Source organism: Myotis yumanensis, unplaced genomic scaffold, assembly GCF_028538775.1.
Source record: "Myotis yumanensis isolate MYYU_CA2020_CCGP unplaced genomic scaffold, mMyoYum1.0.hap1 SCAF_6, whole genome shotgun sequence".
Lineage (NCBI taxonomy): Eukaryota > Metazoa > Chordata > Mammalia > Chiroptera > Vespertilionidae > Myotis > Myotis yumanensis.
Window position 1 is genome coordinate 22,422,236 of NW_027223757.1, and position 144,179 is coordinate 22,566,414.

Below are 144,179 nucleotides of genomic sequence, written 5' to 3' on the forward strand. Positions count from 1 at the left end.
ACACACACACACACACGTTTCATAAAGTATTGGCCAATGCCCATTTCACATAGTTCTTTTAGTCTAAAAATAACTTTAGCTTTCATGTCTTACCAAGACAGAGAAAAGGGAGGGAAAATCAAAGAAAACTAGTTTGGGAATCAGTGGGGGAAAATTTAACAGGCCTGCTGGGTGTTCTCTTAATACTGTCTTGGCTCTCCGATTAAATTATTATACTTTCTGCATTCTAGGACTGGGTCATTTGTGCATGAGGACAAAGGCAACTTCAACTTGATATTTCTGTCATCCCTGCTGTGGGAAGAGTCTTTTTCCTGGTTTATAACATCAATCACCCTCGCAATAAATCTTGGTGGTGGATATGGTCATTTAAATCTCCACCTGCACAAACAACAGAAAATAAGAGAGCTCATAAATCTCTACACTGGTGATTAACAAATTTTGAATCCTAGGCAAAGATATTATGGTGGTATGGGGGGGTCTCACTAATTCATTAATAAAGACTGATTTGCTGACAATCTGTTTAGTTTACAGCATAGGGGGAAAGCAAACAAGACCCTGCTAACAAAACAAAACGTTAGAGGTTAGGGAATTCCCAGCTGAGCCCAGGATTAGAGATATGATATCTTAATGTAGGAGAGGGGTACAGGCTCCCAGCCAAAAGCTCAGATGCCACGCTTAGGCCGTTGCTTCAGCCCCTCATCTTCAGTGCCTAATTGCAGGGAAACAAAACCCAGGGAAGTACTAGTAAGAGGGATTCATGCATTCAGTCTATCCAGTTTCATCTCATCAATTCCGTCCCATCTCCTGGTGTCTGGTTCCCCTTGCTTTCTTAACTTACTCCCCAGATTGTCTTATTCTCTAGTAAAGATGGCCCGGGCTGGGTCAGGAATGGGAAAGAACCTTTCCCAAAGGGATACTACTGTTTAGTGTTTTGGAATGTCAGCTTCACATGAGGAACCCTGGTAGTGTAGAGGATGTAAAGAGAGGCAAAGGCAGCAGCATTGGGAGGGAGAAAACAAGGTGATGTCTGAGAGCAACGGATTCTTAAGACAATATTACATACATTTCTAGAGAGGAATCTAGGGGGCAGTTTTAATTCAGTTAAGAAAAGGTTATCAGCACACACCCATGTTACTGCATCTCATTCCCCTCACTCCCACTATGTGTGTGGCTGCCTGTGGGTGTGCAATGGTGGTGTGTTTGTGTACACACAGGCAGTTCCTTGATATCTTTAAAGGGACCAGGTGCAGGTGAATTCTTTGGTACTTTTTCTGACATCCCCCTACAGATTCTACGAAGAACTGGTTTTCTTCATTTACCCCAGTTGAGGCTGGAAGGTATCTTGATAAGACTGTGTAGTCCTATAAGGTGTTGGCAAGAGGTAGCTGATCTCTGCCTGGATTTTAAGTGGCGTTTTCTTGAGAGGGGGAGGCAAGAGGGATGCTTGCGAGATTCGTAGGTGGAAGGCCCAGAAAAAAAAAAAAAAAAGATCTGGTCGTTTTCCTGAAGTTCGCTACGTACAACCAGCTATGACCTCTTAGGGGGGAACGCAGGCCTGAGGAGCTGGGCGATGGGCGATGGGCGATGAGCACGGGAGAGGGGCTGTGCGTGCGCCCCGCTCCTCCTAGGCCCGGCTCCAAGGGGAAGAAGGTGATGGTATTTCGTGTTGCTGTTGAGTAGATTTACGCCACAAGTTGGAAATCAGGGCCTGCGAGTGAGTTTCCCTCCGGTTGTGAAAGGGGTCTAAGAGCGTCGCTGGGGCCTGGGAGGCCCCTCCCCTGGGCTGCAAGGATCCGCCTCTCTATTCCCCAGATAAATTCCTAGTGTCCACCAAATTCCTCAGCGCTCTCTCCCTCACAGCCTCTGCGGCCACGGCTCCGGGGTGGGGAGCGGAGCGTCGGTTTCCTTCCCAAAGAAGCCCTGGCCCGGGCGGCTCCTTCTGCGAAGGGGGAAGGGGTGTGAGACCCAACCAGAACCCCAACTCCAGCTCCCAACACGCGGTGGCTGCTCCACCCGGCACACGAGGGGGGCCCACTGGTTTCCGGGTCTCTCTGTCCTCTCTCCCTCCCCTCTCTCCCTCGCATCCTCTCCCGCAAACATGTCCACCGGCTCCCTCAGCGACGTGGAGGACCTCCAAGAAGTGGAGATGCTGGACTGCGACGGGCTGAAAATGGACTCGAGCAAGGAGTTCGTGACTTCCAACGAGAGCACCGAGGAGGGCTCCAACTGCGAGGCGGGGTCTCCCCAGAAGGGCCGCGGCGGCCTGGGCAAGAGGAGGAAGGCGCCCACCAAGAAGAGCCCCCTGAGCGGGGTCAGCCAGGAGGGGAAGCAGGTCCAGCGCAACGCGGCCAACGCGCGCGAGCGGGCCCGCATGCGGGTGCTGAGCAAGGCCTTCTCCAGGCTCAAGACCACGCTGCCCTGGGTGCCCCCGGACACCAAGCTCTCCAAGCTGGACACGCTCCGGCTGGCGTCCAGCTACATCGCCCACTTGAGGCAGATCCTGGCCAACGACAAGTACGAGAACGGGTACATCCACCCGGTCAACCTGGTAAGTTCCCCGGGGAGGCGGCGGTCGGCGCTGAGTGTGAGCGCGGGTCTGGGACGCCCGCACCTCCGCTCCCTCCCGCCCAGCGCCGGCAGGGGCCGTGGCAGGAGATCCCCCGCCACGGCCCTCGCTCTCCGCCCTGCCAGCCGCCGGAGCGGGGATGATTTATGCAAGTGTTGGACGTGGCAGCCCCATTAAGAGTGTGCAAGTGGACGGAGCTGGCGATCCCCTGGTCCCCGCACCATGGGGGCTCGAGTGGAGGGACTGGTGCGGGACGGGACGGGGAACGCGGACCAGAGGCTGCGCCCCAAGAGGCATTTTATGAATCCCTTGAGTCTTCCTCTAACTAGAGAGTAGAACTCGATTTTCCCCTCCAGTTCTTGCAAATAAAACCACCCAACTCGGTTTCATTCCCAAGCACCTATAGGACCGTTAGACATGGACACGTCATGTCCCCCATACTTGTCATGTGAGTCCTCAACCACTTCAATAGTCTGCGCTTCGCCTGTAGGTGGGTTGACATTTTTAAATCCCAGAAGTTCTAGCAAATAGCAGCATCATTAGTACATTCTCGCCAGTACTGGTGTAATAAATAATATTGAAAAGGTCACTTTCATCCAAGATTTAAGAACATTTTAATTTCTTATTTTTAAAAGTAATGCTCATTGAGCCTAATGGTTTTCTCACATGCATTTTACTGTGAAAGAAACATATTTGATTCTTTTATCATTTGATTTGATTTTAAAACGTACAGGCACCAAAGAAAAACAACGCTTCCAGCCCCTCTGTTTGTGTCTGATAAGAAGGAGAGGTTTTCCTCTTAGGAGTCGTCTTATCTGCCAGCGCTAGTGAGAGAGGTTTGAGGGTTTGAATTGTCTTCTCAACAGAGTTAGTTTCAGAATTTGGGGGGAGGGGTGCAAAACCACATTTTGCCTCGAAAAATATTTCCCCCTCCAACTCAAAGTTTGTTTTTCGAATGAGATGAGTCAATAGCTTTTCAAAATCAGGAAGTCAAATGAAAGCAGTGCCTTCATTGACATTTTACTGCTGCCTTTATCGTCAGTGAGCTTTATTACAAAACGCCCAGAAGAGAAGAGGTTATCCTTGCTCAGCCCAGTAGGAAGATGATCTTAAATAAAATATGCGTGTATATTCTTTCATTAGTGTTTTGTTTTTGTTTTTTCCCTAAGAGGTAGCGATTAATTCAGAGTCTGTGGTCAAAGCCCGCATTTGTGATGGAGGACAGGGAAGTCGGCAGGGGGAAGACAGATGGGCGAAAAGCAGGAGGTCCGGGAAAGCTGACCAGGGCCTCAGAGAGGGCCGAGGGCGCCCCGGTGCCTCCCTGGCGAGAAGTCTTCTGGGCTCCGCACTGTGCCCCGGCATCAGCTCCTTGGGCTGAACGAAGGGCCTCCTCTCTTGGGTTTCACTTTGCCCCCAAGAAGTGGACTCTCCTCTCTGCTCTGCCTCCCCGAGCTGTGCCTTGAGCCAGTGCTGCTTTTTGCTTTATCCAGCCACGAGGCTCACTGGGGCTCCGAGGGAACTGGAGAGATAACGGGTCTGGGAGACTCGCTGCCTGCCCCCGCCGAGCCCTCTCCTTCCCTCTGGGTCAGGGAACCCACCCCATCCCTCCTCCATGGCCACTTACCGCCTCCACCCTCTTCTCTCCTGCAGACGTGGCCCTTTATGGTGGCCGGGAAGCCAGAGAGCGACCTGAAAGAAGTGGTGACCGCGAGCCGCTTGTGTGGCACCACGGCGTCCTGACCTTGGAGGTGCGAGTCTGGGAAAGGCGCGCTCCCGGGGGAAGAGCCCCGCGAAGGCGACCCCTGCCCTCCCTGCTCCCTGCCCCTGCTTCCCCCGCCAAGCTCCTCTCCCCGGCCCACCCCGCGAGAACACTTTACAGCGACGAGGAGATTCGTTTCCAAACCGGAGGAAATCGGTTGTGCTGACAACGATTCCCATCTATTTAACTTTATTCCTGGTACCGTGAATGACTCTGCGAGCCTTGCTGGTCCAAGTGCAATATGTAATTATAAATATATGAATAGCTAATAAGAGCCTATCGATGTGTATCTGTTGTACAATATGTTGTAAAGTGTAGATCATAGAATAGCTGACTTTGACAGTCACATTTATAAAGTAATTCACTCAAAAGATATATATTTTTTTCAAACAAGTTTTTCTACTTTTTGAAAATAAATCTCTCTTTATATTGCTAAAAGCCCTGACATTGGTGTGATTTAAAAAAAAAATGTTACTTGGAATAGAAAAGTGAAGGACTATGGGAAAGCTTGATAATAAAAATGGTTCTTTCGCGCCTCGATCCCAACTTCCAGAGATAGGAGAGGATTAAATCCGATTTCCACTCTGATGGTCCAGATCAGGTTTCGCACTGAAACTTCAGAAACACCTCTGACCTCCCAGGTTCCCAGGTTATTTTTAGGACAATTAGAAATAATGTAACCGTAAACAAAGAAAGAGCGGGGTTAGAGCTATTGTTACACAGAAAAGGAAACCCTGGTGTTCATGTATTCCACAGTGTAATTGCTGACATGAGCAGGAAGGTGAACTCCCAGTTTTATAACTTCCCAGGCGAGGACGTGGCACCCGCGGTCAGAAACCAGTGAAGCAAAGCTGGGAGCTATGAAAAATGTCAATTCCATAATCCTTAGGAAGTATTTTCCGATTCTCAGAGCGCTACAACATGCATGACATATTTCTTATTAATAATTAATCCATTTTAACAAGGACCCTGCCTGCCTGCCTTTCGGTGAAGGTTAGCCAGTGCGTACAGCTCCCCGCCGCGACTTCCGGCGGCCTGGGTTTTAATTTAAACATCTCCCAGGCTGCGGAACAGCTCGTTGGGGAAGATTAAGTTGAGATAAACAGAGAGGCAAGGCCCGGGAGCCTGGGACCCGGTTCCCGCGCTGCCCCAGCGCAGCCCGCGGCAGCCCCCGAGCCAGATGCCACCGCGGCTGTTTAATGTTCGGGGTTATGACCGCAGTGTTTACAAGACGTCTTCGGTTATTTATACTGTTACTCCTCGCAGAGGGCCTTGAAACTTCCGCTTCATTTGCTCTTTCTTTTCCATTTTTTTTCCTTTCTTTTTCTCGATTCAGTTTGGTACCTGGAGGAAGAGCTCCCCTTTTTCCCTCGCCGCACTCACCTCTTACTAACCCCAAAGGCGGATGAGGGGTGGAGTCCTCAGCTTGGCCCTCACAGAGGGGCTTGTGCAGAAGAGGGAACCATCCGCCGCCGCCGGTGATCAGTTAGCACCTTAGCAAGTGCAATTCATTCTCCGAGGGCAGGGAACTGAGGCGATTCCGCATCCACCTGCCTGTCATAGGCCTCTCAGAGGGCTTTTCAGGGTGTCCTTCTACCTCCCCCCACTCCAACTGGACCTTGAAGAGCGCATTTCAAGATCTGGACACCTCCCTGATACCCAAATCCTCCTACCAGAGGAAACTGCCCTCACCTCCACCGGCCGGAGTTCAAGTCCGCGATGAGTCTCAGCGTGATTCAGTTTTGGGGGTTTCAGATCAGCACATTGTCTAAGCAAACGAAAGGCTCAAACTTCTGCGCACTCGGTGCAGGCGGCCCCATAGAGGAAAAACTTCGTGCTCATTCTCTGAGGACCCCAACATGCAAACGAATTTTTATAAAAGTCCAGGTGCTCCCTGCCTACCATTTGAAACCTTGACTTTAAACTTGAGACAGGAGGCTAGGATTTTTAAACAAGTGGGGTAAGCTCTAGTTCCGGGTCCAGTGTTTTCCCAAAAGGGACTGGGTCATCAGTTTTCTCATCTCTGCAGATGGGGATAAAGGTGATGATGATGATGATGATATAATACTTTTCTTCTTTTGCCTCACAAAGCGTTAGTGGGCTCAAATGAGATTATATGTGTGCAATTGATTTCTAAAGGAAAGGATCCACGCAAATATCTATTACTGTTATTAAGTGGCAGTGAGGTGTCTGTGCTAGACCCAACCTGAAAGTGTGTCAGGCAGGAAGCTCCAAAGAGTGTATGTTTATAATGTACAGGCGATGGCCTTTTTACTGTAAGAATCAGAACACTTCCCTTGGATGCTATGTTTAACCTCACATTTCTCTCTCTCTCTCTCACCTTTACCCTTCTCCAATGTCCTCCGACTTTGTCCAGGGCACTTTGCAAATGTGACTGCTTCCTAGAAATAGTGAATACAGAAAAATTTAGAGAGCAAAGATGGGGAGTGGGACCAGCAAATAGAAGGGCTACACACATGGCTGTCTGGCTGCGGGGAAGCCCCACTCATAGGGCCCTCGGCTCTGGGACCTGGGTGCACTGGAGATGACACAGTTGTCCACTGAAAGGAACAAGCAACGCGGTGGTGATTACTGTGCTGTGGCCACCAGTAGCCCAGAGAACAAAACCTGCTTGCCCTACACAGGCATTTCTGGTCTCAACATCTCTCCTTCCCCCTGTGCCCTCCTCTTAAAGCAGATCATCAGCACCCCACACCCACCACACCCTTCCTCCCAGTGCCCCTGGTTCTCTTGGAGTCTGTCCCCACAGGGCTCCACTGCCAGTCTACCTGCCCACCGCCCAGGAACTTGGAGTGTCCTGCTTTGACTGGGAGGCTAGGCTGCCAGAGAAGGAAAGGGGTTCCTCCTTTGCCACAAGTCAGTGTATTTAGGGGTAAGGAGTGGGGAGTGTTCTCTCTGTGACCTCTTGGTTATCCACATTATCTTAGAAGGTGCTTTCAGGAAGATCCAGGAGAACATCTGAAACCGGTTGTAGAAGCCTGGAAGGAGAAGGAAGTGCTTCAAGTTAGGGTGTGTCTGGGAGTTCTCAGGAGGAGGGGACAGATATTGAAAATGGACTGTAGCTGGGGAAGTCCCATCTCTCTCTCTCTCTCTCTCTCTCTCTCTCTCTCTCTTTCTCTCTCCTTATATGACTTTTTACAAGTAACTAGTGCATCTAGCAGGGTTCCCCCCTGTCAGGTCGGAGACTTCTTTCTAAAAGGAGATGGACGCGATAAACAAGGTGGACAGCAGCTGGTTACACCCAGCGGCCGGAGGGAAACACCGCCCCAGCAGACTTTGAAGCCGCTGGCTTTTCCGTGGGCTGCAGAATCGCCTGCACAGCTGGCGGCAATAAATTGCTGGGCTCCATCCCGCCCGAGTTCCAGATTCAGGAGATCTGGGGAGGAGCCCCATAATTTGTATTTCTACCTAGTTCCCAAGTCCCAAGCGATGCTGCGGCTGCTGCGGCTGCTAGTCCTGGGACCACACTTGGAGAATACTGTTTGCGGATCTGTCTCATTAGAGAAACAAAAGAAGTTAATGCAGAGGGAAAGGAAATATTTGGGAAATTTTCTTAAGAGGCTGCACGTTCTGGGCTCCAGTCTCAGTTACTTCTCTGTTCACTCCACGATGGCATGCAGTGTGTTCTTCACGCTTAAATGACCCTCGGAAATCAGTTGTGCCGTCCTGGTGTGTGGACGCGCGCGGGCATCTCCGGCGCTCAAGGACAGCTTTCAGGCCTCAGGTGATGAGTTAAGACCTGACTGCATTTGGGCCGGGCTGCCGTGGCCTCCGAGGCGACCTCCAAAGGGGAGAGAAATCTGGGAACCCGGGACCCAAGCCTGTTGCGACTCCTCAGTTGCAAAGAGGGTCCCTGGGTCCAGGTCAGCAAAGATTTTCCCTTCACCCCAGTGGGAGGAGGTTTTATTTGTTTTCAGCTTTTTTCTGGTTTGGGGCCCTAGCCGTCCAGCTCTTTGGCAGCCGGTTTACAGTTGGGGCGCAGAGATGCAGGAGTGAGGCGCGCGCGGGGTGAGCGCAGGGCGGAGGGGGTGGGCAGGGGAGATCCCCGCGCCCCGAGGCCGAGTGGGGAAGGACTCCTCTGCGGCTTTTCTGTTCCCCCCTGCCTTCCCCCCCCCCCCCCCCCCCCACACACACACCCTTACAGAGTCTGTGGAAGCAGGAGGGAGGAAAGGAAAGGAGGCGCCCAGTTCCGAGCCCAAGCGCACACAGCCGGCAGGGTCGCCGTCCCTTTCCGGGTGCGGGTGCAGCTTCGGGTCCAGGCTAGGATCTGGGGTTACGACCCCGCTCCGCCCGGGAGGGGATGCTCAGATCCCACGCAGCTGGCGAGGCAAACTTCCTCTCTTAGCTTTTCATCCTTCCCTCCAAATGCCGGCTCTGCCCTTGGAGACTGGGTGGTGCTGGCGGCGTTTCTGAGGGCCCCACCGGCTTCCTCAGGTTCTTCCTGCACCTGCCTTTGATTCTGAGATCCGGGCCGGCTCCCAGTGCACCCTCCTGCGGGTTCACCGAAGGATTAACCACCCCTGGGAGGAGGCTTGAGATCCCCTCCCAGGCAGAAGGAGGAGAAAGGGGTGGAGAGGCGGAGAGAACAACCTGAATGTTGCAAGAGTGGTGAGAACTCACTCCTGGAGAGCAACATCCCCTCATTTCTGTACCCATCACGCATCATAGTGCCGGGCACCTCAATCAATGTTGAATCATTAACTCAGACTCTGGTGAAGAGAGTAGATGAGATAGAGGGCAGCAGGAGCTAAGAATTGACCATGGGGCTGCTGCTATGCTGGAACTGAAACGGAACCTCTCATGTTGAAGTCTAGGTGCCTATTTGAGAAAAGACTAAAGCAAGCATTCAATAAAAATAAATTTAAAAAAAGAAGAAAGCAAGCAGACAGGATGGGACTAGATGGCATCAACCGGAGGTGGATGTTTGCCCTGCCCTCCCTGATACTCAGATGAAATCTGTCCTTCCCCTTTCCTGTTGAAAATGACATGATCCATTTTGAATTTACATGGCCCTTAGATCAGAATCATTCACCTAAAAGGTACTTTGAAGAGTGAAAATAATGTGAAACACGAAGAATAAAATGTTCACAGAAATTTATTTTAAAATTAATGCAGTTGGTGATGAGAAGTCATTTGTTGCCTTTTACAGATGTAATTTATACCTCCAGCTAGTGAAAAGTACAGTGGAGAGAGCTTTTGACTGAGTCTTTGGACAAAGAATTTGCCCTTTCAAGACCTTGGTTCTTCCCAATTACTATACTCATTTTAGAGTCATTACTATAATTAAAATGAGTATAGTAATGACTATTTTAGTAGGATAATGTATGTGGGCATTGTCTGGAACATGATAGGCATTAATTAATTTTGGTTTTCTTTCTCTCTTTTCCTCTTCTTCAAGTCATTAGACTACCAAAGTGCCTAAAAGAATGATATGCATTTTTCTAGATAGTTATCTAGTCAATAGCAAACAATTATTAAATTCTTGTGATAATCCAGTAGCTTCAGGTCATCTTGAGTGTGATTAAAACAGGTTATCATACAGGTCCTGTCTTTTTTCAGAAAGACTTGATCACATTATCTGCAGTGGATCCTGCTCCTAATTCTGTGTTTCAGCACTTATCACCTTATCAATAACAGGTAATTATTACTTTCTTTACTGAGTTCGTATCTTTTTCTCCTCACTCCATGAGGGCAGGGACCATGTCTGGCTGGTTAACCTTGCTTTCCCTAGCACCTAGCACAGTGACAGTTACATGGTAAGTGCTTGAAGAAAAATGAATGCATAAAGCTTAGTAAGAAGCTTTTTAGAGATACTTCTGTCTGCCAGATAAGCTCATGTTGCACTCTTCAGGTCAGTTGTAGGTATGCCTCTTGTTCTGTCAGCCACAGTTGGCTGGGGATGTGTGAACAGGTTGGCTGCTGGCTGAGGCAGAATTTTTTGAGATAGAGGCTCTGGGTGCAACAAGAATTCCAAATCTCTTTGCAACAAATGTAATCTATTGCAATCAGGGCTGGGCTGTCTATGGCCACCTGGTTTTATTCTGCTACACCAATGGTGAGCAACATGCATTTGGGAAAAGGTCATGTTCACAGGTGCTAGTGTGTCTTTGGTGGGGGAAAAGGTAGGAATAACAGCATGAAAGCATATGTTCATAAAACCTAAATGTTCTACTTTATGGAAAAGAACAATTTCATTGAGAAAATCACCACCACTTTTTAGCCAATAAAATGCAGTTCTTTGGCATATTTAAGAAATAATAGCATAGATACAGCTCATTTAATTTTCTTTTCCATTTGCATCACACAGAGCACATTCATATTTTATCTTCAACCTATACAACCCTATCAAGGAGGTATAATCATCTTCGTTTTTCATATAGGGCAACTGAAACTCAGAGAGGGGAAGTACATCTTGAAAAGTTATATAATGAATAAGTAGCAGAAATCTGAGTACAGAATTTTTGTATTTCATTGAAACTGAAATGGATTCCAGCTTTGAACATAGGAGAATTCTCAGGTTAAAAGTAAGAATGATTATAACCCTAGAAAGAAAAGAAATGTCTCCAAAAAAAGAACATAACATGATGCTTTTTTTCCAAATAGAATTATTTTACACTTATTTAAAGATCTATTTTAGACTTATTTTATCTTCTATCACCATTAAGGATACAAAAAGGGAAATTATAAGCAAAATAAGTTCATTAAAATACTACAAAAACTTTTATATTAAGAGTGCATCTCATTCCTAGATATTTATTCACTCTGTAATTAAAATCTAGTGATTTTCCACCATCAAGTATCAGTTTTTTACTTACAATAAACCATCCCTGAACCTAATGGCTTAAAACAATAAACATTTGTTATTACTCATGAGTCTGAGGACAGTTGGGCAGTTCTGCTGATCGGAGATGGACTCTGCTGTTCTCGTTGGACTTGGTTATATCTGTGGGCTGGTGATTTGAGAGTTAGCTAGTAAAGGATCACCTCACTCACATGTCTGGTGGCTGCATGGGTATTGACTGGCGTGAGGAAGGTGACGGATCCCCATCCAGTAGACTAGCCTGTATTTGTTCTCAGGGAGAACAAAGAGGGAACAGAAGTTCACAAGGCCTCTTAGACCTAGGTTCAGAACTGGCATAGCATCACTTTGCCTGGGTTCTATTAGCTAATGCCAGTCACAAGAGCTTCCTGTATTCAAGGGATGGGGAAATTAATTGATGTTGGTTTTCTTCCTCTCTTCTCTTCTTCAAGTCATTAGATTACCAAAATGCCTGAAAGAATGATATGCATTTTCCCTAGATAGTTAGTTATCCAGTCAATAGCAAACAGTTATTAAATTCTAGTGATAATCCAGTAGCTTCAGGTCATCTTGAGAGTGATTAAAACAGGCTACCCATTTTGGAGAAGCTGAAAAGTAACATTGAATAAAGCATGGATATAGAAAAGGGTGGAGATTCCAGGTTATTTTTAGAATTACTTTGCACTATTAAGGTTTACTTAAAAATTCTCCATATTCAGAGTATGGCCCTTTTGAGTCATTTCTCACTTTGAATTATCAATATCTAGTGATTGACTACCCAGTTTTGTCCTCTGGGTTATTAAGAATATCTTTTAGAAGAGTTCTCCTTTATTGTCACTGTGTTGTTTTCCCCAAGTCACTGATTCCTGTTCTACAAATTTCAATGCTTCACTTTCTTGATTTTGTTAGAAGAAAACATAAATTAATCACTCCAACCTTTCCTTTTACCTATTCTTAGAAATGTGGAGGCTTTTCTGACTCTAGATCTGTTGCTTCGCATGGATAGGAGGCTGAATAGTGGACCCAAGGATATCAGATCTTAATCCCTGAAAACTAGAAATGTTGCCTTATTTGTAAAAGGGTCCTTGCAGGTGTGATTAAGTTAAGGATGTTGAGATGGAGAGGTTATCCTTGATTATATGTGTGGGTCCTAAATACCATTACAACTGTCCTTACAAGAGAAACTATGAGGGAGATTCAATACACAGGAGAGAAAAAAGTGCTGTGAAGACAGATTAGAATATTGCAGCCACCAGAGGCTGGAAGAGGCGAGTAATAGATTCTCCTTAAGAACCTCCAAAAGGAGTGGGGCCGTACTTGTACCTTGATTTTGACCCTGTGCAACTGATATTGAACTTCTGGCCAACTAAGACAAAGTAAGCTTCTGTTTTGCTAAGGCACTGTTTGTGGTCACTTGTTATGATAGTCACAGGAAACTAATACAGCATGGGATGGGCAATCCTTTGCACATATCTCAATAACAAAATTTAATGGGGTCATCTATTTATAGTTTACTTCCTTTCCTATGTTCTGTAAAGTACTTGGATGTTACTTTGTAAGAAAATACAGAATTATAGCTGTTTCTTCAGTGACAAGGGCCTTTGTTCCTACACACTACTTTTCTATCTCTATGCTTTCCTGTGCATAACATAATAATATTTTATATTTATTATCTATATAACAAAATAACATTTTTCCAATACTGAATCAGAGTATAATATTTTAAAGACATTTTTAATCTCAATTAAACCCAGCATGGGCTATACCAACAATGTAGATAATTCTAACAAAGAGACCAATGTTGGGATACATCCCAATTTTTGTGTGAATGTGAAAAATAATGCATCTGAGAATGATGATATATAATAGCTCATTTCATTCCATGCACCATCACTGAGTATACACTGTATACAGGACCCTGTACACTGGAAATAGATGAATAAGGTAATACCCTCATGGCCTTCAGCTTTGGTCTTTCTCTCCAGTAGTTGCAGTATGCAAGGACCTGGAAGGGTATGGCAACCTTATATTCTGAAAAGTGCCAAGTGTACCAGTTTCCAGAAAGATGGGCTACCAGGATATGCTGGTTACCCCTGCCCTACTCTTGCATCTAGGCTACAGGCACCTCAGACTGCCATTCACCAAACTAGTCCAACATGGAGTGTTCCCAGCTGCCTCTACCCCAGACTAATTCATCTCCTGGTAGTGGGGAAATATCTGGGAAAGTGATTTCAAAGGTTCCTTTCTGCCTCTAAGGTGGTTGCCCTGGAGGTTTTTATTTTCCTAAGGCAAAAACTGAATCTCAAGCCATTTGGAGATGGACTAAATATGATGGGCCATCATTTTGCTAGACTGATATAACCAGCCATTTTACAAATACTAGTATGTGCTCTCAGTCCTAAGGTGTGTGTGTGGGGAGGGGGGAGATATGATAGGTGCACAAGCAAAAATGTACCTTTATTACTGGACTAGAGGCCTGGTGCACAAAAATTTGTGCACTGGAGAGGCGGGGTCCCTCAGCCCAGCTTGCCCCCTATCACCTACTGGGAGCCCTCAGGGGATGTCCTACTTCCTGCTCCCTGCTCCCTTGGGGAGCGGGCCTAAGCCACAGTCTGGCCTCCCTTTGTGGGAGGTGACCGGGCTGATCAGGGGAAGGCACCAGCCCCATCACCGCACTGTTGCAGCCACTGCCAGTCACCGCAGCCACCAAGGCATTTTCATCAACACAGACTCCAGTCCCTTTACCGTGAAAAAATGACAACTTTCTTTAGGCATTTTCAAGATGTGTCTTTCATAGGATATGGCATTTCTTTCTTTCTTTCTTTTTTTATCCTCACCTGAGGATATGTTTCCATTGATTTTTAGAGAATGTGGAAGAGAAAGGGAAAGACAGAGAGAAACATCAAAGTGAGAGGAACACTTTGATTGGTTGCCTCCTGAGCCCTGACCTGGGCCCAGGCCAGGGAGGAGCCTGCAACCTAGGTACATGCCCTTAGTCAGAATTGAACCCAGACCCAGCAGTGGGCAGTCCACTGAGCAAAACCAGCTAGGACAGGATATGACATTTCTTAACCCTCCAGCAGCGGACCTTCCTTTTTCTCTCTAGGAGTGTGGTAAAAAACCCTAGATCACCTATTTGGATTCTTATTACCCAAGTTACTAAGAATATTACCAGTGACAAACAGGGAGCTAAGCCAATGAGCAGTCAGAAAAGGTGTTTCCTCTATAGTTCACACCAATTGCCGGATTGGCCCCTGCCCAGGCCTAATGCCTCTGGCTGAGTCATTAGCCCTGGGCAGGGGAACTCCAGCTCCCTCAATCGTTGGCTCAGCCCCTACTCCCCATGATCGCTGGCTCTGCCCCTGCTCCCTGCCATCGCCAGCTCCCTCCCTGCTCCCCGCAATCGCTGGCTCCTCCTCTGGCCAAGGCCTTAGGCCTGGGCAGGGGACCCTCAACTCTCTGAGCTCTGCCCCTACCGAGGCCTAATCCCTGTGGCCCAGGCATTAGGCCTGGGCAGGGGAACCCCAGCTCTCCGCGATTGCCGGCTCCTCCGCTTCCCAGGCCTAACGCCTCTGGCCAAGGCGTTAGGCCTGGGCAGGGGACCAACAGCCCCCCATGATTGCCGGCTCTGTCCCTGCACAGGCCTAATGTCTCTGGCCAAGGCGTTAGGCCTGGGCAGAGGACCCCCAGCTCCCACCATGGCAGGCTCTGCCCCTGCTACCCACGATCGCTGGCCCCGCCCCTGCCCAGGCCTAATGCTTCTGGCTGAGGCATTAGGCCTGGGCAGGGGACCCCCCGCTCCCCACGATCACCAACTCAGCCCCTGCTCCCTGCGATTGCCGGCACCGCCCCTGTCCAGGCCTAATGCTTCTGGCTGAGGCATTAGGCCTGGGCAGGGGACCCCCAGCTCCCCGCAATCATGGGCTCCGCTCCTGCTCCCCGCCATCGCTGGCTCCCCCCCTGCTCCCCACCATCATGGCTCCGACCATGCCCAGGCCTAACACTTCTGAGTGAAGCATCAGGCCTGGGCAGGGGACCTCTCAGCTCTGATTGCAGGCTCCGATAGCCGATAGCCGCTGGGCACCTATGTATGCAAATTAACCGCCATCTTTGTTGGTGGTTAATTTGCACATCACGCTGATTAGCCAATGGGAGGTGTAGTGAAGGTATGGTCAATTACCCTCTTTGTCTATTATTAGATAGGACTAAAGTTCCTGTGCATGAATTGGTGCACAATGAAAGGAAATTCATTAGAAGGTGGCCAGTGTGGCAAGACTGGGTGAGATGGCCAGACACGCCCTGGAGCCAACCTCCTGCGGTCCCTCCAGTAGGTGGGGTCCCTCAGCCTGGTCTGTGGGGATCGGGCCAAAACCGGCAGTTCGACACCCCCCCCCCCCCCCAGGGGCCCCGGAGTATGAGAGGGCATTCTGCAAAGTTACTGTCACTCGGCAGCTCCTGTGGTGAGCATCTGCCCCCTGATGGTCAATGCATGGCATACCTACCGGCCAGTCAACCAGTCGGCTGGTTGCTTAGCCTTTTATGTATATAGATAATTAACACCAAAACTATAAATGATAGATCTTGCCTGGCTGTAGTGGCTCAGTGATTAAGCATCAACCTATGAACTAGGAGGTCACATTTGATTCCTGGTCAGGGCACATGCCTGGGTTGCAGGCTTGATCCCCAGGGTGGAGTGTGCAGGAGGCAGCCAATCAATGATGCTCTCTCATCATTGATGTTTCTATCTCTCTCTCTCCCGCTCCTTTCCTCTCTAATATCAATGAAAATATGTTTAATAGATAAATAAATAAATACTAGATCTTTAGAGTTAGCCATGCCCTGTGATAACTGAGCTTAACTTTTCATTTCTTACCTGCCAATCCTTCTGCATCATTTCAGAGGCCTTCCCTTCAAACAGTTTGTAAGCTTTCCAGATCTTTTGTCTCAAAAATCTATCTTTTTCTTTTTTGAGCCTTATAAATCAAATTATATGCTACTGAATTTCACTATCTTTCTCAATAGTTTATATCAGGTACATTCTAATTTATTAGAATACAGGTTTTAAAAGGTGTTGTTTTGAAAAGCTCATAGACAGGCCTGGGTTTTGGGGGCTCTGGCACAAGTTGCTCTGACCTGGATCATTTAATCTCTCTGTGTCTTGGGTTCTTCACCAGTAAGAAGATTTCTAACATTCCTTCTAGCATCTAAAAAAAAAGTCATGACTCTAGAGAAAACTTCCTATTTATAGGACTACAGGGAGCACTGTGGTGATGGCTGATGTTGGAGGAAGGTGGGATTCATGGGCATAATGATTAGAGACAGCAAAGCTAATCTACCCAGTTGTTCATAAGCCCTAATAGGAATGTCAGTCCACAAATGTTTAAGTTTCCTTGAAGGATGTCACTACAGTGGTTACTCTATTGGCAGGAGTGATTTGTCCCGATGAACAAGGAAATTGGGTTGCTACTACACGATGGAATTTGGAAAAGAACATACAGGTGATTCTAGAGCATCTGTTAGTACAGTCAAGTCTCTTTATTTGTGATAATTATGTTCTATCAAACCATTGTAAACACTAACTTATAAAATATTGAACCACTGCTCCTGGGGGAAGAAGATATTGTATGTGATTTGGGGCTAAGGTGTGAATTCCATCCCACCCCAATGCCAAGGGGGAAAGGAGGAGTCTGCTATCTCATGGGGTGTAGAGATTCCCTTAGAGCTACTCAGAGCTTTGTGTGTTCTTTGGGGATAGAGGGGTGGCTCCTTCCTGAAGTCAAAGAAGTTAACTTTGCGGGGGGCGGGCGGGGCAGAACCAGGTCTGAGATACTGTGCTGGGATCTATATACCCAGAGCTTGCCCCCCTTACGAAAGAAAGAGCAGACACGAGGTCATCATAGGCCCAATCCAAGCTGAAAGGCAGAGGGATACAAGCAGTAAGTTAAAATCCACAGATAGGGCCTCAAGTTGCCTCCAGAAGTGGTGGTGCATCTGCCTGGGCAAAGGGGAGTGCCCATAAGATGAAGCTTGGCTCTGAATATCTGCCAGGTCCAGAGCACATTAGAACGATGCTCTGTGCTTTTAAGTCTCTGGATCCACAGCTTCCTGTTTCAACTTTTGGGAGTCAGAAGCTAGAGGAAGAGAAAACACAGGGAGGAGAGACTGAGATGAGGCCAACTATATTTTCCTTCTCCACTTCTAGCCTCAGGTAGGCCTGTTCTGAAGAGTTAAGGTTTAAAACATAAAATGGTTCCAAATTGCTATTAATACTTGTGTTGGACATCCAAATTACTGAATTGTGATTCCATGACATTTTATTTATTATTATTATTTCATTGCATGACATTTTAAACTGTGTACTAAGAATTAACACAAAAGTTATAGGACTTGCCAAATTTTCATTCAGGAGAATAAAAAAGACTTTTCCCTCTGAACACGTTTCTAAAGAGGCAATAGAAGAATGGATAAATAAATAAGTAAATAAATATTTGGAAAGCATTAGCAAACCAGCTATATTTATTATATGGACTTTCTTTCCAAATAAGTTGAAAGATTAACACTAATTCTTTCTCCCCATGATCCTGTTTCTGTGCCACACATAAACTGAGTATCAAGATTTCCTCTCTTATATACACCAAACAATGTATCCTTTATTTGCATAGTTTTTATACATCTATTCTTTCCTTTATATTTCTCCTACCTTCCAGTGCTCTATTATAGGTCCAGACTGCCTCAGATCTTGATTAATAAACAGTTTGTTATTAGTGCCTTTGATTCGGTCTTAGGATCACTTTCCATTGAATCTATACAACATTGACACAAACTCTGCCTGAAAACATAGTATCTCTCTATGTTTCCTTGCCTAGCATCTAAGGCCTTTCATGATCTGACTCTACTTTCCCAACTCTAATCCTACAGCTTCCCTATCCGATGTGTTTGTCCAGGTAAACAAGTATGACTCTGCATCTTTTCCTTATGTCTAAAATAGCCCATGATCATGGCTGTACTTCAGTTTTGTGAAATCCTATCCTGCCTTCAAAGTCCAACTCTAATGCCCCCTCCTCCAGAAAGCCTTTCCCAAACACCTTGCCTTGAAGGTATTAGCTGCCCTGTGAGTAAGGTGGGTTCTAAAATAGTTCAAATTGATCTAATTAAATCAATTACTAACTGGAAAAGGCATAACTTTTGGAGGTTCCCATCAACATAGATTTGACCATTTAGTAAAATTTATACATCTGAATCGAGGGTAGATTGACAAAAGGGTCATGATTGACATAATGAAACAAAATCTCCATTCTATATTCAGAACTTCTCAGGAATATATGAGGGCCAGAAGAAATTTTGTCACCAGAAAGGCACTTTTTGGGTAAAATCAAGTTTATTGGTTTTCAGGGAGGTTGGATGAAGGACCCAACTTGATAGTCCATGTTCAATTAGAGGGCAGAAACCATGTAGTAATCTGAACAGGTAAAGTTTAATTTAAAAAGTTATTAAGTAAAGCAGAGGATTAACTAGAAAGGAGGTACACCCACAGATGGAACACACTTGGAAGAGAAGCCCCCTTCACAGACTATGGTCCACTGGAAAGAAAAGATTCCTGGATTGTTCTGGGCCAGAGCTGGTCCACAGCTGGTTTGAGCAGAGGCTGACAAGCAACGGACTTGGGTAGGGACTAGTATACAGGGAACATTCTCCTAGGATCCAGGCAAGCAGAGACTGGCAAATTGGGAACCCTGGCTGGGAATGTTGCAAGTGATAGTCATCCACAGAGATGTCACCAGAGATCTTGGGTAGAGGTCCTCATAGGGAAGTGCTGTGCTCCACTGGAAACTAGATGCTGCTGGCCACTACACGTGCTGTAGGAGCCTAGGCTACAGAGACTGGACCACAGAAGGAGACTGCTGGAAGGAGCACAATGGGTGAACCAGAGTGCACTTTCCTCTTGAAGTGTCCCTCCAGCGCCCTCTACTGACAAATCTTAACACTGTACCAGCTGCAAAGGAGGGATGCTTAGAAGACAGAGCTCCAGAACAGTGGATTGGGAGCTGAGAGGCAATACATTGATAAATGGAACACTGCCAAGACCATTATCTTCTTGTGTTTTTATTTTTCTATTTAGCAGAAAAAAATAAATTTTTAAATCAACTTCCCAAGGATATCTCTAGATACCACAGTCATAAAAGAATCCCAAGGGAACAAAAAAACATGACTGACTCTTGATTTAGAGTAGATGCTTGCATACATTACCTCCCTGATGTAGGATAATGTAATGTGCACTATATTATACAGTAAGCAACATGTAAGTGCATGCTACTATTCTTTTTACTTTAACATATGAGGAAATTGAAGCTTAAGAACACACAGTAAGTGATGTGTATAAAAATCTGAAACTGGGAAAATATGTGATCTGTTCACTAACTCAGCCTAATTTCTTGCCAAGAGACTAATTTTGTGTGTGTGATGTGCCAAGAAATTTCAGGTTCTAAGCTGAAAACGTGGTGCCTCACTAAAGCCTTTAAGGAATTCTTCTCGCAATCAGTTTTTACTTTTTGGATGACACATTTGGATGAATGCCTAAAAAAGGCAATAGAAGTTATGATTTTTTTCTATGAAATTTGACATTTCATAGTGATCACACAAAGTCTAGTGGTACACATATCTCCACTGCTGGGGGATTCTCTCCAGCCTACCATTTATGGAGCACTGAGTATGTGCTAGGCATTGTGCTAAGGGCAATGCATACCTTTTCCTGTGTAATCCTGCCCACCACCTAGTGGGTAGATAATACTACCCAATTTTTCAGATGAGGAAACTTAAGATTGAAGAAGCTAAATATTCTTACCAATGTCATCACCTAAATGGTGGCACTGGAATTTTAATCTAAATAGATCTGACTCAGGTCTGACTCCATAAGGCCATCTGGTCACCTTCTGTTTTACACCTTTATTTCAAATTATCTAGATGTTTAAGTTTTAAACATATAGAAGGAGGTTAATATACTTCTCAGCTTCTTTTAAATAATAAAGGAGATTGCTCTGTCAAGTTAATTTGGCTCCTTTAAGAATATTAAGCTGTTTTACAGGGTGCAGCCCATTACTAACCCTGTTAGATTAGCAGGGGGAAGAGTTACTGATATAGTGCCCCTTCCCCAGTCTCATTAATTCTAGGTGAGGTACTGCAAATCCTGGGAACTTGATGTAATTTGCAATTGTCTAAGATGAGAATAGTAGCTGATATAGTAAACATTTTGGAGGGCTTAGTTTTCATGGTCTTGCTTCTTACCCTGAGTGTGCTCTTGGAAGCATCACATCCATAAGGGGTGGGGTGCCGGGGGTGGGATGGGAGGAGGCTCTACACAACCCTTGGGCCTCTACTTAAGTTTAACCAAAAATAGATTTCAGTGCACACTTCTGTGACACTCAAACTAGCAGAACTTATATAACTGCTGAAAGGAAATCTACTTAATATTTAAATATTTGCTTCACTTACCATTCGTTAAATTCTATTTAATATCCTATCTAATAGAGAGGGAATATGCTAATTGATCCTCATGCCATCGCAAAGATGGTGGTGCCCATAGCCAATAAGGAGGGAATATGCTAATTGACTGCCCCGCCCTCAAAGATGGCGGCACCCACAGCCACAAGATGGTGGTGCCCAGTCCCCTCAGCCCCGCCAGGGTGGCAGACCTTGCTGTGCACCTGCCTCCAGAGTCCCCCAGCCACCCAGGGCCGCCCGAGGCTCAGGTAACCAGGGCCAGCCGAGGCTTGCGCTGCTGACAGTGGCAGCAGCAGAGATGTGATGGGGGCCTCACCTTCCCCTAATGGCCAAGTCACCTCCTGCCTGAGGGCCCCTGGACTGTGAGAGGGGGCAGGCCGGGCTGAGGGAACCCCTCTCCCCTCCAGTGCATGAATTTTCATGCACCAGGCTTCTAGTCATTGATATAACATGACTATCACACCCAAAGTATCTGATTGTGAAAAAAGGTAGGAACAAAGATAACTTTAAGAATTTAATATCTTATAATAGATTTTATTTAATTGTTTTATAAAATAAAATTGTGCATATCTAGACTTATTTTTTAAGATAATAAAATATATTCTGAAGGGCCTTTTGTGGATGACTTAGTCCTGCCAATTATATCTTCCTGGGAGGTCAGGCAGCTCCAGGGCTAGGTCTAATGCTGTGCCAGGAGTCCTGATGTAGCCTAAGAGGGCATCACATTATTGTAAATCTAAATGGGTCATAATAATAATTACAAAAGATAGCAATTACTGTTGTAATTAATGGAAATCCACCTTGCATGCTTTCCTCAATTCTCACACTTCTCTGCAGTCTGCTCCTTTCCGTTTTATTATCACGCCACAGGGTGGCAGCCTTGTTCCTCGTTTCCTCTTCTGTATTTTCAGGGCAGAGATTCTCATTGTCCCTGAATCCATGTTGAGTTTCAGAAGAAACCTACGGATGCAGAACCACATTCTGGAGGAAACTAGTAGGAAAAGTAGTGTGGCCTTTGTTTCCTTTATTTATAAAACTGAATTGATTTACAAAATCCCTTCTAGCTATAACTTAGGGTTCTGAAACCAACTTGATACTGAACCTGAATCTACTAAAATTGTGGCAAGAAGATGGTGGAACGAAGCCTTCAGGAGCAAGCTGAACAAGCACCTGCAGAGAAGAGGGAAGTAGTGAGGGAGGGCATGAACTGAGAATGTTTCCAGCATTTTCTAAATGCAAGGCAAAAAAACAAACCCAGCAAATCTCTTGTATGGTTGAGGGACAAAAGAAATGAAGATTTGTGATGGAAGTTATAAATGAGCCAGAAAACACTTGTGATAAGTGTTTAATTTCCATACCCTAGAAAATGTGCCAAAATCAATCCTTATGTATAAAATTACCATCTCTGAGAAAAACTAAAAAAAAAATCAATTTCTAATGAAAATAATTCTAACAGCTTCTTGGAGGAGAAATACAAAACCATACAATCCAATCAAGGCACAGTTTCAGGAGGAAAAAGACCAATACCTGATCAATAATAATGTAACTTCTTTCTCTGAAGAAAAAATAATTTAACATTAAGACAGCAGTTGCTACCTGCTTTTATCTATGGTGTCTGAGAAGGGGGATACACAGAATTGAAAGTCTCCTCCAGCATTGTTCAGGAGAAAAAGTCTTGATCACATTGCATATATATTTTGTCTATTTGAGGTGAATATACTTTTAAATAGAGATGCTATCCTAGTTTGACAATGCTTGTCACTTTAAGTAATGAGTGGATAGCATCCAAGTGGTTGAGTGTCAATCTATACGGTGTGGATCTATGAACCAGGAGATCTCAGTTGGATTCCCGGTCAGGGCACATGCCCAGGTTGTGGATTCAATCCCCAGTAGAGGGCGTGCAGAAGGCAGCTGATCAATGATTCTCTCTCATCATTGATGTTTCTAAAGCTCCCTCTCCATTCCTCTCTGAAATCAATAAAAATAAATAAATAAAATAACACAGAGGAAATCTTTAATCCATGTGGAATTTATTTTTGTTATTAAGTAAAGATCTATATGGTTTTTTTTCAAGTGAATAGCCAACCATCTCAATACCATGTCTTGATTGTTTACCCTCTACCAACAGAGTTGAAGTACCACCTTTATCATTTACTAGTTTCCTTTAAATCATGATCTATATTTTCTATTCTTTTCACTCATATTTTTGTCCATCCCTGCCTAAATTCATACTGTATTACTGATTTTTAATATTTTTATATATGGCAGTTTAATATTTTCCTTTTGCAAAATTGTCTGTTATACGCTGGCATTTTCTTTTTCAAATAACATTTAGAATCTGATTGTGTTAAAAATTATAATTAACTATTGATTGGGTAACATTCAATTTATAGATACATTTGAAGAGAACTAACTTCTTTATACCATTCATCCTTTCCAACCAAGCAGTTTTACACTTGCTTCTTTTTTTCTCTCCATCTTCTCTATGTCTCTCTCTCTCTCTGTCAGCTTTATCTCCTCATAGTATTGTCCTTTTCCTTACAGAAGAGGATGTCAGCCTATTGCCCTCAATAACAAAAAGGGAAATTGTTTTTTTTCCTCCTAGATCCAATTCAATAAATCCTGGGGTAGAACACTCTCTGACCTGACTTGGTCACATACCCTGTTCTCATCCAATCATAGGAGCTGAGGGGGGGGGAGGGGTAATGAGTCCAATCAAAAGAGATAAACCATAATTTCAGAAGAGATAGTACAATATAAAAAAATTAACCATAACAGGAGATTGGAGTGTTGAGAATTGACTAGAAAGAAATAAAGAAAACTCTAAAGAATATGGGAATAGCACCTATAAGGAATAACCACTACCCCCAGAGTTGAGATGGAACACCCAAGGAAGACTCCACCCCTTGACCATGGCTGAGCTCCACACTTTGTTGGAGAGGTCATGGCCATGGCTCACTGACAGACAGAATTCACTGGAACCCACCCTCTAGGTATAGGGAAAGCAGTTCAAAGGCTGGTGCCTCACTGAAGGCATGCTCCTACCAAACCACATAAGGGAAGTTTTGGGGGATGAGCTGCAGAAATGGGGCACTGGAGAGCTGCCATGTGCTGCAGGAGGTGGAAGAGAAGCTGCATGCATTATAGGAGCTCCATGCATTACAGGAGCTGCTTGACTGCTGAGCCTCCTACAGCCCCTTTCTACAACAAAACAATGCTGTATTTATATGTAATGAGATACTGCTATCATTGACAAGTGAATTGCTCACCTTTTCCCCAAAATAAAGAGACACGGAGTCCTAGGAGTCCATTGTTGGCTATATTAATCCTCAAATTCAGTCACAGTTCTAAATATTGTTATCTAAACATTAACTGTAAAGTTAATTTCCAAAGTGAGTTGCATTGTGACCTCAGAAATGTATGTCTAAGTCCTAGCCCCCAGTGCCTTGAATGTGACCTTATCTGGAAATAGGGTCTTAAAGATCTTGAGATGAGATCATTCTGGATTTAGCGTAAGCCCTAAATCAACGACGTGTGTCCTTTCAATAGGAAAAAGAGGTGGATTTGAGACAGAGAGATGCACAGGGAAGACAACATGAAGATGGAGGCACCAGCTGGAATGATGCATCATAAACCAAGGAATACCAAGGATTACCAGGCAGCCACCAGAAACTAGTCGAAAGACATGGAACACATACTTTCTCAGAGACTCCAAAAGCAATCAATGCTGCCAACACCTTGATTTCCAAGTTCTGGCTCCCAGAACTACGAGAAAATACATTTCTGTTGTTTTAAACCACCAAGTTTGTGGTGTTTTGTTATAGCAGCTCTAACAAACTAATAGAATTGTTGGCAACTTGAATACAAACGGGAGGAGAGAAAGGAATAAAATGATACAGTAGGCCAACAGAAAATATGCAAAGATGCTAAATTCCCCATTTCTGTAATTAATAATTAAGAGCATGATTAATATCTATGGCTTCATGTTCCTCTAATCAAGCTGTACCTCTCCTACCCTCAGCCAGACCTCAGCTTGTTCCTTTGCTTAGTGGAGTGACCTGAACCTTCATTTGCAAAGGGTCTGAGTCCTCAAGCACCCTACCTTTTATTTTTGATTGCTATAATTTTTCATTAACTTTAATATTAGACACTGAAGTACTAAGAGGATCCCAGAGAATTTCCTGGGTTCCAGACTGTCCTTCTTTGCCTTTATTATGTACAAGCAAACCAATTTCCCTATTAGTGCCACCATTTGAATGTAGCAGTTCACTAAAAGTTTATACTTTGGGATGAGGGTTATTTATTGTTATTAATTTAGAAAGTATAAGAGAGAGTTCAAAATTGCTATAATTTGCCCCAGCAGGTGTGGCTCAATGGATAGAGCATTGGCTTGCACACTGAAGGGTACTGGGTTTGATTCTGGCCAAGGGCACATGCCTGGGTTGCGGGCTCAATCCCCAGTTGGGGGGGCCTGCAGGAGGCAGCCAATCAATGATTCTCCCTCATCATTGATGTTTCTATCTCTCTCTCCCTCTCCTTCTCTGAAATCAATAAAAACATGTATTTTTTAAAATTGCTATAATTTGCTTGTATGTGACTTTGCTGCATACTTTCTTCATTGATATAAATATATCATTGGTTTCTTTATTAATTTACATGAGTTATTTATGCAGTAAATACTTGTAGAAGGAAAAAAAATCACTCCAGCCAGTAGATTACCCCTTGTTTTGAATTTCTGATTTAGGGGGATAAGGAACCCAAAATGGGCAGGTGGTAGTCTCATCTTCCCATTCGGTGAAACCATTGTTGTATCTCCTGAGAAAGAAGCATTCTCTTCATGGGGACTAAAGTTACCATAACAGCAGCAGTCCAAGTTTCCAGGTAAGGGAGGAAAAATTCTAAAAGTGGGTTATTAGGTGAAATTGTGATAAGAGCCACTCCCACTGTCATACCTTGATTCAAATGCATTCTGTCTATGGAAGAGAATACCATATAATGATCACTGATCAAAATATATCCTGTAAGAAAGAATCCCATTTTTCCAAGGTGTTGTCTCCCCAGTGGGCCAGAACTAAGTCTTTAGCAAGTCATTTCACTGTTCAGTTAAGCCAGATGCTTCCAAGTGATGGTGTATGTGGTAAGATCAGTTAATTCAATGGTTCTCAACCTGTGGGTAGCGACCCCTTTGGGGGTCGAATGACCCTTTCACAGGGGTTGCCTAAGACCATCGGAAAACACATATATAATTACATATTGTTTTTGTGATTAATCACTATGCTTTAATTATGTTCAATTTGTAACAATGAAAATACATCCTGCATATCAGATATTTACATTACAATTCATTAACAGTAGCAAAATTACAGTTATGAAGTAGCAACGAAAATAATTTTTTGGTTGGGGGTCACCACAACATGATGAACTGTATTAAAGGGTCGTGGCATTAGGAAGGTTGAGAACCACTGCATTAATTCCATAGACATAGACTCATTGTTGCACTTCTCTTGCTGTGAAATAAGTTCCCTAATCAGATGCAGTGCGGTGTGGAATGCACTTGTGGTAGATAAACCATTTTGTGAGTTCACAGATAGTGGTGCTGCCAAAAACACGAGCATTAAAGGCCAATCCATTTCCAGAATATGTGATCATTTTAATCAGGATGAATCTTTGCTCCCTCAATGATGAAAGAGGTCCAATGAAACCAACCTGCCACAAGATGATTTGTTCATCACCTTGGGGAATAGGGCTATATGAGATTCAATGTTGTTCTTTGCTCTTGACAAGTTAGGCACTTGGCAGTAGTGCCAGCAAAGTGAGCCTTGGTAAGGAGAAATCCAGGTTGTTGGGTCAATGATTAGCGTGCATCCCTACCACCATGGCCACTTTGTCATTGGGATGATTGAATAAGCACTGAGGTGGCTGGGGAAAGAGGCTAGCTGACATCCACAGAGTGTGCCATTTTGTCTACTGGATTATTAACAGTCTCCTCTGCATTTGAATATCTTTAGTGTACCTTCACACTCAGAGAAATCCATCTGTTCATATACTTCTTCCCCATACTTCCTTGTCACTAATCTTCCAATCCTATTCTTTCCAGGTCCCTGTCCATCTAGATAAAGCATAACTGTCCATTCTGGTCATCCCTCACTCCAGACATGGTAGATAAAAAAATATACTGTTTGCATTATGCCATTTAGAAGATTTTCCTTCACCCCCAAATGGGGTTGAGGAAGCCACCAGTGATGCAGGAGGTAGATTCTAAAGAAGCCTTCTATGCTTCAGGAGCCTGACACCAAGAGGTAAAAATCCTTTCCCACTTCAATGTCTCTCCAGCACTCTTAGTTGACAAAGTTTAACGCTGTGATAGCTAGCAAAAGAAGCATAAAGGGTCAAGATTCATCTTCACACAGCAGGTATAAAGAGTGAATTGGAACTGAAAGCAATAACTCAGACACAGTACAGAGACTATATAATTGCCCCAACTTACCTTAGAAACGCACCTATAAATCACTGTGGCTACTGCACCTCCCATTTGGACCCACATAAGATTGGAGGTAGGCGGAGAGTAGAAGTAGTTCCCCCATATAAGAGAGAATAGTACTCTTCCAAAAAGAAAAGTTCTGGGCTGACAAAACAATAAATGTTCCCTACACACCATTCTTTGGCTGCTCAGTATGTACACACACACACAGTTTTCACCATTATCTCTAGTTTCTCTTAACATAAAGCAACTATCACATGTGCAATTGAAAATGTACTCAATCCCTACATTGTAGGAGAAACTCAATGTCACTTCCAGCCTAAATTCAGGATCTTTGAGTATAGTCACTCTCAAGTAGGTCTAGCTATAGCTAAATGGTGAATAATAAAATTTTCCCCAATGCACAAATATAAAGGGTGTCCCAAAATTCACGCAAGAAGTAATTTTGATAGAAAACACAGGTTTATAATTAAAAATTGTAAATTTTTTATTCATTCATAAAGTATACAGTATAGGGTTATGTATGGAATATCACATCGGGTAAATGGCCTCCATGGCTTTGCTGGCACATACGCAAAGCCGTTGGTCTTCATTGGTCTTCATTGTCCCTGCTCCTGGGCCATAATTGATACTTGGTAATGCTTATCAAATTGAAGGGATTGAAATCAAAGGGCAACAGATATTAGAATCTGATTCAATAAACCAAGTAAAATTAGGCTTTTATTTTTTTGTTGTTATTGTTAATGCTCACGCAAAATTCAAATCTTGCATGAATTTTGGGACACCCTATATAATAAAGGGGGGATGAGATAATAAAAATGAATGAGAAGGGGCAAAAAAGGGGGTTCAATATGCAATGGTTGTAAGCATATACCATCAACTGCTGGACAAGAGTAATAAGGGTAAGGAGGACATCACTTCTCCAGCAGAGACATGAGACCTTTGGTCAGTCAAAGTGGCAAGACTTCCTTTGTCTATTATCCTCAAAGACCCTGCCTTAGAGGAGGAATGAGAAGAAATCTCCTGGGACTGCCCTGGCAACTGAATTCATCTTTCTACAGATCCAGAGACTGGGACATTATCTTTGAGGCAGCATAATCAGTAGGTGCCTTTTGCCAGGCTGAGGTCCTCTGGCAATACCTTAAATCTTACTTGGCTTTCAATCAATGTCATTTGGGGGAAATCCATTAGCTGTTATCAGAAACCTCACTGAGACATGAGCTTTGAATATGGACTCTGCCCTTCTGGTTTCTATCTCTTGGAAACTGGCCTGGCAACTCTGTTAATCTCCCTAGATCTTAGTTCATTATCTTTGCCATAGACTTTATCTGAGGGCAACCAGAGGGAGCAGAATGGGGTCATAAAGCCAGGTAACAGCATCAGATTTTATGCCCTAAGCTGTATACCACTTAACTGGCATAACGGTAAGGGGCCTTAGCAGAAGATATTTGAGAGGACTCCTGAGGCATTCCTGACTCTGCAGGGTCTTCACATTCCTCGTGCATTAACCTTATGTGGGGCAGAAATTTCAGTTGTTTCAATGGACAGGGTAGATATCTGATCCCCATCAGTATTAGAGAACTAAACCACCGGCAGAAAGGACTTCTAACAACGCTGTGTAATTATCACTCTACTGTTACCTATCTAATCTAATAAAAGAGAAACATGCAAATTGACCATACCTCCGCTGCACCCACAAGCCACTCAGGAGCAAATATGCAAATTAACCCAACTAAGATGGCGGCGGCCATGGAGCTGGAGTGAGCAGGAGGCTTGGGTTGCCCCTAGCAATGGAGGAAGCCAAGCTTCCCGGCTGCCCTGCTGGCCCTGAGCTCCCTTCAAGGCTACAAAGTTTCAATTATAGAAGATAAATAAATCCCAGATACCTGCTTCCAGCCCATAGCCATGGCCAGCCTGAAAACGGCCTTCAGCCCCTCACCCAGGCTGGCCAGGCACCCCAGCGGGACCCCCACCCTGATCCAAGACACCCTTCAGGGCAAACCAGCCAGCCCCCACCTGTGCACCAGGCCTCTATCCTATATAATAAAAGGGTAATATGCAAATTGACCCTAACAGCAGGAAGACTGGGAATGACTGGTCACTATGACACACACTGACCACCAGGGGGCAGATGCTCAATTCAGGAGCTGTCCCCTGGTGGTCAGTGCGCTCCCACAGGGGGAGCTCTGCTCAGCCACAAGCCAGGCTGATGGCTGCCAGTACAGCGGTGGTGGTGGGAGCCTCTCCCGCCTCCTCAGCAGCGCTAAGGATGTCCAACTGCAGCTTAGGCCTGCTTCTTGCTGGCAAGTGGACATCCCCTGAGGGCTCCCGGGCTGCTAGAGGGATGTCTGACTGCCAGCTTAGGCCTGATCCCCCGGGGAGCGGGCCTAAGCCAGCAGATGGACATCCCCCAAGGGGTCCCAGACTGCGAGAGGGCACAGGCCGGGCTAAGGGCCCCCCCCCCGCCCCCAGTGCACAAATTTTTGTGCACTGGGCCTCTAGTCTCTTTCATAAAGGCCATGCTGAACCAGTCTGTCTATCTCATAGTACTAAGGGCAACAAGCAGTAGCTAACATATTCCAATAGACTATTTTAAACCAAGCTCATAAAGCTAGAGCTTTAGTGAGCATAACTATTTGTGGTGAAGGATCAATTTTGTGTGTTTTAGTTACCAACCAAACACAGAAAAATGCTTTCATAAATATGAAACTGCATGCTTAATTGTCACAGTAGTGTCAAGTTATTAAAAGTTTCAAAGTGCTCCTCTTAATTTCTATTATCTATTTCATTGCTGGTAAGTACAATTTGCAGACTGGCTTTGGTCTATACATCACATTTTAAGTTGCACTGATCTAATTGATAAAGCTCACTATTTGGTTAGCCTATGTGTCAATTTCTGTATTAATTGAGAATCTTGATTCAGAACATCACTGTATACTTTAACCTTATCTGGCACCTGAATAATGGAGCACATTTTAAGTCCAGTGGAGCCCATGGTCTTTATCTCATTGTCTTCTTTCATGAAATGAATTCCTTTGTCAGGGGAATGGTGTATAGGCTAATGTGACAATGTATAAGCATCCAATATGTCCGTAGGTGGTGTTTGCAGCAAAACCAAATCTAATTCCAAAACGAGGAACTATTGTAGTGAGGCAAATTGTTGACTGATCTATGATAAAAGGGAGTCCAAAGTAATTAATGTGCTTGATATCAGGTATCTGCTGGTCCCTTGGAAGGAGGGTGCCTCAGAAAGATCTTAAAACTGGGTCACCGTCGCTACAAAATTGATTTTCAGCAGCTGCAGTAATCACCAGAATAGAGCCTTTCTCCTGCCACTCATTCCTTGGTAAATCAAACCGTGATACCGGACAGCTTACAACCCTTCATGCCCCCTAGCGCTTGGAAGAAAACCCAAACTCCCTTCTATGATCTACAAGGCACTGAATATTCAAGACCTTAGCTTCTCTCCAACTTCATCTCATGTTGCTCTTCTTGCTCTGACCACGATGCCCTCTCTAGGCTAGTACTCCAGCACAGCACTCGCAGCATATCCTGTTCCCTCCGTCTGGAACACTATCCACATCCCTGCCATTCCCATCCCCTTTAGAGAACGGCTGAAACGTTACCTCCTGAAAGCTGTCTCCCTACTAGCACAGGCATTGCTTTCTAATCCAGCCCTTCTTCACGCTACCTAACACAAGCTGTAATTATTTGCTATTATTCAAAATATTTAGTACAGAAATGGAAACAAAATGGAAATGCCATGATTCTACAGAGCTTGTAAGTGTTCAGATATTTTTCTTAACACCCAGAGTGGGAAGCAAAAGATCAAGAGGCATCCTTGTCGACTCCCTAAACAATGAAATGTCCCAATGGTTTCCTATACCCAAATCTCCCAGAAGTCGGCCCCTGCCTTCTCCTTCAAAAGGAGAGTGGCACTATCATTTTCCATCTACGATTCGCATCCATCACAGGCCAGGCACCCAGGAGCCCGCCTCGTGGCCTTTTATTAAACCGGAGGCCCGCGCAGCCCGGGAGTGGGCTCGGGGCGCCGCTGGGTTCCGCGTCGCCTGGCTCTCGGGCGTTGCTCGTTACTCGAGTCTCGCTCCCGCCCGCATCTCTCAGGCCACCCCACGCCCCCAACCCCCCGAGTCCCGAGGGCGCCCTCGGACCGCAGCCGTTCACACCGGCCAGCGTGCTCCCTCGGGGTTCCCCGATCGTCTCCGGGTGACTTGGGCGCAGAGCCCCGAAGGGGTCTCAGTCCCCAGGCGCCCGGCTTCCTCCGTGAGCTCCCTCCAGCCCGAGCTGCCTCTCCGGCCCGGCGCCCCAGGCCCGGCCTCAGCCGCCCCCTCCCACAGCCCGTCCTCCCGGCATCGGGCCAGCGGCGCCAAAGCCTCCGACTCCCAAGGCAGGTCCTGGCCGCAAACCAATATAAGTAAGGCATCTGGAAGAGACAGGAGAGTGTGCGACCTCGGGTCCCCGCTCATCCATCTATCACCTATCATCTATCTATCTATCCATCTATCTTACATCTATCTGCCTATCACCTACCTATGTATCTATAGATCTGCCCACCCCCACCCTCTTATCTAATCCATCCATCCATCCATCCATCATCCGTCAACTATCGCTCTCCTGTAGGACTAGGATTAGGATTCTTTAATGAGAGCTTTACGCGACGTCGTAAATTAACCCGTTTAACTGGAAAAGCGAAGTAGGGCTTTTTTTTTCCAGACAGAAAATGTCTTAGAAAATTTAGTTGTTAAAGTCTAGCTTTGCTAATTATGTTAAATGGTGGTCTTTTTCTATAAATTAAATGAGCAGAAGAGAAAGCTCTAAGGTTTCGACAAAATTTAAGTCCATTTATATTATACTTTACGCCAGAAATTACGTACTTGAGTTTAGGTATCAGCCAAATATGCACAAAGGGTACAGAGATTTTTCAAAATCTTTTTAAACGGCTTCAAGCAAAAGTCCAAGCAACAGCAGCGCTTCCCTACCCCTACCCCACTTCGACAATCTCGTGGGCAGGCGGGGCCGGGCTTCGGGACCAGGAAGGAGGAAGCGGAAGCAGGAGGAAGGGCGGAGACAGTGACCGGAGCAGTGAGAGCCGGAAAGGAGTGGCTAGCGGGGCACAGAGGGGGGAGCCCAGTGCGGTGACGCTCTAGCCTCCGAGCGCTGTCTCTATGCTCCCCCGCGTCTAGTCTATTTATTGTCGCGGGGCAGCAGCGGCCGCCCCGGACCCGGAACAACAAAGCGCGAAAGAGGGAGCCCGTGCCTCGGGGGCTCCTAGCAACGGGCCGGGGCGGGAGTTCCATGGAGACTGGGGAGCGCGCCCGCCTCATCATCATCCTCGTCCTCCAGCTTATCCTTCGCGTCCGACGCCACCGGCATCAGCGCTCCTGCCGCGTCCTCTGCCGCCGCCCCCTCTTCCCACGGTAACCCCGGAGGCGCCCCTCGGGGCGGGGAGCGGGCGGCCTGAGTGCGGGTGCGGGGCGGGGTGTGCGGGGCCGGAGCCGGGCTGCGAGCGGGGTGTGCGGGGGCGGATCGCCGGAGGAGGGGCGCTCCGCTTGGGAAACGGGTCCGGGAGTCCAGGGAGGGACCGGCTCTTAGGGCAGGGGGGGCACTGGGGGACCTCGTTGGGGGGACTGCGAGGTGGGGGTGGGGCGTCGCTGCCGGGGAGCGTCTTTCAACGGGGTGTCGAGAAGGAAAGAGGTGTTTCTTTCTCGTGCCCGCCGCCCCCGGGAAAGACGGGAGCCGGAGATTCCCTGTCTGCCCCGGTGCAGCCCTCACCCGGGGAGGGTCGTGCACAGATGCTGAGGGTGCGTGGTTTCCCAGAAAACTTGAGGGGCCTCTGCCGCGGCCGGAGGGCCCCCAAATCCCATCTGCGTCGAGAGACCCGCTTGATGGTTATTATTTTTATTAACCAAAGATGTGACGAAGGATCTAGAAACTGAGGAAGAGAGAATGAATTGTGGGTAGGGCTGAGCCGGGACAAGGGTTGGGGTAGGCGCTTGACCACAGGAAGAATCCTAGAAGTAAATGTCATTGGGAAGTGACGGTTTTTCAAACTCTCTCCTGCTGCTGAGACGTGCATCCGCGCGTGCATTGCCACCAGGCTCGGGCTGCAGCCCGTCCGCATCTGTGAGCTGTGACTGCATCTGTCACCTGCAGCTCCCAGGCGACACTGGCGGTTCACCGGCGTGGGCTTGTGTGTGCGCGTTAAGAACCGTGCCTTAACACCGGTTCAAGAAAAGGAAAGGAAGCAAGCTGGGTGTGATTTTTGTGTGAAGAAACAATGGCAGAGTCTCTGGGGAAATTGAAAAAGAAATATAAGAAGGTTCGGCTATAAGCTGCAGTCTCTTTGAAAGTTTAAGGAAATGGTCAGTTAATTCCAAGAGGCTTTTATCACTATCTCGTTTAAAGAATTACTGTTTCATATGGCCAGTTCAATACTTACAGGTTCATGCTGCCCCTTTAAGCCTCACATCACTCACTATTTAAAGGTTTTATACTTTCTGAAACTATTCTAGGTCAGTGAATGAGATTTCCCTGTGGCATACTGAAAAGGCCACATATACGTACCACAATAATACCATTTTTTTGTGTTCAATGGGAACAAAGCTCTTTACATAAACTTGAGAATGAGAATAAAACTGATAGGTCACAGAAGCAATTATGTCAAGCACAGCTTCTGTTTGTCCCCCCACCTTTTTTGCTAAGCCTGACTTCTTAAACAAAAAGGTATCATCCTTATGTCCAGCCCTCCCTTTTTGTACCCTCTGCCCTCCAAATGAGCCCCAGAAACTGTAATGATCTACTGTGTGTTCTTGAATTTGATGCGGGAATACTCAGGCTTTTTCATGTAAGAGAGGTGCAGTGTCTCTTGTTAAAGGAGTTTCCTGTGTGAAGAGGTGGGCAGTTTCCTTTAACAAAGATGGGAAGTACAACACACTGGGAAATTTAAAATGGCATTTTAAGCCGCCAAGGAGAAAAACCTGGTATTGTCATCTTCAGGTTAAATGAATGGACTGTTGCATAATCATATAGCTGTTCTTCTGTGGAGCTGTACTGGGAGATGATCACACTTGCGGCTGTTGGATGGTCAGCCCCAGGATTTTCATAGTGTAGATGAGACACAGTGAACTCAGTCCTCGGTGTCAAGGCCGCATCACACTCAGTTCACCTAGACCTCTTAGCTGTCGCCTCTGTTCCTTCTATATTTGAGTAGGGCGTCAAGCCCTACTTTCCACCTTTATTCACAATCCAATTTTTGCTTTCCCTGCACTCTGCTGCAACACTTCCAACATTTGCTGTCTTTTTTCCTCACCTTTCTTGTGTCCTAATAAAAAATAGGATTTTTTATGCTATTTGTATTATTTCTGTTTCTTAGGAAGTTTTCATCATATGTCCTTGGTCTGTAGATCCTCTTCATTAATGTCACTGTGTTGCATTTTCTTTCTGTGCCCCTCCCTTTATTTGGAGAATTGGAGTGGTCATGTCAGATGTTCTGTATTCATTCTGAATAACTGTTAGTTGTGCAGTACAGCAGGTAATCAAAGGATTGTATGGAGATGAGCCATGAAAAATATTTAAATTTTTAGAATAGACGGTGTTTTAAGAGTTCAGAAGTAATACTGTGATTGTAGACATAGTCACTTTTTTAAAGATAAAAGACTATTTTGGGTTATTTATTGAACCTTAGATTTTCATAATTTTTAGTCTAAAAAACTTTTAACATCAATCTTTTCTGATCATTTTGCACCTGAATGTTAGACCAAAATTACATTTTGACAGATTAGGGGGACAATTGAGGTGGTTCCCACAAATTTTTCTTCATGTGGAAAATTGTTGTGGATGTATACATATATAGAATTTGTCATAAAGTAGAAGAAATATATATGAAACACATAGCTGAATATTTTTGGAGAGTGTTCTTTCTTATAGATGTGATTATTTAAAAATCAGCAAATATTGTATAACACAGTTGAGTGAGTATCAGTGCTGTTTTAGGTGAAGTAGGCTGGTAATAACCTGGTGATTCATTTCATTCTGTTGCATCATAGACCATGTGAAGAAATTATTGCTATGAAAAATAAAGTTTAAATCGATTTCAGAAGAATTTATAGTAGATGGTTTCCATAGTGTCTCTGAGCTAAAACCTCTAGTGTTTTGAAAATTTAGCTATATTGTGATTTTTGAAATAATAAATAAGGGTTTCCTGTAATTTACACCCATACTTGTTGCACCTTTTATAAACCTGATGCCACATCAGGTGTGCAAAGCTGTATGAAAAGTATTTCTCTTCTAGTGCCTTTTGTGCACATGCAGATAGCAGAGAAAATGACATGCATGAACACCAAAATATGATAGACAGAGTTTTTGAATTTTAAGTCCTTTATTACATACTGCTTGGAACTGTAGTTATTGGTATATGGATTTCATCCCTACCTGCCAAATTAGAAGTTCCCTGAGGTTTCGGACTATGACTTGTCATGATGTTGTGTATTCATGTGTGTGTGTGTGTGTGTGTGTGTGTGTGTTTTGAAGATTAATGTTAATGGATATATTTTTATTTTACTTCAGGGATTTAATCTAGTGGATGAGGGCAACCTTTAGGCATCTAATCTAATTAGTAGTTTAATTCTTGATCCTTAAAATGTCAACTTTTTATACTAGCTGCTAGTTATAAGCAGCAAACATTTCTTGAACATGATTAGAGTTTTTGTTTTTTTAACCAATTCAAACAATAAAAATAATGGTTTACTGCCCTGGCCAGTGTGGCTCAGTTAGTTGGAACGTAGTTTCATACACCAAAAGGTGGCGGGTTTGATTCCCGGTCAGGCCACATACCCAGGTTGCAGATTCCATCCCTGGTTGGGATGGGTGAGGGAGGCAGCCGATCAATCCATGTTTCTCTCTCACATTGATATTTCTCTCTTCTCTCTAAAAATAAATAAGTAAATAAATAATAGTAGTAGTAGTAATGATAATGGTTTACTTGCCTTGAGTAGATACAGTATTTGTTCTGGTCACAAGACTCCCAGTTTGAGAAATTTCAAAAGGGTGAAATTATATACATATCTGATGTCTTTCAGGCCAGATAGTAACAATCAAACTTTTATTTAGAAGATAGATGGTATGTGTGTGTGTGTGTGTGTGACTGTGGAAAAACAATATTCCAGAAGTATGTCATTCTGAATCAGGTCATGTCAGAAATTGTATACATCTGGTTTTATCTTTTGACTAAAGTGTGATAAAATACAGAATTTGCTTCAATGGCTAGTTTTATACTGGAAGCACACTTCTGGGGATCCTGTAAAATGTTCAAGAAAACACACACAAAGGTGAACTCTGGGATGGTTCAAATCAGACTTCATGTAGGAGTCAATAATGAGACTTTTAAATTTCACCCCCAAAAATGCTACATAAAAGTTTGCCTGGTGACTTGGACCATGCAGTATTCATCCATCAAGAAAGAATACTGAGGCCCTGGCCGACTTGGCTCAGTGGATAGAGCGTCAAGCCTGCGGATTGAAGGGTCCCAGGTTCGATTCCGGCCAAGGGCACATGCCTGGGTTGCAGGCTTGATCCCCAGTGGGGGGCGTGCAGGAGGCAGCCAATCAGTGATTCTCATCATTGATGTTTCTATCTCTCTCTCCTCCCTTCTTCTCTGAAATCAATAAAGAAATATATATTAAAAAAAAAAAAAAAGAAAGAAAGAATACTGAAAATTCCATTGTGTGTTGACAGAGTTTTCTCGGGACATGTATGGATGACTTTAGTGCTTTGTGTTTAGCATCATAAACATCTGTCTATAGACACCGGTCCATAGTATGCTTTTGTTTTTTAACTCAAAACTTTTAAACAGAAGTAAAATGTTGTTTTATTAATTAAATGGTGTTACCCTTTCTCCTCCTGATAAATTACATTGAGACAGAACAGTTTTGATCAAAATTAGTTACACTTTCTTGGGATTAGAATTAGTATAGAGTTTAAGAGTATGGACTCTGAATACGGCCTGCTTGTATTCAGCATGGTGGCGATGCTGCTTAATATGGCCTTGAGCAAATTACTAAGTGTAATGCTTAGAACAATGCTCAGCATAGTTAGATGAAAAAGTATCCATTGGTGCTAGAAGCAGTGGTACTTGGTAGTACATTAAAGGTGAACCATTAGCTGGCTTGAATGCTTTGTTTCTTTCATTTGGAGGCTTTCTATTAAAGCATTGAAATTCTTTGTGAGCACTGACTGTTCGACTCATCTCTATCTATTCTTAGGCTTTGGTAGGGGGAAAAGCACTTGTTTTAATTTTTGAATTGTCACACAGGCATCTGGTTATCACTTATGGCAGATGGACTAAGTAAAAAGAGATATCTCTGTTTCTTGGAAAAGGAAGGCCAACAAAGCCTTGTCTGGCACTGTGTTGAAGCTATTGAAATGCTATTTCCCTGTGGACTTGACTGCTTGTTTAGCTGTATGGTACTTCTGAATAAAAGCAATAGACACCAATGGTTTCATTTAGCAGAATTAGTCTTTCTTTAGAAGACACTATTTTTTACTTGTATAACCTTAAATGATGGTAAACTTGAAACTTGGTATCATTGTCAAGCCATTGAACTTGAGTTTTCTGTGTCACTATAAATGTTCTAGATAGTGGCTACCTTGTAACTTTAGCAGGAGCTGACACTGCTGCCAGGCTCCAATAATTCAAGTGGCTGGAGAATGACTGCATGAAATTGCAAAATTACTTGTTTATGGCAAGACTAACACCAAATACTGAGCTACCTAGCCAGGGGAATAACTTGACGATTATAGCTTTTTTAGGCTGCTACTGAAATGGTTAACTTTAAGTTAAGTCCAAATATTATAGTTTAGTTTTAGTATGCACATTTGAAACTGCTGACTAGAAAATAAATAATAATGCTAAAATACAATGAATTGCAAACTGTTTTTCCTATTTTGGCTCCTATCCAGGTCTTGTTTTTAGTTGAAATAATATTTATATAAAATATGTGTTATAGAGGTTTATATAAAATATGTTATTAAAAGTATATTTTGCGCCCTGACCGGTTTGGCTCAGTGGATAGAGTGTCAGCTTGAGGACTGAAGGGTCCCAGGTTCGATTCCGGTCAAGGGCATGTACCTTGGTTGCAGGCACATCCCCAGTGGGGGGTGTGCAGGAGGCAGCTGATCAATGTTTCTCTCTCATCGATGTTTCTAACTCTCAATCCCTCTCTTTTCCTCTCTGTAAAATATCAGTAAAATATATATATTTTTAAAGTATTATTTTGCTTTAAATGTACAGGGGTAAAGTTTTATAATTTCTTCCATATTGTGGTGTTTTAGTTGGTTTTTATACCCCTCCTGAAAGAAGATTGGCAAATATGCTTGTGTTTAGAGTGTGGATTTGCTTTTCTGTTTAAAGAGAGTAAAGTCTACTTTGATACTGTTGATTTATTTGAGTAATAACTGCGTTGGCCAGAATAAATTTAGTATTGATGTGATATTGTTAATATTATTCCCATAACCGGTTTCTAAATTTTTTAGATTCTAAATCTAAAAAATAAAGATAAGCCAGGAAATGATTATGGCTATTTTCTCTCTCTCTCTCTCTCTCTCTCTCTCTCTCTCTCTCTCACACACACACACACACACACACACACACACACACACTATATTAGGGCTTTTTAGGAAAACAGGTCTCCAAGGTGTCAATTCTATTGTCCATAATAAAGCCTGCCTGTTTTGAGATAAAGATATATCTAACACATTGTTAATGTTTCCCTAGTGTTCTTTTCACCACACTATTTCAGGGACAGGTGTTACTATCCTTCAGATATAAAGCTAATAAAATCACTATGTAACCTAAAAGTGCAAATATGAAGATGGGTATTTGGTTTTTTACTATGGTCAATATTTATAGAAACAATTGTTGCCTGAACCTCAGCTAAGAACCTGAAACTTGTAGAACAAGAACTAACTCATTCTCTCTAGTTGACCAGATACTTTTGTTGAACCACAAGATTTTTCTTTTTTTCTTACCTGCTTATGGCTACAGTATGCTTCTTGGGTATCTTCAGTTTCTTGTGTGCAGGTGCAATCTAGTGAAGTTGGAATGAGCATCCCATATTTGCTCATGGGTTGACCACATCCCAGCATCTCCCCTGGTGGCAGATTAGGTGGTTGTAGGAAACACAGCCATGTTGAAGACAGACACAGTTCATTAAACCTTCCTCAATACAAACTTTGTATGCTAATCTCAAAGGCACACTAGATTTCTTAACTCAGTTCTCTACTCTTTTTTGGTGGTGGTGATAGGGGGAGCCTGAGGTAAGTGATGTGACAGTTCACAACTGACAAAAAGCTATATTAATACTTTTATCATTTTTCTCAGCAGTATATTGCTATTGTAAATCTTTAGATCAGTTTGGCAGAGAAAATCTTTGGCTAGCCAGTAATCTTGAAAATTCTGCTTCAATGTGTAGTGTCAAATTACTTGGATAATTGTTAATTTGTATGTGCATTCAGAATATGTGTCTTTTAATTTACTCTTTCTAGGCTTTTTGTTTTGGGCCTGTTAAGTTGGAAGAGTTTCAAATGTCTTATATTCTTAATTTATCTTGTGTTGTATTCTCACCCTCACTTTGCAAAGAGATGAATAATAGCTTTATCAAACCCTGTTTAATTGGATGGTTACTGTGCTGAAAGTAACAGATAGGTAGCTAGTCTATAACCAGCTATCATGGAACGGACTTAGCATATGGATGAGTTAGGACCTTTGGGGGAGAAATGGAGTGCAAAACTCTTAGAGGAGGGGAAAGGAAATATGTATCAAAAGTGCTGAGGGTCTATATATGTGTTTTAATTAAATTATTTTCTTACATCAGAAATGCGTTATATTTCTGTATTTGTCAAAGCTCCTGGAACATAGTTGTCCTTCAGGATTTGGGGGTCTGAACTAAAGCCAATAACAACATGTTAGGTGCAGGAGTGCTAAGCAGAACAAAGCAGAAAGTGAAATCTATAATAATAAAAGCATAATATGCTAATTAGACCGGACAGCCGAACGAACAACCTTCTGGACTACCTTCCAGATGAAGCCGGGGCTTTGAGGGAAGCCCGGGTCCCGGGTGCCAGAGGGAAGCCGGTGCGGGCAGCCGGGGGAAGGAAGGCCTACTCTTGCACGAATTTCATGCATCGGGCCTCTAGTAAGGAAATAATAGGGTACTGTTGGAGAGCTTGAGTGGTGTGGACCTATGGAGATTATTATTATAGTGAAAAATGTCTATACTTCCCACTGTTTCCCCACCCCAACAATCCTTTCTTTTAATTGTTCTTAAAGTATTCATTTAATTCATAACTATTGAGTTGATGATCAAGTGCCCGTTGTTAAAACAAATTTTAAAGAAACACATTTATATTAAACAGTTCCCTTCAAGGATCATGAGACAGTTATAATGGAACCTTTGCATTTGCTGTGTCCTCTGCTTTTGGGGTCTTTTCTCTCAGTTTCTCATGTTGCCTGGGTCCTTATCCTTGAAGATCTAACTCTAAGAAGAATTTCTCATCTTTGAGGAAGTTAAGAGGCCTTCCTGGATTCTCCTAAAGTTTCTTTTATTTATTTATTTATTTATTTTAAATATATTTTATTGATTTTTTACAGAGAGGAAGCAAGAGAGATAGAGAGTTAGAAACATTGATGAGAGAGAAACATTGATTAGCTGCCTCCTGCACATCTCCTAGTGGGGATGTGCCCGCAACCCAGGTACATGCCCTTGACCGGAATCGAACCTGGGACCCTTCAGTCCGCAGGCCGATGCTCCATCCACTGAGCCAAACCGGTTTTGGCTCCTAAAGTTTCTTTTGTGACATCTTATTTCCTTTATAACGTAGATCACATTCTCTATTTTAATTACTTCTCTATTTGTTTGTTTCTTCCACTGGAATACAACTTCCACGAGGGTCCCTTACCTGACTATTTTGTTCTGAGCTATATTCCCAGTGTTTAGACACATTAGTTGTATTCTAAATGAATGCAATTATGAGTAGTAATTTAATTGAAGGAGTAGGGAAGGGCATCCTAGGCAGATATAAACTCAGAAAAGGGTCTGCTATTGCAAGAGGATTGGTAACTTCAGACTGCTCAAGTGTATTGAAAGTAGAAAAGGTTATAAAAGTATATTTGGAAACGTGAAGCTCACTGAATTTATAACAAAGCAAGTTAGAGTCTATTTTGTCCATATGAGAGAGCCAAGAGATGTGTCTTTAAGCAGGATGTGGCACAGTCAGGAAGATAATTCTGGTTGCCTCTTTGGTGGATGGACCAGACTGTGGAGATGGGAAGCAGAGAGTTCCATTAGAAGACTGTAGCCATAATGACGTATGAAAGCCTAAAATAAAACACTGATGCTTTGGATGCAGAAAAGAAGCTACATCAGAAGTTAACTGGGTATAGGAGAAAAAAGAGATGAGGGATGGTTCTGAAATGTCTAACTCAGGTGTGTAAGTGTTGGATGGTAGCTCTGTTAAAATTAAGAACCAAGGAACAGCAAGTATTTCTGAGGGGATTAATTTTGGATGTGTTAATTCAATGAATATGCCTCATAGGCAGTTAGGAATATGAGTTCTGATTTCTGATAGGTCATCATTGATGCCAGGAGCCATAAAGTTTAATGAAGAAAAGGATTTATCCAGTGATCTTAAACTTCAGGGGTCTTAAAATCTTTTGAGATTTGAAGAAAACAATGGCCTCCTCTGGTGCCACATTCAAATTTGTGTGTACATAAACAATTTCAAGGGGTTTCTCGCCTCTGGAACCTATTGTTGAGCTGTCAGTCCTGTAATGGGATTTAGTTAAGAACTTCTGATTTAAGGAGTAGATGGTAAAGTATTTGAGCTAGGAGGAGGATTTAAGAAGAAAGGTGCCTCTGAAGCCAAGCAAAGGGTGGGGTGGTGCCAGAGGAAGAATTTTGAGAATTGGGGGTTCCCAGTTATGCCCTGGAATGGTCGAGTAGGAAGGAGTTTCAACTGTGACTTTGGATTAAGCAAAGAGCCATCCATTGGTAACGTTTTATGTCATGCAGAGGCCAAAGGCAGATTGCGATGATACAGTGCATGAATCTGAGTTAAGGAAACAATACATGGTAAACAGTGTGCAGAAATCTTGATAAATAGTCCTCATATGTGGATATAGCTCCTTTTAAGGATCTATTTACTGAAAGGATAATTCTGTTATTTTGACGACCTGTGGTATGGTGTTTCAGCCCAGTGGTTCTTAACCAAGGTGCCCATTAGAAACAACTTGGAAATGTTTTAAAAACCAGGGCCCTACAAACCTTAGTTAATCAGTGCTTTGGGAGTTGAGCCTCTTCATAGTTTTTTGTTTGTTTAAACTTCTTGTTAAGAACCAATGTTCCAGTCAGAATACTTCCTTATCACTCTTGTTACTAGTATGTGTTCTTTTAGTTGTATGTTATTATTTCAATTACTCAGTTTTCTGTTGTGCTACTTTTAAATCATTGTCCTTTAGTCTTTCTCATAGAACTTAGTTTCCATTATAAAAAAATTTATGGCTTTCTTCTGATCTTTAGCCAAGTTCTCCATTTTTATCATTTTAAAATCTGACCAGTTCTGCGTAAAACCAGAAATTCTTAATTGTACTTATATATGGAAAGTGTATTTATTCTGTAATCCTGTTTGCTTTTATTTATGTTACATTTTTTTACCAAATAGTAAAAACTTAACTAGAATAGTTTGAACTCTTGAACTCTATACACTATTTTCCAAGGAGCTAATTTCATAATCTTACATTCCTTTTCTTTCTTTCTTTTTTTAAAAATATGTTTTACTGATTTTAGAGAAAGAGGAAGGAAGAGGGATAGAGAGATAGAAACATTGATTAGCTGCTTCCTGCACCCTCCCCCCCCTCACTGGGAATGGAGCTCACGACTTGAGCATGTACCCTGACGGGGGAATTGAACCAGTGACTTCTTGGTTTATAGGTCGCCGTTCAACACTGAGCCACACCAATCAGGCTTACCTTCCTTTTCTTAACCTGGCAGTCATAAATGGCATAGACCTCTAACAGGTCTACATCAACAAAGGCATTTTATATGAAAGGTAAACCTATAAAAGTAGTTGAAAGGAAACTGTCAAAATGGGAAATTTCACCTGTTATGTTTTCACCTTGCAGTGCTTTCTCTTGATTAACTTTTTGATGAGCTGTCAGCAGTTCAAGTTTGAACCCTGCATTCACACTCTGTTTTTGAAAAAAATATATATTTTTTATTGATTTCAGAGAGGAAGGGAGAGGGAGAGAGAGATAGAAACATCAATGATGAGAGAGAATCATTGATCGGCTGCCTCCTGCATGCCCCCTACTGGGGATCCAGGCTGCAACCTGGGCATGTGCCCTTGACTGGAATCGAACCCGGGACACTTCGTCCCAGACGGATGCTCTATCCAGTGAGCCAAACCTGCTAGGACCCCTGCATTCATACTCTTGAAATAAAAATCAGAATACAGAGAAGTTTGAACTTTATGCATGCCAACCCTGACACCAACCAGAAGCTGAGAGAGGGTTTATTCGGTTTGTGAGCTATCTAGTGAATTAATATTTATACTTGGAAAGAAAATACTCTTTATAAAATGATGCTGTTTTAGTAGCATCAGCATAATGGCTAAATTAGTCTTACAAATTGTGGTTATTTATCAGTAACTTGGGACAAATATCAAGATTCTCTAGAAAAAGATAAACTTCCTAGTTTTCTAAATGATCACCCATGATATGGGAAAATAGAGATATATGTTAAGACCTGTGGAGAAATGAACATGATAAATTTACACTTTAAATGAAAAGAATATGATGAACAGTTTTGTTGCAATTTAATAATTCAAACCAATAACTTTTTTGTTGGTTTGTTTGAAATGATTTTGTTACTGGAGATTTTTTTAAATTCACTGTTAAATTTAGTTATTTTTAAAATACCAGTTTCATTTACCAGATACATCAAAATTGTATTCTTTACTTTTACCCCTTGCTTTTAGACGTGGAAGAACATCATCTGCTTTTGTGCTCCAAAGCTTAAGGATCACAGTGAATAACTGGAAATCCTTTTTATTTTTGAACATTTCTCTAACCATGGAAGAATGAAGGAAGGAAAGTAATAATAGCAACAATGAGAATAGTTAAATTTGAATGCGTATTACCGTGTGCAAGTACTATGCTGTGGGCTTTGAAATTTCAATGTTTACAACACTGTGATGGGTAATGTTATCTGCCTTATTTTGCTGGTGAGGACATTGAGTCACAGAGGCATTAAGTAACTTACCCAAGGTCATATGACTGATAACATGGTAGAGTCTGGATTTAACCAAGTAATCTGCCCCAGAGTCTGAGCTCTTAAATGTGTGTGTGCATGCATGCATATGTATAGATACTGCTTTCTTAATAATCTCAAACTAACGGTTAAGCTCTTACAGACATTGTATTGAATGTGCTTAGTGCCTTGGGAACTATGCCAAGGCTAGGGCACAGAAATAAGTAAGATTTGATCATACATCTGGAAAGCTTATTGTCAACCAAGGAAACATATATAAATAGAAACTTTCACTAGATGGTGGGAAAATGCAGTGATAGTGGTATGCATAGCAACATGGTAATGGGACTCCGAGTAGGGATACTCTGTCTTAGTCATGGGGATCAGATGTCTTAGTCCCTTTGATTTCTTATTTTACCCATCGTGGTTTCAATTACCTTCTGTACTGGGGTTTCCAAATTTTCACCTCCAATCTAGACCTAGACTTACCCTGAGCAATGGACCCTTATCTGATTTTTCTGTCTCTCCTCTTGAATGTCTCACAATTTCCTTCAGTTCATCATATCTAAAACAGAATCCGTACCCCTCCTCCGTTTACCATCGCCCCTGCAAACCTGCCCTCCCTCCAGTGTTTTCTTCTAGTCAGTTGAGTGGAATAGATTAGGTGGTATCTTGGGCCACAAACCTAGAGTCATGCACCATCTCCCTCTTCCTTGAGTCAATCTCAAAGCTCTATTCACTCTGTCTCCAGAAAATGTCTCTCTTCTCTGCTTCTTTCCGTTTTCCTTCACCCTGTCATCAGCCTACTACAGTCATCTCTCCCCGGGACTGCTGCACTATAGACCCTGACTGAGTTTTCTGCCCATTCTTATCTACTAGCTCGTTCTTCTGTTACAAAAGTGGCACTGATATTTTTTAAAAACAAATATGTCATCTTTTGCTTTTCTTTTAGTTCACCGTGCTCTTGGGATAAATATGAAAAGTTTTAACATGGTTTAGAAGTTATGATTTGACCCTTCCCTGCATTTCCAGTCTGATCTTATGCCAATTTCCCATTCACTCTTACCGCTCTAGCCATGCTGGCCCTCCTTCAGGGTCGAACAGTTCATACTTTTAACTCAGCTCAGAGCGAGAACATCTGCTATTCCTTTTACCAGGTCTTGTTTACTGTTTGATCCCCATCCCCTAGCATGCTACGACTGCTTAGATTTCCAGTTCATTGTTATAGAATTGATTGGATGAAGGTGATGCTGACCTATAGAACAAGTGGGAGTTAGCCAGGTGTACAAGTGGGGATAGATCAATTTTAGCAAAAGGAATAGCATAAACAGGCAAAATACTAATATTTCTTTACATGTAAGAGCCTTTATAAATCAGTAAGAAATCTCAGGAGGAAAATGAATAAAGGATATGAGACAGTTAACATAATAAATAGTAGTTAGTAATATTTGAAAAGTTCAACCTCTTTAGCATTCAAAGAAAATTAATCAATTTAATATTGCTGATTTTTATATCTCAGGTTGTCAAAGATTTTTACAAAGTCCTTTGTTGACTAGATACGACAGTATATACATATGACCCCAATCTTGTTTAATATGCACAGATAAATATATGGATTTAGCAGCCTCAAAACATATGTCAATATAAGCATAGAAAAAAATTAGTAATTATCACTGTGGTAGGATTATGGGTGACTTTTTTTGAGTATTTCTTATGTAATTAGAAAATGACATGCTGTCTTCTTTATTTTTTTAAATATATTTTATTGGTTTTTTACAGAGAGGAAGGGAGAGGGATAGAGAGTTAGAAACATCAATGAGAGAGAAACATCAATCAGCTGCCTCCTGCACACTCCCTACTGGGGATGTGCCCGCAACCAAGGTACATGCCCTTGACCAGAATCGAACCTGGGACCCTTGAGTCCGCAGGCTGATGCTCTATCCACTGAGCCAAACCGGTTAGGGCCATGCTGTCTTCTTTAAAAGCCATACACCAAGCCATTAATTTGAAATACTAAATCTGTCCAAATTTTGCTTTTACATAAGCAATTGATATGCTTGATATTTGAATCCCCAAATTTTAGGTTGTATTCAGTAAAATATAGTTTTTTTCTTGTTATCTGTAATTAGACATTGGTTCAGATTAATATTAATGTTAGCACTGACTAATATGACATTATTTTAATAGAGTATTTTTAATTAGTGAGGTGCTCGTTAATCTGTTAAAACAATTATGTGGTGAGGAAATGGGGTTGTTTGCATTTTACAAGTGAGGGTAGGAACAGTTCAGAGCTGTCATGTACCTTCCATTAGGGTCCACATCTTCAACATCCAAGTTTTATTCCATTAGAGATACACTGTAGTACATTGTGAAATAGTGAAATTCTTTTTTTTTTAAAATATATTTTTACTGATTTCAGAGAGGGAGAGAGAGATAAAAGCATCAATAATGAAAGAGAAGCATTGATTGGCTGCCTCCCGCATGTCCCCCACCAGGGATCTAGCCCGCAACCCAGGCATGTGCCCTGACTGGGAATTGAACCATGACCTCCTGGTTCAAAGGTTGATGTTCTACTGAGCCATGCTGGTTGGCCTGAAATCTTTAAGAAGGCTGCTGTTTAAACATTATCAATATGTCTGAACATAGGTTTAAATTAACTGAGTATTAAGTTTAACTTAACCATATTTTCATTCTCCTTTAATTGGAACTTCTTCATGAGAATGTAAACCACTGACTTCTCTTTCCTTAACATCCATTCAGAAAATCAGTATCATTTACATTTTCTTCACCCCCTTTTAGGCATCATTACAAGTATTTTTATCGACTGAAGCATACAATATACTACTCTTTACTATTTTAAAAAATAGATAGTTGCTGGTGACCGTCAGAGCTATTATTAATTAACTTCCATTAACATTTTTGTAGTTTTCTTAATATGAAATTTTCAAAAGTGTAACACTTTATTTTGATGCAAGTTATTCACATGCTTACCAGTCTTCAGAATTGGTATTTAGAGTGAGTCAGAGATACAGTAGTTGCAGACATGTAGTGAACATAGTTTAACTTTCTGTTTAATGTAATGTGATGAAGATTTTGTACATCAAATACTTTTGCTCTTATGTAAGCATTTGTTAAATGTTTTATATTATACTAGAGGCACGGTGCACGAAATTCATGCACGGGTAGGGTCCCTAGGCCGGGCTGGCGATCAGGGCAGATCGGGGCCTTCTGGCTGCTGGCAAGGGCCTTCCTTCATTTGAGCTGCCCCCAGTGGTCAAGCGCATGCACGTCATAGCGAGCGATCGAACTCCCATGGGGAAATTTTGCATATTAGCCTTTTTTATACATATACATATAGATGTTGATATAATATATCCTCCTTTCTTTGGGAGATACAAGGGTTTTTGTGACCAAGCATATTATTAATGACTTTTTTTCATGTGGTTAGAAAATAAAAATGCCAACCCCGAGGACTGGTTCCTGAAGTATAAGCTGTTGGGTCATGCATGAAAACATGTCCTCATGACAGAATGTTACCCTGCCAAACAAGTGAAAGGTTTTGCAATCTTGTTCACTGTTTGCTGGCAGTGGTTCTCAACCTTCTGGCCCTTTAAATACAGTTCCTCATGTTGTGACCCCCAACCATAAAATTATTTTTGTTGCTACTTCATAACTGTAATTTTGCTACTGTTATGAATCGTAATGTAAATATTTGATATGCAGGATGGTCTTAGGCGACCCCTGTGAAAGGGTTGTTCGAACCCCAAAGGGGTCGCAACCCATGGGTTGAGAACCGCTGCCTTAGTGCATGTAACTTTCTTCCTTTACTGCCCCTTTGAACACAAATGCATGTTGAAGGTAAGTGGGAAGTTCAGAATTGGGATATTAATTTAACTAAACTAATGCAGTAGCTCCAGAATTAAAATATAATTCCTAAATTTTGTCTAAGTGCTTCTTCATCTAAGCTGTTAGAATTGGGAATTTTAGAATTAAATGGGATTTTAGAAACCATTTAGTCTCATCTCCCCACCTAATAGAAGACTCATTCTATACCCTTCCTAACTGTTGGTTAATTATCTAGCCCTACCCCCTACCCCTTTCTTTTCTTTCCTTCTCTCTTCTCCCTTCTCCTTTCTCTCTCTCTCTCTCTCTCTCTCTCTCTCTCTCTCTCTCTCTCTCTCTCTCTCTCTCTCTCTCTTACCTTCTTAAAAGACCAGATTGTAACTATTTTAGACTTGTGGGTCATTTGGTCTTTCTCAGAACTGCTCAACGGTGCCATAGTCATTATGTAACAACATGAGTATGGTTGTTCCAATAAAACTTTTTTTATAGAACAAGCGCTAGCCCTTTGGCTATTGCTGACTCCTGCCTGACCTATTAAGACCTCAGTTTTCTCTGTCTGGTAATGTGATTGTTCTCAAGTTTTGTACCAATTCATTAAATACTATTTGGTTACAATATTCAGCTATGTGAATCTATCAAACAGTAATAGCTGCCATTTATTAAACATGGTGTGTGTACTATGTGCTTGACATAGATAATTAAATTGAATCCTTAGAAACACCCTGGGAGGTACAGTGATATTATTACCAATTTCCAGAAAAGTAAGGTATATGCTGTACTGTTAAACAGGTGTAAAAGAACACTCTCTTTCTCAAAGGCAAAATGTTTTATTTTTTTCCATCTTGGTCACAGGCATGTGTTGGGAGACTGTCAAGTATAGTAATTGGTTGGAATCACCATACAAACTGTTTTCTATCTGCTATTTTGGGAGCTTTACAAAGAAGAGTTGGTTTAAATGCCATGTCTTACTTTTAGGAAAAAAAATGATCCCTAGGGGAACAAGTGCATTCATGTTGTGTTTGCAAATTAGTCTATATCCAGCCTTCCCCTCTGCCATTTCTTAAATCATGGATGGCAACTTTGTGGTTAAACCTTTTAGGCCCCTCCCTCAGTATCTTCTTATGCAACTTGAATACACTTAAAGTAGCTACGATCTACTTTTTTGTATACTAAGGTTTCTTTAGGGTTATTTGTTTGTTTTGCTTTTAGTTATATTATTACGGTGTTTATTATGGCCTTTCAGTTTAAGTATCTTTTCTGGTGTGGAATTTAAAATGTAGTAGTCTTAGGTGCAATTTGTCTTAAAAGCCAGGAGGTGGCAGTGTTTTCCAGGTGCTGCTTTAAGATTTCAGGTGCTGAAGGAATGTTTTTAAATACCACTAGAAAGTCAGAGGACCTAAAGAACAGTGTATTCTTGTCTGAAAAATCATGGATCGAAGAAGAAGTTGCTTCAACTCTACAGTGCACTTTAATGAAAGCTAGAAATAGAATATTTCCTGAAGTTAGGACAGCTGCAATTTTGAACTTTGCTTCTTATTTGAAGGATATATTTGAACTCATACTAGGTATTTACTTCAGAAACAGGAAAAAACACCTGATTAAACCATGTCTTCATATCAGACTTTGGGCAGTGGAAAAATAATTAATAACTATATTTAAATAAAAATGGAATTAACTTTATTTTTCTTATAGTAAATCTAATATATATTTGTTGTTCTTAAAAAGAAAAATCTAGTCTACAAAACAAGAGAAGAAAAAAGTTTTACAATCACTCAGATGCCAACTCTCTGAATACAATAATTGTTAATGTTTTGGCTGTTTAAGTATCTAAGTATATACTTATGATGAACTATGTGTGTGACCTCGTCTTTAGAATTTAAGTTGCTGCAGTATAAAAATAATCATCTGTTTTGAATTTCAAGGCTTCTTTGCATTCACAAAGGTTTGCTTTACCCCTTCTCTCTTGACTTATTTTTACCCTACATATTGTCCTTGAATTTTCTCCTCAGTTTACTAATTTAATACTCAGAGAAGTAGATCTGAGTGAATTTGTTTTAGCCTATTTGATGTAAAAACAAAACAAAACAACTTTGTGAAGCAGTAAATTTGACATAGTTTCTTCATATGTAATTTCTCCTTAAATAGTGTTTTGTAGCTTATTCTCATGGGATGTGTGTCAATTAGGATTAGGTTTGGCTGCATACCTCAGAAATCCAGTATGAGGGTCTTAACAGAAATAGACTTTCTCTCATATTCATGACATCTAGAATTAGGAAGTGCAGGGATAATAAGGAGTTTTATTACCCAGAGTCTCATGATCCCAAATGGCTCCTTGAGCTCCAGCTCTCACATCCAGACTCTAGGCAGCAAGTATGAAGAAGGGCAGAAAGGCAAAGGGTTTTTTTTTTTTGCTGGCTTAGATCAGTCCCTCTAAGCACACTTTCCAAAAGACACAAAACTATTTCATTTTACATTTTATTGACAGTCACAGAGTCATGTGGCTTTTTGGCTGTTCCTGTTGCCTGGGAGCCTGAAATGTGTAGTATTTTATTTCTGCCACAATGTATGTGGCTAGACAGCTGGGTTCTGTTCCTTGTGAAGGAAGGATGGAGTGGATGTTGGGGTGAGCAACTTGGAGCCTCTTCCTCACAGTTAAATGTAATCATGGGAAGTGATGCTAAGAAACCTCTGTTCTGACAGTTGATTTGAACACTCATTTTATCCATAATCACTTTTGGTTTTGTGTTATTATTTCCAAGATACATGTGCTAAATACTTTTCATACATTTTATATAATCCCCCAATACTATCTCATAGGCACCATCCATTATTACATGTCACATCTGAGAAAACCAAGGCACAGAGAGACTGCTTAACTTGTCCATGTTGTCATAACTAGTAATTGATTATTCAGACATTGAGTCTGCTGCTTAAGATCAGTATTGAAAACTGCCTCTGTCCTCTGCTTATTAATCTACCTATATATCTATTAATAAGGGCCACTGCCACCCCTGCCCCACACCTTATACATAAAAATCATTTGAGGTTGCTTAAACATACAAAGAACAGGAAAACGAGAAAATAAGCAGATTATAGGGAACCTAAGAGTGAGAAAATACAATGCAGTTCAGGAACAATTGGTACACAGAATTGGATGCAGTCTGATCCTGTGGAGGTGCCGGAAGTCTTGGTCTGATTTGTTCCTGGGTTCTAGTATAGCGGAAGGCAGAAAAAGAAAATTGAATTTTCTTTATTTGGACACTTGGCATCTTCATTGTTTAGTCACATAATAATTTATATCTGTTGCTATTTTCTGATTTTCTCTGTAAATTAGGTAAGATGAATTATCATTACTTATTTATTTAAGATGTGGAAACCCAGTTAAAGAAAATTTTTTTAGCTGGAATATGGGTCTTATGCATAGTACAAACTAGGGCTCATTTTGTTTGTTTATGGAAATGCTTCCTGTCAGTTTTTAAAAGATACGTATTTTGGAAGATTGTGATCTCAGTAAAAATGGTGTTGTGCTAACTACTTGTTAGAGCTCCTTCCTACACCACACACACACACACACACACACACACACACACACACGTCTGTGAGCTCCTTGAGGACAAAAGACTTGGCCTCATACACTTTTTTTCTCCAGGATCCTCAATGTATAGTTGTTCAGTAGGTGAATAATGAATGAATGACTGGTAAATGAGAAACATTTGTTTATAAATGTTATAAATAATGTTTCTGCTTCTTTAAACTTAAGTCATTTACTCAAAATAAGTGAAAAATAGGTCTGACTTTTTATAGCCCTAGCAAATGTGAGATGGGTTATAGTGCCATTAATGATTAGATATTGGAACCACAAAGTGCAGCCCTTGAACTTGGTGTGTTGGGAGAATTGCCATAACTGTGATACACCTGGAACATAGTGGTGGTATAGGCAAGTAGCAGGAGATAAGTTTGGCAGCCTCCTGGCGTGTAAAAGTTACTTATTAAATTTAAGGAATGAAAGTTAGATTTTAATGATGTTATCTTTTAAAAATGGCATTTTTAGTGGGGAAAATAAGGGACATGATTTGATTTGAGTAACATTTAAAAATAAATAGTATCGATTTGTTTTTTGCATTTTAGTTTTCAAGTTTATTTGTGAAAAATTCAGAAAACATTAAAGTTTAATTACTTTATTTTATTTTGTTTCTCAGGATGTGATCTTCGTGGTGGGAAGCTAAGTTTTTAAACTACCCCAATGGATGCAGACAGTGATGTTGCATTGGACATTCTAATTACAAATGTAGTCTGTGTTTTTAGAACAAGATGCCATTTGAACTTAAGGAAGATTGCTTTGGAGGGAGCAAATGTAATTTATAAGCGTGATGTTGGAGTAAGTATCTGAATTTTGGTATGTATGCTAATTGTATAGTGCTAGGAATGATGTACTAAAATGTATTTATTCTATAGAGCAGCGGTCGCCAACTGGTGGTCCTCAGACCACTGGTGGTCCGTGAGGTCCAAAAGATTGGCGACCGCTGCTATAGATAATTTATGAGCACCTTACCATGTGCTAATTGTGCTGGATACAATAGTGAGCCCTGTAGAAGTGGCACCTTTTCTCATGAAGTAGCAGCTTTTGGAGATACTTATCTCCAAGTCTTACCAAAGAACTCATTGGCTACTAGACATTTTATACTGTTCTCTCAATTTCTTTTGACTGAAGAAGGCAACTTTTATACTTTTTATGTATATTTATTTAAATACTAGAGGCCCAGTGCACAATTTGTGCACTGGTGAGGTCCCTCGGCATAATCCGGGACCCCTCGGGGGATGTCAGAGAGCTGGTTTCAGCCTGATGCCCACAGGCCAGGCCAAGGGACCCCACCAGTACATGAATCTGTATGCATATCTTTGGTTAATCTCTTCCTGCCCTTCTCCCTCCCCCCTTCCCTTTGAGATTCATCAGTCTGTCCCATGTTTCCATGCCTGTGGTTTCTGCTCCTGTATTGAGTGTCTGCCCCCTGGTGATCAGTGCACGTCAACCAGCCAATCACTTAGACTTTTATATATAGAGATAATTATGTTTGAATGGTGTCCTAGGATAGAGAAAGTCAGATTGTAAATTTTGTAGCATGTTGTCATAGCCCTCTTTAATTAGCCAGGATAGCTGGTATTCTTTCAGTAGCAAATTGCTGAAAATATGGTTCATATCCTACCCTGTACATTCTAAATTGTAATTTTTGTAAAACCCATAATACTGAAAATAAAAGCTGTTAACTTGCTTTTTTAACCTTAGTGTTTTGAGATTAATATTATACATGACAGTGGGTGTTCATTTGGCTTTTATAAACCAATGATTGATGAGATTATATATCATATATTTTTTATGAAAATTAAGAATGTATTTGAAGGCTTTATTTAAGCTCTAAAAATTAGATGCCAGTATACTTAGGAAAATTATTATTAGTTCTTAGTGCTAGAAACTAAGTGAAGATGAATTAAAATTTTCAGTGACCCGCAATTAAAGATTTTCAAGTTCAATAATGCCATCTTCATTTTGTTTTTAAAAAAAGGAGTAAATATGTTTGCAAAAAAGTTTAGAGAAGAAATTGCCTAATGCTACTTTGAGACTTTTAATATACCATATGACAGGGAAGTCATTTTTCCTAGGAACGTTAACTGAAAAGGCTGAGTTGATGGACAAGCTGGTGGTGAAAGACAAACGTAGAATAAACTCAGTCTGGTGTTTCCCAGCCACTTGTGTTTGAAATTTTATAATTATTTACTCAGATTTCATTTTGTGTCTTTGTTAATTTTTGTCTTCGCAGATTTAATAGCTTTCTAGTTTGATAATATGGCATATAACAGAGAAAAGGAAGACCTCAAACTGTAACAGGAGTTTTAAGGAGAAATATCTGATTCATTTATGTGCTACATTACTCAGTAAACATTTATCTCTTACATATAATGGGCATATGATAAATATTTCCATAAATGAAAAGTTGCAATGAAAATTTAAATTCACAATTATCTTGGATCTTAGCTCTTGACCTATTTATACTCACAATGTAAATAATTTTATTCAAACCCATAGCTTTAAATGCCTTTCATATCTAAAATTATATCTCTAGCTCCAACTTTTCCCCTGCATTCAAAATTTGCATATAGAACTAGAATATATAATAGGCATTTTAACTGTAAGACAATGTCAAGTAGTGATGGATACCATGAGGCTGAATAAAGCAAGGTTAGCATTTACAGGGCAATAAAGGGATGGGTGTTTTGGTGGAAGAGTCAGGGAAGGCCCCTCTATGGAGGTGACATCTGGTGAGAAACTTGCATGAAATGAAAATATGAAGGAAAAATATTCCAGTTGAAAATACCAGCTTCTGCACAGCTCATGAGATGTGAACAAATTTCCCATATTTAAGGATCCATGCAAATTATAAATTGTAGTCATGTGACTGGAGTGGAATGAGAGAAGAAATGTTTACATACCTGGTAGCTCATTGGTTTTAAGTATTATTAGTGAGAGATTTATATAGTCCATGTATTTTTTAATTAAGTGTCCTTTTGGATTAATACATTCTTTTGTTCAGTATGGTACTTGATTTCAGAATGGGTAGATGATGCAGGGAACAGTTATTTTGATTGTGGGAAAGCTTAGAATAGTATTTAAACATTAAAATAGCCACATAGAGCAGAAGCATACAGGGTGGGGCAAAAGAATGTTTACAGTTGTTTGGATGAAAAATTATACAATAATTAATAATAATTATTAAGAATAACTGTTTTGCATACTTACAACTGTAAGCCTACTTTTGTTCCACTCTAAATGAAAATTAATCCTTATTATGTACTTTTTTTTTTTTTCAGAAAGTATTAATGAAACTTAGAAAACCTAGAATTACAGCTACAATTTGGTCCTCAGGAAAAATTATTTGCACTGGAGCAACAAGGTAAATTTTATTTGGGTTTTTAATTTTTTAACTTCCCCCTCATGAAAGGAACATTTGTAAACTTAGAAACAAAATCATATGTACAATTTGTTATGTTCCTCAGTATAAAATTGATTTCCTATATAACAATCTTTTTTTCCCCCTAAAACCATAGTGAAGAAGAAGCTAAATTTGGTGCCAGACGTCTAGCCCGCAGTCTGCAGAAACTAGGTTTTCAGGTAACGTTTTCAAAATGTATCCAAACTGCAAATATTCAAGGATTTATTATTGTAAAGTTAAAACTTTGAATTTAGTAGACTAAAGAAATCACGACAGAAACTACCCTCATGATTAACCTTTTCCTAAGGTTTTTATACTGTTCTTCAGTATAAAAAGTTAGTAGCAAAATTTGTCCACGTGGATGTTTTTAAAGGATCCTGACTTTTTTTCAGATTCTTCTTATAGAGAGACACCGGCTTGTTTTCTTACAAGTTAACTACTTTTTTTTTTTTTTTGGCAGCCCATAAGTTTATTGTGTCTTCAAGACACTATACAATGTAGACTCATCTCCCAGAGGAGGGTCTTTCAGAGACAGGGAGCCATCCTCCATATGAATTGCTCATTTGTCGTTTTCATAGGTGGATGGGTTCTTCCTCCTGGATTTCCCAAACTCCTCAGTCCACCCATGTGTAGACAAGATAAAATACTACAAATGCTCGCCCTCCACAGTCGCAGGATCCACTGGCCTCCGTCCGCCACTTCTTAACTACCTTTTTAACTCTTTAAGTTTTTTTCACCTTTAACAATGCCCCACCTCTCCCTCCCCCCAAAACAAACAACCACCAAAAACACCACATATTTCTGATCATCCCAAGAGTAGTATACATATATATATCAGGATGAGCTGAGAGCTGCAGGACCCTGTTGACATGTACACACTGGTTGGCAGGCTCTCACACTTATACAGTGATCATCGCTGGCTGGGTAACCTCATCAAATATAATTTTGTAGAGGCATAAATTTGAATAAAATTAATACACATTATGCACTTGCTAAGTCACTTGCAGATAATGAGTAAATGAAAGATAAAGACGCGTCCCTAAAGAGATGAGCCTAGGCTCTTTTGAATTTAGATGAGAAGTGATGGGAAGTTAAGTTTCCCTCCTCTGAGGTAGAAGGTGAGAGGAAGGCACTGAGGAGCTGGTGGGTGTGGGAGTTCTGGTGCTTGAAGAGAGGTGGTATAGAGACAAAAAATGGTGGGGCACTTTGCACAATTTTATGGCTTTCTGAAGCTATCTTGTGCAGGTACTGAGTTGGAGGATGGGTATTTATCCAGAATTGTGGTTTTACTAGGAACATTTGAAAAGATAAGATAAAACCAGTCAAGGAGTTGCTGAAGTTATTAATTTGAGAGGACATTATTTTTAGCCTTAGAGCTTCTTATCTTAGCATAAAATTAGAAATGTTGAGAGAAATTCCAATAAATTAAAAGCACAATTTTATCCCTTTATCCCTCACTCTGTCCCCCTAAAGAAAACAAACATCTAAGCTCACAGAAAGATCATTTTACCTTACTGCATATAAGAAAAAGTCTGATCTTTGGAGTTTAGTGTATACTCAACTATTCATTGAGTTTTAAAGTAACAACTTTTCCATTTAAACTCTTGAGAAGAGGACTGTGTTTTCATTTTTTTTCTATTTGCTCTCCTATCCCAATAGACTGAATATCCCATTTCAAATATAAAAAAAACAAAAACAAACTAAACTAAACATGAAATTCAGTCATGCAAATATCTCAGGTTTTATTTTATTATTAAAGTTTTTGAGTTGTTTTTCTTTAATTAATCACTGGTAACTTAAAATACTGGGTCCATGCTTAAGATATTTGTTTTATTTGCTTTTTAAAGATTGAAACTTATTTATTAAGGATTTCTCTGATGAGCAGATTTTTTTGTTTCAAAATAATTCACTGAGTTTTATTTCTCTCCTAAAGGTAATATTTACAGATTTTAAGGTTGTTAATGTTTTAGCAGTGTGTAACATGCCATTTGAAATCCGTTTGCCAGAATTCACGAAGAACAATAGACCTCATGCCAGGTAGGTCTTTGAGAAATCAAAGTAACTTACCAAATTTGAAATTACTTGTCAGGCTATACTTATATTGTGGCTTTCTTTGTGTAGTTATGAACCTGAACTTCATCCTGCTGTGTGCTATCGGATAAAATCTCTACGAGCTACATTACAGATTTTTTCAACAGGAAGCATCACAGTAACAGGTATTTTATGATATTGAAACCAAACTTGTCAATTCTGTATTGAATGAAATAAGAGGTGCCCTTACCAAAATAGAAATAAGGTCTAATTTGTCACCTTTAGTCACTTTTGCCCTTAAAGGGGAACCAGTCTCCTGACTTTAATATGATAGGTTAGTTTTACCTGCTTTCATATACTGTTTTAAAATCATAGTACTTTGCTTCTGTCTTCTTTCACTCATCATTATCGCAGTGGGATTCATCCTCCGTGTAGTGATAGATCATTCATTCTCATTGCTGTGCAGTGTCCAGTGTATAAGTATACTGTCCACAGGCATTTGGATAGTTTCCAGTTTTGAGCTATTAAAAATATTCTAGTATATTTTTTCATAATAGTGCTTTTAAACTTATAATATCTTGCATTTAAAATACTTAAGAGAATTCAGTTTTATGAACTTTATAAAGGTTTTACATAAGCAAAGATATAAATATAGTTTGTACCTATTTATTACATATCTTTTGAGTCAACTATTTGGAAGGGGTGGTTTCTAAACACTAGGCCTAGGTGTCAAAGGGTAGCATTAACTCTGCAGGATGATTTGTACAGGTACCATGGTTATAAGTTGTACAAAGACATTACTTGGGAATCAGACCCAGCTTTTGGCACATTTGTGTTAAGGGAAATTGCTTTAGTGTCCTTGAGTTTTTCTTTTTATTCCCTCAATCCTTAAAGGAGAATAAAAATTATTAACACCTTTAAACACTCAGTAAATAAGTTTTAGTTTTGACTCATCCCATGGGTTTTCACACCTACTTCTGAAACTTTTCAAGCTTATTGCCAGGGCTGTGCCTGAATTAAAAGTGGAACACATCTATTTGTTCCCTTCTTTCAACTGTCATTTCTGTACTTTGGAACCCAGACTTCTGAGGGGCCCCAAAGTCTACAGATAAGTCTCTACTAAGTATAGAATAAAATGATGCATATGTAAAATGTGTCTTTTATTGAGTTAATAAATATTTAAACAACACAATAACAAACTGAAGACAACTGACCTGGTTAATAAGGATGCATTATATATTTACATCTGTAATATTTTATGAAATTCTATAACAATTCAGTGAACACATACTCAGTATGTGTTCCCACGGGCAAAGCACTGTACTATGTGTAGGGGTAAACTGAGTCAAGAAGGGAGTGGACCAGTGTAAGACGTATTCAGATTGTCAGAGTATACAGCAGGTCCATATGTATGTTTTTTAGGATCCTTCAAAGGTGGTAAGTATAGTTAGTGAAACCATTTTTATTCAAAATGTTATGAAAATATTTTTTATTACCCACTTTCATGTTTCTTTTGAGCTATTTAAATGAAAGATTACATTTTTTAAAAGTTATTCCCAGCGTCACCTCATTCCCTTGTGCTTTTTTTGTGTTCTATTGCCTCAGTAAGCTGCGAGGGTGAGATGGCCAGATTGGTAGTAAACATGTTGCTGCCAAGGAGCAGTAAGCCTGTGGGCATTGTAGACCAGGTGGCTTCTAACAGCCTCCGCGTCCCAGCACCTGGGAAGCAGCTTTGCTTTACTCTGCTGGGTTTCCGACTCCCGCAAGCTTCAATTGTAGCCTCACAAAAAGCCAGACTGCAGTCTCCAAGAGGATAATGGTTTTCTGGGCCCGTTTGTCCTTTCTCCCGTTAATAGTCCTATCATAGCACTTTCTGTTCTCCTCTGGGATAGTTTGTGTGTAGTTTTTTTTATCTACGCTCTTTTCACACTGGTGCCCTAAAACGAGACGAGTAACATCATTTTTGTTTCAGATTTCCTTTAATTGTCCAGGGAAAATTTTATTCTCTTAGTTTTCATTATGACTATGTGTATAATTATGTTTGCAGATTATTTAAAACAGTAACCCCCGAACTGCTTGGGTATTTTTAATTGTGAGAACTGAGCTTTTCCCAGTGCTTTCCGTGCCTCTTCTCACCCCTTCCTCCATTGTGTGTGTTTCAGGGCCCAATGTAAAGGCTGTCGCTACTGCCGTGGAACAGATTTACCCGTTTGTGTTTGAAAGCAGGAAAGAGATTTTATAATTCATCACTTAATTGGTTAGAATCCCTAACTGAGCACCTTTTAAAACCTGCTGCACATTGGACTCAAAAGGAAACTGGACCAACAGTAATTGAGAAAATAGACTCTTTTATTCATTCACGGCTACAGTGTAAAAAGCTCCAGTCCCTTTGGATTTTATTTCAAACTTTGCTGTAATATAAAAAGGAAGTTTACAAGACATGACATTGCTGCTTTTACAGAAGGACATTCTATTTATTTTCGCAGTAATTCTCATGTCCCCATAAGCAGAGCTGTCACAGTGTGCACTACCTTAAATTGTTTTGTTATTTTTTTCCAGTTTGAGCTAATGTGTTTTATTTGTGAATAGTCTTTTACATTTTTGTATGCTGAATATGGGCACCAAAGAACCTGTAAAAGTTATCTTTTTCAATTGAATATGCACAAATAAAAGTTTGGAAAAGGTCTCTCTTCATATCCATTCTATAACTTTTATTCCCCATTTTCTATGAATAAAAATTGTATTCATAATTTTTTTTTAATCTATGCAAGCTTAGACTTTTGCTAAAGTGTGTTGGCTTCTTTTTGAAGTATGTTTTGTGGAAAATATAGATATATATGTATATATATATATATATATATATATACACACACACACACACACACACATACACACACACACACCATATATATATATATATATATATATATATTTTTTTTTTTTTTTTAAATTCTCTGTTACCAAATATCAAATAGGGATTTTTTTTTTTCCAGATTAGAAATAAAAACATGTATATAAATTCTAGGGAACCAAAGTAGAACTTTATAGATTAAGCATAATGTTTTATGTTGCTAATTTAATATGCTAGAAAATGTTAGATATCTTTTAAAAGTTACAAAAGTGTAGTTTTAAAAAGAGAAACTTCTTACTTACAAGATGGATATAAGAAAGAAGGTATGATAGGTTGTACCTCATATGTATCTTTGTATTCTGGAAAGACTCAACTCTAGTTGTAGGAAAGTAATAATCTTAGGTTGATACTCAAGGCTATACTGTCTTGTCACATGGTGATATATTGTGCTGTTTTAATAAGAAGTTCCACTAGTTGCCTCTGTGCCACGGTATCATCATAATCTAGTTCAACTTGAACTTGAAAGCCGTTTTGCAAGATCTGTCTTTCCCTTGCTGTGTCTTATGTAAAGGAGCTAAAGAGTGACTACTGAGTATATAGGATGGCTACTCTTAAAGTAATAAATATGCCTTTGTGAAACAGTGGCTGTCTGGCTCAGCCACAAGCCTTGGAATGGTAATGCAGGATCAGGCTGCCGTTGTGCTCTGCCCTGTGTGTTTAGGAGTTTAGCTTAAACAGTGATTTTACCTAGAAATAAGACCTAGTCCAGAATCAAATCAGCTTCTCCATAGAGACAATATTCCAACGCAGTCTTCCTCTAAAACCTGAATTTCAAAAATGTTTGAAACCTTTGTGAAAATTGCAATATCTTAACCTCTATATTCTAGTACATTTTCCTTACCGTATTATAAATCTTGAAAACTTAGTTTAAGCACTGCACTGAACAATACATACTACTTTGTTTTTGTCGTCTTCTCTATATCTTCCTCTACCCTGCCTCTCACTCCCTCATAAGCAGGGGCAAATGCTAACTTTTGTATTTTCTTTGTTGTGAAAAACTTAACTGTGATTTTCAGACTTCTCTTGTCCTTACTTTTACATTTGTGTTTATTTGCTTCACTTAAACTTCCAATAGGATAGCTAACCTCATAAAATGGAGAATAAAATTCAATGAAAAGGTTACAGGTTCTGTGAAGACTTTTTTTTTTTTTTTTAATATATTTTATTGATTTTTTACAGAGAGGAAGGGAGAGGGATAGAGAGTTAGAAACATCGATGAGAGAGAAACATCGATCAGCTGCCTCCTGCACACTCCCCACTGGGGATGTGCCCGCAACCAAGGTACATGCCCCTGACCGGAATCGAACCCGGGACCCTTGAGTCTGCAGGCCAACGCTTTATCCACTGAGCCAAACTGGCCAGGGCTGTGAAGACTTTTAAAATTTCAGATTTTCCACTTATTTTTAATTAACAGTAATTAATAAGTGACTTCCGGTTTGCTGTGTTCCCAAAAAAGTAATATGGAAACGGGGAAAAAACTGATTATATGGCCAGGGTACGTAACCAGATGTCATGACATTTTCAGTATTGGAGTGACTTAAAAACTAGTAGATCAGTAAGCAGCTCATCAGAATGCTTTCTTGGAAAAGAGGAGGAAAGACAATCCGGCCAGGTCTGGTTTCAGGCTGCAGGAGCGGCCCCTGGCCGACTGGCCTGGACAACCCGCGGAGCTTAGCAAAGCTGGTGAGAGAGGAGCCAGTTGGTGTCTTTTGCTGGCTTTTCACAAGTGCTGTAAATGTTTTTATAAATAAAAACTGTGACTATATCCATACAAATTCGAAGTATTTCCCCTTTTATTTTTGAAAATCAAAAAGCTCTGATTGGCGGTGTATTGGTGAAAATTAGATTGAAGATAGAGTTGTTTAGTTACAGACTCAATAGAAAAGAAAAATATTACAAAGCATTTTAAGATATTGAAGTTGAAATCACTAGTAATAAACATAATAAATAGGTTGATAAACAGTTTCCTGCCCGTTAACAAAGAATGGCTAAACCAAGATAGCTGAAGTATATATAGCATTTGAATTTCAAAGAAAACATAACAATTTTGTTAAATATCTTATATTCTGTGATGCTTGGCAAAGCACAAAAATTTATATTGATTACCTATCTTGATTTTTTTAAATCTCAATATAATTCCACTGAAGATTCATAATAAATTTCTTAAATTGATCCTCTACAGAACACACTTTCTCTTCTTCAAAACAAATAAATGGGGGGGGGGGGGGGAACCACACCATTGCATGCTCTAACTTGCATAGGAAATGTTACACAAGACACAGTGCAAGTAGTGTCTTCGTAGGGAGTTGTCCTGAAGTCTGAACTTCATTTATCTCAAATCTCCTTTTCTCATAACTTCTCCTGCCAGTTTTAATTGAGAGAGTACATTTCAGAACCAGGACTGTTAGACATTCTCCTGAGTCTCTGATAATATAGTTTTACTATTTTTTAATACTCTTTTTTTAAAATATATTTTTATTGATTTCAGATAAAAAGAAAGAGGGAAGGAGAGAGAAACATCAATGATGAGAGAGAATCATTGATTGGCTGCCGCCTACATGCCCCATACTGGGAATTGAACCGTGACCTCCTGGTTCATAGGTTGATGCTCAACTGTTGAGCAATGCCAGCCGGGCTAGTTTTACTATTTTTTACAACAGTTAGTCTTCCACTTTGTTACAAGGAAATGTATCATATACCCTTATATCACGCTTGGGACAGTTTGTTACGTCCCAGGAGGAAAGTTCCAGGCTAAATAAAAAGGGTCCTTGTTTTTGACTCAGGATTCTCTTTTCTTCAGATTAATCATATTTTTGTATTCATTCTCAAGTTAGGTTGCTCATTAAGTTTTTTTAGTGTCTTCCATAACTTATAATATTAGTAATGTAATGGATTACTACTTAGTGGTTTGAGATTCTTCACTGTAGATTTTCTATCATATCTAAATGCTTCACCAAGTTTTAAAAGTCAACTGGAGAAATGCACAAGAGAGCAACCCATTGTGTGGGTGGAAACCCAAGTTTCTGGTGCAGTTGGCGATCTCTGTTTCAGCATAGAGAAGAACAGCAATTGTCCTGATGTCTGAATGTCATGTATTATGGCTGTAATCATCTGAAAGTCAGCATTGATTATAGCCTGTATGCCATAACCTGAGGTAGTGATAATCCTGAGGAGTGCAGATAATTACAGGAAACCGGATCGCTATTAAGTTATGAATGCCTTACAAAGAGAATTTTATAAGCTTGGCTTGACAAGTCAGATGTAATTGCTTAGAGATTGGGATAAGTAATCTAATGGCCTGACTCCTAATGTTTTACTAACAGCTACTTCTAAATAAATATGGTCCCAGGAATTTCATATTGTCCTTTCTATTCATCTTTTTTAAATGGATGAGAACATGCTTATTTTTCTCAGCTATTAAAGAATTATTTTTCGCATTATTTTATAATGCTAATATGAAATTCACAAAAGGTACTTTACATTACATTGTAGTTCACAATTCATAAAATAAGATGCATAATGTTTGTAACCTGTTAAACTGTAATTAGGATTTATCACTAAAATCCTAGCCAGCACCCTCTCCTAATGTAGAACTTATGTGCAATTGTCCACATTGTGTTCTGATTCTTTTTTACACAAGACCCAGTGCAAGTAGTCTCAGTAGGCAAAAAACCACAAGCTTGTGTTTAGACACTTACATATCTGAATGATAAAACCGCAACTGGCCTCTATACATACACAACTGAAGGCAAAGGTGATCGTATCCCTAGTTCAGTCTATCAAAGCTACTCTGAAAAGGTGTGAAGTGTAGAACCAGCCAGCATTTTTTTTTACCTGGTATCCTGCTCAGAATAATAGAGTCTTGGGGCCTTCTACCTCATTCACCTATTGTGGGTGGAGATTAAAGGTTGTTTTTATAAATTAACTTCATGACACTAAAGACAAAACATGGCATTGGTCAACATGTATTGGTATGAAGACTCTGTACTAAACGTTCTTATACTGTATCAACATTTATAAGGTTTTGAGGCCAGTAGGTCTCTGGACCAGACTGCCTTGGTTGTCCCCCACCACACAGCTTTTACACTCCAAGAGCTGCTCTTGATGTTTTCTTTTTTGGAGTTTTTTTGGCGCCAATTCCTCTTGGTCATGACTCATAAAACAAATGTTGTTTTTCACATAGTTCCTGAAAGAGAAAGGGGCACTGATGAAATTGTCATTCTTAGTTTACAGTACTTGAAAAAAATGTGCAAGCTATTCTTTTTTAAATCTCTCTGGGCTTTAATGTTTTAGCTATGCAAAAAAAAAAAAAAGACTTTTTTTTTATGGCAGAGCCTTGATGTATCATAGAATTGAGTATACCACAGAACATCGGTGTGGGGTCTTCTCAGGCACAAGTCATTTCTATATGATAGTCAGAGAAAGACTCCAAGGAGAGAGTTGCATAGGACTAATGGAGGTACATCCCAGATCTCTCATTCTTTTCCATTTCTTAAACTTGGCCAATATGCCTTTAAATATATCTACATAATCCTATTTTTCATTGTTCCCTCCTGCATTAAATTCTTTTCTACAGGATTATCCCCCTCAGCGTGAAAATATGCTCTAGTATTTCACATTTATTAAAAAAGGGAAGTCTACCTTTGAACCTCTCTCCCCTTTCAAATAGCTTTTTCTGGAATTTAACCAGTTTATCAAGTGACTACAACGTGCCTAGTACTAGGGTAGGGGCTTTGGATAGAGAAGAAAAAGACTCCTGTTTTCAAGAAGCTACATTTTATTTTATTTTTTTAAATATATTTTACTGATTTTTTACAGAGAGGAAGGGAGAGAGATAGTTAGAAACATCGATGAGAGAGAAACATCGATCAGCTGCCTCCTGCACACTCCTACTGGGGATGTGCCCGCAACCCAGGTACATGCCCTTGACCGGAACTGAACCCGGGACCCTTCAGTCCGCAGGCCGACGCTCTATCCACTGAGCCAAACCGGTCTCGGCTCAAGAAGCTACATTTTAGTAGAGGGGATAGTACCTAAGCATATAATTTCAAGTACTGAAAATGCCAATGAGGAAAAGGGGGAAGGAATGACTTTTTGGGGGGGGGGGGGTGACATATGCTGCTGGCATCTCTAAAGAGGTAACATTTGATCAGAAACTGGAATGAAGTTAGGGAGGAAACCAAGTGAAGAATTGCAAGTAAAGTACTGTACCTACAGAAAGTAGCCACCAATGGCTGGAGCATTGATGAGTACATGAAAGGAAAATGGGATCAAAGACTTTTTTTTAAGATGGGGAAAAAATACCATACCAAGTTTCTATGCTAATGAAGAGGTAAAATATGGATGATGCAGGGGTGAGCAGGGAGAACTGTTGCAGAAGAGAAAGGGAGCCAAGTGTTTGACCTCACATAGGAATGATGGAGCTGAGAGAGAGCGGGGAAGGTGTATTGGATACAAATGTGAGGGTTGATGTGGAAGGTTATAGAAGTTCCCTTCTAAGTGTGTCCTTTCTTTTAATGAAGTCAGGAGCAAGGCCATCAATAGGAGTAAGGAGGGCGAGGAGGTGGGGAGGTTTCCGGAGAGGTGTTACTGAGCAGTTACCTAGGAGCGAGGCCAGTAATGGACTAGGGATGTGTGTGTAATGGCCAGGCAGCATCGAAGGCCACCTGAAGTCAGTGTTCATGGTTTTAAATGAGACCAGGCCTATGCTTGTGTGCTTTCTCAGCCAGGTTCATCTATGTGACTGCAGAGGAGTAAAATGTAAATTAGATCATGTTATTCCTCTGCTTAAAATATTTTAGTAGCTTCCCCTTACACTTAGAATGAATCCAAACTCACTCAGATTATAAATCTCTACATACGAGTATCTATCGAATTTCTAAACTGGATCTCAAAGGTTGCAGCCTCCTGGATTTCTTTCAATTCCTGGAACAGTTCAAGTGTTTCTGCTTTATCCTTTGCACTGACTGTTCTGTTGGCTCTTGATTATCACTTAGATTTTATTTTAAATGTTACCTCTCAGAATAATTTCTCAGCTCACTCAATTGAAAGTAGCCACCAATCACTATTTTATCAGTGCATTTCTGCTCACTGATTAATTGTAGCACCTAGAATGATGCCTGACACATAATAGATGCTCAGTAAATATTTATTGAATAAATGAATTTGGATGAATGAAGGAAGAAATGGCCACATAAAATTAATTATTAAAAGTGAAAAAGAGCCTGGCCGGTGTGGCTCAGTGGTTGAGCGTTGACCTATGAACCAGGAGGTCAGTTTGATTCCAGGTCAGGGCACATGTCGGGGTTGTGGACTTGATCCCGTGTAGGGGGCATGCAGGAGGCAGCCCATCAGTGATTCACTCTCATCATTGATGTTTCTCTCTCTCCGCTTTTTTGCTCTGAAATCAATAAAAAAAAAAAATGTTTTCTAAGTGAAAAATAGGCCTCAGAACTAAAATATTTACAAAACAAGAACTTTGTTTCCTCTATATGTTTCCACTTAAGTTGGAGGAAAGTCCAACTGAAATAGCACATGTGGCAAATGTCCCATTTTGAGTTTTTAACTTGCAAGGCAGGAGTTCAAAATAAAATCCTTTCAGATTACATTTTTGCTGGAATCTTTCCCAACCTCTCAGCTGAGTCACTTTATTTTATAAGAAACTTAACAACTTTGGAAGAATATTTGTTTTCTCAGGCTGGTAGGAATAGAAGTAAAAGAACCCAACTCCAAATACCAGAGAGGAAGATGTTAGGCAATGTGTACTATCAGATTTGGAGTTGATACTAGTTTCCTTTCTCACTCCTTAGCAAATCATCGGGATACGCACATCAGGATTATCGCTTATCCTGGTGACAAAAGTTAATTCATTGTTTCCTTAACTCCTAAATTCACAGACCCCCGTAACTCAGCAGTGTCCTTCCTCAGTCTTTAGATTAACTCAGTGGTTCTCAACCTTCTGGCCCTTTAAATACAGTTCCTCATGTTGTGGTCCAACCATAAAATTATTTTCGTTGCTACTTCATAACTATAATGATGCTACTGTTATGAATCATCATGTAAATATCTGATATGCAGAATGGTCTTAGGCGACCCCTGTGAAAGGGTCGTTCGACCGCCAAAGGGGTCGCGACCCACAGGTTGAGAACTGTGGGTTAACCACTGGGTTAACTTCTGCTTCCCAGTCCTCTCAAGGCCCTGGGCTTTCTGCCACCCCACATTTCCTTCGCTGGTTCCATAACTTTTCAGTACCATTACGTATTTTATTCTTATTTCTGTCTCTGACATTTCCCTCCAGGGAACCTTGCTACAGGCATATTTCACACATACTTTGATCAATCTACACACTTCAAGCTGCTTACATTTTCATTTTCAAAGCCTTTGCCAACCTGCTGCGTCAAGCTAAGACAAGCCCCAGCCTCTAGTGTTGCATAAATGGGAATTCTCCAAGATTTCTGCAAGCAGCTTTGGTTCTTGCCTGCCATCAGTCCCGGGCTCCACCACACGGATACACCCCAGCAGATGCTCCTGCTGCTATAAATGCGTTTAAAATGCAGGATTGTTTTGCCACCTCATCTTTCATACTTCTCTGCACCAGAGCCCTTACGTGGTTTTGTTCTTCAACACCAGCCTCCCAGTGCTTGTGTGGTCTGTCTGGGGTCGACAGTACCTTGGCTTTCGGTTCTATCCTACTTTGCAATTTATCACTTTCTTGGAGAGGGTCTGGCTTTAAGTTTGAGTTATTGCATGACTCAGAAGTAACAGGAATACGATTCTTGTGAAAACACGTCCTGATTCAGTCTTACTAATTTAGATTCCTTCCCCACCCCAGATGCTGACAATAGTTTTGTTCAGTTTTGGATCACATGTTCTTGGGGAATGTCTTATTCTGGAGATCTGCTAGAAGGAAAGACGGGCTTCTCTTAAGTTTTGCCTTAAATTTTCATTTGGTCTGCAGTTTGATATGTTCCGACAGCCCCCTGTGAAAAATGGATCTAACAGTTTCTTAACCTGAACTCGGCCTTCAAGTTGTACTTTATAAGAAAGAGTGGAAAAAAGGAATGGTAATTGGGTAGCTTCCTTTGATGAATTCATTACCACTTTCTCCCTGGTTCAGTGTTTTAATCATTGTGTTTTAAGAATTTTAACAAACCTTTATATCTTAAGGGATTTTGCTCCTCCAGCTAGTAGATGGGTAGCTCAAAAGCGCATATACCCAAGGTGGGTTTCCATAACGCCAATGAAACAGGCCCCAGGACCCCTCACCCGCACAGCCCTTCCAAGACGCACACTGTTGTGTATAATTTTGCTTTCATAATTTGTGATATTTTTCTTAAACTGGCCCCTCAAAAGCTTATTAAGCTCCACAAAATGTGGATCTGCCCCTGCTTGTGGACCTCTGTGTTGAGTACCAAATCTATTTCTCCAACGTAGATATTTCTCCTCAACTCCAGCTCCCAGTAAACACTGGCCTTCTTTCCCCATCACTTGTATGTCCCATAGGCACCTCAGACCCTGTGCAAACTGATGAGGGTTAATCCCTGACCAGCCACCAGACTCCTGCCTCCCAAACCTGCCTTTCTCCTGCTCTGGGTCTGACTTCAGTGAATGTCCCCGTGTATACCGGGTTAGTTCTCTAAGCTAGAGAGATCCCTGTTCCCTTAACTGCCTTTTCCAGTCTTGCTCTGAGCTGTGTAGAGTCTATCCCTGCACCAAGACCAGCCTCATAGTTTCCTGTCTGATTCTTCCAACACACTCCTCAGAGGTTTCCCTCATTCGGCATCCCCCCCTGTCCTGTTGCTTTTATCATGCCCACTACTTTCAGGATAAAAATCCAAACTCTTTACCAAGATGAATCAAGATCCTTCTTGACTTCTCTGAGCCCTGTGCCCTGGGCTCACCTCTCGATCCCCAGCTCAGAACCTGCCCTCTTCACCCACCACCGGTAAGTGGACTGGCCTCTACGTGTGACCCCGCCTCTGACTTCCACACGGTCCCTTTGCCCAGATAACTCTTTCAAGACCTTGCTCTGGAATTGCCTCTTTCAGGAAGCATTTATAGATGAAATCCTCCAATGCACTTTCCTTTGTGTCTTCCAACGCAGTGTGTTAAATGTCTGTTTTCTTATCTGCCTCTTAAAGAAGCTATGGATTCTTTGTCTCCTGTATCTTCAGTTCTTTCCTGGCACAGAGCCGGCCCATAGGAGATGGCCCACAAAGAGCTGAATAAGGAATATCTGGAGTGGTGGAGAGGGAGTGCCTTGGGATAGCCAGTGTGTCTCACTCATCTGAACAGACCTCTTCCTCCTCCCGTTGCACAGACAGATTAAGTCACATCCTGTGACCCACAGAGCAGTTGCCTTCCTGACTGTTGTACTTCTCTTTGCAAATGAGTATCATTTTCATTTTCTCTTAAAAACAGGACCTTGCCCTAGCTGGTTTGGCTCAGTGGATAGGCATCGGCCTGCGGACTAAAGGGTCCCAGGTTTGATTTGGTCAAGGGCACATGCCCGGGTTTCGGGCTCCATCCCCATTGCAGGGTGTGCAGGAGGCAGCTGATCAATGGTTCTCATCATTGATGTTTCTATCTCTCTCCCTTTCTCTTCCTCTCTGACATCAATAAAAATATATTTTAAAAAATAATAAAAACAGGACCTTATCTTTATCAAAAATTACCTGTATAGTTTGATGTTTAACTTATGGCTTGAATTAAGAGAAAAGTTTTTCTGCTTTTTACTAAAGTGATCTGTTTCTAAAATGTGAACCATTTAAAAGTGTATAAAGTAAAAAGTAAAACATTTCCCACAATCCTGCTGACCACGCACCTTAATAAATGAGGATTAACAGTTTGGTCTATATAAATACACATGCCTACCATCACTCAGACAAAAGCTGGAGAATCACTATGCCCACAATTTCAGTAGCAATCACACATTTCTCTCTAGTGGATTGAAAGTATCTTTAGAAGAAAGTCACAAACTATAAATATATTGTTTCCTCCCATTTTATTCAAACCCAAGAACAATTATCTCCACATTTTCAAGTATAAGGTTTGACTCCTGGGAAGGATAACCAGTTCCCCTTCATTCCTGGCCCGATGCACCACCCCTTCCCCAGGCCTGTTTCAGCTGTTAGAACTGTGAGTTCTGCTACTAAAAGAAAAGGAATTTCTGACCGCCCACTTCTAAGTGAAATTGCTAAAGTGATGCCTGCATTTGGAATTTATTTAACCGGTTTTCTGAATGCAAATTACCTAAGAAACTCTTAATCTTTCTTAAACTTACTTTGTGCCCTATTTGGAATAATGTGTAGACATTTAAACCTGAATTTTCCTGATAATCTTAGCCTTAGCAAGGGCTTAAAGAGACCGTCAGGTAGGATAGAGCTGGAAGAATTGAAGCCTGTGCTTCTAACACGAGGTGAGCCTGATGTTCCAGGATCTACCCTCAACCCCAAACAAACAAACCCTGCATCAGGGAAAGCTGGGGAGATGGGAGGGTCCTTTGATCATTGCAGAAAGAGCTTTGAACGATTCACTTGTAAGAAAGCCTCAATTATTCTAATTCCTTAGCTGAGTCACCCAAACTAAATGCACGTCAGAGTAACTGGAATTATGCTATGAGATACAGTTCCACACCAAAGAAAATATCCTAAAATACTTTCAGATGTTATTATGATTTGGTTGTATATAAAAGCTGCATTTATTTATTTATTGATTGATTTTTTTTTTTTTTTTTTTTTTTTTACCAAAAAGTGCTGTTTGGAGAGCAATGCACATCATACTTACGTTTTTGCTAGTTCCATTGATATTTGTTCCAAAGAGCATCCCTTGGTCTCAGGTATAAACACGACAATGAACCCCAGGGCTGTGAGACTCATGATCGCATAGACGAAGCACACCCAGGGCAGGCCAATGAGATCTACAGGGGATGAAAGGGGTTGGTTAGAAATGCATTCGGTGTTGCTTTGATGCCACTTGTGGACAGCCGCTTCTTAGAGCATATATAAAAACAGGTATTTTCAAACATGAGACAGTATCCTGGGAAATTAAAGCTACAGCCAGCCTCAGAAAGCTTCATGTTTTCAAACCACCCCATCTTTCTCCGGCAGAATAAGTAGCAGTCTTGCAACCATCACAATGTACACCCAATGCTATCTTTTTGGTGAGCATGCTTTTCTCTTTGCTCACTGCAAAAAGAGAACTGTAAACATATAAAGCAGAAGGTAAAATATCTCCTCTCTCTCTTCAGGCTCCACAATTCCTCTCTGAGAATCACTGCTATAGCAGTTTGCTTTCTATTAATGGACATTTTAAAAGACACATTGATACAGATGGATTTTCTTGGAACAAACTCACCCTTCTATACTCTGATTTGAATAAATCATTTACCTATTGGCAATATTTTATCACTTAGTAGCTAGTGTATTTGCAATGCTTCTTCCTGGATTTACAAAAAAAAAGGGATAATGGTTCCAATGAAAGGCATTCGCTTGCTCAGATTCAGCAGCAAGAAGCCTAGTTTTCCCTCAGACCACTTCCTGCCGAAGGTACAGTTCCTCTGCAGTTACTGACCAAGGCCAAGATACGTTAACCATTAGCTGGCTAACTGGTGCGAGATGGCCCCCTATGCACTTGAGCCTGCATTTGCATCGGGCCAGCCCCTGGCTCTGCAGCAGAAAGTCCAGAGTGGCAGTGGGTAGTGAGGAGGCAGCTGGCCCTTCAGACCAACCACAGGCTGGAACTGTGCAAACAGCCCTCAGCAGCTGCAGCCACAAATCACGACTGGTCAGCCAGGAACCTGACCGGCCAGTTATGTATGAGGCAGTTCCGTGAGTGCAGTGGAAGGAGCTGAGTGTATAACCACCAGTCAGCTGTGCCGGGAGGAGAGGCAGGAAGCAGACACAGCACTGCTGTCCTGGCGTTTTATTTAAACTGATGCGTCTGTGCTCTTCTCGCTGTCAGCATAGGGTCTGACCCAAGTGAGTACTTAATAAAATGCTTGTACAATTGGTCCTTTTCCCCTTCTGGGGCATAAAACCAGAATAGAGAGTAAAAAAAAACCCAAAAGGTTGTCTCATCGAACGTGTCTCCTGTTCTGTTTTACTAGTAGCGCTTTCAGTAACAGAGGGCTCGCCACTTTCCAAAGATTTTCTGTGCATGGTGAGCCGGCCCCACCTGTTGAAAAGGCCTTCCTCTTCCGTTCCTACATGCAAGTCCGCCTTTCAGGAACTCCGGTTGGAGGTTCTGCTTTGCCCTTGGGGTCGGCTCTCCCCATCCCTCTTCAAGACAGCGTTCAAATGTGCCTGTGCACCTCCGCCCCTCCCTGAGCATCCTCTCCTCCAAGTCAAACATCTTGAACTCCTGCAACTGTTCTTCACAAACCATGTTAGAGAGGACACGTGTCTCCAGGCATGGGTCATTCTTACTGAAGGCTATTCTTGCCAAATGCAAAAATGTAGCACAGTATTTTGCAGACCAGCTGTAAGGCAGATAAGCTGGACAGGAACCCGGCGTAATACATGTAACAACATATAACTGACCAAATAGTGCATATAAGCAATGGCTAAGCCTCCCGTGGGGGGCAGAGCTTTGGCTATCGATCTCCTGTCTCCTTTACCTGCTGCAAGTAAATAAAACTACCTAACATGTCTCATTCTTGACTAGAACACCCAAGCAGCGGACCCCTTGAGTTTGGTAACAATAGGTCACATGTCCATGTCATTCAGATTGCACTTGCACTTGCTTGGTGGACACACTGCAAGCCTCTTAAAATATTTAAACAACCTTCTTAAAAATATTTTACTCAGAGCCCAGCACAGCTCGGCAGCTGTGTCATGCCCCCTGCGAGTAAGTCTGTCTCTGTGGGACACTCCTTTATTGACAGCCGAACTTGCACTAGGAAGGCTGGTGTCCAAGGACTTGTACCCCTATGTTTTGACTTGGAAAACTGATTATTTGAAAGTAAGTAGAGAATTTCAAACTTAGCCCAGTTAAACGCCATCTACAGATTTCAGACTACCCCAGGATTTGTAAAAAGTGGATTCACTTTCCCAGCGTTGGTTCTACAAGCCCATGAGGACATCACATATATTTGCTATTCTTCCCAGAGGTTTGTGTCATCTTTTTCTGTCCCTTATCATTTCCATTCTTCCTCTTATATTTCTCTTTCTCCGCATCAAATAGCAGACTAGGGTGTGTGTGTGTGTGTGTGTGTGTGTGTGTGTGTGAAAGTGAAGGTCACAGGTCTCTGAGTGTGATTTGAGTAGGAGAAGTACGGTTGGTGTTAATGACTAGTTCCTGTGTTTCCTTTAATCTTGGGCTATTTCTAAAAATGTAGGAAGTATACAAACATTTTAAAATTTTATATAAAAACTTAAACCATGCTTATTTAACAACTCCGAAGGTTCCGTAAGTAGATGTACTTAAAAAAAAAAGTGGTTGACAAGATTCAGAAGTACTATATAAAGATATCCTGTCTAATAAAAGAGTAATATGCAAATTAACCATCACACCCTCACTCCCTCACTCCGTCATTCCATCACAAAGATGGAGGCGGTCACAGAGCTGGAGCAAGCAGGAGGCTTGGTTGCCCCCGGCAATGGAGGAAGCCAAGCTTCCCGCCTGCCCTGGCTGGCCCTGAGCTCCCCTCAAGGATACAAAGTTTCAATTATAGAAGATAAATAAATCCCAGATACCTGCTTCCAGCCGGTGTGGCCTCCGCTCAAGGAGGGGCTGGGAGCCTCCATTGCCAGGGGCAACCCAGGTTTCGAGCGGGACCAAGGCTACAAAGTTTCAATTATAGAAGTTAAATAAATCCCAGACACCTGCTTCCAGCCCACGGCCATGGCCAGCCTGAAAATGGCCCTCAGCCCCTCACCCAGGCTGGCCAGGCACCCCAGTGGGGACCCCCACCCTGAAGGGGATGTGGCCAGCCTGAAAACGGCCCTCAGCCCCTCACCCAGGCTGGCCAGGCACCCTAGTGGGACCCCCACCCTGATCCGGGACACCCTTCAGGGCAAACCAGCCAGCCCCCACCCATGCACCAGGCCTCTATCCTATATAATAAAAGGGTAATATGCAAATTGACCCTAATAGCAGAATGACTGGGAATGACTGGTCACTATGACACACACTGACCACCAGGGGGCAGACACTCAATGCAGGAGATGCGCCCTGGTGGTCAGTGTGCTCCCACAGGGGGAGCTCTGTTCAGCCACAAGCCAGGCTGATGGCTGCCAGCACAGCGGTGGTGGCAGGAGCCTCTCCCACCTCCTCAGCAGCACTAAGGATGTCCAACTGCAGCTTAGGCCTGCTCCCCACTGGCAAGTGGACATCCCCCGAGGGCTCCTGGGCTGCCAGAGGGATGTCTGACTACCAGCTTAGGCCCGATCCCCTGGGGAGCAAGTCTAAGCCAGCAGGTGGACATCCCCCGAGGGGTCCCAGACTGCAAGAGGGCACAGGCCAGGCTGAGGGACCCCCCCTAGTGCACAAATTTTTGTGCACCGGGCCTCTAGTACTAGTATAAATATCTATATTTTTTAATATACATCCACTTTTGAGAATTTATATATAATATATTCATATTATTCACATTCTTCCAATGATTTTATGATTATTTTTATACTTTGCTTCAATCACAACCCAAATACATAACTTAAAATTGATTGATATGTTTCTTAAAATCTGTAGGTTTTACCTCTATTTCTCCTCCCCACCCTTTCCCTTACTTTACATTTTTAATGAAGAAACTGGGTCATTTGTCTCATAGTTTTCCCCAGGCGGGATTTTGCTGATTGTCGTCATATCACATGACCTTCTGTCCTTTGTTTCCTGTAAGCTGCAGTTTAGATCTAGAGCAGCGATTTTCAGCCTTTTTCATCTTATGCACACATAAGCTAACGACTAAAATTCTGCAGCACACCAAAAATACAGTTTTTTGTCAATCTGGCAAATAAAATTTGTAATTTTGATTCATTCACATGGGACAGTTATTGTTGTACTGGCTGTTATTATTTTTTTATTTGACAATCTAAAGGAAAGAGGTTGTGCCCCTGACTGAATAGTCAGGTATTGCATTTTAAAAAATTCTTGTGGAACACCAGTTGAAAATAGAGGCTTAAGAAGATTTAGATTTTCTTATTTCTTTGTTTGCAATCTCTCTTTCTCTCTCTTTCTCCCTCCCCCCCCCCCCCCCCCTATATATATATGGAAGAAAACTCAACTCCTTGGTCAATTTTGGAGGATGCTGGGGAACTATCTCATTATTTCAAAAACTAAACAATAAAGAGAAAGTTTCAAGTATTTATCTTTCCTTTCTTATATGACCCATACGTCAGGGTAGGTAAATAACTATTACTTATTATAAATTCCCACTAGTAGTTATAGAAGAAATTTCTCCTTAGCATACTATTAGAGATAAAAATTTAGAAAGAATGATAGAGAGAAAATAACAGATCTGGGCAATGATGCTCAAAGGAAGTGGTTGCAACAAAGTGGGAGACAAGCAAACGACATATGCCTCGATGGCAGGACACGCCATCACCTACAAAAGAGTTTCAAACAAAGAGACAAGAAAATCCAAATCTCTTCAAGCTTCCAGATCTAAACAGCAGTTGTCGGGAAACACAAGGGACAGAGGTCACGCAATATGACGGCAATCAGCAAAATCCCGCCTGGGGAAACGATGAGATGAATGACCCAGTTTCTTCATTAAAAATATAAAGTAGGGGAGAGGGGAGGAGAAAGGAAGATGAAACCTACAAAATACAAGATACATATCAATCAATTGTAAGTTATATATTTGGATTGTGATCCAAACAAACAAAATATAAAAAACAATTATAAGACACTTTGAAGAATGTGAACAGATTGGATATTGACACCAAGGAAGTTATATTAATATTTTAGGTGGATAATGATAGTGTGGCTATAGTTTTATTTCTTGTTTTATTTTTTTAATATATGTTTTTATTAATTTCAGAGAAGAAGGGAGAGGGAGAGAGAGATAGAACATCAATGATGAGAGAGAAACATCATTGATTGGCTGCCTCTTGCATGCCCCCCGACCTGGGGCCCTAGTCTGCAACTCAGGCACGTGTCCTAACCAGGAATCAAACCTGTGACCTCTTGGTTCATGATTCAAGGCTCAAGTACTGAGCCACACTGGCCGGGCGAGGCTATAGTTTTTAAATGCCTTATCTTTTAGAGGTCCATGCTGAAATGTTATACACAAATGACATGCTGTCTGAGATGTGCCTTAAAATAATGTGGGGGGATGAGCAGGTGGGGTTTTAAGTGAATTATGGTTGACAACCCTTTAAGTTGGATAGTGGGTACATCAGGTTCCTTGCTACTCTTTACTTTGGAATGTGTTTGACAATGTCCACAGAAAAATATTTTGTTTTGCCTTTTTTTTTTTTTTTTTTTTTTTTTAGCTGAGTGTGCTTCCCTTACATTTGTCCTAAGAGCACAAAGGCATTAGTGGAAGAGGACGAATCCTTACCGGTCACAGTCAAAAACGTCAGCGAGATGAGGAGGTTGATGCCCCAGTTCATGCTTGAAGTTAAAGCCATGGCTCGACCTCTGATTCCACCGGGAAAAATCTCGCTGAGCACCAGCCAGGGCACTGGAGGAAAAGGCAGAGCGGGCAGGGACAGCAAAATTATCAAAAAGCCATTGACACCCAGGGGCGGCCCACGGATCTCTGCCCTAGTCTTGCCTGATTTGTGGTCGGAGAGCAGGGCCATGTGCCTCCGCCTTACCTCCAGCCAAGTGGGGAAGGGTTCAGGAGGAACTCTGAGAAAGCCTGACAATGGTCCCCAGAGTAGGGACGGGGATTTGAAATGCTGTGTGTGACACAGGCCTGACAAATGCAAATGAGAAGGGCAGTGGGTGGGGCCACCTGCCAAGCACAGAACCTTAACGTCAGTGCCTCTGGGCCCTTTCCTGTAATCTCGTTTGCCCTTGACCTTGGAGAAATCCAACATCATAGCTACTGAGTGGGTAGAACATAATACTCTCACTTGTCCTGCTTATGCTTCCTTGGCCTGGGGCAAGCTAAATAGAGAGAACCTCTAAATTAAATAGAGCTCCAAGATTTGATTAGCATGCCAGACTCAACACATTTGAATCTCTGAAAGGAGACTTTTCTTGGCATGAACACTGATCAGAAGACTTTTTATTATCTGAGAGTGACAGGGAATCTTATAGGACCTGCCTTAAGGACTTAGAAAGAGGAGTGGAGGAGCAAATGAACTTATCTCTTGCTCCCAGCCTATCAAATTGAGTTTGCCTAATAAATTGGCTGCAAGTTCCTACGATGGGCTGAGCAATTTACAAAACTTACCTCATCTGATCCTCACAAAATCCTACCAGACAAGAGCTATTACTATCTGTCTTTTATAGAACAGGAAATTGAGGCTTAAAGAGTTAATAATTAGCCAAGGTCATGGGGCAGGTAAGTGGCAGAGGTGGCATGAAGCCCTGGCGCCCAGTCTCTGGAACTCATGCTTTTTAATCACGGTGCTGTGATTGGTGGTGGCTCAATAAATATTTGTTAATGAATAATTAAATGCGGAGTTCAAACATAGTTTGATTCTGAGGAAAGGACTTAGGAGCTGTCCAGCCCTGGCTCACTGCTGACTAAGTCATCTTGTGTTGAAAGGCCAACAATTATATACCAACCAGCTGCACTGTCCTAGCCCAGAGGAGGTGGTGGGAGGAAGGAGCCAGAAGCCAGGGAGGGTCCCACCGGCCAGCAACCACTCGGGCCACCTATGCCAGAATCACGCAGTCAGCTGTGCTTCTAATTTAATGTCTTCCATGACACTACCACACTGTAGAGGAAACATCTGCTCCTAATAAATTTGCTGTTTTCAAGTAAGAAAAATAAAAAAAATAATAGAAGACGGCAGGAAAAACATTTGTTTTTCTTGTTTATCTTCTCCAAGTAAATTGATATAGGGTTATCTCTAAAGCCTGGAAGAAAATGACCATGATTATTAGTGTTCTAATTCACAGAGAATTCAGAAACATACTTCTATATCACTCCCTTCCACTTCTTGTCCTTCACTAGGTTCTTGCAGATTCTGTCCTTAGAGATCAGTGCAGTGCTCCGGTAGCCTTGCCTGAAGGGATCAAGACTGGGATCTGGCTCAGAGTAGAATGACAACTGCATCATTCTGGTGAAGCCTTTGTAACAACCTGTCCTTGGGCAAATACAAGATAAAATTATGTAAATTCTACTTTTTAAGCTAAACAATCTATATCACAGACCAATGCCCCTGTGTCCCTTCCTGCCACGGGTCTTTAACATGGTTCATGGTAGAGCAGAGGGCCCCAACAGCCTTTTGCTCTAGCAGCCATGAGGAGGAGGGGAGGGAAGCACACGCTCATTTTCTTTAAGTGAGGGCATTAGCACAGGTTTTCTTTTCTTTTTTTAAATATATTTTTATTGATTTCAGAGAGGAAAGGAGAGGGAGAGATAGAAAAATCAATGATGAGAGAGAATCATTGATCGGCTGCCTCCTGCACGCCCCTCACTGGGGATGGAGCTCACAATCCTGGCATGTGCCCTGACTGGGAGTCAAACCTTGACCTCTTGGTTCATAGGTTGATGCTCAACCACTGAGCCACGCCAACCTGGCAGCACAGGTTTTCTTGATTTACTTCCATCCCCACCTCATCACCTCTTAACCCCCTTCTTTCCTTTCCCACCTTTCATTCTGAAGCCTCTTGGAATCATTTAGTGGGGCCTGGGGATTATCATTGCTGAGGTCATCAGAGCTGTGTTGGCCACAGATGAGAATGAGATGGTCCTGCTGTTACAGGAAGTGTGGTCTTGCTAAACAGAAGATGGAACAGATGCAGGAGGTACTAGGTATAAGTGCTCAGTCTGAACTGCCAAGAGCTTGCCTAAGAGCACCCAGTTTCCACACAGAGCCTTTCTGAGGCACATATCCAATGCAGCACTGAGCCACGCCCTCGGGCAGTCTGACCAGTCAGTGGGCAATGCACTGAGTATTGAAAGTGACTTCCCTCGGTCTCTCATGGAAACGTGTTGGGCAAACCTTACAGCTGACATTTCCAAAGATAATGTAGCATTGCTGAAAGCTTCTACTTCTTTTTAGAAAGAATTCTGAATTCCTTCTAAATTCTACTTCTCAGAGAAAGAATTCCAGAACAGAAGCCTTGGTTTATCTCATAGACTAGATGTTGCAACAAAATTGATGTGTTTCAACAAGGATAGTTCACCTCCTAATATGGAGTCTAAGTCAAAAATAAGGAGAATATTATTTTAACCATAATTTCAGAACCATAAAATCACAGGTTTTCAGATCCAGAGAGTGAAATAAAAACCAAAATGGCACCTGCAGCAAGAGAGAACTTACTGAAAGGGTCAGAGCCTCTCCAGGACTTAGGAGCAAGACAGGGCCAGACTCTCACAGGCCTCCGTGTCCCTGGGCGTGGGCTGTGAGTGCCCAAACAGGACAGGCAGAGAAGCCTTGTTTCAGTTCGTACAACGGTACAGACCCTCACCTGCGGATTTGATATGGTGATATTTATAATGTAAAGTTTCTTAAAACCACTGATGTTTTTTCGAAGGAGATGGCCTAATTTCTCCCCCAAGGAAAATCAAGCTATTCCCACACGCCACAGTAGAGAAGTGGTGGCTCTCTCTGGCTGTCCTCATTGTCCCCTTCCCTGATCATGGCCCACAGGAGGTGCTATGTGCTATTTGCTTGGGAGGAATCCAGAGTATCCAGAGACAAAGTGAATGCCTACCACGAGCTCAACCACTGCAGTTTAGCAGGTCCTGAAACAATTCTCCTTGACCCCTATTATTCCACCTGCAACCCCACCATCCCAGGACTACCTCAGCAATATCTCTCTCTACAAATGTCAGCATCTGCACGTCTTTCAGGCCTTCCCTATGCTGCACGGATTTGCTGGGAGATAACTGTGCACAGATATTGGACTCACATTTCACATGATATTAAATCAGACTGCCTGTCAGAACCTGCCTGGTTCTGATGAAATCTGCAGAGTGTTTATGGCTGCACAGAGTGTCATAAAAAGACCATGATGGGCAATAAATTAAAGTGGCTCTGTGTGCAGTGGAGGACATGGACCTGGATTAACGGCTGTCAGTGGTAATGACTGACCCCTGCCACATGTAAACCGCCATGCGCTTCTCCTCCCTCCTCCATGTTGCTGCCACTCTCTGTGAGGCTGTCAGTTCTCTCCCTGTGCTCCCAGATTTAATCCTTGGGGCGCTCCGGGCACACTTTCCTTTTGGCTGGAGCTCTTCCTGAACCACCTGGAGCGGTAGCCGCAGGTTTGAAAGTCACATGGAAGTTTTGAAACTCTCACCAGAACACTCCTACCAACTTTGGAGGAAGTTCTGTGCTTTGGCTGCAGACTTTTTAACAACTTGATTTGCCCAGGAGCCAATCCTATACTTTGTAGGAGTGAAGCCAAACTCCTACGGTTTCTATCGCCTTTGCAAGTAGCATGCAGCACACCCATCTCTCTCATTGCAAAGGGCTACTTTCATGTGAATTAGGAAAGAGAATATACCCACTTTCTTCCAACCAGATGTTTAGGTTCTGGCCTCATAAGTTCCCTAAGTGGGAAAATTACAGTCTTTAAAAAATATATTCCACCATAGGTCACCATCTCCCACATCAACAATGATGTGTTAGTAGCTTTAATTAATTAATTAATTAATTTATTTTTCGTATTCTCTCTTCTCTAAATCTCTTTGAGTTTTGTTCACTCCTGGCCTTGTGGGGGGGAAAAATTCACCCAAGTTGAATTTCTTAAATGACAAACCAAGACATTCCAAGGTGAATGTCACTTACTTCTAGAATTACATGATTCATGTATTCTCTTTAAATAGGTAAAATTTATTGTTCTGAAGAATAATGAAAGTGGATGGGGAGTTGAAGAAATTTTATGATAGTAAAGTCATTCAATTCTTCTAATTAACAACCAAAGTTATTTCTAATATCAGCTGATAACTTGTATAGGTCATACTTCAGTTTTGTTGAAAGCAAATAATTGAAAACATCTAGGCTTATAAAAAGATTATTATCTAGTTATTAGAGTCTTACCCTAACTGGTTTGGCTCAGTGGATAGAGCGTTGGCCTGCGGACTGAAGGGTCCCAGGTTCGATTCCGGTCAAGGGCATGTACCTTGGTTGCGGGCACATCCCCAGTAGAGGGTGTGCAGGAGGCAGCTGATCGATGTTTCTCTCTCATTGACGTTTCTAATTCTCTATACTTCTCCCTTCCTCTCTGTAAAAAATCAATAAAAATATATTTTTTAGTTATAGGAGTCATTTTTCACCCAACATCTACATCAGTATTTCTAGTCGTCTCTTTAATTAGTGTTTCCGGGGTTTTTATAATGTGTGACATGTATCATAAGATTTCTGATGGGCAAAAGGTGTGCTTTCTTTTAAGTGGAAGAACACATAACTGGGGAGAGGGGAAGGAGAAATGTTAGGAAACAGATTTTTTTGAAATTCAAATTTATTTCCTTTGAAGTATCATTAAAGGACCATTCTGGAAAATAAAGCCCAGGAGTATGCAAGTATGCATATCCTAATTTGCAGACCACTGAATCAGTGTTCAAAATGCAAGGAGGTGTGGGGGGGCGGGCGGAGAGGGGAGGGAAGCTATAAGAAATTAGTCTTTTCTAGTTTAAACTATAACTTGAATGTCAAGTTTCAGATGTAACATTCTACGTTGTGCTTTTTCATGCCTGATGCTTTGGACTTCAATCAGAAAAGTTTATAGTTTTTAATGTTGCAAGTGTTCCTTGGAAAATTTCGTAACCTTGTGTTCTGGAAAATAGTAAAGTAAAAAATGAATGCTTGTGCTTATTAAGATAGTGTTAAAACCTTAGTCTGTCTCTTTAATATCGCTACTGTCCAATATTTATAAGTTTCAAGGTCTTAGGGCTATGGTTGTGCTGAGCTGGAAATAAAGTTCAGCATAGATGTATTATGTGAACAGTTGCTGACGGTAACAGATGGATGGTGTCATTCTGTCCAAACACTACAAATGCAATTTTAGACTCCTTGGTTCTGTTAGTACTACTGCTTCATCATCTGACTCCAAAGAGGAAAATAGGATTTAATTGGATAAGAGTACAATATTTCTTTAAAAGTTTTGCCTCTTTTGTTTGGGTGCAAATATAGTGTAAAACCCTTCAGACACTATTTTTTTGTTTATTTTTCATTACTTTAATTCCTAACACCAGAGGATCAAATAATTCACCACTTTAATCAATCAAAATGACCTCTGACCTAATTAACTAAAAAAGGAGCAGTAGCAGTATGAATATTGGTAATTACTGAAACCTAAGATTTAAAAAGGGGGGATAAAAGGGTTGCAAGATCTTAAAGGTAACACAAACCCTGTGTGTGAGTATGATTGTGTAATGGCTGCACTTAATAAAAAAGCTCTCCTGTGTAAAGAATAACAGTTTGTGCAATATACCTTTTCTGTAAGGATGTGTAATTATCATAAGAATGGTGGGAAAGGATGATAAACACTAACTGTGATAGTTCTGCATATCAGGGGCCCGGGGTCTAGGGAAAAATATGAAGCGTATCTTTTGAAACATTTGATGTCCTTCTGGCCTGTAAGCCTCTCTGCTCTAAAGCCAATATATTTTAGAGTGAAGCAGCTAAATAAACTTCTAAATTCGAATCTATTGTTCCACATCTCTGGAGTTGTCATAATCTTTAACTGTGCAAAAATCACATGAGAAATTTGAAGAGCTAGAGTTATTTAGGTATAACATCTAAATTTAGCCCTAGCTGGTTTGGCTCAATGCATAGAGCATGGCCTGCAACCCAAAAGGTCCAGGGTTTGATTTGGGTCAAGGGCATGTACTTCAGTTGCCAGATCCTCCCCAGCCTGGGGCCTGGTGGGGCGTGTGCAGGAGGCAACCAATCGATGTGTTGCTCTCACATCAATGTTTCTCTTTGTCTTTTCCTCTCTCTTCCACTCTCTTTATATCAAAATATCCTCAGGTGAGGATTAAAAATAAAAATAAATTTAAGTGTTACAGCAGATGGGTCTTATGCTTCCTACTGATACCCATCCTCCAAAAAGCTGGTTAAACTCCACAAAACCAAACTAAGCAAAGCTAGGCTCTATAATCTTTGAGCCTTAAAAAAATTCTATTTTTTTGTTAAAAGCAGAAAAGCAGGATATTGGAGGTGAGAGACAGTTCCCCATGGGTTGCTTGCTTGTCTTACAAGCAAAGAGACTGACTGCCTTTGTGCCAGGAAGATAGACATAGAGTCTCATCTGAAGCAAAAGTATTTTTTACTGTCCCGTAAATTAAAGATAAAATCTTCCTGCAGAAAAAAAAATCAGGCTGGCTTGCTATCCTATCCTATATGATAAAAGGCTAATATGCAAATTGTCCCCTCGGGAGTTTGACTGCTCACTAAGACGTGCGCTGACCACCAGGGGGTGGCGTGGAACAAAGAAAGGTCCCAGCCGGCAGCTGGCAGCTGGGGAAGGAAGGCCCTGATCAGCCCTGATTGCTGGCCCGGCCTAGGGACCTTACCCTACCTGTGCATGAATTTTGTGCACCGGGCCTCCAGTCTATTATAAAAAAACTAGAGGCCTGGTGCACGAAATTCATGCACTCAGGAGCGAGTCCCTCAGCCCATCCTGTGCCCTATTGCAGTCTGGGAGCCCTCAGGGGATGTCCAACTGAGGGGTTGGGTCTAAGCTGGCAGTTGGACATCCTTAGCACTGCCATGGAGGCAGGAGAGGCTCCCGCCACCAGTGCTGCATTCACCAGCCATGAGCCTGGCTTCTGGCTGAGCGGCACTCCCTCTGTGGGAGTGCACTGACCACCAAGGGGTAGCTCCTGCATTGAGTGCCTGCCTCCTGGTGGTTAGTGCACATCATAGCGACCAGTTGTTCCCCTGTTTGGTCGATTTGCATATTAGCCTTTTATTATATAGAATTTGGGTTCCTTAAGCTTGGGGTTCCTCTTCTTTAAAATAACCCATCAAGTGTGTAGGTGTCCTCTGTCCCTCTTCATGGGGCTTGAGGAACTGGTGCAGCTGCTGACATTCTGGCTATTGCTATTGCTAGCAGTAATAAATGGTTCTTTGCCTCTGACCATGCATTCTTTTGCCAACATCTATAAAACTGTGACAGGCCAACTTGCTAGTTTGCAAGTGGTCTAACATACCATCCAGTTTGCAGTTCTTGAGAGTTTGATTACTTGTGGCTATGGTATAATTTTTCTACAAAGATCTTTTATTGCTATTATTAACTTTGGACTGCCCATTCATATCTGAGGGATTTAATGTGATTCTTAAGCCTGAAATAATCCATTGAAATATTCCTAAGAGCTCTAATACTAATTAAGTGAGCAAAAACAACCCCCAAATTCCAGGTTCAGATTTTCACATATTTCTCTTCAGAAAACCATAAAAGAATTACCTTAAATTATTTTTGGTAAAAAGACAGGTTTTAAAACATTCAACTATTAAACCAAGTTAGGAATAACCACCCGATGATATGGCAAATCACAATCTTTATTTCTTTTTCCAGGGGAAGGGCTGGGTCTCATATTTGAGGAAAACAATAGATATTTGGGGATGAATATTACATCTTAACATCATAAAAATTTTAAATGCCCTAATTTTAGTACATTTAAAACATCAATTTTCTTTAGTCATCAATTGAATTGGAGATGACCCTGAATTCTCAATTGAGTAGCTTTACTCAGATATAATTTTTGATCAAATGTCCAGAGAGTTCAACACAAGCCATGTTTATCTTATTCCCTAGATATTGACTCAGATTCATGCCAGAGGAGATCAGGATGTATCAACCCCAGACTAGAGAGAGAGAGCTTCCCTTTAATCACAAGCTGAGAGAGGTCCAGAAACATCTCTCTCTCTCTCTCTCTCTCTCTCTCTCTCTCTCTCTTTGAGATGTTTTTGACTCATCTAACAAATATTTATGGAGTCCCTATTGTGGGTCAGGCCCAAGGAAACAACAGTGAGCCAGACAGTTTTTGTGCACATAGGACATAGAGTCTACATTAGTTGCACCAACTTATATGAGTAGGCATTGGGTGTTTCTCAGCCTACATCAATCACATCGATCACCTTTCACCAAAGCCTAGGGATTTTCTGTACCGCCTGTCTGTTTTTCTAGGAAGCTCTCTTGACTGTAGGTCATCCAGAATTGAACCATATTTCAAGCCACCAATGTATTTTTTTTTCTTGACCCGACTAAAATGGTTTATAGAAGGGAGGTCAGGAGGACCATGGCATCACAATGCAGCATAAGGTATGGAGCGCTACCTGTGTTCTGGCATGACTTAAGCAAAATGCCTGCTGAGGTCAGTGCTGGCATTATCAGAGCTACTCATCTCAGTTTGACCACAGCCAGATACTTAACAGCACTAGGAACTAAATGTTCTGAGTCTCTGCTGCAGACCAGACACTAAACCACATGCAGATTGTTCCATTCAACCTCACAATTACACTTTGAGATGGACAATATTGCCCCATTTTCTAGGTAGGGAAACTGATGCCTACAGAGATGAATTGACTTGTCCAAAGTCCTACCTTGTGGGGCTGGGACACAAAATGATGCCAAAGCCTCGTCCCAATTCAAACACCACGTTATACAGCCTTGGGAGGCTTTCTTGCTGTTCTCCTAAACCTTCAGCTCATGTCCCTCTCAAGGCCATTCTCCCTGCTGAAACTCCCTTCTCCCAGAGTTTCACACTGCCTTTTTCATATGAGCCGTGGCCCAAATGTCACCATCACAGAAAGGCCTCTTATGGCCATCCTATCGGAAATAACCCTCCTCCAAGAATGCTCTTTCATTTATCCTTCTTCATTTTTTATCACTCGTCCTCCGCCTGAATGTTAACACCTCTCTCTTCCTGACCTGGGATAGTACCTCTCTTCATTTTCTTGCTCATTGCCTGTCCCCACACTCGTTCCACGAGGGCAGGGTGTGGCTCTCGCTCAGCCATCCCTGAATCTGGGTGAGCAATACACACGTGCTGGATGAGTGAGTGAGTCAGTGAACCCCCAGGCTTTCCCTCTCTCTTCCTTTGTTGGTCACTCCAAGGTGTGCTTTCTTGCCCGAACTCCTGCTTATTCGACAGAAGAGATTGGGGAAGATGATTGGGGATCACCTGTCAGTCAGTGTTCAGTATGAATACAAAGGTAGTTAAAAAATGGCAGTCACAGTCGCATACCAAACTTAATATGTGACCTTGGACAAATTCTTTTCATTTGATCATAATGAAAATATATATAATCACGAGATGGGACAGGAGGTTAATTAATTGTACAGACGTAGGAATCTGTGGATTTAGAAAAGCCCTGGTAATTACTGTGAACAGAACAGTCACACACATTTTTCTGAGTTACATTTGCTATTTTAAGAAGGCTGGGTTTCTACTCAAGTATCACCTCAAATGAACTCATGAGATAATAACTTTATGCCTTCTGTTTGGGCTCAACTCTGCTTTACTTATAAAGCATGTGGCTCTAAGTCCTCACAGTGTCAGGACTCTTCCATTCTACCCCGATGCTTGAACCACGACAGAAAAATACTGTTATTAAAATAAGCTAAAACGATGATTGGGATCACTCCAGAAACACTGTGGAGAGTAAGGGTAAGATTTTGAACATATTTTGAAGTGAAAGGTCAGTTATGGAAAACAAAATGTTTAATAATAGTCTCCAAGAAAAGCAATGGAGTATATATTCTGATTTTATTCGATGGAAGAATTTTAGTATTAGTTGTAAAGAAATGCAGGGCTGAGGTTCTTAAACTCTTTGGGCCATGAATTCCTTTTTAGAATAATATTTTAAATGCATTAAAATATAATACATAAGATTGCTTGGTATCAAATTCATTTCCCCCCTGAATTCCAGATTCTAGAGCAACCTGTTATTTTACAGTTAGAGGCCAGAGAGTGGAATGACATAGAACATACACGCAATCCTAAAAAAAATAGAAACACTCCTTTGGCAGAAGAAATTATGGCATGATTTAATGCAATTAAGGAATGCTTTTTTAAGCCAACCCATATTTAAGAAGGTTTAATGAAAATGGTATAATCTTGCTTTCGATTTTACTTTAGAACAACATGTGCATTTATTTTTATACCTCTATTTACAGAAAGGATTTGCTTTATTACAAGCAACCAACTCTCTACATGAAATATCTGAGAATAATCACATTAGGTTAATAAGTTTTAGAAAGCATTCAAGATCTAGTATGAAAATCTTGCTCCTAATAAAAATATTCTTAAACCTCCCACTGGTTTTTGCAGCTTATACCAATGCTCTAGAATACAATTTTGGTGATTGAATTGGAATTCCTGTGATATGCTTTCTTTAGAAAAGAAAAATAAACTACAACATGAATATGGACAAAAATGACTGATCCTTAGCAAGGGATAAAAAAAAAAAAGGGGGGGGAAATTACTCAAATCCCTTCTAAAAGCTCAAGGAGAATCAATAGCCCCAAACCACAGATGGGAAATCGCTGCTTGTTCTACTTAGAGCAAGCGGCTGATGGGAATTCTGTCTCAGGCTGCATGCTTCCCAGCCTTGGGAGGGAATGCCTAGCTCAGTCCTCGGCATTACAATTAGAAGTTGCAGAAACCAAGCTATTTCCCTTTCCCATACCCAAACCCCTTCAACTCTGAGACTCTCTACCTCACTAGTATTGCTGGGGGGTCTAAGAAATTCTCAAAGGGACTCACTTCTCCAGGTTGTAGCAAAAAGCAGAGGTGTCAAAACAAACAAACAAACAAACAAAACAAAAAAAACTGGGACTAATTTTAGGTCCTCTGTGCCTGAAAGTCCCAATAACTATGACTTAACAAAGAAAAGGCCTAAATGCCTCCCACTACTTGTTTCCAAGCACTACTAACTCCCCTGCATCTTTTCTTATGAGCAAACACAGAAAGAGATTTTTGTCACATGCCCCTGTGATGAATTATTTTGCAAAAGAACTCGTGATGATGTTTGGCAGAAACAGGAGTTTCTCTGGCCGCCTAGCATTTCTAACTTACTGCTACTTAGTTTGCCCATAGGTCGCTTAACACATGTAAAGAAGCACACTTTGAGATTTTTCCTATATCTGCATCTTATTTTTAAAGTCCTCCCCACCCCCTTAGAAACACAAATGTGTTCGTGTATGGTTTTCAAACAGATTTATGCTACACTCACTTAAACGGAGAGAAGGAAAAAATATAAAATGTCATTTCTTTCCTCAAAGAGCTGATAATCCAGTAACCATATTCTAGCTAATAAACCAAAACATACAGTAGCAATAACTGTATCAGTAAGGACTATGTTATATTACAGTGTGCATTACACTATGTGTATAAACTTCCATTTATATCATACCCTGTAGCATCCAAACCACACATACATTTGCTCACCTGATGCTGACTCTGTGACATAAAACAGATATTATTATACCCAATTCATAGATTAAAAACAGCTTCATGAAGATAGTCGACTTAAAGATCACACAGCCAGTAGGCTGAAGACCTGGGATTAGAATAAAGTTTTCTGATTTAAATTCAGGCTTCTTATAGCCCAGAACTGACCTATTCTACACTAGAAATAACTAGTAGTTCATACACATAAAGACCTCGAAGAAAGAAGTGAATTCCTAGAGGAGAGAAGAATTTCATTGAGCTTTAAAGGTAGGAAGAATTTCATTGAGCTTTGGGTAGGGTCGAGGAAGTGTAAAGCAGTGGGAAATAAAGAAGCCCAGGGTGATAAGGTACTGCCCCATTGCGCAATGCCAGGGACACTGTTCACTTTGCTGTCCATGTGGAGTCTATACTAGTATGTACTCCTGTATGAATGGTGGCCCTTGAGCATAACTCCATAAACCACATTATAAATGGTACCCCAAGTAGTTGTGTAAACAGCCTGATATAGTTGGGTGAGATGGTGGAAGGTCTTGAAAGTCATGCAATTCTTCCCTCAAAGAATGGTGATATAGTGGTACGCAAAGCATGGAATTAGGCTTCCAAAGCCTGGGGTTTTATTTCCAAATCTGTGTCATCTCAATCCCCTGTGTTTCTTGTTTCTTTTCAATAAAAGAAAAATGTTGGAATAGATAATTTCTAATCTTTTTATCTTGTAAAGCATTTGATTTCTCTGATGTGGTAGATAGTAGGACACCATGGAGGGTGTGTGAACATTGGTGACATGAGGAAAATGGTATTTAAGGAATACTGGAATAGAAGGTGAATGGGCATGAGAAAGGCCTGGAACAGGAGAGACCTACAGTCTCCTAGCAACCTAAGAACCATATGGGTAGGCAATGGTAGCAGAAATGGGAAGGAAAAGATAAACACTGGAGCCATCTATGAGGCAAAATCCAAGAGCATTTGGTCATTGACTAGATTGGGCACTGTACTCTCCTCTATTTATTTGAGCAAGTTTGTTTGGACCTTGATCCTTATTAACAAAGGTTTTAATACCAAGTGTGTGTGTGTGTGTGTGTGTGTGTGTGAGAGAGAGAGAGAGAGAGAGAGAGAGAGAGAGAGAGAGAGAGGAGAGAGGAGTGGGAGTTGAGGATGATAGAGTAAGCACTTTATTTTCTAGGGAGATGTACAAAAGACCTTTTACAACTTCTTGACAGAGAGGTTTAGACTTTCAGGCTGAGGCTAAAAGACTAGGGAACTTCAACAAACAGCCTATTCTAGCAAACCCGAGAGACTTTGCTCCAGAGAAGGGTTTAAAATTTGTCATTGGAGTAGACTGGCTATAGAAAACAAAACATCCCGTAGCTATCTCCCTGTAAATTGTTTGTATTCTGTTTAATAAGAGTAACTTGACTCCCATTCTCTGTTTCATAGGGGAGAGTAAAGTACCCTGGGAGGTTATTCTAGTGATAAAATAGCTTAAAGAAATAATGCATTCTCCTTCCCATCTCATAATTCCCTTCTTCTTCATTATTACTGGAATGCACCCACTACAGTGTCTTTAAGAAAATCTTGATACTTTCCCCCTCTCACCTATGAAAAAACTCAGGAATGATATTTTAAAAAATGTTATCTCAGTAAACTTTGCTTTCATAAAACAATATATTCTCTTGGGCAATAAATATCTTTCAAAGTCTGGATCACCTCCAATCAATTGATGTTAAAGTATCCTTGTGGGACATATAATTGCAAACTTCCCTCTGGGTGGATACTGGCCCTGCACATTTCACTAAGCAGGTATAAGCCAGGCATACTTTCTTCCGATATTATCCATGTCCTGCTTCTAGTAGGTCTGTGTATGAGATACTATAGCAGTGGGATGCTCTCATTGGTCAAAAGCAATTCACTAGCATTTAGAAGTGGTAAGGAGGAGGAATGAAAAATAAAATACTTACTTGGTCCTAGACCAATTGAAAAAGCAGCAACATAAACAAGTAAGCTGGCCAAGGATAGCCATTTCAAAAATGGTGGGACTTCCGCAGGGTCTGTGACTATCTGGTATTCAGTTTGGCTCAGTCCAGCATTTAGTGAGGATGCTGAGGTCATCTCCCCTTTCTTATCCACATCATTTCTCCTGGGCATTAATGAGCTTCTGCTGTGAGAAGTGATCCCCTTAAAGGGCTCTCTAAGAGTTTCATTGCTGGCTGACAAGTTTCTTGATCCATAAAACACCAACTCATCCAAGGACTGGTTGATAAGACTATGGCTTCTGCAGATATGGGTGAAGTTCATGTGGATGTTGAGATTCACAATGCCCATGGTCACCAATGAGGCTGCCATCACGGAAGAGCCAACACAGAGGAAGGTTTTGGCCCCGACATGGTCTACAAGAAGCGTGGCTGGGATGGTGCTGATGACCTTGACAACCCCAACGCCTGTGGAGGCTAGGCTAGCTGCCTCATTGCTTTGGAAGCCAACAGATTTCAAAACAGTTGATGCATAGAATAATATGTTTGGTTGGCCAGTAATTTGTACAAAAAATACCAGTGTTAGGCCTATCATTATTCTGGTCCTCATGTTGTCCTTCGAACGAAACAGATCCCAAAAACTATACTGATATTCATCTTTCAGGGAAGATTTTATCAGAGTGAGTTCCTCCATGGTATCTGAGAGGGCTCTCAACTTTTGAAGAACCTTGCCAGCGGCTTCCTCCTGTCCTTTCATCACCAGAAACCGGGGACTTGGAGGAAGAAAATACATTCCAATCGCTTGCAAAACTCCCAAGGGAATAACAAGGCCGAACATGTACTTCCAGCCATGGGAAACATTGGCAAATGCATAATTTGAAATGTAGGCCAAAAGAATGCCAATGACAATCATCAGCTCATTCAGTGACACCAGAAGACCCCGTCTGTGCTGTGGGGCAATCTCGGCGATATAAACACAAGTGGCAATTGAAGAGAGTGCAATGGAAACCCCTATAGCAATGCGTCCCACTATAAGAACCGTGTATGATAAACTGAGTATCAAGACTAGGCTTCCAAGTCCAAGTAGGCAGGACGACAAGATGATGGCAGCCCTTCTTCCATACCTGTCAATGAGGACCCCTCCCGTGAGAGAGGTGAGTAAGGCCCCGATGAGGAGGGAGCTCACAACCATTTCCTGCTCCTGGCAGGTCAGGACTAATAAGGTTCTTAGCTGAAGAAGAGCCCCGGAGATGATCCCAAGTTCATAACCCACCAGGAGGCCGCTGACAGCTGCCGTGACCGATGACAGGAGAGTAAACATGCCACACCCTGCAAGCAGAGAGGAGAAACAGAGAGGTCAGTTCTGATTGTCATTTTAAACACTTTATGTCTGAATGGGGACTTAACCTTGTGTAAGTTTTTCATAGCATTGAGTACAAACACACACATAAGTAGAATATAGTAAGATAATATGCTAACCAAAAAAATGGTTAGTTATAAGAGAAAGAATCCTCTTTCTGTTTTGGGAGAAGGGTGGAGACATTTAGGAAGTCAGTTCCTTCTATTTGTGATGTTTATGTTGCTCTAAGTTTTGAGCCAACGGTTATGCAAGACAAGCAGATGACATGATGAAGACTGAACAAACAAGAGTACCTTTAGCTCCTGCCTTGGTGTTGGATCAGAAATTTATATAGCCTGCCTCCTCTGGTTCCACCCTGGTTCTCTAAAGGCAAATGCTTGAGGGCAGGATAAAGAGGGTAGGAGCCTGAAGAAGTGCTACCAGCTTCCCACTGTGTACTCTGGGGAGAATGAGCACAGCTCCCAGGAAACCATTCTGCTGTCTCTTGGCCACAGTTGGGCCACCATTGGCTTTTGCTGAAGCACATGAAGGTGTGGGGAGGGATTGGAGGAAGTGTGAGTGCCTTAAAGAAGTCAAGGCTGTGTCAGAAAGAAGGGAGGGATACATGGATGCAGGGCAGGAAACCAACCATATCCATTACTGGCTCTGAGTAAGGAGGAAAGGATGGAACATAAGGAAGAAAGCTCAATCGTTACTTCCATTTTTCTATTATTATAATGTTAAAATCTGAGGAAGTCTGGCTGGCGTGACTCAGTGGCTGAGTGTTGACCTATGAACAGTTCACTTCCCAGTCAGGGTACATGCCTGGGTTGTGGGCTCGATCCCCAGTATGGGGCATGCAGGAGGCAGCCGATCAATGATTCTCTCTGCTCATTGATGTTTCTATCTCTCTCTCCCTTTCCAGTCCTCTCTTAAATAAATAAAAAATATATAAAAATATATATTTTTAAAAAATCTGAGGAAAATGGCAAAATGTTAATATTAATTTTGGTGGTAGATATACAGATATCTGTAACTTGTCAAAACAGAAACAAATCAAACAAGAAGTAGTTGAGGAAAAAACATTGCAGGCACAGGAAACAGCAGTTTCCAAGGCCTGAGATCATGTTTCAAACTTGTCAGACAGCCAGCACATCATGTGTGGGGCACAGCATAAGCTTGAAGAGGTAGGTGGAGAGGGCATCTGTGACGTGCATAAGTACAGAGGGGACACTTCATGTAGGCCTGGCAGGTCACAGTGACAACTTTTTATTGTATCCCAATTATATGGGGTCAATGCCTACTGGCTGCTAAGAGGGCACTGTCACTGAGTTTCTTGCTGCTGTGTGCAGACGAATACTTCCAGGGCAAAGATGGGTAGCAGGGAGCAATGTGTTACCTTAGTCCTGACAAGAGATGATGCTAGCTTAGACTTGGGTGTGAGCAGTGAAACTGAAGGCAAGTACATTCAAGAGTTAATTTGGAGGTTATAAAAATGACTACACATGCTCATAAACTGGAACTAGAGGGTAAGGAAGTGGATCAGAGCCCAAGGATTGCTCAATGGTTTGAGTAGTTGGTTGAGTAGAGATTGAGGAGGAGCAGTGGAAATCAGAAGTTCCATTTTAGACTTATGAAAATGTCTTGCTTGTTTTACCCAAGTAGGAGACTGAGTATAGAGATTTGCAGCTTAAAAAGGTAGGTCAAGGATGGAGGTATGTATCTGGGATTCAGGGCCATGTGTTTGGTATTTAAAGCAATGGGAATGAATGAGATCACTTAGGGAGACAGAAGAGAGAAAAAGGAGAAGCAGGACTAGAACTTGGGCCTAGGGGCACCAACATTTAGAAGAGGAGGTAACAGTAAAGGAGATGGAGAAGAAGCAGAAATAAAATGCGTGTAAAAGAAGTAGAAACATGTGCTTGGACACAATGATCACAGGCTGCTAAAGCTATTTAAACCTGATGAAACAGGAGCAGAGAGTGTGGCTAAAAATACTGCTTAGCTCTAGTGAAAGAAGCTGGTCAAATAAAGGTATTCTAAATCTCTTCCACCCACACATATCCAAGGTACTTTACAGCTTCAGGACCCTGGTGGGACATGAAAAAGTGGGAGATTCCAAAAAATAAATGAAAAAGAATTGAATATTTAGATTAGGGGTTGGGAACCTTTTTTCTGCCAACGGACATTTGGATATTTATAACATCATTCTCAGGCCATATAAAATTATCAGCTTAAAAACTAGCCTGCTATATTTTGGTCAGACATTTAATTAACTCACCCCTAATGCCTTGGCAGGGCCAGACCAAATAATTTCACAGGCCTTATAAGGCCCACAGGCTGGATGTTCCCCACCCGATTAGATGAAGGAGCAAATAAGAAGGCAATAATCCATAATCAAATCAAATCAAAGTAATTTATGAACACAAACCACTGAATTGAAATTAAATCAGCAGTTTATCCAGCTAATCATGAAAACAAATAAATATTTGCAACATTACATGGCAGGCATTTTCCTAAGTACTTGGGGGTACATATATGCCAATGAAACAAAAACAGATGTAGCTCTTACCCCTTAAGAAACTTAACATTCTAATGAGTCTTTATTATATATAATTATCCTAGATAATAAAAACCTAATATGCTAAGTGTCCCACGTTTGACTGTTTGACCAGTCACTATGATGCGCACTGACCACCAGGGGGCAGATGCGCCGACCTGTAGGTTAGGTTGCTGCTGGGGTCCGGCTGATTGGGACTGGGAGAGACAGGCCAGACACGCCCTAGAGCCCTCCCACAGTCCCTCCCTGGTCCTGATCGTGCACTGGTGGGGTCCCTTGGCCTGGCCTGTGCCCTCTCACAATTTGGGACCCCTTGGGGGATGTCAGAGAGCCAGTTTCAGCCTGATCCTTGCAGGCCAGGCCCAGGGACCCCACCTGTGCACGAATCACTATTATAGGTTCACTTATGTCCTCAGTTTCCACATATTCTTTTTCCCACATGATCTTAAAATCCTCAACCACAAGGAGAATTGGGTCAAATTCTCACATTTGGATAAGACTATTATTACATTGCTTCACATCTCTGCTTGTCATTCTTCATTTTATTTATATTCGATGTGTTGATTAGCATGTATCTTTTAGCGATTGGTCTCTGATATTCAGATTGAAGAAATAAGTGATTTGGAGAATGAAACACTCGAGAGACAGATTGAGTGAGGCACTCCAGAAGGGGATTTAGAGTGACAGAGGACAGCATGGGGATACTGAGTCAAGGGTGTGGGGGAATAGATGCCAGAACTGCTCAAGTAGCAGAAGATTGTCCTTGGCACCTTGACCATGCATGCCGCCTTCTTAGTGTTTCCCTTTTGTTAGATGGGAATGACTGCTTCCCCACAGAAGGAAAGACCCCAGGAAATACCAGCGTCCCTTCCTTTGGTGCTCTATTAACCTACTTTAGAAAGAGCCTGAGGTGACAGATTAAGGAGGAGTGGGAGTAAGGGGTGGACAAGCCAGCTTCTTGTAGTCTGGGGGAAGTATCTTCCAAGAGGAAAGGGACCCAGCTTTTTCTTCTGCTTTCTGGACGTAATTTCATATGCCTCATTCTTTTAACCAGGGCTCATAGGACACTGACAGACTGGGATGTGTGCAAAGGGTCTGGAAACCATCCTAGTTTGTCCATGTCCCTCTTGAGACCCAGCAGCTAGCACTGAGTATAATTTTTCAGAGATATAATAAGTTATTTCTGTAAGAATTGCTTAGCCCTAACTGGTTTGGCTCAGTGGATAGAGCATCCGCCTGTGGACTGAAGGGTCCCAGGTTTGATTCCGGCCAAGAGCACATGCGGTTGCAGGCTTGATCCCCACTAAGGGGTGTGCAGGAGGCAGCCAATCAATGATTCTCTCTCATCACTGATGTTTCTAGCTCTCTCCCTCTCCCTTCCTCTCTGAAATCAATTTAAAAAATATTTTTAAAAAATAATTGCTTAAATTTTTTTTTTTTACAAAATCAAAAAAAATTGTATATCCCTTTATCTAATCTATCTAGGGAATGTGCCTTTAAAGCTTACAAAGTTGTAATAGGATTCTATGATCCTATTCTCACATGGGGATGTGTATACCAACATGGGTTATATGCTTTAGAATTAAGCTAAGGTCTTCATTGTCTGAATTTTACTTGAGGAGTATACCTGCCCCGTTGTATGCTTTAAGGGGTACTACCTCAAACTAGCTTCCCCACTCACCTTATGACTGCTGCTTGTTACTGCTGCATGTCTACTACAGTCCTCAAGCTGCCTGCCCACTCAGGATTTTAATTCCAATTCAGTGTGGAAACTTAGTCCCTAATGCTCCAGTCATGGCAGCCTTGTGACCCCTGAGGACTTTGCAGCGATGCAGAATGAGTCCCCCAAGATGTGCCGCAGGGGTTTGCAGATTATTGTGAGCTAAAGGAGACCAAGACTCTAAGGGTCCTAGAGAAACTCCTCCCTTTAACCACCTAGAAAAAATTAAATTAGGAGTTTGGCCCATTATATGAGTTATCACCAGAAATAACTTTTTATCTACCTATATGGCAGGGCAAACTGCTTATTACTGAGCATGCTCTCTCCCTGCAGTTGCCTTCTGAAGCCCCAAGGTACCTTACCTCACCCCTAGCTCAGAAAGTCCTATAGACCTCAATTTCCATTTCTACCTGACTCTCATGTATGCAGCATTCCCATACATATGTATGTAATTAAATTTGGTTATTTTCTCCTACTAATCCGCCTCATGTCTGTTTGATTATGAAACCAGCCAGAAGAACCTTGAAGGTAGAGGAAAGTTTTCCTCCCCCTCAACTTCCTTCACAGATCATTTTCCTGGTGCTATTTTACCACATAAACACAATGAGGAGAGACATAAAGGGTGGATGTTTTCCTGTGTCTGCTTTTTGGCTGACGATGATAAAAGCAAGATGTTATCCTATGGATGCCGGAAAGTAAAGAGAACTCTTCTAGGAAATCGGTCAGGGAACAGGAGGAAAGAGAAAGGAAGTGGCAGGAAGGTGGGATTTCTATTTGCCTAAACACGATAGGAGAGTGTGGGGCGGCTGGGTGGACAGGAGCAGCAGCCAGTGCTGAAGGAGAGAGCAGGGTGAGGAATCACAATTAGTGTCTTTTCAAAAAAAACACAACCAACACCCAACCCTGAAGTCAAACAGTCTGCACTTAATGTTCCCGAGGAAGGTTGGCTTTCCCAGCCATTTTGCTCATGGCCTAGCTTTACAGGGGCCCTTCCTTGACCCCCCTGTGGTCTCCCAAGTGCCATAAGGAATGCTCAGCCTTTGTGGACATCACACAAGTCCCCACAGGCTCTGGGTCATGCCTACCGCCTGTGTTGCTGCCTCGCCAGAGACCAGCCGTCTCATGATGCAGTGAGGATTGGGTTCTTTAATCAGGTAATGAAGTGAAACTGGTCCTATCACAAATGAGATCACGGCCAGGAGGCTTTGCACAAAGGACAGGCAGCCCCACAAGCCCGGAGACTGCAGCCACCACTACAACAAAGGCTGCATTGTCTGCCCAGCTCACCAGGACGCAGATGAAACCACAATGAACTGGGAAACACTCAACTTTTTCACAATATTTGAGTTTCTGCCTGCTTTCTTTTCCCCTTCTCCCCATGTGCCTAGTACAGCATATGTCCATAATACACACACAATAAACACTTGCTGGCTGACCCAATCCTGCAGCATGAAAAGCATCCGCACCCATGTTTTTTTTTGGGGGGGGTAGGGGTGGGGGGGGGGGGGGAGGAGGTAGCCAGGTAATTATATAGCTTGACCAACTGTGAATGCTTCACAAATTTAAAAGACATGGCAGCCTTGTGACCCCTGAGGACAAATTTCCTTGTATCTGTGGTCTCCCCTTTCTCTGTTCCTTCTCCCTGAATACCAACCCATCTTTCAAGAGTCACCTCAGTGCCACCTCCCGTGACAACCACCTTGCTCTGCCTTATTCTGCTGCTCCGGCCCCAGCCCTTCTGTGCTTCCACTGTGCACGGAATGTGTGTTTTTAGGGCACCTGTCACTTTTTAAGGCATTCATTTATTTACCTGTCTGTCCTCCCCTATTAGACTGAAAGTTTCCTGAAGCCAACAACTCTGCTTTACTTACATCTGTATTCCCACCTCGAGTCTTTGGCACAAGGTGACTAATCAATAAATGTTTCTTGAGGGAATAAGTAAATACTGGCCCTTGGTCTCCCCCACGCAGTTTTGTCAGCAGACTAAGGTTAATACCTAGTATTACATAATGGTTAGCATCTATTCTAGAACTTAATGTTTACATAAATGCCTAGTATTTAAACAGCACACTGTTAGCATTTCTCTAAAGCTTTCAGCACTGTTATTATTAACCTGCTAACATGAAAAGCATTGCACAGACCATGAAGTGTTTCATTGTCACTCGTGTATTTGCATTTTATTGAATGTCAGCCCAGTGCCTCAGCCCGGACTCAGCACTTAGCAGTGGAGCAGGTGTGCAGTCTCCCTGCCGTCTCCCTGCCGTCTCCAGGTATCAGTTGTCCAGCCCACGCAGACCACACACTGTTCTGGGAGATGCTCTGTACCTTTGCAGACTGGTGCTTCTCTTCATGCTGTTCCCCCTCCCAGCATGGCCTTCCCCTTACTTCAGAGTCTAGAGCAGCAGTTCTCAACCTGTGGGTCGCAACCCCTTTGGGGGTCGAACGACCCTTTCACAGGGGTCGCCTAAGACCATCGGAAAACACATATATAATTACATTTTGTTTTTTGTGATTAATCACTATGCTTTAATTATGTTCAATTTGTAACAATGAAATTGGGGGTCACCACAACATAAGGAACTGTATTATAGGGTCGCGGCATTAGGAAGGTTGAGAACCACTGGTCTAGAGAAACCCTATTTATCTTGGAAGATCCACCTGAAACATCCCTTCCTCTCCAAAACCTTCCCAGACTCCCTCTCTTTGCTTAGCATTAATCTCTCTGCTCTCTCTGGCCTTTGCGTGCGGGGCCTTCCAGCACCTCTGGTTATACTCAGTTACCTCTGTTTCCTGCCTTACAGTGGGAGTTCCCTGAGAGCAGACATGTCTGTATCATGGGGGCCCACTGTTCCTGATGCAAGAGCTCAGTAGAGGTGTTGGATGAGGAAGGAGGAGCAAAGGAGCAGCTCTGGCTTAACCAGAAAGTTCCCTCACTCTCTCCCAGAGGGCACGTGCCATGGAGAGATGAGCTGTGGTGTTTCCCACAGCTGACAAAGGTCCCAGAGGCGGCCTCTTATCCCTGGACCGAGTGTGGCAGTAAATATTGGGTATGAGCCTCCATTTAACCAGTATTACCTCTTCCCCTGCATGGCAATGCTTTCATTACCATACAATGAAACTCAGACCACAAAACTTTGGCCTCTCTCTGTGCCTACTATTGTTTGACCTTTCTCAGACAAAAAGATGGGAACTTTGCTTTTTTTCCTTCCTTTTTTCCCTCCTTCAGTGTGGAACTTCAATGAGGATAAAGTGCTTGTTTCTTCTATGGTTTTGTGCAACTAGTTGAGTCCTTCTAGTAAAAAAAGATTTCTTCTAATATTTTGGGGTATTTTTCTCCCAGATTATTTAAGAATCATTCTTTTAGCGTAATATATATATATATATACATATATATATATATATTCATTTCTTCTCTTATCTCTATCTCCTTGTCCTTTTTATGTGCATCTAGAATAACTTCTCATATTTATCCTCCACATCACAGATTTCAGATAACAATTCTTCTCTTGGGCTTTTAGCCTCCTCACACTCTTTCCGCGTCTCTATAGGCTTGTTTGCATGTTGGTTCTCAGCTAGCTCCAGCTTCACCTCCGTTTACTCTTACCATTCATTAGATGTTGACTTAAATCTCTTTTTTCAAAGTTGATTTTTTAAAAAAAAACTATAGAAGACAAATCAGATACTTTACAAAACTTGTTTCTCATAAAAAGAAATCTTAGAATGCATGCATTGCCTTTGTATTTAAAACATGCTTGCCAAAAACCATATCTGCTGCATTCTCTGTACTCAGTCCCCACAAATCAGTGGTGATATCTTCAAGAAATCACAAGCCTGACAAGCAAAGGCTTAAAACATCGTGGCACCTGTTGTGTTATTAGAGAGAAGACCAAATTGAGTTTGGTGTCTTCAAGAATTCTATCCATCCTGCTGTTCCCGCCTCCTCAGAGGGTTGGCTTTTGTCCAGACTTGTCATCATAGGTCCAAGGTGGCTGCCACAGCCTCACGCATAAGATTCACTCACAACCAGAATCAAAGGCAAGAGACAATGGAAGAAGGCTTAGGACAAGACTTCTTTCCTTTTACCAGGAAAGGAAATTTCCAGAAGCACGTGGAAGATGATGAAGTTCAGGACACAGTGCTCCAAAATATGGTATCTTGGCATATTGCATATTTTCAGCTGAAGGAGTTTAAGAAGCAGGAGGGTCCCTCTGGCCTTCCCCTGACTCTTCCCCCTGAAGCAGGTCATAAAAGGTACCATCTCACACCTTTCAGAATGGTTATCATCAACAAATCTACAAATGACAAATGCTGGCGAGGATGCGGAGAAAAAGGAACCCTCGTTCACTGCTGGTAGGAATGCAGACTGGTGCAGCCACTGTGGAGAACAGTATGGAGTTTCCTCAAAAAACTAAAAATGGAACTCCCATTTGACCCAGTGATCCCACTTCTAGGAATATATCCCAAGAAACCAGAAACACCAAGCAGAAAGGATATATGCACCCCTATGTTCGTAGCAGCACAATTTACAATGGCTAAGATTTGGAATCAGCCTAAGTGCCCATCAGCAAATGAATGGATTAAAAAACTTTGACACATCTACACAATGGAATACTATGCAACTGTAAAAAGGAAGGAACTCCTACCATTTGCAACAGCATGGATGGAGCTGGAGAGCATTGTGCTAAGTGAAATAAGTCAGTCAGAGAAAGATAAATATCACTGGCTCTCACTCATTTGTGGATTATAATGAACAACATAAACTGATGAACAAAAACAGATGTAGAGACAGAGAAGCATCGATCAGATGCTCAAAACTCAGAGGGAAGGTAGGGGAGGGTGGGGGTGAGGGGGAGAGATCAACCAAAGGACTTGTATGCATGCAGATAAGCATAAGCGATGGATGTGGACAACAGGGGGTGAGGGTGAGGGCAGGATTGGGAGGATGAGGGGACATTGGGGGGATAAGGACACATTTGTAATATCTTAACAATAAAGGGGAAAAAAACCCTGTGAGAAGTGCCCTCCCTATACTAGAGACAGGAATGATCTTATCTCCAAAAAGAAGCCAAGAGGAATCCAAACAAACTGGTCTTGTTAAATTTCTCCCAGTTTACTACACGTATCTCATACTCCCTCACCTCTCATATTTCTACACCAAACCTGGCATAAAAATACTCAGGTTCAACAATTTTCATGGGTCTCCATTTCCTTGTGAAGACTCCCATATCTCATAAAACTTGTATTAAAGAAACTTGGTTGCTTTTCTCCCATTAATCTGTCTTTGTCAGTTTAATCTTCAGATCCAGTGTGGGACCCTAAAAGGATTGAGGAAAACATTTTTTCTTCCCCTACAAAGTCACCCCAATAAAGGGGGAAAAAACCCCCTGTGAGAAGTGCCCAGAATCTCATTAACCAGAATCAGTGGGATCTGTGGTCAAACTTAGCTGCAAGAGAGACCAAGAAGTGAGTATCTGACTCTTTTAGCTCCCAGGTAGGAAAGGTAGAAAACCAGAAGGTAGTTTCAACAGCTGTTAGGCTGGCAGTATCTGACCTTATTCTAGCTGCCCAGTTGCAGCTGTAAGCTTCTCTTAGACCTGGAGGAGCAATTGCTGTGCACAGTTACTAGCCAAATTTCTGACATTTGGACGTTATTTTTCTGGTGTGACTCCATTGGACTCAGAAAAAAATTTTTTGGAGGGTCCCCTGACTGTGAATAGGGGACATTATTCCTGCATTATTTAAAGCAGACTGTAGGTCCTCTGCTTGTCAAAAATAGCACATGAAAAACTACAACTTCTAGAATGCACATTCCAGTGGCTCCTCTAGGCTTTGCCCCTTCTTACACTGATTTCACGTCCCAAAATGCAACGAACACTGTCTTTCCCATCTAGCCCAAAGTTTCTGGAATCTTAGAAATTGTAATCCCTGAAGAGATATAGAAAGAGAAATAATAATGACAAGACAGGAGAGAAGAATTGCATTGTGGACCAAAACTTCCCTCTAAAGAAGTGTCTCTAAGGGGCTATGAAACATCTCTTTCTCTAGTTGGTGAAAATTCTTTCAACGAGGGATACACAGTGAGAGTCTGAAAATCTAACATTTTACTGCCCCATTTTATTTTATTTTTTAAATATATTTTTATTGAATTCAGAGAGGAAGGGAGAGGGAGAGAGAGATAGAAACATCAATGATGAGGGAGAATTATTGATCGGCTGCCTCCTGCACACCCCACACTGTGGATCAAGCCCACAACCTGGGCATGTGCGTTGAGCAGGAATCAAACTGTGACCTTCCTGGTTCACAGGTCGACACTCAACCACTGAGCCATGCCAGCCAGGCTACTGCCCTATTTTATATTTACCTCCATGCTTGCATTTTATTTAGGGTTAAGTCCGAACTCGGAGCTCTGATAGATCCAAGAATACATATTTTATCTGGGAACTTGTAATCTGATAGAAAAAGACACGTTACATGTAAAATTAGGAAACTAGCTAAACTAGAACGCAATAAAGTTCTGAAATGAGTGTACCTGGTCAGGTCACAGAACAGAGCAGGAGGTAAAGACATCAGTGCTGGGTGGTTGGTCAAGTGAGAAAAACCCTAGCTTGGATTTACGGTACTGAGGTTCAGATTTCGGTGCTACCTGGAGCAAGTCACTTTGCTTCTCTCTAGGAGTCACCTGGGCTTAATGGTGAAGGAACAGTCTGGAATCAGAGCGCCTGATTAGTTTCCAGCTAGTCTTTGATGTGTCTCTTAACTTTTCTGTTCCTCTGTGTCCTCATTCCTAAAATAAAGGTAATACTATTACCTACTTTATAAAGTTGTTATGAGAATAAATGAGATAGAAGAGTACCCGGTGCATGGCTGTTGCTCTCTCTGTCTCAGTTTCCTTACCTGTGAAATGGGGGCAATATTATCTCATTGGATTATTGTAAAGATAAGAAGTGAAAATATTAATGGAAGTTCTTGGCTCACAATCTCTAACAAAGATTTGTGTAATCTAAACGATGGGGCAAAATCTATAACAAGGAAATAAAACTTTGAAATAGTCTCTCTTACTGATAGCAAAGAAAGTAAAATGATACTTGTATCCAGCATAACAATTATGCCTTTTTATAAATTCTCGACTTCCTTTGTTTTTGGCAGTACCTGCATAGGTGGGCCTATAACATGGGACATTTTACCTGTGATTTTGTCTTGGGGTTTCTGCAGTTTTGTTTCCCAATGGAAATACAACATTTTTTTTCAGCTTGGGGATGCTCTCTCACTGTACAAATTAATTCTAATTGCAACTTTCACCCTATTCTTATAAAGCCTGGCACACCTGAGGTGAGGTAGCACTGCAGGCAGGTTACTAAGTTAGCATTGCTCATAGCTCCTGACTTCAACTTCCACAAAGTGTGGCAACAGGTGTGTGCAGGAGCACAACATTTTGGATAAAATAATACAGACCTAGTTAATACTCCCAGAGCCTAGCAATGCCAGGCAGACCTGAGTCAGACGTGTTTCTAAGAAACAAGTGTTTCCAAGGGCAACAAAATGTAACAGTTTACAGGTAAATTACATTTGATTTACTTAAGGAAAAACACATTCCTATAAGCTACATAAAAAAGATTGCATTTTTCTCCCTGATATTTTGGCAGAACAGTATAAAGTGAGTCATTGTTGAAAAAGAATGAAACCTCCTAAAATTAGAATAACATGATAAGTTACCTTAGTCTTATTACTTCTACTTAAATTGTATAAAAAAATTAGTATATCGCTGAGACATAGCCAGTTAGCACATGCATAAATGAGTGTGCTGTGACATAAGAAGGAAAATGATACCATTGAGCCAAAATAAAGTAGAAAAAAAACACACATGAATATATGATTTACTGTAAAGAAAATATATTTGAGTCAAAGTTTCAGCTGGGAAGCATTAGGGGTGGGAGAGGGATTCAGGTTTTGTGCTGTTAGCTATTATTGGATACTTTTTGAGGGAAGATAGGACAGGAAATAATTCTTATGTGGTCTTTGGTCTGAGGGGTAAAAGGGTTTGGTACCCCCAAAGTATGCCTTTTGGAATATTGATTGTTTTAGGCTGGTTATTTTTTAGAAAAGAAAGACTCCGGGGTGGGGGTGGGGGGGGGGGGGATCATTGACCTTCTTCTAACTGCCTAGTAAGATTTAGAGAGAGGACCTGACCCAGGAAGAGAGCTACCACATAGCCAATACCATTTAATATGAACTAGGTGTGATGGAGAGGAACCTAGCAAGGCCCCTTTTGATCAGAGTCTTCTCTGTGTCCCACTGTTAAATGTGGCCTAGCAAACATTTATTTACCAAACATTTGCTCTTCATCTGCATATGAATGACCTTCCTGCCCTATGATGTCCCAAACCACAAGATCCCTCTCCCTCCTTAGTGGAAGATGGCATATAAGCCTTAACTGCCTCATCTGTCTTCCCGTCTCATATTCTTTTGGGGCCCCTGTATGTACATATGTAATAAGTGTGGTCAATTCATCTGTTTCCTGTTAATTTATTAGTCCAGCCAGAACTTAGAAAGGTAAGAGGCAAATTTATTTTTCTGCCCCCACAGGTCAAATAATTCCTTGCGAACAAGCCCCTTCCGACGTTTCCTTTCTCACCACCATGACTTGGTGTCCTTTTACATGGCTTTCAGTCCCTTATTTTATCCAATAACTCATCCTCTTGGGGATTCTGTTTATGAGCAACAACACTGAAATTGGGAGCTCAGACTCCTCTCAATTTAAGAATCTTATAGAACCAGTTCTTGCTCATAAAATCTAAGTAAATAGCTGCTTGGGCTCCGAGAAGCCCAAGTTAATTGCACTCTAATGGAGGTCTGGAGCGCTCAGAACTCTTTCATCCCTGAGGCTAAATAGCACTTGGGTTCTTCTTGTTGAGAAAATGCTATCTACAAAACCAGATCTAAGAGCTAACTATTCTTGAACAAAAAATATAAACCTGCACAGCTACAGCAATTAAAAATTGCATTTTTATAACAGCTGATTTACCTTTGATATCTACCTGTAAATGGAAATTTCCTCAGGCAGCTCCAGGGTGGAGTCATTGTACTTTGAATTCTGTTCTTACCAGTTTCTATAAGATCTAGACCTTGAGTATTCACAAAAAATATGCTCCCATTAAGGTCCTATCAGCGACCAACGGGCATGTTCCTGGGATCTCTAGGCCTCAGCTCCTGCAGGCAATCTTACTGATAGGAGCGTAAGGTTTAAAATAATCAACAGCTGGCACAGGGCACTGACCTATCAGAGGAGACACTCACTGTAAAAGCAGTGCACACTGGTGTCTGCCAGCTCATTTCAGTCAATCCAGGGCAGCGGCACTGCTTGGCGGCTCCTGGGCCTGCCTTTGTCCGGGTTTTCCAGGACCTGCCACCACAGGTTCCCTCTTATGTGTGTGTCTGCTGCTGCTGCTGTGACAGCCAAGAGGTGGTCTGTGCCAAGTGGCAACCTCTCTGCCCTTCCTGGTGACATGATCTTAAAGGGGAACAGCAGCTCTTTAAGATCTGGGTGAGCCAGCGCACTCTCCCTCCTGAGAGCACACCTGTGTTCTTCCCCCTCCTCACTTCTTCCCCCACAAGCATGCATCTTCTAAACACTAAGGAGGCTTGCAACCAGGGCAGCAGGGGGCAGCGGCAGTTCATCCCAGAAGCCATAGGCCAAGGGGACCCCATGCCCAATGGACTGGTGGACTACAGCTGGGAACACAAGCTAAGCTAGCCTGGTGCTGGACTGGAGTGTGCAAACATGGAACAGAAATGGTGGGCAAGGGCTTTAACCCAGCTCTGCTAAGGACACAGCTAGACTTCTTCGCTGGCTGGACAGAGGGAGAGGGGACCTCAGAAACTCAGGTATTTAATTCCGTGCAAATCAATGCCACTCATTCTCAAAAAAAAGGGGGGGGGGGGGGGGAGGAAAGATCTGGGTGAGCCTGAAACAGCTCTCACCATGTTTGTTTAGGGCTTCTCCCTTCCTAGATCTTGGAGAAGCCAGGTGCCCAGACCTTGCAGTCATCAAAAGCCTCAAGCTTAGAGCTTTGATGTGATTTCCAAGTGAGGTTAAATGTACAGTGACAGAAAGATAAGTGACTGAAATGGAAGGGGAGATGGTTATCTGTAAATCTGGTGGTGTTTCCACACAAGAGTCTGTAAGTCCTCATAAATTCACATGTCCATAAACCCTGTCACGTCCTTGGGAATGTCTAGCTACACACAACAATTTGTTGTTATTGTGATCAGACATTTATTTGTTAAATATAGGTTTTTAAAATACAATCTTTTTTTTTGGTAGATGCTCTTTATTGATTAAGAAACTTCTACTTTTTGCCTTTTTTTTTTTTCACTGAGAGATTTTTAAATTAAACTTAATTCGGTGACATTGGCTGGCATGATCATATAGGTTTCAGGTGTGGGTTTCTATGTTATAAGATCTATATTTTGCACCATGAAAAACATCATAATTTTTGTCATGGGTTTTGCCACTTCACTTTTTAATTTATGGAAAGCCTGGAAAATTAGGAGTGGCCCCGACCTGGGTTCCCAAAGTGACTGGTCTATTGATAGTATTGCTTCTCTCACACCTAAAGCCTTGTTATTAGGTCAAGCTGGTTGGCCTGACTCTCTCTTCCCTGGGGATAAGTTTGTTCCCCAGTCTCCTCAGTCTTTCTTACAAGTAGGCTTTCCCTGGGGCTGCCCAAGGAAGCCTAAGAAAGCTGGGCCTGACTGAATTCAAGAGGCCAGTTAAGCTAAATCTGGGAGCCCAATACTCAGTAGGGGCACAGTACAATGCCCCAACCAAAGAAATGGGGCCTGCCTAACCAGAGTAGTGATGACCTGCGGTTTGCTCAGTGTGACCCCCAGCCAGGAGCCTGCCTGCTCAGGGCTACCAGAAAGGGGAGGGGGCAGGGAGGAAGCCAGGACACAGGGCCTTCCTTTCCCCACCTCCCTCTTTCCATGAGGCGGGCCATGGTTACCTATCTAATGTACTGACCACTACTCAGCTTCCATTCGTAAAAAGTTCACAGTTTTAAACATATTTGAAAATGCCTTAGAGCAGTGGTTCTCAACCTTGGCTGCACATTAGAATCACCTGGGAATCTTTTTAAAATCCTGATTTCTGGGCCTCATCCTCCGGAAATTCTGTTTCTTTGTTATGGGGTGGGGCCACAACATTAGTAACAAAGAAACAGAATTTCCGGAGGATGAGACACAGAAATCAGGATTTTAAAAAGATTCCCAGGTGATTCTAATGTGCAGCCAAGGTTGAGAACCACTGTCTTAGAGTATTTATCTGATTAGCCAAGTGCCGTGGTCGGCAAACCGCGGCTCGAGAGCCACATGCGGCTCTTTGGCCCCTTGAGTGCGGCCACGAAGTTTCAATCGCACTGTATGTGCGTGCCCACACGTGGTATTTTGTGGAAGAGCCACACTCAAGGGGCCGCAGTTTGCCAACCACTGGCCAAGTGTGCATTTATTAAATCTCAGCCTGTGGCATCTGGGATTTAGAAGGGTCTTAGCATGAAGTACAGCCCTTCCTGCTGGATCAGTGAGTCCAGTTCTAGGGATCTAGGCTTTGGTGTGTCAGCACTGGACCTGCAGTGCTGAGAACTGCACCCACGCAGTGAATATCGCTCTTGGCTTTGACCTTTAGGGTAGATCCCAGAAGAAAAAGCAGTGCTGGGGGAGGGGCGGGAGAGGAGGGTAAAGAGGGGCTTAAGGAAACCTTCACCCTCGCCTGGTGTTTAAATCATGAAATTAGAAGACCCAGTGTCTGAGGTGGAGGAAGAGGCATTAGGCCTAGGCCAGAGGTGGCCGGAGTCAGCTTTGCACCAGCCACTGCGTGTACTTGGGCCAACCACACATCTTCTGGCCTCATGTCCTGCTCGGGTGGGATGCTGCAGAAGGCCATGTCTCTGACTTCGCCTATATCTGTTGTTGGCTCTAAGCACTAGGATTTCAGACTGAGCTCAACCCTGCCCTATAGTGTCAATTATAACGTGTCTACGAACACTGAAAAATTGACTAAACATGTACCCACTTTGTGCCATAGATGTTTGAAAATGAATTTTAGTTCATTAGCTTCTAGTCATTGAAATAAAGCATTCTTTCCAGCTTAAGAGGGGTTGGTCAAGGAAGAACTGCCAACACTTTTCATTGTGTGTCATAGCATTAAGGGGTGCAGTCACAGAGCTTAGGACTTCTGTTGTGTTTCACTTTTCAGTATCTCGTCCTGGACTGTATAACTCAGAGAAAAACTGACTACCTTCAAATGCAGGAATAGTATGATCATTAGTAAGCATATTTTAAATACTCTGAATGAAACCGTGGAAGTTTAAAAATATAAAGAAGTCGAAAGGAATATTTGCCGAATATTATTTCATTAAGCCTCAACATCTTCATCAAACAAACTAAAATATAATCCCAATAGCCAAGGTTAAGTAACTTGTCAAAACCACAGAGCGAGCCTGTACTACGCATTCATTATATCTGTATGTGTGTATAATTGCCTTTGGGTACCAGGAGATGTTTACAACTTAGAAAGAAATTACAAAAGTAATAAGAAGAGGTTTGGAGTTATCTAAATATAAACCATATGCAGCACAAATCAAAGCTGTATTAATTTCAACTTTTAGGGAAACATTTAGGCTTCCTCTTCCACATAATAAAAGATAATTTATAGTATTTATTCATTTTTCATTTCTTTTCAAAAATAAACAGTTGCACTTTAAATTACATTTTGTGCATGTATTCAACCTTTGCAAATATACCTACATCTTACCTTATTTCACCTATTCAGAGTCCACTGTGCTTTCAAAGCCATATCAAAATTAAATAGTCAATTTTAAATAGTTACAGTGGAGGTCTCTCCAGGCAAAAGTTTCTTTTCATCTTCTGTGTGGCATCATTATCACCTTTTTGTTGATGTCCCAGCCTCAACTTGCCCTTCAGCTCAATCTTGCAGAAGTTCAGAGAGAACTTTGTAACTCTTTCTCTTTACCCCCAAATACAAGTTTCCCTGGCCTGCCCTTAGACTCCAGCCAGAGAATACACTTAGAGAAAGCCTTGCTTAAGAGAGGACTGGGCCATTGAAAGATGACCTCAAATATTATTCATATTTTACTAGAAGTGGGAAATCAAGAGAAGGCTGAGCAAGGAGCAGGACAAGGAAGAAGGACCGCTTCTCAGACCCCAGGAGATGCCACTCTGTGCCTCCGTGCGAGAGGTCTTGGATTGAGCTCCAAGAGCAGACAAACCCACAATGCAAAAGTAAGTATGTAGAGTCATTCCAAGGTGAATGCTTTTTGTATCATTTGGTGTTTGGGATTATTCATGAAATCTCAATATATGGCCTGGGGGTGTATTGCATGGTTAGGGGGAGCAGAGCTGAGGAAAGCAATAGGAAGGGGAGAATTATTTGTGTTTGGCTTCATTTCAAATACATTTGTCTATTCTTTTGAGAACAAACTGAATGAATAGGAAGAGGCAGCTACAAGTATGCAATGTGTGTGTGGGAGTTGTACATGTGGAAGTGAAGAAAAGTGTTATCTTTGGCGTAGGAAAGATAACTGAAATGAATTAAAACTTCTGCCAATTTCACCTCCAGAAGAAAACATATTAAACCTCAGTTCAAAAGGCTGGGTTTAAAGAAAGCAGGAGCAAGGCGGCAGCGGTGTTAGGCTCCGAATAGAATAAAGCTCTAATTCATTACAAACAGATGCTGGGACTTTAAAAACAAAGTTGTGTTCATCGATTATGTAACTAATAACTTCATGGAGCCTACTTAAAGTGCTGATTTAAAAATGTCCACTTGTTACAGATGTCCATTTGTGACAACAAATGAGAAAACGTGTGTATGCCCGTGTGTGGGTGCATGTGTGTTGACATGTGACTACCTGGTCAACCGTCCCAAAACGAAAAAACATTTACGCCTTACGTTGTCCGCACCATCGGTGGGACCCAGCTCAGCACTTCGTGGAACGTCAATTGTCACATTATACCTCCTTGTCACTCCTTCCACCAGATTCTGTCCCCTTCGCTCCGCGCACCCAGCACGCTCCCATGTGTACACACACACACACACACACACACACACACACACGCACACACACGGGAGATGCGAGTTCAGCCATCTGTCTCACTTTACCTCTGGCCCCGGGAGGATGCCGGCCGCCGCTGGCTCGGTCGCAGCCATCCGTCTCGGCCGGGCTCTCCTTCGGGTGCAGCAGACTGGGGCCCTCGGTGTTTTCAACAGGTCCCATGGCAGAAGCTACAGCCCTTCCCTCCGCACCGCACCACCGCGGCTGCCCCCCGCGACGGCAGTGGTCACTCGCCCCATGGTCGCATGCTCAAGAAGGTGAAAAAAAACTTCGGGCAAAGCCAATGTGATTTGTGACCAACTTTGTTTCTATTTCCGAAGGCTTTGCCCTTTTCGGTGACACAGGCTGTTGCTATTCCAAGCAGCCTATCACAGGCAGTGGGCGGACCATGTCTCCCCGCCCTGTTTTCGCCTTCAGAGGCAGAGCGGGGCGGCAGGGGTTAAAAGGCTGGGGGAGAAAGGGAGGTCGGGCACCGCGTTTGGCCCTTAGCGAGGGGCAGCGCTGGCTGCCTGCACCTTTGCAAAGAGGGGCAGATTCAAACGCAGGCTGAGAGCGAGGGCCCAGAACGCTCACAGATGGTATCAGTTAGTCTCGCAGAGAGAGGAACGCTGTATGCCAACACACACCAGAAGGGAAAGTGTGTCAATTTTTCAGCAAGAATGCTGTTATTCCAAGAGTCACGACACTTACCCGTGTACGCAAAGCATGAAACATCTTAATGGTTTCAACCTGATTTGGTGAATGCCTTATGGACTCTCCCCCTCCAGAGCCTGTCAGACAAATCAAGGCCCGAGACCAGGCATACAGGCACTCAGAATGCATAGATTATTTGGACTTCTTCGCCCCTGGGATGAGAGCAAAGTCATCCAGTTTACTCATACACAGTTGTCTTTAAGAGAAGAACCGACCCGAAGTCTCTGCCAGGTTGTGTGATAGACTGGCTGTAGGAGGAGGGTGTTTCCCACGCAGAGAGGCCAGACTAAGTGCCCCACGTGTGGGTGTGATGGTCATATAATCTGAAACAAGATCAGGCCTTGGGAAAGAGGGCTTTTTCCTGAGTTGTGAGTATATTTATAGAAAATGTCTTACAGAGTTTTAGGATAGTTTGCCTTCAGCTGCATAGTCACGAATCATATTTATTGAAAAATCTTGAGCAGAAATCAGAATTGTTTTAGAAAACCATTAGGAGTGAAAACTAAAATTCATGGAACACCTATTAGGTGCCAGAAATTGTGATCAGGGTATAAACTCAAATGATTCTTTTGAGAAAAATGTGTGAGGCAGACACCCACATCACAGAAGAGTCAAGGCCGAGTAACTTGCCTGAAGCCTCCCAACTAGTCAGTGGCAGAGCTGAGACCATGAAGCCAGGTGGCCTAATGCTCTAACTTTTCTATATCCTACATTCCCAGCCTTGTCCGACTCTGATTTTCTTGGATTCCTTCACTTTCAGCCCATCTTGACCTTAAGAAGATACCATGAAATATGGTTTGCAGACTAGGCATTCCTCTGGACAAATTTATGCTGGTAGAGGCAGAAGCTAACCCACACAGGACTCACTTTCAGTATTTTGGCTGGATCATGACATAGCTCTAAATGAATATATCACCTGTACATTTCCTTTGCTAATCACTAGATATTTTCATATCTTTCTTATCCTTCAGGGAATCAGGTAATAAATAGAAACAAACTTGTAATAACTCAACTAGTATCTATTATGCACTTACTGTTTGTCTGCTAATAGTGCTGAAAAATGGAAGTCTCCAAACATAGCTCAGTCCCCTCCTGATGAAGAAGTGAGTAGTTCAGAATTCCACAGATCAGCTTGTCCCAACCAAAAAAAAAAAATGTGTAATGCAATGATGCCTTAGATTTTATTTGTGCCCAGAATGTGTGGAGATTGTAGGAGCAGCAGTTTTTATCTGTGAGACACATATTTCTCACCAGCTCTCCATATTTTCTTGGCCTTTATCTTCCTTCTGTTCAGAACTAATGACCTCAGCTGGGGGACATGTTCTTACAATGAATCAGTGGTATAATTGTTTTTTTTAAATTCCAGCTCTGTGTCTCCAGCAGCTTTTTGGCACCATGGAAGTGTTGGGGTGTTTGCTGTAGTCTTTGGCTAGGCAAAAGATAAACCTAGTTCCAGAATCCTTACCATGGCTAAAAGCAATTCAACTGTTCTCACTTTTGCTATCTGTAGCCCAACTGTACAGGAACTCCTAAGGCATAAGCCAACAAGAAATCAAAAGGACTAAGCAAACAATGCGACTGGCCACAATGCCTCCTGGTGCACCAATTCTGTTGACATTCCTTTGTTAGCCTGACTTGGACCACTGGCTATCCCAATCCCTGTTCTGTGCTGACTTAACTCTCCTAACTCAGAGAAAAGTTTAGGGAGAGAATTATTTTTACCCAGCCTAGAGGGGAATAATCTCCTGCCTAAATCTGTTTAAGAACGTAGTATTGCCCCAACCCAGTCTTTTGCACACTTACAATGTATTTATTATAGTTACATGCAATGATTTTATTAAATCTACCTGACTTGCTAGTTAGTAAGATTCACAAGTGCATGGGCTATGTGTAGTTGATGTATTATGATATTCCAAGTGCCTTGCACAGAGTAAATACTCAGTAAGTATTTGTTGGCTAAAAAACTGACCCCTATGAATCCAACTAACTTTATCATTACCAGGATCTAAACTCCAAGACAACAGGCATGCGTCTGTCTTGTGCACTCACCCACCTTGGTATCTCCACCTCTGAGAACAATACCAGGCATGTAGTAGAAACCTCAATATATATCTAAGTAAACGAACACTCACAATGTGAGTCAAATAACTATTTATTTTTTTAATATCAAAACCTATATGAGGATTACTTATAATGCTTGGGCCTTTCTCTCTTTCCTCCCTGTCAATCTCTTTAAAGTAAGTGTCACCGCAGGCTGTCCCTCCTCCATGGAGTTTGAGCCACTACCATCATTGAAAGCTATTCCTCCACTCAAGTGATGTATAACCAGCAGATAGTTCATCCCCTGTGGCCTCATTAATTTCGATACATACCATTTTAGACAACTGGCTCACAAGCAATGCTATCAAATCCAAAAATACATATCATTACATAAATTGACAAGACAGGTAAGAGGGGATGAAAGAGAAGGTAAACAACTTCATATAGCATGTGAACATCTATATACCAAGCCCATTTTGGTGGTAATTTTTCTTAAAATTCACAATTTTGTGAAGTGAATACTATTGTTGCTGGAGAAATCAGTGGGTCCAATTTCCCTGACACTAGTGAGAAGAGGGTTCTTGTGCTATCTTAAGAAATTTTCTAAGACTCGCACGGGAGAGTGAATGGTTTTTATTGGTGTGGAATTATATTTTTCGGTTTGCAAAGTCCCATGTCTCTTAAACCAGTCCTGGAAAATGTGGAGCTGGGGCCCCAGCAGAGCCCAAAGTAGGACCAGTGTCCAGAGTTTCCCTTCCATGGGAGAGCCAGGTCTGACGTAACATCAGACTAGATTCAGTTCATTCGTCGTTTGTGTGGGTCCCACATGAGCTACATGCATGAATCCTGGGGATTGTGCCCCTTGTAACAGGAGTCCCAGGAGTGTGGGCAAGCAGGAGAGGCAAGAGAGAGAGAGGTGTGGGTCTCCTTTGTTTAGGAGTTAAGTATCTCAGATTCTGCACCCTTGCAGTGGCCACACCTAATTCTGGCCACTGGCTTGCTCCCAGATGTGACTGACAGATAAATATCTTCCCATGTCACCCAGACCTCACTGGATATGCGTTTATTGTCCAGTCCCTTCCCTCAGCGATCTATGGGGAACAGCCTTGGAGAATGTTAACTGCAGCTTCCTGACCGAGCTGTATAAATGGCATGTCTGTATTATCTAGTCTTCCCTTTACTCCTTTCCTGTTATTTAAAAACCAGGTTATTATAATGGTATCACTATTGCCTCCATTTTGCAGAAATTGAAACTTCAAAATTTATGGAACATACCTCAGAACAAAAACCACTTTCCAATATTTTAAGCATGACAATTGTCGATCATAAGGGAAAACCTAGATTCTATAATCAATATTTTACTATGCATGCTCTTTACCCAGCTACTTATATATAAATCCCTTTATCCATCCATTGACCCATCTTACTTTTCATGCATGTCAAAGTAAGTTGAAATACTTTGGTGTGTGTATCATCAACTGGAATTCAATTTATGTTCAGGTTCTTCTTTTTCCTTTGAGACATGAACTGCACAAATCCTAAGGGTGTCATTATATGAGCTCAGAAAAGCACATGCATATGGATAATCCACATCTCATTATTCCAGAGTGTGCCTTTATGTCTCTTCTGAGTAACTTTCCACCTCAACCTCTAGAAGCACCAATGTTCTGATGAGTTTCCACATGGCTTACCTCTGCCAGTTCTAGCTCTTCGCAGAATGAAATCAGAGTGTGTACTCTTGTGTAAGGCTTCTTTCACTGAGCGTAATTTTGAGATTCATCCATGGTTCTGTGTGTACTAGTAGTTCATTCTGCTTTTATCTAAATAGTATTCCAGGAGTGAATCTATCACAGTTTATTTATCCATGTTCCTGCTGATGGTCACCTGGGCTGTTTTGTTTGGGCTAATATAAATAAAGCTGATGTAAGCATTCTTGTGCAAGTCTTTTTGCAGAACGTAACATTTCAAAGCACAGCAGTCTAGGTCCATTTGATTCCAAAATCCACATGTTTTTCACTACTCCCCATTGCTTCTCCATGGTGCATCCCATTGCACTGTTATGTAAAATGTACCCCCGGAGTTTTTATTCTAAAAATGGTTCATTACAGTGTAAACACAACTGAGGAAATATGACATTTAGACAAAAAATATCCACATATAAATTCAGCTCTTTATTAGCCATATTCCAATAAAATACTCCACCTGGTATGATTTTTGGAAGAATATTTATTATTTTATCTGATTACGCTATCTAAATAACTCTTCTCTAAAAGTTTTCTTTATCTCTAAATATAACCTTTTCTCTCATGTGTAGAATAATACCAATCATAAGATTGATTAAAGCTCCTCAGATTACAGAAGTATGCTTAAATTCATTGATATGTTCACTAGATATTAAATTATTTGATAAATCATTTATAGCAATAATTTCTATGCTTTTAGATGGGAAAATCAGAGTATCAAATTGCATGCTGACTACCATTACCATAATTTTTAAGATCTATGTGCATATTGGTAGAGACTTACAAGGGAACTCAGAAATTTTGAAAATAAACAATATATTGGAAGAGCAATCTTAGATCATCTTAAGGAATTTATCAATCTTAGTTGTGTGTAAAAAGTATTTTCTTTAAAAAGTTGTTTTCTTGATGTTGTTATAAAGTTCTATATCTAAATATAATTCTGAGAAAAGTTCTTCAAAATTAGGGCTAGCATGTTTTATGGAAACACACTCTGATTTCATTCTGTGAAGAGCTAGAACTGGCAGAGGTAAGCCATGTGGAAACTCATCAGAACATTGGTGCTTCTAGAGGTTGAGGTGGAAAGTTACTCAGAAGAGACATAAAGGCACACCCTGGGGAAAAAAAACTGCAAAATTAATGCAGTTTATAGACTGCAAAAGTACTGGTATAGGTGGGCCATCCCCACTCATAGACAGCAGAGGTTTGCTTATTTATTTATTTAAAAAATATTCCCAGAAAAAAATAGTAAAAACCATGAAGAAGGAGCAGCTTTTTCTAATTTGCACAAAGTTGCATTTGGCCAACTAATAGGGTTGTTCAAATTATAATCTCCCTTTAAATTGCATTGTTGTATCTATTAGCATGGTCTAAGTCTGCTTTGGCACTGCTTAGCTATATAAAATGAGCACACTTCTCCATTTGATCAGCTGTTTTTCAAAATAAATTATTTCTAATTTTTAAATCTTCAGTACTATTACCATGTTCTTTGCCTGGAGGCAATCACATAAAGTTATTCAGTGACTAAGCCTATCCTTCCTTTTATAACATAAAGTCATAAAAAGTTGCTCAATGCCGTGTGACAACAACAGCCTTTACTGGCTTGGGAGCTCTGGTCCACCTTCATTACATGTCTCCTTGTTTGCTGGTCAATGATGAGGGCACTAGGACACTGTCTCCCACACAGAAACTGGAAAAGGTCTCTTTTCTGGCTTCCTTTACACCTAGGACCAGGCTGTGCCAAGCAGGTCACACACCCTGGATTTTGCATCAGAAGCTGGCAGCACAAAGTAGCAGGATTCACAAGCCTCATTCCAGCCATGGACGTGGCCATGGTTTTGGCTTCCATGTCCAGTGTTCAAGGTTACTAGATATATGTTGAGAGTTCTGGGCCCAGTGGTGGCTGGACCAGCTCAGAGCAGGGCTTTGACTGCAAAGTCTCCAAGTTGGAGCTGGTGTCTGAACTCATCTAGCTGAGTCCTTTTTCATACGTGCAGAGGCAGATTAATCACAAAGCTAACACCGTTTCAGGCCTTCACTCACACTGGCCTTCCAAGGCCCTGGAAGGGACCCAGCGATGCATTCTGTGACCATACACTTTGGTAAAGTTTGCGAAAGTAAAATACTTAACTGCACTCAGTTAAAACCACTAACTCTAACACCCTGACACTGACATCTTCGCTGTCACATACAGTGGGGCCTTGACTTACGAGTGTTCCGACTAACGAGTTTTTTTGAGATTCGAGCCGTCTCTCAGCCGATTTTTTGCTTTGAGTTGCAAGCTCAAAAAAATTCGGGTTACGAGCCAGCTTCAGATACCCCACCGCTAGTTGGCGCAGCGAACGTCACAGTGATTTGACATACGAGTAATTTGAGTTATGAGCTCCGTCACGGAACGAATTAAACTTGTAAGTCAAGGCCCTATTCCTTATGTCAGGTGACATAGGAGTGGCCATGGAATATTTGGGATCTGGTTTAGGAACAGTTAAGGTGGAAAAACATTTGGTTTGGGCTTCATTTAGATGGATTACAAGCACTTCAGTGTATAGTTAACTGGTGCTTGTTCTCTTAGTAAAGGAAGGTCTTCCAGGAATTCTCCCACTACCCACTGGGCCAACTCACGATACACATATTCCACATTATCATGCATGTAAAACAAAGATTAAAAGGTGCATTTTTGTCTGACCTCCATCCCACCAGGCTGGCCCACCTGTCTGTGGCCCAGAGTGTAGCACTGACATAGGGTTAAGCATAGAGCATATAGGGTTAGTAATGATTTATTAACTTGTTCTCCCTTCTAGACTGTAAACCCTCTGAGGGCATGTCGTGACCACCTTGTTCACTGCAACTCCTCTAGAGTCTAGCATGACATCTGAAAACTTGAGTTCCACACATAATACTTGCTGAAAGAAATGTCAGACACAAGGATGGAGAAGAGGGTATAAGCAATAAAACTTTAAATTGATCTTGTGTCATTACAACATGATTTTGAAAGTAGGTTCTAGACTAGTCTTAGTTTTAATTCTGACCATACCACTTACTAGCTCTGAACCTCTTTATACACCCTTTCCTTATCTCTAAAATGGAATCATAATATCACTCATCTCACAGGGCTCTTATGAGGATTAAATGAATTAATACAGGAAGTATTTAGATCAATATCTGACCACAGTGATCCTAGATAAATGATAGCTTTTGTTATTGCTGCATCCAAGAGACTCCATAGAAGTATAAGGTAATAATAGAAAAAATACTGGTTCAAAAATAAGATAGTATAAATTATAATGTTAGATTTTCTGTTTAGTATCCACATGGCTTTAGATAATTCAAATCATCCCTCGGTTTCCTCAACTCTAAGTTAGGGAGACAAACACTTGCTTTGCCTAAAGCCACTAATTCTTTTTGCCAAGCTCTCTTCTTTTGGAAATCTTCTTATAATTTCTTTTTAGAAAAATTACATGCTGTTTTATGGTGGACCATCCCTTAGCCAAGGGGTAGGCTTGTAACTGCCTGCCATGACATTCAGATGTTCTATCTCTGGAATGTGAGTCTTGAGGGGTGACAGAAGGACTAATCTGGGTGGAAAAGTCAGTCCTTTCCCGTGGCAAAACCCAGAAAACATTATCCACTAGTTCCCATTATCCATTTCTCCAGAACTTTCCTCATTCTTTGTTCTTTTTATTTTCTCCTTCAGTTCTGTAAATCACTTCAAAGCCAAGCAACAAGTTCATTTTTGCTAGTGTTGGCCAGAGTTCAAACATTCCCTAACATAAACTCTCTCAAAGAATTTTAGTTAAGAAAAAAAAAATCAGAAAAAGTAAAACTGTTAAGGTACAATGTAAATATCATTTATTCATCAACGGTACAGCAATAATAAGAAGAGAAGAGAATCAGCTCTTTGTCTATTTGTCCATTCAAATCATGCTCTTTTTCTAAATAAGAATGGAAGCAGCATATGACAGTAGACTGGCAACTGATACAATGGTGATACACCAGAAAGGTCTCTGACTCTCCAGCCTTTACAATAACATGACCTGACTCAACATTTCACAGAGCCACATACCCAGCTGGAGGCCCCTGGTGAGCTCTTTAACTCTCAGATGAAAACTTGGGGGCTGGCCTTATCTACCAGAACAGAAGGAGAGAAAGGAAAATGTCAAGTATAAAGGATATATTTTTCAACCTCCATCTTTTGAGAAGTGTCCTGAGCAAGGGAGAATCCCCAAAATGAGTCATTCGCACACATCTGTGCCTTTCCACAATGCCAGGTTTATTAGGGGAGAACTCCCCAAAGAGCCAAAAGAGTCACACGCAGGTTACACACACAGCGGGGGAGCTTACGTGATAGAAGTGGGTGTTGGTCTCAAGCCAGGCAGCTGTAGTGGTCGTGCATGTCTGGTGGAGTGGAAGTCTGAAAGGGCTCCAAGTGTAACCCAGGGTATAGCCAAGCTTGAGCATTGGATGGTTGGAGCTCTGAGTCTTACAGCCCATAAGAGGTAGAGGTCCCACTCATATCAGTGTCCAGATGAAGTCCTTATCTAAATGCCCAAACTTATGTTTTTGGATGTTCAAGTCCTCTCCTAAAGGTGCTCCCATCACATTCCATTACCTCAGTCTTGACATAGCACTTGATATAACTGTCATGGCTGACAGTGATTCCATATTAGGTTGTCAAAGTTATCTCAAAAGTATGTTCTGCTCTTGCTCTACACAAGAGGTTACTCGTGAAATGGCTGGGGTCAATGTTGCAGTTCTTGTCTTTCCATGGATAGAGTTGATGCCTTAAAGATGAGAGAATCAACTTAGGCATTAAGAAGGGAATGAATTTGCTAGGACACCACATCCTAATTTGTGTTCTACAGAGCTTTGGTGTCCTTTGAGATGTTAATAGGCATTCTGAGAAATTTAAAAATGATAGGGCTCTTTCATCATTTAAAAAGTTTGAGCCCAGCTGGTGTTGCTCAGTGGTTGAACATCGACTTATGAACCAGAAGGTTACTGGTTTGATTCCCAGGTTGTGGACTCAATCCCTAGTAGGGGGTGTGCAGGGGGCAGCCAATAGATGTTTCTATCTCTCTATCCCTCTCTTCCCCTCTATCTAAAATCAATAAAAACATTTTTTTGTATAAAAAGTGAAACTTATGAGAAACTCTCCATCTTGTATGCTTGTTCTTGAGTCACTAAAAAATTTTTTAATCTCTAAAAAATTTTTTTCATTACAGAAACTAGTTTTAATGTAGATTTCTCCTAACTTCTTTAATTTCAAATCCTTAATTTCTCCACCAAAAACAAATGTATTCACTTTTAGAAAGGCACCGTTTGGGAAACCTCCATTAAGATAATTTGTGGGATGGGATGGCATTGCTCACAGCAGGGCTCAAATCTGAGTTTGCTTTTCTCTGCTCCCTCCTTTTGATAGATAGAAGGAAAAGCAGGTTCCCAGCTGCAAGGGACTGAGAGGATGGCACTTTGGCTGTTAATATCTCCTGGTAAAAGAGAGAGCAAAACACCATGTCAATCCTGGGCATTGCTTTTATCAACCATTCTGGTCAGTTGTTGTGGCTCTGGTTATCTGCTTGTTTGTGCTCTATCTATGCCTGACCAGGTGTCCTTGGGTCCTGGAGTAAAGGGAATATGGACATTGATTCAAAAGCTCATCCATCCATCCATCCATCCATCCAAATATTTATTGTGTGTCTACTATGTGCCTCGTACAATGCTAGGTAACAGGAATAGCACAATGAGCAAGGCACTCCTATAGAAAAATGGGAGACTCTCCCAGACTGTCTGACTACATTCATTGCACTTGTGCCTGACCTTCCTTTGACTCTCATATCCTTCCTTTCTAAATGTGAATCTCAAAGACTGAAGCCTTTGATAGAAACTTCTTTCTTCTTATTATATCCAAAGACCATCTTTTTACAATTTTCCAGATCCCAAGTACTATTTAGTAAGAACACTTTGCTTTTTAGTCATAAATGGCCTCCTCTCCAAAATTCTTATTTCATTGTCTTATACTGTGATTTGAAGCAGAGTTGACCACTTGAAGCTATCCTGGGCATAGAAGGGTATGCACTCTGGGAAGAAGTCTTAATGGAATGCTTCAGGTGTAAAGGTGTTATCCTGAGCATGAACCTTTCTAGGGCTCAGGAGAGTTTTTTCTTTTTCTAAAAAATATTTTATTTATTTCTTTAGTTTTTCAAATACAGTTGACATTATATACTAGAGACCCGATGCACGAAATTCGTGTAAGAGTAGGCCTTCCTTCCCCCGGCTGCCGGCACTGGCTTTCCTCTGACACCCAGGACCTGGGCTTCCCTCCCAGCCCTGGCTTTGTCCAGAAGGTCATCCGGAAGGATGTCCGGTCTAATTAGCATATTATGCTTTTATTACTATAGATTAGTTTCAGGTGTACAAGGAATGTTTTTCTGATGCATAATCGTTATTCAGAAAACTGATCTACAAAAGAAGCCATTATCTTTGATTATTAGAACTATTTTAAAAAAACATATGTTAACTCCAAATTACTTGTGCTGCTGAACCTGATGTGGGGCTGCTATGTCCTACAGACACAACTAGCACTTTGCCTCACCCCTGACAAAGGACTGACAAGTCCAAGGTCAAGAGACGGGTAAGGAACAGGACAAAGATTATTAACATCATGCCCTAGTAAATATAATTTTCTCTTGCCTTCTTCACTCAGGTACTTTCTAATCCTTCTCTACATGCTAAAACATTTAAACACTATAGTGAGCAATTAAAAATGTATAGAATGGCCAATTTTGCCATGGTCAGGAAATTAGATGATGAGTATATATTTTTTATGAACATTCTTAAATAAATTTTATTTTAGTCATTATTTTACTATGCTTTACACATTTCCCTGCCTTACATAGGGCAGGAATAGATGGAGTATCTCCTGGATTATTCTTGGTAATGAGTGTATCGAGTTGTTCAACAATGATGTCCCGAAGAGTAACTGATGTGTAAAATATGAAGCTGACACTGCTCCTTTACTAAGTTGCTGCAAACATTTTTACTCAAGCACACTTTAAAAGAATTTGAAGACTCTTGAGAACTTCTGTACTTCTTTACACATTTTAAGGCTGACATCTAAGTGTTTTACCATAAACTTAAATAGTTGCAAAGTCTGTATTTTTCAGAGTACTGAATAAGGTATATATGTTTAAATATATTAATTAAAAGCAAGAAACTATAGATTCAGTCTATGGATAATATCTGTCACATATCATGATAGGCTTCAGTGTTACACCAAACAGTTGAATAATACTTATTTTTTACCAGGAAATATTTAGACTTATTTTTAAGTTCAAATAACTACATTAGTGTGCATTTCCTTTGACAGTCTTCTCACTTCTGAATTCTTGTTCTAAATAGATTGATGGTAGATAGAAAGAAGGGTGGGGATTTGCCATATGTTGGAACTTGAGACCTGAAGTGTGTGCATGAGGAGCAGGCAGGCCCAACACCCATTTCATATTGGAAAAATTGTAAAAAAAAAAAAAAAAGCAAAACAAAAAACAACTAGAGCTATCAAGTTATGAAAAGATATGTAGGAATCCTAAATGCATATACTCAACGAAATAATCAAATATAAAAAGACTATATTCTGTATGACTCCAACTGTAGGCATTTTGGAAGAGGCAAAACTGTGGTGATAATAAAAAGATCAGTGGTTATCAGGAGTTGGGGAAGGGAGGGATGAATATGTAGAGGAATTTTAGAGCATTAAAACTGCTCTGTGTGTGCCAAAACCGGTTTGGCTCAGTGGATAGAGCGTCGGCCTGAGGACTGAAAGGTCCCAGGTTCGATTCCGGTCAAGGGCATGTACCTGGGTTGTGGGCACGTCCCCAGTGGGATGTGCAGGAGGCAGCTGATCGATGTTTCTCTCTCATCGATGTTTCTAACTCTCTATCTCTCTCCCTTCCTCTCTGTAAAAAATCAATAAAATATATTTAAAAAAAAACAACTGCTCTGTGTGATACTGTAATGGTGGATCCATGTCCTTATACATTTGTCCAAAACTATAGAATGTACAACATCAAGAGTGAACCTTGATGTAAACTATGGACTCTGGTGATTATGACGAGCCCATGTAGGTTCATCAATTGTAATAAACGTATCTTCTGGTGGAGGATGTTGGTAGTGAAGGCAGGGAGAATATAGGAATTCTCCACACTTTCTGCTCAATTTTGCTGTGAATCTAAAGTTACTATTTTTTAAAAAGTCTTTCTAAAAAATAAAAGCAACTGGATTACATTTGACCAAGCTCAACCTGAACTGGTCTCTAGTGCTATAGTGCCAGACTAAATCCTTCTGGCCTGGGGAATTGTGCCAATGCTGGTCTACTGTGTGGAAACTGTTGTCTTTCTGAGGCTGAAGAAGAAGGTTAACCCCTCTGGAATGGGGATACAACTCCAGGAATCAAGTGGAAATTTCCACAATCATCCTGAGAAAGAGCAGATCTAGAAATCAAAAAGAAAAACTTCAAGGCCAGGGATGAGATTGGACAAGGTGGGAGAGAAATGTTCTTTTTTGGGGACTTTGGGGAAGAACAGTTCAGGGAGGAGAGGTGTTACCAAACTGAAGGAGTTCACTTGCCTGCATGCATCACAGCTCAATAAAACACGAGCAGGAGTTTTCAACACAAAAAGTAAAGGTTTATTTAAGGAAATGGTGCTGAGCCCAGAGACACAGATGAGCTTGTGCACTAAGACCTGGCTCTTTGATGGCCCACACACAGGCAGAGTATACAGGAAAACATTCTTAATCATGGTCCCTAAGGGAATTGGGATCGTAGGCTCTACTGATTGGTTTGGGCCAGGGTACAGAGCAGTTGATCTTTGAATCAGGTCTGCATGTCAGCCATGGCGTCATTCTGTCTGGTTTCCTGAGGTTGTGGCCGGTAGGGTCATTCCACTTTCATGGGCCTGGGGCTGAAACAGAACTGAAGTTAAGATGTTATCTTTAGTTTGACTGAAACTCTATTTCTGTGGTCAACAGGCTTGAGGCTTTGTTCGTAAGACCATTTGATGCTGGCCAGAATATAATGTCCTAAGGGCTAAAGATGAAGGTGGAGTAGACCTGAGGATGTACAAAGGTGGAAAGGTCTGGTTGAAAGGAGACCAATGGGTCATGGGCTATTAGAATGGACAAAGCTAGCTTGAATTAAGGAAAAAGTTATATTAAAGAAATGAAGCTCATGACCGGCGTGGCTCAGTGATTGAATGTTGACCTATGAACCAGGAGGTCACAGTTAGATTCCCAATCAGGGCACATGCCTGGGTTGCAGGCTCGATCCCCAGTGTGGGGTGTGCAAGAGGCAACCGATTCATGATTATCTCACATCAATGAAGCTCCTGTGTGGTTACAGAGGCCAGGATGTGCTCAGAGAACTCCTGCTGGAGGCCCAGGGTTGGACCCAGAGGTAGGAAGGTGGATAGCAATGAAGATAGCGTAAGGCCAGTCCCGTGCCTCTGAGCTGTTATTCTTGGTGTCTGTACTGTCTACAGATTTGGCAAAAGGTTGCAGCTATTCACAGCTACATAGTGGGGTGTTGAGGCAATGGTCTTGTGTTCAGGACAAAGGCTGAGATGGGAGCAGAGCAGCAGCTGCCTGATCTTTTCCCTCCTTTATAAATTCTGATGGCTGAGCAGCCTGCTGAGTGCCAGAGAGGCCTGACAGGCTGTAGCTCTTCACCCATCTCTTTCCATGAACCTTATCTTCTCTACATCTCCACTCCCCACTTGGAACTTCAGGCTAAAGGAAAACAGACACCTCTAAGCTTCTACCTAATGAAACAGGCTCTGAGCCTGAGAAAGGAAGGAGTAACGCTGTCTCTCTCTTGTGAACAGCATGCACAGACCTGTGACATCTCTTTTGAGTGGCTGAGCAATACTGTGTGCTTATTTCTGACTCTGAACCATTCACTGGTGTGCGATAACACCAGATACGTAGGGTTCAAATATATCTGGTGATGAAAAAATTCAAATAGAAAAACTGATGCAAGGACATTTTTCTCCCAGCTTTACAAGTATTGGATGACATCCACATAAATAATCTATGGAGATATTGAGTGTGTCCTTCACCCCTGGCCCATTCCCACCTGGCTTCTCACAGGGAAGCAAGGCTTGGATGCCCTGCCTCGGGCTGGTGAGCAGCAGACTGAAGGCAGCAGTGGCCTGACCCTGAGAAAACAAGCTGCCTCCTGCCTTTGGTTTTTACCAAAGTCCTGGCTGATGGAGGCGGATGTGCTGAATTATCCAATAGCCAGCAGGAAGGGAAGGCGGGACAGTGCTTGGGGCTTATATTAGTTCCTGAAGGCTGCTGTAACAAGGTATTACAAACCAGGTGTCTTAAAACTATAGGAATGTATTCTCTCATAGTTCTGGAAGCTATAAGTCTGAAATCAAGATGTCAACATGCTCTCTAAAGACTCCAGGGAAGCACTCTTCCTTGCCTTTTCTAGTGTCTGGTGGTTGCTGGCCATTCTTGGCATTCCTTGGCTTGTAAACACATCACGTCAACCTTTTCCTTCATTGTCACTTGGCGTTCGCCTTTTATGTCTGTGGCCTTTCTGCTCTTCTTATAAGGATGATGCCAGTAATATAGAATGAGGACCCATCCAACTCCAGTGTGACATCATCTTAAATAATTACATGTGCAAGAACCCTATTTCCAAATAAGATCACATTCTGAGGTTGCAGAAAGGACATACCTTTGAGGGAGGAACACTATTCAATCCAGTACAGGGCTGGAGTGAGAAGCAACCCTCTCCATCCATGTGGGGCTTTGAGAGTTGGGGGAGGAGGTAGAGGGTTTTGTGATTCCACAGTTGGTGAGCATCCCAAATGCCTCTCCCAAGGAAGTGCCAGGGCCTCGGTCACAGTGGCTATCTGGTGCACTTACAGGGGCTTGGGTACCTCTCCCAGCTTCCAGGAGTCCTTGGCTTGTGGCAGCATAATTGCAACTTTTACCTGGAGTTCTCCATATGTGTCTGTGTCCAAATGTCCTCTTTTTAAAATGGATGCCAGTCCTATTAGATTAGGGGGTCCACCTACTCCAGTATGACCTCTTCTTAGCGAAAGACATCTGTGAAGATTTTATTTCCAATAAGGTCACATTCTGAAATCCTGGGGTTGGGGCTTCAACATACTAATGGGGGGAGGGGGCACAATAGAGACTCTGCTCAGAACTACCTTTCTTCAGACGTTGCCTCAGAATGTCTAAGAACTTTAGAGGAATATTTAGGATCCACTGAAAACCAGAGGATTCTGCCTGCACATCTATTCCCTACGTGCCCAACCGAAGGATGTTGAAAAGGCTGGGTCTGTATTTATTCTCAGATTAGAGTCTTTGGTACAGAAGGAGCTGACCCAGGAGATTTAAACACATATAGCTCAGAACTCATTTAAAACAGGCCTGGGCACGTGCAAAGCTGTGTGTCTCACTCTGCTGCTTAGATACCCTCCTTGGACTCTGTGTATCCCTCCCCCATTCCAATTGCTCTCTTATCCATTGAAGTAGGTGAAGAAAGGGGGAGAGAAGGGTCAGGAAGCTATTGGTCACTTCAATGAGTTTAGGAGCATGACATGGATGGGTTGACTTCAGTGGCCCATACCCTGCTTGCTGTGATAAATGGGAATTTACCACCACCACAAAAAGCCTTGATGACTTCCTGCAGGCTTTGGGGAGTGGGGTGTGGGCACCCTTCTCTAAGCCTCCTGGGAGCTGGATGCTGAGGCACAGAGAGTACCCTCTGGTCTGGTGCCCTATCAAAGAGGCATGGCTCTTCCTTGGTCCTTGAAGGAGTGGCCTGGAACCCAAGTAAGGCCATTGCAACATGCAGGAGGCTCTCAGGGGCTCCAGTGAAGACAAGGAGTCCTGCTTAGCCTCATGGTGGGAAGATTCAGAGCAACCACTGAGGATTAGGGAAGCCAGAGGCCCTGTGTTTGCTGTTCTTATGGTGTAGAGGAAGCTCAGGTTGGTCACCACGCTGGGTGACTGTGGAGAACCAGGGAGGGTTCAGGGAGTGGGAACTCTCCGAACAATAAGAAATTAAGCTGAGCTGCCTCCTCTAGTTTTCCCTTTTACTCCACCCGACCAACATCCTAGAAACAGGAGGAAGAATAGGGAGGAAGAAGAGGGCACAGTCCCCTGACCCAAAACCAGATCTATTTTTGTCAAAAATGGACTCTCTTTCTCGCCAACTGCCTTTAAGCCAAGCACTGCTCCCCCAAACTTGAGGGGAGTAACCCAGGTTCAGCAAACTAAGAGAATTCTAAGCCTGGGGTGCATGTGAGTGTAAAACACGACTTCTGAGGAAGACCCTTCTGTAACTGGTAAGCTGCTTCGGTGCGGGGGAGCTAACCTCCTGGGAAACTTAGACCTGGTTCTCTTGGAGGGACGACAGAATAGGAAGTAGTTTTCAGAGGGAGGGAGAGAAGAGTGATGTAAGATCATTCTTTGAAAATATCCCTTTGCGTTTGGATCTAGCTGCTAGGGCGTGTGTGCGTCCCCTATCCCAGAAGATAGCCAGGCCTTTGTGTTTCAGCAGCCCCTGCGCTTTTGTGCGGCTCTGCAGGGAGGAGCGGTTGCCAGGCACCCAGAGACACCCCTCCTCCTGGCTTTTGTCTTGCCGAGGCCGGGCTGATTGAGCGGAATTAAGCTGCCGAAGAGGAAGAGGAGTGGAGTGAGTTGAAAAGACCCCAGCAACTGCAGGGGAGGGAGGCTTTGGAGAGCCCCCTCCAGAACTGAGGAGGGAATGGGGTGGTTTTTTTTTTTGTTTTTTTTTTTTTTTATGATTTCCAGGCCTAAAAGAAGCAATACTTCCCTATGCTCCCTCTCCCACCCCCCTTAACACACCTTCACAATATCTTGAGCATTTGGAGCAAGGCTGGCAGAATCTCAGAGGAATGGATTGATTCTAGGGTCACCCAGAGAGCCTACGCCTCTCCCCCACCCAGTCCTTCTGGGAATTAGAGAGAGGTGCCCCAACCTGTCCCTCTCACACAAAGACGGGATGAACGGAGTGCAGAGGGGTTTCTCTTTCTACTGGCGCCTTCACTTGCACAGACCTGCCGGTCCTCTTTTCTCTTCCCAATTCATTATGGTGGTTTTCCCACATGCTTGCAATTCTCACTACAGCCCCTCCCAATTTTTAAGACTAAACTTATTTTTACATGCTCAATATTTATAGCATTTATGTTTTTAGTGCCTCCAGCTTTAATTACTTTATGTATGTTTTGTCTATAGATGGTTTATAACAATTGCTATTCGCTATACCTCATTTACAACAGGACGATTATGAATGTCTTATTGAATGTATTATTCACCATAGAACTAAGTGAAGCAGTATGATGGGATACAGAAAGAAAGAAATGTACTCATATGTCACTAAAAGCTGTAACACTGTTATCAGTGGAAGTGGAGTTCTTGCGATGTCCTGAGGAAGAGAATTTCCTGAGACTCCCTTGGGAGGGTGAGTAATATTTATTTGGGTAGAAATAAACCCCCGGGTTTCCAATGTCCCATGTCCCTCATTCTCACCATGGAAAAAGTCCAACCGTGTTTTCAGCAGGGCCAGAAAAAGACCCCGCCCATAGTTTCTGCTTTATATTAGAGTCCAAAGGCCCACAGTATTCCTAGCAGAAACCCTCACTTCTGAGCCTAGGCGTCCCACTCACAGGTGGTCAGGACAGGCAGCAGTGAGGCTGGGAGAATGGCAGCCACTCAGGGCTGTGTGTGACATACTCAACAAGGCCAGGCTGGGTTCGGCATGCAGGGGCATGGAGCAGGCTGGCCCGAGGCCCCAGGAGGGAGGGCTGGTCGCACAGCCCTGAGAGACAAGGGAGAGGCTGTGGGGGACCTCGTCACTCACTGGGCTTCCCTGGTTGTCCTGGAAACAGCAGACTGCCCAGGAGGCTGGTGGGTGGGCACAATAGGGTGCCGAATGCTCATCCTGTGCTGTGCATGGGCTTCTCCAGTAGTCACCCCTGGGTCCCCCTATGACCCTTGTACAGGTGTTGACCTGGGACTCAGAGGTGAGGTGGCAGGGCCAGCCTGGTGACCATGCAGGGATGGTCTCCACTCCCTCTTCCCCCAACCCCCACCCTCTGGGGAGGACTGCTGAGACCTGGTTTGTAAGTGAGAAAATGAAGGCAGAAGTCTAGGCGTGGAATGATGCTACTAATTATGTTTTCAAAGAATATTTAATAACAAAATTTCAGAATATATCATCATAAGTTAAATAAATCAAGCAGTACATAGAATATGATCCTTACTTTGTAAAATATCTATATCTTATGTATAAAGACAAACGTGCCAAGAAAAAAGACTGGAATAAATCATTAATGATAGTTTAAAAAAAGAAAAAAGAAATAGAGTCCAGTCCAGCATCCTGCCTGTGGAGTCCACACAGCTATGGGCCAAGCGGCTGCTAAGGCCACATGGCTATGGGGAGAGAACAGGTCACGGAGCAAGAGAGAGAGAGAGAGAGAGAGAGAGAGAGAGAGAGAGAGAGAGAGAGAGAGAACTCTGGGGATTTTAAGCAGGAGTTTCTTCAAACTAACCAATTAACTTTCCAAGATTTTGCGGGCTTGCAGTGGCTCCACCCCTCTAGCCAATTATCTTTTTTCCCATGTTAGAATGATAGGCAAGCCCCTCCCCTGTGCCATTTTCACTCAACTGCTAAGTGTCTGCCTTCGGCTTTGTTCTATCCCTTCACTCATACACTCAATCAGGTACCAGAGCGGGTAAGGGAGGGTTTAACAATGTCTGACTTCCCTTTGCTCTTTTCCCTTTATTAAATTAATAACTAGACAATCATGGCAATAACAACACTAGAAAAGAAAAAGCCTAAATGTTAAAATAAAATAATGTATAGTTTTGTATTATATCAATTGCTCAAAATTATACCACATTTTAGATTGCTTCATATTTGAACCTTGACTTCCTTATAGAATTCTATATATTTTTTTTTTTAGTTTTTAGTTGCCTTTGTATTTTCCTAAAAGAAGCATATGACCTTTTCACTAAGGTCATCTAGCTTCTTAGTGATATTTCTCAAGGTGAATCCACTGACCTTCTTTGACGTCTTGTTTTAATTTGAACAGGTTGCTTTCCAGGTCCACTGCATAGGCTTCACCATGGGTTAGTCTCCTCTCCCTTGACCTCATACTTTCTTCTTTCTGGAATTCATTTTTCAAATTTTCCTAAACACACTCAATTTTTTTTTCAGGAGGATAAATAATAGAAAACCTTCTGAGAATACCTTTATTAGTACTTTTCCTTCGTGTTGGAGTAATGATGTAAGAGTGGATATATAACTCTAGGTTAAAACAACCTTTCCTTAGAACTTGGAGGCCACTCAATAATAGGATGGCCACCTAATTTTCATTCCTTTTAGAGAAATTGTGGTCTTCTTCCCCCTCTTTCAAGATCTGGTATTCTGAAATTTTATCTTGGTGTGAATATTATTTCTCCCTATCCATTAATCACTTTCAGCAGTTTTCAATTTGAGTTGTTAAATTTCTTTATATTTTAGAAATATCCTTGTATTATTTAATTTACTCTTTTCTCCCCTTTACTAGTTTCTATTTCTGGAACTCCCATTCACCGGATTTGGGGGTGACCTCTCATTGTATCAGTTATCTATTGCTGCACAATGAATTACTACAAAAAGAAGCTTAAAGGAAAACACATTTACTATCTTATGGTTTCCATGGGTCATGAATCTGGGCACAGCTCAGCTGAGTCTTCTGCTCAGGGTCTCAAAGGCTAAAATCAAGGTATCAATGGGTCTGCAGTCTTATCTGGAGGTTGACTGGAGAAAACTTAGTTTCAAGCTCGGCAGAATTCATTTCCTTGCAGCTATAGGACTGAGAGCCCCTGGGTTTTTGGTTGTTGGCTAGAAGCCACCCTCAGATTCTTGCCACATGGCCTCCCACGTGGCTGCTCTCTTCTTCAAAGCCTCTGGGGAAAGAGAATCCCTCGCACCAGTCTTGGAGCAAGAAAGGATCTTACGTAATGTAACATAATCATAAAAGTGGCATCCCATCGCCTTTTCCATAGTCAGTTCACTAGAAGAAAGCACAAGTTCAGCCCACACTCAAGGGGAGGGGATTATACCAGAGAATAAACACCAGGAGGTGGAGGAGGTGGGGATCATGGAGGGGCCATCCTAGCTTCTGTCTGCTGCATCCCAGATCTCTTAGTCACCCCCACCCTCTATACACATATTCATGACTAGATATTTTTCCTTTAATCTATGCTCTGGGATTTTTCCTCTTCATTTGCCTGTTCTTCCTGAGAATAAGAGGCCAGTGAAGGAGAAAAAAAATCACAATACTGTGGTGTGCTGGATGTCTAATGAAGGATGTATTTCAAAGAAAGGGGAGTGGTCAATAAAGTCAAAACTATATTTTATTTGTTAATGAGTCAAGAAAGATGAGGACTGATAATCCCCCCTCCCCATTGTATCTAACAGCATGGGAACACTGTGACCTTGGCAAGAACGATTTTAGTGGAATGTTGGGGGTAGAAGCCATTCGGAGTTGGTTCAAAAGAGAATGGGAAGAGACAAACCAGAGTCAGAAACTATAGACAACGCTATGGAAGTGTGGGTTTTTAAAAACTCATTTTCTTTTCTAGTTTTATTGAAACATAGTTGACATACTGGAAGAGGTTTTCAATTAAGTTAAATAGAGTGAATGAGATATGTTGGACATGGATGCAGGATCAGGAGATAGAGTATTTAACATGTGAAAAGTTATTACATGTGCAGGGGGGCTAAAAAAAATATGAATACATTTCCTCCCACCTTCTAAGTTTTCTTTTTTCTGGCTGGGTTTCTAATCAAATTAATACAGACAGATTAACAGGAGAAAATCAAAGTTTAATACATGCACATGGGGGAATTCACATAGGTGTGATCATTCCATAAATATTCCAAAGACAGTGAGGCAACATTGGCTATATAAGACATTTTTGGACAAAGGAAATAGGGAAGGGCGAGATGGGTGTTAGATTTCAGAAGTGAGAAAGGGTGATAGTTGAGAAAGAGGCACAGAACACACAGGCAGGACAATCCTTGCTAAGCAACTCAAAAACAATGGGACACAGGAGGTGTCCAGCAAACAAGGGCCCGCCCGAGCCCCTCTCGGTTGCTATACTTAATTCAAACTAGGCCAAGGACACATTTTAAACTCTCCTTCCTGAAGCAGGTTTCTCTGTCTGAATCTTTGGGGCAGGAAAGAGGGGAGGGTCAAAGTTTCCTTCTGAGTCTTTTGTTTCTTAATAAAGAGCTTAAGATCAATATCCCAAAAGGGCAGCTTTACAGTGGCAGAGTTTTGGTCCCTGTACATGTTTATATGCTGGTGGTAGTGACCTAGGAGAGAAGAGCAAAAATTAAAGTGGCTCAGGAGAGAAAGGAGGCAATAGCTGGAGCAATAACCTTTAATAGATAAAGGACAACAGAATCTGATGCATGAGGGAAGATGGTAGTTGGAAAGGCAAAGGTTAATAGCAGGAATTTGCCTCACTGAGGGGACATAGGAGGGGAAGGGAAGAGAGAGAGAGAGAGAGAGAGAGAGAGAGAGAGAGAGAGAGAGAGAGAGAGAGAACCTAGAGACCTAGAGTTATATAACAACCCACACCATCACTCCAACATGAAAGCAAAATAAAGGCATTTTTAGACATGCATACTGCAGAAAATATCCTACTATTTACCCTTTTGGGGAAAAAAATTGAGGATCTTCTTCAGCAAAACTTAAAATAAATCCAAGGAAGGAAAAAGTATCAGGTCAAGATGGCTTATGGTAAATAAGCCTGGAATTTATGGAGTTATGTGGTGTGACTGGCTGGGGAACGAACATATACATTGTTCAGAAGCCAGTTGTTAATCTGAAAACAAAATGCACTCAAATGAGGGTGAAAGAGACATTTTTAAAAGCTGAGTTTGACAGATTTGGGCTCCTTCCAAAAGAAATGCCACATCTGTGCCTGGTTCTTCCTGTTGTCTCTGAATTATCAGCCAGGTTTGGTGCTAGATGAGATCTATTGTTCAAGTGAGTCTGTTGTGACGTTCAGCCCTTCTCCAAAGGCAGGTAGGTGAGCAGATGTTACTGGGGAATGTGGTGGGCACAATATCTTCTCTATTTTTTAATTTTCTTGGGTTTCCTGGGCCAACTTTGATTTCTTCATAATTAGTCATTCTGTTTATTCTTCTTGGTCCTTCTCTTTAGATGATTAATTTTGGGAAATCGCTCTTGGTTACCTGGCAACAAGCTAGCTGAGACAGATAGTTCACGCCTCTCAGGGGCAGAGCCTGATATTTTCTATGTAATCAAGTGTTCTGCCTGCCTCTGCTGGGAGGCCAAATTCAACTTCTCACAGTAGCAAGCACCCTCAAATTTTTCAGATGTGGACAGCTGGCATTTCCCAGGAGGTTCCTAAATAACTGGCACCCAAACTCAGACTAGAACCCTAGGTCAAAATGTTTGTTTTTCACATTCAAGAACATTGTCATACTCACTTTAACAAAGAGCAACAGAAATCTGGACTTCTCTGTTGGAGCCCAGCCCCACCATGTGTTCAGTTGCTCCCCAGATCAAGCACGTCTCTCTACAAGATTGTGAGAGGCCAGGGTCCTTCCAGCTTCTACCACACATTGCTGTGGTGCTTGCCTACATCTCTTGGGTGATGGTCTAATGCAGTGGTTCTCAACCTTCTGGCCCTTTAAATACAGTTCCTCATGTTGTGACCCAACCATAAAATTGTTTTCGTTGCTACTTCATAACTTGTAATGTTGCTACTGTTATGAATTGTAATGTAAATATCTGATATGCAGGATGGTCTTAGGCGACCCCTGTGAAAGGGTCGTTCGACCGCCAAAGGGGTCGTGACCCACAGGTTGAGAACCACTGGTCTAATGGCTCTTGGTTGTCTTTTCCTGCTTCTACATGAAAGGCTACACTAATGAATGGGGGTGGTTGGCATGGGTTCCAAAGCCCCTGCATAGATCTCTTCTCCCAAAGAGCATCTGAAACTGACATACTGTCTGGGGAGAAGTATGTGTGTGTGTGTGTGTGTGTGTGTGTGTGTGTGTGTGTGAATGACAGGGTTTACTTTCAGGTGGGAGCCCTTCAGGGGACACATATGCTAATTTTGTTGACAAAAAGGGCTAAAGCTTTACTCAAATGTGACAGTGTTTACTCTTGGAGCCCTAACTGCAGTGTAATAGGTCACTTTTTCTTCAGCTACCACATCTCCCAGTTTTTCCTCCCTATGACTGAAGACAATAGTGGCTGGCTGCCTGTTAAGTGTGAAGACAGATGGGAAAGCAGCCACCAGCATCACTGTTATGTAGAAAGCCTCCCAATACATGCCAGCCCCTCACTTCCGCTCTGAATAGGCCAGAGCTAAGCTTAGTGCCTCCCTGGAGCTTACAAAGGAGACAGCTGCCACCTATATGTCAGACTTCTCCTGACGGATGGCTTGTCTTGTCATTCAATACACTGTGCCCCCATCTTCTTTCGTATTCCAGAAATCAGTCAAAATCTCTAATCCACTCATTGCCTGTTGGGGTTGCTTTCCCCTCTGCATTTCTTTACTTGTAATGCATATTATCATCCAACATTTTGAACCAGAATCCTAACCCCTTTATTTAAAAAAGAGTCTGGACTTGAAAGAATAAGGTACTCTGAACCCTGCCTTTCGTGTTTGTATAAGGTGTTAATATAGGACACTTTTGCTCTCAATTCTGACTATCGCCTACAAAGGTTGAGTTGAATATAATAGGTGGAAGTGTTCTCACATTCCCAAAGGAGGTGCTGTTGAAAGGGGCTGTTTTCCTGACCTACCCTAACATCCTATTCTAACATTCACCAAAGGATGTAAGAGGTGAAGGTTGAAGAGGGAGTTCCTTTGAAAAAAGGCTGGCAAGCTGAGGAAGAGAGCTGCTTCCTCTTTCCTCAAGCCTTGTGAGAAGGGCTTCAGTCTTTCTGCTTTGGCTTCAGAGACACACTTGGAAAGCGTGGTGGGTGCTTCCTAGAGTTTGGGGATGTGGGTGAGCCATACCTATGAAGCCAACGCAGAAAGACCAAGCTGAAACCACATGTGGAGACAGGGAAGGAAAGAGGCTTGTGATGGGGGCAGGTGTATACTCAAGGATGTTTGAGTCTACCTTGGACCAAGTGGACAGTGAGGACTGTAAATGGATGGATCTGGAAGGAGCCTTACACAGGAGAGCCACCTAATGAGTAATCCTATCAGTCTCGGGGCAAAGGAACCCCACTGGGTCTGATGCTGAGGGTGGGAGTTGTCACACCGTTCAGTTAGGGAGTGTATCACCCATGTCAGGGGACTGGGCAATGTGAGGTCTCATGGGGTCCTCTGAAGACCTCACAGGTGCACTCAAAGAAAAAAGTCATGTTGGAGCCTCCACAACCCATCCACAGTTACAGCCCCGGATCAGCTGGTACAGAAAAGAAGCTCAAGGAAATAGAAAGAAAACTGATCATGCCCATCTGTTCCATTGCCAAGTTTTCAGTCCAAAGGTGATCTGAGCAGAGTAAGGAAGAAGCTTCTACACAATAAAGTTTGGAGTTCTTACTATATACATGGAACTAGATGTATTGATAGTGAAATAAAGCTGTTACCAAGACTACAAATGAGAGGTCTTTTTTATTTCCTGAGAGTTATTCTAAGATTTGTGGGGTCTGTCTTAGATTTTAATCCAACAGGCAGAAAAGAAATACCTCCATAGGCAGGTTTGAAAGGGCAATGAAGAAATAGAATGACATTGTTTTCTGCTTGCACCTATGGAAGTTACATTTCTGCTCACTCTGATCCAATTTTCAAATATACCTTTGGAGGAAAGATGAAATTGGAATTGTGTGTGTTATGTACCGTTAAGTCAGCTCTGACCCCTGGTGACCCTATAAATGAGTGATGTCCATAATGTCCTGTCCTCAACAGCCCTGCTCAGCTCCTGTGGACTCATGCCTATGGCTTCTTTTATGGAGTCAATCCATCTCATATTTGGTCTACCTCTATTCCTGCTGCCTTCTATTTTTCCAAAGAACCCTCTCTTCTCATGACGTGCTTGAAATAGGACAGCTTCGGTTCTGTCATTTTTGCCTTTAGTGATGTTTCAGGCTTAATTTGCTCTAGAACCTTCTTGCTCATCTTTCTGGCAGTCCGGGGTATCTGTAGAGCTCTCCTCCAATATCATATTTCAAGTGAATAAATATTTTTCCTATTAGTCTTCTCCACTGTCCTTGATTGGGAATGTGAGGGTGTGGATGATCTTAGCCTGGGTCTCTAATGACACATCTTTGCTCTAGGTGGTCTTCACTAATTCCTCCATTCTGAGTCTCAGCATTCTTTTGATACCTTGGTTGTAGTCTCCATTTGATTGATGATTGAACCAAGGAGAGCAAAAATCATCAATAAGTTCCATGTATTTATTGTCCATGTTAAAGTCCTATATTCTTCTGTAGTCATGATTTTTGTCTTCTGCCATATTCCCACTGCCAAGAACTATGTCCAGCACATCGCGGGCAGTTGCTAAAATGTGTTGACTAAAAGAACGAATGCTTGAGCGATTATTCAAAGTGGACAGGAGGATCTTCTACCTCAGTGTCCAAGGCCATGATTCTTAGTTGGTATCTGAAGGGGTTGATACATAGCACCCCCTTTCTTCTCAAGCTTGAGTTCAAAACCAACTGAGAGATAGATGCAGGAATAGTGCAGATGGAAATTAAAATATCACTTTAGATCAGTGGATTTTTAAGGGGGACAATTAGAGAATGAGTTATGAACAGTGAATTTTTTGCATTTCTTATGGTTCCAGAGGCCACATATGCAATATATAAATATATATCATGGCATATTTATGCATTTCCATTTTCTATTATATGTTTTGAAACTCTATTTGCTATTTTTTTCATTTCACTTCATATTATTATTATTATTATTTTAAACAATTTCTTGATGATTTCTTCCTCAGTACTTCAACTGTCCTTTTTTCTCTTTCATGGATGCCATGTTCTTTGGAAGCTTGTTTAGACCAAGTTAATGGCTTTTTAAGCTTCCTCCACATGAATAGTAATTCACTTTTTGAGTAATAAGAATTATATGTCACAGGGTGGGCATCAGGTTTTTAGAGATGCTTAGGTGGGGCATGGCCAAAAAAAGATTGGGAACCACTGCTTTAGATACTGTTAAAGCTATGTTGGGGAGAATTGCCAAGTGGTTTGCTACCACTAAACCCTAGAGCTAAACCCCAGAACTGCCCAGCCAAGGAAGCTGCTCCGGGCAATTTCAGTCCTCTTCCATGGGCAGAAGCTGGAAAAACAACAATAGAGTGAATAAGAGAAAAATGAAGAAGACTTGAGATGTGCAGGCCTGACCCTTTCTCCCAACTTATTTATCCGAGCGGTTGCTTCTCCTTTCCTGGGAGGACTGAGAGCTATGGGTGGAGAGAGGTCCGTATTTGACTCCTATGGAAATCTCTCCACATGGGAGGAAATACCAAGAAAGAAAATAAATGTATTCCCCTCGACATCAATATCTAGTTCCTCTATCAGTTATGGGCCACTCATAAGGGATGTCTTATGTCCTTTTGAGCCATCATTAACCCCAAACTACCCATTCCCCAGGCTCTGGAACTAACTCCCTGCATCCTTGTCTGGGCAGTTCTGGCTCCCTCACCCTCAGTGGGCTTCCCTGCAAGAAGGAGGGTTGGTGGGTGGGGGAGGCCTTATTCTGAGTGCCTTTCATTTTCTGTTCTGCAATAACCATTTCCCTGAAGCCACGAGCACACAGTCAGAATCTAATTTTTAGGATGTAAAAGGAGGAAAATAAACTCTCATTCATCAACTTTCCTATAAAATAAAAGTAAAATGCAAAAGTTATTCTGCTTAACTTGTTAAAATAGTGTTTGCAATTTAAATAATAGGCACTTTTTGGTGGGTTAGTTTAAAATTCAGCATTGATGAGGAAGAAAGATAACAAAGTTTAACTCTTCCTTTCACCCATACCTCATTAAAGATTGAGCACTGGAGCTCAGTAATTCTATGTTGGCAGAAAGAAGTGTTTTTTGGAAAGATGGGACTCTGACCAGTTAAAAAATAGTCAAATCTTTAATTTTTTTAATAATATGTCTTCATTGATTTTTTTGAGAGAGAGGAAAAAGAGAGAGATAGAGAGATAGAAACATCGATGAGCCCTAGTTGGTGTCTCAGTGGATAGAGCATCAGCTGGTGTACTGAAGGGTACCAGGTTTGATTCCCAGTCAAGGGCCCGTACCTCGGTTGCAGGTTTGATCCATGTGCCACGTGCCATGCGGGAGGCAACCAATTGATGTCTCTCTCACATCAATGTTTTTCTCTCTCTGTCTCTCCCCCTCCCTTTCACTCTCTCTAAAAATCAATGGAAAAATATCCTCAGGTGAGGATTAACAACCAAAAAAATAATAAAATAAAATAATATAAAACATCGATGAGAGAAAAACATTATTGATTGGCTGTCTCCTGCACACCCCCTCTGGGGATTGAGCCCACCACCCGCATGCCCGGGAATTGAACCGTGACCTCCTGATTCATAGATTGAGGCTCAACCACTGAGCCACGCCAGCCTGGCTAAAATAGTCAATTCTTAATGTTTTCCTTTGAAGTGGACCTTCTGGTGGTACAGGCAGCTGCCTGACTCAATATGATATTCTAAACAGTTCTGCTTTGAAAGGAAGAATCAAACAGCCATAATCAAAAATATAACTATAAACCCTGGACAGGCTTTCTTTCTGGATGTGGATGAAGAAACAGGCCACCCAGGTATCATTTGCCACAATCTTGTGAACACTAAGGGGAGCCAGATTTACACAGTTAGAATAAGAGAGATGCTGGGTTCTCAATGACACCTTTGAACTTGCAAGTCAAACCAATCCTATTCTACCTCTGAAATTTTAAGTTTCAGGGAGCCTATAAAATATCTTTATTATTTGAGCCAATAAGTAGACAGAAAATTTTTAAAAGACGTGGTAATATCTTCAGCTATTTTACACCATGAATTTGACTTTTTAAATTAATTCCTGTTACTTTCTACTGACAATTATTAAACTAGGGTAAGGTTGGCTTTTATTTTTGAATGAAAAAGAACTTTACACTGCTCAAAGGAGAGTTATGTAAGAGCTAAATTTGAAGTCTTAAAATAGTTCAAATATAGAAATAGGGACTATGTTCTCTGCAAAACCTCCTAATCAGCAAAATTTTGGCCATGGAGAAGATCTGGAAGTCACAAGTTAATGTCCTGTGACCTAACCTCATCTACCCTTGATCAATATGATAGACCGAGAATGAGAAAAGCAGCCCGCTGGTGGCAGGGAGCTGGCCTGATACTATCCGTTAGGTCTTGGTTTTGTTCACCCTCATGGCTGGAATCACAGCTAAGCTTTGTCTTTTTCTGTTGAATAAGAACAGTTTCACAGAATGTTAACACCAGACAAGGCATCTGTGACCGTGACTGTGACATAATATAGTCCATTAATCTTACTGTGGTCAGAGATCATATAAATGCACTTCGCATTCACACCCGAGCACAGACAAAAACATAAAGGTTCTCCAAATGACAAAAATGACCAAACATCCCCCTAGCCTGGCTAGTGGTTGTGGCTGCTTCTTTATCAATGACAACACAGCTTCAGTCTATTCCCTTTTTCTAGATAAGATTCCATAAGATTCCTCTTGTGGAGTGAATTGTGCCCACCCCCATTCATATATCGAAGTTTTAGCCCCCAATACCTCAGAACGTGACCTTGTTTGGAAATAGGTTGTTGCACAGAGAAATAGTTAAATTGAGATGGGGTCTTGCTGAAGTGGGGTGGATTCCTAATTCAATGTGACTGGTATCCTTAGAGAGAGGGGAAATTTGGACACAGACACAACCTCATGGGGAGAGTGCCATGTGACGATTAATATTATGCAGCCACAAGCCAAGGAACTATCTAGAAGCCAGGAGAGAGGTCTATACAGAGCCGTCCCTAGTGCCTTTAGAAGGAGCATGGCCCTGCTGACACCTTGACCTTGAACTTCTAGCCTCCAGAACTGTGCAGAATAAATTTCTGTTGTTGAAGCCACCCACTTTGTGGTACTTTGGTATGGCAGCCCTAAGAAACAAATCAATACCCAATCATAGAATAATCATGTTTTTGGTGGCAGCGTCAAATCCAGAGCAAAACCTTACTTCATCGAACTTTCCTCAAAACTACCAAGCCCAAATCCTATGTCAATTCTTACACCCTCTTCCCACAGTGCTCCGCAGTGTGTGTTCTCCCTTACTGCAACACACCATAAAAACAGCCTCGTTTAACTGCAAGTGTGTTCCAACTGCTTGAATGTTTTTCAGGGAACTGTTAAGTTCATATCATGAATGTCTTACTCCCTACCACCTTCTCTACATTGTAAAAAGTTACCTACATATCACTGGTTGAATTTTATCCAATGTCAAGACTGTTCCTTACTACTACCAAGGTAAATGTTTAATTGTTTCTGCATTTTTAAGTTCATTTAAAATGTTTCACTATCTTTTGCCTTTCATTGTCCTTGTATACATTTTTTAAAAATAAATTCAGCCTTCTCTCTATAAGTTCTTGGTTTTATTTCGCATAGGCCATGGCATTTTGAATCATTGAAAGTTTCCATTTTTATTCTAGGTTCTATAATAAATCCTTTTTTAGAGGTTTCTTCTTTTTCTTATCTTTGATATTGTCTCTTCCTTGTTCTATAATTCATTCAAAAGCTCCATGCTTTTGTTTGTGTGTATATTAGATTAGACTGTCGCCAAAAAGTATTCACCTATATGGAAGAATATATTCAATCAAGTCCAGACTAGATCAACCAATCCTTAGCTGATTCACAGATCCATGAAAATAAATATTTTCTATTGTATGTCACTAAAATGTTGTGGTTGGTCGTTATGCATTAATAGGTAATGGATATATCTTGTTTTCTCATTTCTTTGCCTGTGTATTCATAGTCCCATGATCCAGACCCAGTTCCAGAATTTGCCACGTGGGGTGGATGTATGCCCTTGGTTTCATTTTCTGACAACTGGGCGCTGGCTAAATTTTCTCTTTAGAACTGTAACTATTTCATAGGTTACATCTAGCCCAAATTCTAACAACCATCAAATTACAATCTTCAAGCTTTCTTTGTGCAACCATGGGGCTTTATTCTACTCCTTCTACCAATTTTCTGACATTGATCGCATAGAGAATATGAAAAGTGATTCCCTCCAGAGCTGGCCCTCTCTGTCTACAACACTTTAGGTATGGAAATTACACATCCCAGATTCAAGGCATTTCCTTCTTTTTAGCCAGGTGTCTTCCTCCAGTTGCAGTCCCTAAATGGATATAAGAAGAAAGGTACTGAAAGGAGCATGGACATGGAGGATGGAGGGGGATGGCAATTTGGCAGAGTCTAAAAAGGCAGCAACCACAGAGGAGAAGGAGGGATGCCTGGTTTTCTTTCCCATCCAGACCTTACATTTCTGGGCCAGGGACAGATGGTTTGGGAAGTATTCAGGTTTTTCAGTTTCTGTGTTATAGCATGGGCTGAGCATTTCAATCCAAGTTATTTATTGAAGCTAAGGAAAATTTCTCCTAGAATCTTAATTTTCAGTATTGTGTGCTTTTATATACACTTCTCTTCTCCTAAGAATTTTAATAAAAGGCAGAGAAAGGATGTGTCAGAGTCTCCTCAGTAGATGGGATAATAAATTAGGGAATAAAAATAAGTACGGTGCTATCACCAGATTATATGTTCCTTATGGGCAGAAACTAATTTTATATTTTTTTCACTAATTTATAGCATAGTATCTGTACATATTAGATAGTCAATAAAATTTTTTGATGAATAAATCAGTTTGATCTAAACCATGGATAATTCCTAAATACACAATTGGTATTTCTTGACACCTAAGAATGAAATTTCATACTCCTCATTTCCAAGGTCACAATATCCTGCTGCTCAGATACTAAGCCAATTCACTGTTTGCTTGATATAAATTAGTACCAACCTCATAAGTTTATTGTGAAGATTTAAAGAGTATTGCTTTAAGCAATTAGTACAGTTAATTTAAAGATTAGCTTTCATTATAAACTACTCAGAATGTAAGCTCCTTAATGGCAGGGCTTTAATTTTTTTCCTCCAACTGTCTCGCCTTAGTATCTAAGTGCTTGGTATACACTTATTGGATGAATGAATGAATGAATGAATGAAGTAGTGAACAAACAAATTCAGTTCACACCCAGCCCTAAGTTCTCCACCATCCACTTTGGAAGATCAATCACTGGTTCTTATTATCTGTATCAGGAACTGAGAAGTCACTATACTTGTTTATCACTTGGTGATACCAATACAGGTAATGAGAACCTTAGAATGACTAACCTCAAAATAGGTATGAATAGCTACAAAGAAATTAATTCTAACTAAAATAAGATAAATTTCTTGTCTAAACTTGTTCATGACTAACATTGTGACAGGCATTAACAGCAGATAATTCCACATAAATTAGTACTTGAACCCTAAATAAAGCTTCTTAGAGAAGTTTCCTTTAATTTTGGCACAGTGACTCCCTGAAATATTCAGCATTCATGGCTATTTGACATGCATTCATTAAAAAAGTGATTTTTGCTACTATTAGTGGAAAACATAGGTTGAACAATACAATCAATATCTTGGAAAAATTAGGCAACTAAATAGTTACAAAAAATTTACATTACATAAGACAAATGATTTAAAGACTTTTCTATTAACTCATCTTATTTATCTTTCTTTACAGTGTTTCACCTCAGTGAGTCTGCAATATAATGAAGAACTTAAAATTTAATTACCTTCTAGCTTTTAAATTCTGTGATTTTATACTTCATCAATCATGGGAAAATGTGTTTTGCTTCTCTCCTCAAGTAAATAAAGATAAAAATGAATGTTTTAAGTGTTTGAAATGACATACAAAGATATTGAATTTTTATTTTCATCTATGTACTATTTCTATCCAACCAGAGTGTTACTTCAGAAATCTTGTGAAACCTTAATGTTTTCTAGAATTTTCCTTTGCTCCAAATCAAATTTAATGTTTGTAGGTTAGAGAGAAATTATAAAAGAAGAAAGCAACAACATCACTCTGCAAACAGAAGCAAAAATCCTCTTTGAAAAAGCCATGAAGAGCTGCTGGTTGCTTCAGTGCCAGAATTTTTTGTGAGGATCATTTGCAGGGTGCTGGTCAGACTTTCCCAAGCCAACATTGCCACCTATTGGTAATGTTAGTTCAGTCTCTTACAAAATGTAATTTTGGTGACGGTTTTGTTTCCCTTTTATTTCGGCCTGTTTTATGACTTTTATTCAAATTGGCATGGATGGAAGAAGAGGGTTTCTTCTATTTCCTGAACAAATTTTACAATTTGGTGTCGTGACTAAGAATACTGGCTTTCCCGGCTGCACTGTCTCCTACTTGTATGAACTTGGCAAGTTACTTAGAGCTTTCTGGGTCTTTGCCTTCTCGTCCATAAAATGGACAAATGTAGAACAGTGCCTGGCATATAACCTTTGCTCTATGAGTATTAGCTAGTATTATTACTTTCTTCTTCAGGCAAAACTGAATGAAAGGCTCTTGATTGCTTTCTGAGAACACACCTAATTGCTAAGGTATTTCCCTTTTTTTTGTTTGTTCCAATAGCCCTACAGTAGCAGAATATAATGAAAGTGTGAAATTTTACTGATGTTTCATTTTCTTCACTCGAAGTTAGTCAATCTCTTAAATATATTTATTTTTCAGTTTACAACCTCTTTTTTAAAAAAAAAAGCAGCACTAGTTTTATTTTGAAGTTTTACATTTTTCTATAAACTCTGTTTATTATGGTGACAGAATTTGAAAAAGATAAATAAAAAATGAGTCCTGCTTTTGGAATGCAGCATATACTCACTAAGAACAGCTTCTAGAATACAGAAGACCAATATCTCAGCATTTCATTCAATCTCAGATCTGAAACTCATTGAGGGTAGGCTACTGTGACATTCCCATGCTTCTTCTGTTCTCCCATCAGCCATCATGTCCCTTTTCTTTAAGATTTATTCTGCAGACTCATGCCCTTTACAGTAAAAATTTGCCTTTCTTTTCTCAGCTCCAAATTTTCATCAATTTTCTTGATCAATGTAAAAAAAAAAAAAAAAGTCTAGGAGTACAGAAGGCCCCTCAGAGTCCTCCTCAGAAGGTCATGGGAAGGAGG

General features: G+C 41.7%; 3 protein-coding genes and 1 long non-coding RNA gene across 7 annotated transcripts; 3 read left to right on the forward strand and 1 right to left on the reverse strand.

Moving 5' to 3' along the window:
• Positions 1 to 1,855: 1,855 nt before the first annotated feature.
• On the forward strand, positions 1,856 to 4,741 carry TCF21 (transcription factor 21). The gene is made up of 2 exons (XM_070419259.1): positions 1,856 to 2,548; positions 4,217 to 4,741. The coding sequence occupies exons 1-2, from the start codon at positions 2,099 to 2,101 to the stop codon at positions 4,304 to 4,306; spliced, it is 540 nt and encodes a 179-aa protein (XP_070275360.1). The 5' UTR covers positions 1,856 to 2,098; the 3' UTR covers positions 4,307 to 4,741.
• Positions 4,742 to 32,304: 27,563 nt separating this feature from the next.
• On the forward strand, positions 32,305 to 59,991 carry LOC139012183 (TATA box-binding protein-like 1). 2 transcript variants are annotated; one of them, XM_070417725.1, is made up of 7 exons: positions 32,305 to 32,562; positions 52,594 to 52,666; positions 55,153 to 55,235; positions 55,390 to 55,453; positions 57,208 to 57,311; positions 57,396 to 57,490; positions 59,468 to 59,991. In XM_070417725.1, exons 1-7 carry the CDS (start codon positions 32,441 to 32,443, stop codon positions 59,545 to 59,547), a joined length of 621 nt encoding a protein of 206 aa, XP_070273826.1. In that variant the 5' UTR covers positions 32,305 to 32,440; the 3' UTR covers positions 59,548 to 59,991. The 2 variants fall into 2 exon arrangements, with proteins under 2 accessions (XP_070273826.1, XP_070273827.1); XM_070417726.1 differs by having other exon boundaries at positions 32,476 to 32,562; positions 52,488 to 52,666.
• A 4,174-nt stretch (positions 59,992 to 64,165) lies between these two features.
• On the reverse strand, positions 64,166 to 110,709 carry SLC2A12 (solute carrier family 2 member 12). Its single transcript, XM_070417723.1, is given in 6 exon segments — positions 64,166 to 64,299; positions 64,302 to 64,402; positions 71,002 to 71,134; positions 76,718 to 76,840; positions 90,646 to 91,986; positions 110,450 to 110,709. Coding segments are annotated over 6 exon segments (1,899 nt in total). The 5' UTR covers positions 110,565 to 110,709; the 3' UTR covers positions 64,166 to 64,213.
• A 16,841-nt stretch (positions 110,710 to 127,550) lies between these two features.
• Positions 127,551 to 143,185, forward strand: LOC139012184 (uncharacterized). Of its 3 annotated transcripts, none has more exons than XR_011471821.1 (3): positions 127,551 to 127,586; positions 128,235 to 128,375; positions 143,037 to 143,185. It is a non-coding gene; the product is annotated as an uncharacterized lncRNA (long non-coding RNA). The 3 variants fall into 3 exon arrangements; XR_011471820.1 differs by lacking the exon at positions 143,037 to 143,185 and adding an exon at positions 142,736 to 142,848; XR_011471822.1 differs by lacking the exon at positions 143,037 to 143,185 and adding an exon at positions 140,300 to 140,393.
• Positions 143,186 to 144,179: the final 994 nt, after the last annotated feature.

What these genes read in the sequence shown, in the direction of transcription:
- TCF21 (XM_070419259.1), top strand. Translation starts at nt 2,099, where the DNA reads ATGTCCACCGGCTCCCTCAGCGACGTGGAGGACCTCCAAGAAGTGGAG. An exon ending in ACATCCACCCGGTCAACCTG is followed by an intron (nt 2,549 to 4,216) that starts GTAAGTTCCCCG and finishes TCTCTCCTGCAG; the next exon opens with ACGTGGCCCTTTATGGTGGC.
- LOC139012183 (XM_070417725.1), top strand. Translation starts at nt 32,441, where the DNA reads ATGGAGACTGGGGAGCGCGCCCGCCTCATCATCATCCTCGTCCTCCAG. An exon ending in CGCCGCCCCCTCTTCCCACG is followed by an intron (nt 32,563 to 52,593) that starts GTAACCCCGGAG and finishes CTGTGTTTTTAG; the next exon opens with AACAAGATGCCATTTGAACT. An exon ending in ATTTGCACTGGAGCAACAAG is followed by an intron (nt 55,236 to 55,389) that starts GTAAATTTTATT and finishes CTAAAACCATAG; the next exon opens with TGAAGAAGAAGCTAAATTTG.